The sequence below is a fragment of the Ursus maritimus genome, unplaced genomic scaffold (genome assembly GCF_017311325.1).
Source record: "Ursus maritimus isolate PB19 unplaced genomic scaffold, ASM1731132v1 scaffold_1, whole genome shotgun sequence".
In the NCBI taxonomy this organism is placed as follows: Eukaryota; Metazoa; Chordata; class Mammalia; order Carnivora; family Ursidae; genus Ursus; species Ursus maritimus.
Window position 1 is genome coordinate 64,317,368 of NW_024423343.1, and position 144,179 is coordinate 64,461,546.

General features: G+C 36.0%; 1 protein-coding gene across 11 annotated transcripts; it reads right to left on the reverse strand.

Moving 5' to 3' along the window:
* Nucleotides 1–24,764: 24,764 nt before the first annotated feature.
* SCN2A (sodium voltage-gated channel alpha subunit 2) lies at nucleotides 24,765–106,009 on the reverse strand. 11 transcript variants are annotated; one of them, XM_008687043.1, is made up of 26 exons: nucleotides 105,743–106,009; nucleotides 104,753–104,871; nucleotides 94,058–94,147; nucleotides 92,972–93,100; nucleotides 92,305–92,396; nucleotides 91,156–91,428; nucleotides 88,556–88,619; nucleotides 86,915–87,056; nucleotides 86,568–86,774; nucleotides 84,706–84,993; nucleotides 79,624–79,824; nucleotides 75,709–75,841; nucleotides 70,908–71,146; nucleotides 64,532–64,705; nucleotides 61,790–62,146; nucleotides 58,906–59,385; nucleotides 49,035–49,155; nucleotides 44,795–44,949; nucleotides 43,032–43,205; nucleotides 38,962–39,084; nucleotides 36,464–36,745; nucleotides 35,081–35,138; nucleotides 31,706–31,839; nucleotides 31,233–31,337; nucleotides 27,717–27,987; nucleotides 24,765–26,157 (listed from the first exon to the last, which is right to left on the reverse strand). In XM_008687043.1, exons 1-26 carry the CDS (start codon nucleotides 106,007–106,009, stop codon nucleotides 24,962–24,964), a joined length of 5,874 nt encoding a protein of 1,957 aa, XP_008685265.1. In that variant the 3' UTR covers nucleotides 24,765–24,961. The 11 variants fall into 11 exon arrangements, with proteins under 11 accessions (XP_008685265.1, XP_008685264.1, XP_008685261.1 ...); XM_008687042.1 differs by having other exon boundaries at nucleotides 31,706–31,843; nucleotides 35,085–35,138; nucleotides 79,528–79,824; XM_008687039.1 differs by having other exon boundaries at nucleotides 31,706–31,843; nucleotides 35,085–35,138; nucleotides 79,477–79,824.
* Nucleotides 106,010–144,179: the final 38,170 nt, after the last annotated feature.

A 144,179-nucleotide genomic window follows, 5' to 3' on the forward strand; every position in this document is an offset into this window, starting at 1 on the left:
CATGCTCTCTGAACTCTTGATTTTTTTTTCACGTCCTGGATTCAGTTCCATCTGAGGCTTTACAAATTCTTGTCTTTGGAGTAACAGGCTCAATTCTTGCCCACATTTTTGTTCTTGGTTTCTCAGAAATGCCCAGTTTCGTTATAATCATCTTTATTTTGCTTAAGCTAGCTGAAGTTGGTTTTCAACCACAATTGTAAGACAATTTTTCTCCATTTGTTTCAGTGTGGAAAACTTTGTTCAAAATGAATATAAATGGAACCCCAACAGGTAAAGAAGCAAACACGGAAGTGCTCCGGATCTCTAGGTGTTGAAAGGCTCTGTGGAGATCCAAGTACTTGCATCCCCTCCCCTCCGCCATGGCACCTACTTTACTCTACACAACTCTCGGGCTTCCCGGAACACAGCGTGACAAGCACAGTCCGACAGGATTATTCTTGCTACTTACATTTTCTGTGCATAATTTTTGTCTTCTTGTGTCTGTGTTTTAGCCCATGCTGTTCCTTGGTTCTGGAGTGTTCTTTTCCTTAACCTTTTCTTTATCTATGCTTTGGCTATTCCTTGGGGTCTATGGTGCTTAAATGGCCAATCATTCTGAAAACTTTCCTTAATTATTCTTATAAGGAGAGAAGTGAGGACAAGCCAGGATTTGGTGCTGCTTCTATTGTCCCTTCTTTAATTTCTTTAGAAAAAAGTTTGAAAAATACTTACCTAGTTCCTCAGAAACGAACCAAAATAAGCCAAGATAGACGAAACTTAATCTTTGTCATACTTTCTGAATGAAAGGAAAAATCCCATATTTATTTAAGTATTTGGAGGGAAAACTTAACAGAGAACTATGTTAATTTTATATATTTACAAAGACCATACAGGTATTGTCGTAAGATACTATCTGACTTTAAGGCTCTGAAAATTTTGCCTGAAGTCCTTACACCATCACATGGATAAGGGAAGAAGGATGGAAGCAATATCGAGTAAACACTGTATACCAGCCAATTCATTAGATTTAATTTTCCAAACTCTTTATGACGGTCAGCTTTTCAAATTTTTTCAGTTGTTACATTGTGAAGTCAGGATTCAATCGATTGTACTTACTCAATGAGACAAACGTAAGTAAGAATAATCCAGCATATTAGAATGTTTATGTTAATTTTTTCTTGGAATTCAAAGATTTTTTTACATTTACTAAATCTGCTATTTTTTAAAAAACAAAGGTGCCTCATGCTAGTGTTTATAGTAAGAAGGAATGAAACAAAGTCTTGATTTGTAGTAAGAATTGCTTCTTCCTAAAGGATGTTTAATAAATCACACACACCTAATCATTTCATATCAACACAGCTCTTTAAGTAAGAGTAGCTTGGAGGTGAGGACAGCTCTGCGGCTGTGAGGTCACATGTACCTAAGTTTCTATTGAGCCACTTCCTTGTTTTTGTCAATCAGCTCTCAGAAATACTAACATGGATGGCCCAGTATCCTGCACGACGATGGTTAGAGAAGGGGTCTCTGCAATCATGTACAAATGTACACGATAAGATAAAATAAAATATCTGCAGACTTAGCATAATATAGCATAACTGCCAAATGGTAAGCTATATTCAAATAGTAATCATAAATCAATATTAAATGTCCCATCTTTTATTAAAAAATATATTTAATAATGACCTTCATATTGTGCTGCCCCGAACAGCAAACACTCAAGCATTCCAAACCCCCTGACACATCAACTTTCCAACCTAGATGCAACTTTCAGACACACTTGTCAAATATTAAAGATAGGAATACAGTAGTAGCAGTACCCGGTATGGAATCACGCTTTGCACTGGGAGAGAAATACACCAGATAAGTCCTTTCTCCAAGAATTTGTAACATAAAGCCTTCAATTTGAGAAGGCAAAGATATGAGAAAAGGGCTGAGATCCAAGATAATTTCACCATTACATTAACACAAACTTAAGGTAGTAGTAGTTTATTCAAAAGCTCAGTTTTTAAATGTAAGTTGTTTGGTTCTTACCATATTAAGTACTTAGGAAAAATCAACCTATAAATGGGCTTTAGGAAACCTATAAATAACTTGAGATTGCTTCCAAATTCTTTGGGGGAGAGAGGAAGTGTATACATTTTGCTGGAGAGAAGGTACATGGCTTTCATCAGATTCTCCACTAGTCTATAATCCCCAGAAGTTTTAGAGTTATTAATATAAAAGTTCAGTTTGTTTATTATTTTGTTGTTAATGGGAATTATTGCTGTTTTTATATAATGTTGACATAACAAAAGTCTGCTGAAATCAAATTTAAGGATATGGATTTAGATGTAGCTCTCTGTTTAGGTTAATATTATGCAGAGTTCAGCAGATAGCTTACAGTTATCTTCACCGATCTGATTAAAATCAGGAGACACCTACCCAACTGTCTTCAGAGGCCAGGAAGGTATTACAAATATGTAAAATGAATGGACACAAACATGTAGGACACTACAGAATAGTAGGAATGATGTAAAACCAGAGTATTAGCCTCTCCTAAAGGTATTCAAACTCACTGTGTTTCTTTTAATACCATGGGGCTGAAGAAAACACCAGTTTGTAACCCCTGAATCAAGAATCACGACTGATGATAACTGTAAATGCACCACTGATGTCTGTGACACCACTACCTGCTTCATATGGTTTTACTGATTATGCAGAGTGAATTCATCTCACATTGCCAAACTTTTATTAGATAGATAAGTCTATAATGGTTAAATCACACTAATTCTGCTCTGGGTGTGTCCACCGTTTTAATATTTAGACTGCTTCAAATGTGATAAAAGTAAGTTGTCGGCAAGACAAAAAACTTTACCCTGTTATGTTTAGTGTTTGAAGGCCTCTCATTAAACTGACAAATGACAGATTAGCAAGGAAAAAAAAACAGATTTAATTATATATGTACTTGGGAGTTCACAAAGAAAGGTGAGTCAGGGAGGTGGTTGAATTTGGGGCTTATCTCCCATCTTAATTGGGGATGGGGAAGGGGAGAGTGACACTTTGGGGGGAACAAATGACTTGTTAGAGAGGGATAAAGGGGCACTTATGGAAAAACAAGTGACTTTTAGAATGGGTCTTTAGGAAAATAGACGAAAAACATGGTAGTTCCATGGCAATGTCTGCTTGGGTATGTAGACTTCCGGTCTCCAAGAAGAGTTGATTAGAGTTGCCCCTGGGTGGGGGTGGGGAGGGGAATTATGACAGTTGGGTTCTCTTGGGCGGCTTTGCTTTTAGGCAGATGAGGGATTTCCAGAATTCAAATGTCTTTGGCTCAAAATAATTTTTATGCACACTGGCTTATTCTGGACCCCTTCAATATGAAGCAACATGCCATGAATACATGGAGAAAAGAAAAGAAAAAAAAAAAAGATTGCTTCCATTGTGAAAAGTCAGCATCTGAGCTTCTTAGATCATTTCTGCTAGACTTATAATGAAGTTCATATTTTTGCTAAGTGTAGTGAGTTAAAAGCACAAAGTCACCAGTTAAAGAAAATTCAGAAGAAAAAAAAATTAAAAAAAAACCCACTTCTGAGTTGCTAAATTACAGACTACAAAACAAGTGAGCTGAAACAGAACGATTTTGGTAAATCAATGTTTATCCTTTTACACTTTAAAGATCAGAGACTTTGAAATGTTTTTCTGAACTCACATGACTTTATCACCAACAGCAATTTAGTAGTTTCATTTTAATTAATACTACTGCTAAAAAGCTGAATCTGAGCAAATTAATCTGGATTCTAAGAGGTTAGGCAATTTTCTTCAAGAGCATACACTTAAAAAATAAAATTTGTTCTAGTTTACACTACAATACAACAAACTTCCAGAGGTTCTAAGGCCAACCCCTCACACCTTCTATACGCATCTTCCCACTGGGACTTTTATTCCTCCACATCCTTCCCAGGACCCCTACCCTCTTAATTGCCCTTCCTTTGTTTTCTTTTCCAGGGATTGTTTTCCTTTTCAGGAATTTTTCTGTTACCCAATGGCAGAAGTTTAGAGTTACAAAGCCCTCACAGATCTCTGCAGAGATAAGGGAGCAGCTGCTCTGAAAGAACCCAGAAATGAGAGAAATGGATGGACGTGATTTTTCAGAGGTGAGACCACTGCTTCTCAATCTTAATGAATGAGTTTACAAATCTCCTGGAGACTTTGTAAAAATGTCTATTTTGGGGGTGAGACCTGCGATTTTTGCATGTCTGACAAGCTCTCAGTGATGCTAATGTTGTTGATCCATGGACCACTCTTTGTTTGGTGGCAAAGAGGCAGAGTGTTCTCTTTATGAAAGCACTCCTTCCTTGAAGGTTCTGAAAAACACTCAAGAATTAAACTGCTTTTCATTATTTTTCTTGCTACTTTATTATTCTTTGCATTTATTCAAGGTTGCCAGCATTGATTGATTGATTGATTGATTGACTGATTGATTTTTAAGTAGGCTTCTTGACCAGCATGGAGCCCAGCGTGGGGCTTGAACTCATGACCCTGCGATCAAGACCTGAGTGGAGATCAAGAATCATATGCTTAGCTGACTAAGCCACCCAGGTGCCCCAACGTTGCCAGGATATACACAGCATTTGTGAAATCTACAGGTTCTCTCAGACAATAATGTTGTCTAGGGCATGCATCATGATGTATCTGTATGATAATCAGAAGATGAAAAAGCTTTGCCTGATCCTTGAAACAGTATAACCGTGTTGCATTTTTAAAAACAACAACAACAATCCCAAAGACCATTTGTTAAACATTTACTCTGTTCCAGGCACTCTATCAGGTCCTGGGGATTCAAAGTTGAAAATTACATCATCCCTACTGGTAAAGACCTAAAATCCATCGTGCTAAGTGCTACAGTAGGGTATGTATAAGTGACAAGAGAAACAGTTGGAAAAATAACTTGCATCTGGGGAAGAGTGAAAGGCCGCTGGGAAGAGGTAACACTTGAGTTAAGGCTTGAATGATAGGTAAGGCTTAACCTGTCAGGAAAGGGGGAGAGAATGTTCTCTGCAGAGAAAATGGCCGGCGCAAAGGCGTAGAGACACTTGCCCCTGAAGCAGACTTCTGATGGTGGGTGTTACGCTCTTTACCTAACAAGTTCTCTACCCAACAAATGCAATTAGCATCGCAGTAAGAAATAGTATTACGTTATTCATGGTGACAAATAATTGAAATAAGAAGCAGGTATTTGTTTTTTAAAAAGTACTTGAAAAAGCAAGTGGACATTAAATTTTCTATAATTACTCTCTGCACTGCCTTTTAAATGAAGCTTTGTAAAAGAAAAGAATGTGTTCTGCATCTGTGCCCAGCTCACTGCTGAGGAAGCTACTAGAGCAAGCGTCACAAGCAGCTGCTGTTGCTTTCAGGCACAAGACTAGTTTCCATATGGAATTAGAGACAATCCTTTCAACTGCGATTTTAGGGTATCTCCACAGGCAGGATAAGCCTTTAAGAAACCAGCTTTATATAGTCTGTCTTTTTATTTTGATTTTTTCCTATCAGCCAAAGTAACCGATAGACATTAATAAGGGGAACACCGTAAGCAAAACAGTGCAGTGCAAGCTTCAAATATACCTAACATTAAATCCATTTGTTTTTTATGCATATATTTATTTTGCAGTATTTTATGCTGAGCACTTCTCTAGGCTTTGAAAGTAAAATGACAAAGCAGATGGGGGGTATCCCCCCGTTGCAAGAAGCCTACATTCTACTGGAAGCACCACCAAGCAATAGGGAACTCTATTTAATAAGCGGTTCTCAAAGTGTGGTCCATGGAACTTTGGGGTTCCCCAAGACCCTTGCAGCAGGTCCATGAGGTCAAATAACTTTTCATAATACCACTAAGACATTTGCTTCCCCCCCTCACTTTGTTGACATTTGCACAGATGGTACAGAAGCAACGAAGGGTCAAACTCTGGGTGCATTAGCACAAATATCAACAGCAGTACCAACCATTCTGCCTTTCTAGTCATTGCGTTCTTAGGGCCACATACTTGCAGGAGAAAAATGGAAAAAGCTAGTTGCACTTAAGAATGTACTTAATGAAGCAGTAAAAATTAATTTTATTAAATCTTGACCCTCAAGTGAACATCTTTTGACTATTGGATGTAGGACTTCAGCAAGATGGCAGATTTTTCTTTTACCTTCCCATTAAAAAAGAAGAAGAAAAGAAAAGAAAAAGAAAAAAATAAAATACAGTTAGTTACCCATGAATGAAAATAGCCCTAGGAGGTCTCAAGATTTAAGTTCACCTTACAGAAACACAGTGGAGGGAAAAAAAAAAAAAAAAAGGAGAGTAACCACACAGAAAGGATTGCTGGGTGATGGCAGAGCCGAAACATCCCGAGAAGGCTAGAAAGGAAGAAGAGCAGGAGCTTTCAGTACCGGTGTCAGGATCAGTATCAGCCGCGTCCAGGTCCCCAAGGGCACTATCACTAATGCGGACCCCCAGGGAGGGAGACGCTGCTGTGGGCCTCCCAGGGAAGGAGCTACTGTTGTGTGGCCCTGGGACCAGGGCTACAAGGCCCTTTACCCCCAATCCCGCGTGGGCCTTGGACCCCAGAGCTCAGCCACGGAGCACGTACCTGCACTCCAGATCTTGGCTCGTAGGACCTTCCATACGCACCCACGGGCCAGACCCTAACCTGCCGCTGCTTCGCGTGCACACGCAAGCGTTCCTAGCAGCCGAACCACTGCCTTGGAGGGCTCGCCAGCACCTGCCCGCCAGAGCCGCGCTTTCCCGTGCACCAGCGCTCGGCCGGCTGTCCTGCTGCTCCGCGGTCACCAGCACGCCGGACACCAGCACTACCGTGACTGCAGGGCGCCTGCGAACCACACCTGGTGCTAAGAGGGATCCTGTCCGCCACGACACCCTGCATGGGCGAAGGAAGGTCAGGTGCCGCTAGAGAATCTAACAGCTCTCACCACTACTGCAGACACACACATCCGGGGCCCTTGAGAACCGCTGAAATCTTCCCCAACACTGGCCTCAGCTGGGGGAGACCCAGGAAAACTGCTCTGCTGAGCCTTTCCTGCGGCGGGAACCGCCAGACTCCATACAGCAGGTTCTCTCTACTCACCCACGGATAAGTGTCTTTCCCAAACAAAACCAGCTGGTAAAGTCTGAAACAGGTGAGCGCTGCATCAAATGTGCAGATAACAATGGGAGATTACAAGAAACAAACCAGTAATGAATAGAATCGTTAGACGTTTTATCAATAATCAAAAATTCCCCAACAAAGGAAAGTCCAGGACCAGAGACTTACCGATGAATTCTACTAAACATTTAAAGAAGAAGCAATATCAAGGCTTCTCAAACTCCCAAAAATTTGAAGAGAGGAAACACTTTCAAACCCATTTTAGGAGGCCAATGTTATCCTGATACCAGATATGGACACTACAAGAAAACAAAACTACAGATCAATATCCCTGATGAACAAAGATGCAAAACTCCTCACAAGCCAAATTCAACAGCACATTAAGAGGTTCACACACCACTATCAACTGGGATCTATCCCTGGGATTCAAGGGTGTCCCAACATGCACGAGTCAATAAAGATGATAACCACATTAGCATGCAAAGGATAAATATCATACGATCATCCCAATAGACGCAGAAAAAACATTTGACATAATTCAACATTCTCTGATGATAGAAACTCTCAACAAATGAAGAAATGAACCTCAACATAATAAAGGCCATATTGATGAGTCCCCAGCGAAGATTGTACTCAACAGTGAAAAACTGAAAGCTTTTCGTCTACGATCAGGGACAAGACAAGTATGTCCACTCCCACCAGTCTTATTCAGCATAGTGCTGGAAGTCCCAGCCAGAGAATTCGTTAAGAAAAAGAATTAAAAGCATCCAAATCAGAAAGGAAGAAGTATGTTTCCTATGATTAAGAGTCTCTTATGGTTTGTCTCCCTCTCTGATTTCGTCTTGTTTTATTTTGAGGGTTGCTGGAGGGGACGGGGTTGGGGGATGTGGTGACTGGGTGATGGACATTAAGGAGCGCTACCCATAGTTGAGCCAAACTTCGTGGGTCAAGGGCACAGCCCTCTACCTGACTGTGCTCACTTCAGATACCAGCTGTAAGTTAGAAGGTCCCCAGGCCGCCTGTGCTTTTGACCAGCTGGCTACAATTCTGGGAAGTTCCCACCACCTTCTCAAGTTCAACTATTCATTAGAACAACTCAGAACTCAGGAAAGTGCTATGTTTATGCTTATAGATTTATTATAGCAAAAGGATGCAAATAGAACTAGCCAAAGGGAGAGACACCTAGGTGAGGTCTGGGAGGGCCCCAAATTCAAAGTTTCCACCCCTACACACCCCCGGGGAATCAGGATGTCACTTTCTCACCATATTGATGTGTGACAGTACGTAGAGTATTACCGACCAAGGAGCTTACTTAGGCTTCAGTGCCTAGAATTTTTATTGGTATTTCATTACGTAGGCATGATTGAATAAATCACTGGCCTCCACATGATTGAACTAAGCCTCCAGTTCCCTTCTCCCTGGATATTGGGCTGTTATCACCCTCTAATCACATGGTCGGTGCTGGGTCATCTCAGCAGAAAGATCTAGGGCCCCCCATGAGTCACCTCCTTAGTATAAACAGTCAGACACCACTGCGAATGACAAAAACACTGCTATCACTTGGGACATTCCAAGGATTTAGAGGCTAGTTCAATTTTTTAGTTTACAACAGAGACCACAGGCACTGAAATAGGGCATGTCTTCCGTGACTAAGACTAAACACTGGATGTGGCTTAAGCCTAAGATATTTTGAAACATAAAGTGAATAACAAACCAGAAAAAGCAGTTTGGAGACATTTTATGAGGAATCTTTGAAAGTAGCCCAATGATCTTATCTTTTTAATAATAGAAAATCTCTTCCTATTACAGTGTTTGTCTCCATCTCCGATCCTTACCTGAATGACTTCTATTCGGTGAGATGATGGCATTTCAAAAGATTTTAACAGAGAACCGGCCTCGATCATGTTTCTAAAAATCTACTTCATACTTACAAATTGTTTTCAATGAGGCCAAGAAAAATTGACAGAGAGACCAGCAGATTAACAAAGATAAGAGCCGTCCTGATGCTTTCCTACAAGTCAGTATTTGACCGCCCAGGTCCGATTGCCTGCTTACCTTCATCCCTTGACACTAGACCTGCTTTTGGTCTCTGCTAGTTCCCATTTTGTCTCCTGATTCAATCTGTTTTTTCTCTAGGATTCCAGATATCTAGCTCCTCCCCAACATATTTTTGTGCGTCCTAACTTACCAATGCCTGTGTTAACCCTTAGCTTGCCATATGCTACCTCGGGCAAGGCCATCATAGCCAGATGCCTAATTCCACGTCCCTGTTATCCACGTGGCCGTGCCGGGACCAGAAACTGCGAGCTCTTTTGCCTTGCATCGCTTTCCTGTGATGCTTGCATTCTTCTGGTATGAGTGCCCTTTCCAGTCCATTCCAGCTCCCGGCTCTCAGTCACATGGGGCGATTTCTGCCCTTGCACACTGCTTAGCCATGGCATTGTGCGTTGTACAGTGTGGGCACCTGGCTCTCCACAAGATCTCCACAAGATCTCTACTGGTTCTGCAGAAGTAATTGATACTATAAATGATTTCTCCCTTTCGAAAAAACATGGATCTTTGTGATGGTGGCACACAATAAAAAAAAAATTGTATCTGTTCTGGCTTACAAGAGATTCTCAACATGGTTAAATGTTCAGTGCTAAGCGACAGATGTGAACAAATGAAAGGACCTCTGGCCTCATAAAACTAATAGTCAAGTGGGTAGGTTATAATTCTTTGGAATATAAACACTACTAGTTAATTTTTAAACTTGTCCCTAATTATAGATATATATCTCCTTAATAATTACAAATTTATTAATATGATAGTATGTTGGGCATATTATAAAATATATATATAAACTGGAAAATCAGAAGGCTATATTGCACAATATTTTTGTAGACTTCTTGATAACGTTTAATGTCTTTGGCCAACTTATTAGATGCAGTTTTCTTATCAGATACATTTTCCAGTGCTTTTACCTGATTACATGGCTGAAGGAGAGATGTAACTACTAATGGTGAAAGCGTCATTTTCTGGTTGTTAGGTACATTTCACAATTCCTTACGGGGTCTTTTTAAGCTACCTAGTCACAGAATCTAGAATATTTATCTCATTTTAACTTAAAATGCCTTTAACGGATTGGCCCCAACCTGTAGTTAGTAAGTTCTACATTCCTCATTCCTTTATGTGCACAGGTGGGTTCCTGTGTCAAGACGACCATCCAAAGTGGGCATGATTCCTTCCAAGAGCGGGTATGTAGCCAGGCCATCCAGATTCCCTCTCCGGAATTTAAGGTTGGAAACAGAATCTGCAGGAGCAGACTATGTGGGAACAGAAGCTGAGAAGATATCCAGGATGCCATATTGTGGCAAAGGCCACGAGAGCCATGAGTGAGGTGAAGACAAGCTACAGATGAGATGAATGAGCTGGTTGGCAGCTGGCAGAAGCGGAGATAAGTCCCTGTATTGCCCTCGAATGCTGTTCTCAGTAAATGAACCCTAATACGGTGTAGATGATTCTACCTGACTGTGTTCCATTCCACCAAGCCTCAACCGTTCGGCTGCTCCTGAGTTCCTTGCTTCCCTTACTGCCACAAGTTTTAGTTTTACTAACCTCCTGCAATGTGAAGTAGCCTAAATGAGCTTCTATTCCTGACCAACGGACAACAGCGCGCCTACACCGCAGGCAGTGTGTCTCCTCGCGATTACCCTTGCAGGAACCATCATCTCCGTCACTGCTCCTCTGGGCATGCTCCACAATGTGGCACCAGAGATGTCCTCATAGAACCAAAGTGGAATGCATATGCATAGGGGGATCACGTGGGCTCAAGATCCTGGACGTCAGAGGGCTGACTCATGGAGAGGCGTAAAGCTAGGTGGACACCTGATTGGTGTTTTAGGAAATGAGACAGCAGGAAGACGCCGAGAGGCCATGACATCAGACCTAGAGTGTTTAGGGAACAGTTTATTTCCCATTATGCTTTGCATTACCTAATTGGAAGAGCTACCCTCACCTATTCGCAGCAGGAAGTCAAGCTTCCCCATGGAATTCTGCCTATTCGGCCTTTCAGCTGCTGAGTGAGCATCACTGGTGTATCCAGATGGTTACCCAGTGGTGATAAGCTCTGACTCTGAAGTCTGGGCTCTTGCCCATTGATACGTGTAAGTGTACATCCTGCCACCTCTCACTACTGAGTTTGGCATGAGAGATGATGACAACAGGATGTTTGAATCAATCTTCCATTGAGCTAAAGTGTGGTCAGAAAAAGAGGTGGAGAGTGAGGCTGGGCAAGAACCACAGGGCGTGCTGCTACCAGTGAGGGTAAAGCAGGAAGTGAGGCAGACAGACCCATGGAGCCCAGGGCAATGTGGCAGCCAGGGAGTGTGTACTTCCGTGATATTAGCAACTGCTATTCCAGTGACTACCAACTACAGTAATAACTTCAAAATACTAATATATACAATTTTTAGTGTTTAATCATTCTCTGTAGTCTATTTGATCTTACATTTCTTAGCAAGGAAGAGTAAGAACCAGCAATATATTATCAATCAAAATGTATGCACTCTAAAGCAGGTGAGTTTCATCAGAGGGTATACTTTAAATACATGAATCTTATAAAATACTTTAAGCATATTGAAAAGTGTAATAAAAATATCCAAGAAAAAAGAAGTGAAGCAGCTTCAGATTTTAAAAAAGTTATAGAAATTTTAAAATAATGCTATTCATTAAGAAGTTTTATCTGTAATACTTTGTAACACTTTGCTCTTCATGGTTTTCAGAAAAATCAACATAAGATATAAACTTACTTACATGTTATTAAATCTATGTATATGTTCATTTAAAACTACATGTATTTTGAAACAAACTAGAGTCAGACAATTTATAAACTGGCTTATAAATAGAAAATCTCTATCAAATGCTCAACAAACGTGTTTGATTCTACTGAATCTCTTCATGTTCTTTACAGTGCATCTGTCACTTTCTTCATGTTAAACTATTTCTACTGAGAATTATAAATTTATATTCCTCTCTCTCTCTCTCCCTCCTCCCCTTTAAGCTGGGGAGCTGTTGTTGTTGATATAAAAACATTTTCCAGAAAATAAATTTAACAGAGTTTAAGCCTGCTGTATCCCTAAGAGTTTGTGATGTGAGGATGGAGAGAAAAGCTATGATATACTCTTTAAAGTTTTAAGTTTAATAATTTTCATGCTTGAAGTGAGAAAAATGAGGAAATAAGGTAATTCACCCACAGATACCTCGTGTTCCTTTCTTTGACCTCCGGCACATTTCAAAAGCCCATTGATAATCTTACTTAAGACATCTTAGGTTGAAAGTAATATAGTCTTCAAAGTAAACAAAAATAAATGAATAAAAAGGGGATTTATTGAAAAGACATTTCATAGAATTCAAAGAAATGATTTTTTAAAAACCCCACAATCCTCGGAAAGACAGAGTCTTCCTAGCTCCACCATTAAATAATTCAACTTTCAAATACCAATCTCTATGTCTTCAGTTCAGATTTGTAAAAGAGAATCTGATTTATCCAGCTGGGTCTTCATCCTTCATCCACTGTGACCAAAAAGGTAAGGCAGCAGAGCCGGAAGAATGCCTGACAAATGTCCAGTCTTTGGGGAAATGGGGTATAGTTGGGAGCAGTTCTCATGGGAAAGACTGCTAGAAGATCCAAGTTGTCCCAAACCCTTCAGAAAGACTATATACAGATCACCATTCATTCAATTTCACAGCAATATTTAATAAACACCTGCTATTTTCCTGGTATTACCATCTACATGGGAGTGGTAGCACCCTGGCACTTTCTCTAATTCTGACACAAATGACTGATTAATCTTGAGCAACTGACATCAAAGCCTTCCAAAGGCGCCAAGATGCTTTGATGTCTTTACAGCAAGTAACTACCCTGAAAGTAGCCACTTAGGTTCTTAGACATCCCCCCACTTGTAGAAAGACAAAAGCACAAGTATTAATCTGTAACAAGCCATTCTGTGACGGGTCACTACGTCGTGGGACAGCCAGCTTTGTTGGTGACAAGACTTCCTCAATATCCTGACCGCTTCTGTACTAGATTCAGATTTACATCAAACTCAAGTCTGGCACAAAGCTTAGCCCTGCGTCAGCCATGTGACAGGCCTGACGCATACACTTCCTTATTGACTGACTTGATTGCTTTATTATTTCTAGCAATTAACTTAATCAGGACTTACAAATGGTCCTCAAGTAAGAGTTAGATTTTCGGTTTCAGATAATTATTCCAAATGCCATAAATCACTCCCAGGACTAACAAATTATTCAAGATCATGCAGATAGGATTGTGGGATTGTTACCTCTGCAAACTTGCTCCAATGTCTCTTTCTCCAAGGTCTTTGCTGCCCTCACAGAAGACTCTTCAAGATTAGCATTTTTTACTTAGTGTTCTTTTACTTGTTATTTTTCCTTGTTTCTTTGTAGCTGAGATTTAAGAGACCTCTTTTTTTGTTTTTTCTCCCTGACGTTCTGATTTTTCAGGCAAGAAGTTGTGTAGACTAGCCACTTCTTTTCATTAGTGCAGTAACCAATATCTGGATGCCAGATCATTTCAGTACCATCTGGAAATAGTCATGTGCAAATTTAAGTGATGTGAGAATGAATCATTGTGCATTAAAAAAATAGGATAAAAGTCAATAAATGCCCCAGGGATTCTTTATGTACTGAGTAAGTTAGAAATTATGATTGGGTAAATTCTAGTAGATAAAGTCTATTTGATTTTTCTTCTGAGTTACTGGTAGAGATTTAATTAGAATTTTAAAAATTCAGGCTGCGTGCTTCTAAAGGAAATTTCCTCTGGACAAAGGAAAACAATTGTCAATGCTTAGGTCATTGTCTGATAGAGAAAGATAGTTTATTTGGGGTGCAGATGAATGAATATACTGGTGTGAAGGATGAAGAGTGATGGCTGGTTGTAATTGTTGCGTGTGTGATGTATGTGGCCACCCAGAGAGAAATCAGCCTCATTATTCCACAATCATAAGAGGCTTGCAGAAGAGAATGCCTTCTTCCTGGCCTAGCCTCTGTGAGCAATATAATTTTGGTTAGGATAGTCAGGTTTCATTTAGTTCAGCTATCTTTATATGTGGCAGACACACCTAAAGTGACCCCCCTTCCCCCTGAGCTGTGCCACCCTGGTGTAATTCCCTTTACCTAAATGTGGGCAGAACATGTGACTTGCTTTTAACCATTGAAATATGGCAAAGGTGAAGGAATTTTGCATATGTAATAAAGATATCTAATTGATTTAATTTAATTTTTTATTTAAAAATTATTTATTTATTTATTTATTTATTTATTTATTTATAGAGCAGTTTTAGGTTCACAGCAAAATTGAGAGGAAAGTACAGGGATTTTCCATATGCCCCTTGCCCCTACACATGCATTGTCTTCCTCCATCAACATCCCCCACCAGAGTGCTACATTTGCTACAAATGATACACCCATATTGACACATCATAATCACCCCAGTCCATAATTCACATTACAGTTCACCCTTGGCGTTTAGCATTCTATGGGTTTGGACAAATGTATAATGATATGTATCTGCCATTACAGTGAACCTGGAGACTTGAAGCAACAAAGACTCCCGCTGGCCTTGAAGAAGCAAGCCCCATGGGTTCTGTAACTGTAAGGAACTGAAATCTACCAACAACTGCATGAGCTTGGAAGAGGCCCCCCAAGCATCAGATGAGACCCTAGTACTGGCCAATGTCTTGATTACAGTCTTGTGAGACCCCGAGCAGAAGACCCAGGCAAACTGTGCCCAGACTCCTGACCCATAGAAACTGTGAGATAACAAACATGTGTTGTTTGAGTTAACCATATCTGTGGTTATTTGTTACTTGGCAATTGAAAACCAATGCACTATAACAAGATCTAAAAGTTATTCCATGGAAAGGACAAAAAGGTATTTCATTTGTTGGGTTTTAGAATGACTGAATTGAAGCATCTTAGGAAAATCTATATACGCCTCATATATGGACTATAGAGTAGGTTCTGACATTTTTCCATTTCTTTCTAAGTAAAGGTCTATGATTAAGCTCATGTTTCTGAATTGTTAGATTCTCTTGCCAAGCCTCACATTGAGTTTGTCCCAAACTGTCTGTCCCAGAATGCTTGTTTCTTATTTCACAGAGGACTTAATAGCAAAACTGTTCTGATTTTGCTCGGAGTACTGTCTTTATAGTCTTTATCAGCTAATTCTGAGGAAGGCTTTGCTTCCTGTTAGTACGACTTGGAAAATGCTGACTGCTGACTTTATAAATTAACCCAAGAATGGCGGTACAATGCTATAATTATATGGTACTAATTAGAATGTTTTGAATCAGATTTGCTTTGGGGACTATGTTTTCTTGGGCTAATTTTTTCTGCCGCAATTGGGATCTGTTGTTTACAATAGCAGGAGGACATTTTCTTTGTAGGAAGAGTAACTTATTGTGTGGGTTGAAGCTAAAAATACATATTTCACACATATGAAAGCATGACCCTTCGTGTGTGACTTTGTTAAAACCCCTGGCCACAGAAGCTAAGGGAGATAATGGTCTAATTATTTTATTCTTGATACTACTCCAACAAATAGAGCTTTATTAATGAATAGAGTTATTTCATGAATTAGAGAAAGAATTTAAGACATGAACTGAGCTGGACAACCAAATTTTATTGTGCTTATGAAAATGTGGATAAACACTTCAAGACCCTCTCAAGTACTTACAGTAATAATGAACAGTTATTTGAAACTCTGTACTTGGACATTTTGTTCATCCAGTTTTATGTGACTCTCTGAAGTGTTTTCCATTCACCATTTCTTTGGCTTCATAATTTATTTGTGTTGGTTTGGATTTTCAACTATGAGGTCTTCAATGTTCAAGGAAAGAAATCTTTTCTTAATAAAGATGTTTGACAAACTGCTTTTTCCTAAGAGATAATTCAAATGTAAAACATTGTTTTCCAGAAATGTTTCCAAAAGGTACAGTTGCTTCTATTTTTTCACATCTAAAATAGATGCAAAATAAGCACAAAATGTATTTGCAAAGGTAACTCTACTACTCTACCAAAAAAATGCTTGTCATGTTTCGTAATGGAAGTAGCGCCCCCTAGTGGGTAGTATTGCAATAATATTAACTAATTTTTTTCATCTAAATTTCCATGGAAATGAAATTCGTGTAATTATATTAAAGTGTGCAACTCAGTGGCATTTAGTGTACTCACAATTTTGTGCAACCACAATCTATCTTTAGTTTCAAAACCTTTAAATAGCCTCAGAAAACACCCCATAGCGAGTAAGTAATCGCTCGCTATTCTGCCCTCAGCATCCCCTAGTAAGCTTTAACCAGCTTTCTGTCTGTATGGATTTGTTTATTCTGGACATGTCATATAACAGAAATCATACAATACCTTTCATTCTGGCCTCCTTCCTTTATCATGATGCTATTAAGGTCAGTTCAAGTTGTGGTATGTATCAGTACTGCATTCCTTTTTATTGTTGAATAATATTTCATTGTATGTATATTCTACAGTTTATCTCTTTATCCAATGATGGGAATTTGCATTGTTTCCACCTTTTTGTTGTTATGAGTAATGTTGTTATAAACATTTGTGAACACATTTCTGTGTGTGCATATTTTTTCATTTCTCTTGGGTGTATACTTATGAGTGGAATTGCTGGGTTGTATGGTAATTCTGTGTTTAACTTTTTGAGGAACCATCAAAGAAGGCCAACCAACACACATCAGAATATGGTTTCCTAAAATATTGGTTGGTTACAAGAGAATGCCTTTTAGTATTGGAAAATAATGTCAATAGTTATGAACTACTCATAGTTCCTTCTAATAATGCAATCTTTTATAGGATGCCTTTCTAGAATTGAACATGAGGTGATAATTCCTTTTACCCCCTAAAGATTGGCTTCAATAATATACTACAAGATTTATCAATAAGAATGTGTGATGTATTTATATAGAAAAAACAGACAAAAAATCAATAAAGATGAATTTTGATAACATAATCAATAACCTTGATCTATTAAACATACATAAAACAATAACAACTGAATAATACACTTTATTTTCAACCACGTATGAAACTTATGTTACATTTGCTAGCTGCTGAGCTACAAAGTAGTCCCCCCCAAAAGTTAAATGATTAAAATTATGCAGAGTATATTATCTGAACAAAGGGAAAATAAATTAGAAGTCAAAACAAACATATCTAGAAAATTCCTTAGATATTTGGAAATTAAGCAGTACTCTTCTAAATTTCTAATAAAATAAGAAGAAGTCACAATAGAAATTAGAAAACATTTTTAACTGAATGGTAACAACATAAAATACAACAAAATTTGTGGAATGTTATTAAAGCCATGCTTAGAGAGAAATTTATAGCCTAGCCTAAGTGCATTTACTAAGAAGAGAATAAAGGCTGAACTTGTTTTTTAAAAATTTACAAAATAATGGTAAATTAAAACCAATGAAATAGAAGAAGGAAAAGATAAATATAAAAGCAACCAAAATTAATAACGAAATAGAAAAGGACATACTATAGAGAAGATTAGAAAAGCCAAAATTGGTTCTTAATGTATAGTAATTAATATAATACAATGTAATATAATAATAAAATTAATATCAGTAGGAAAGGGGTCTTTACTACAGATCCTACAGAGTTTTAAAAGATAATATAAAGTTATAAGTAACTTTATGTGAATAAAATTGAAATTTTATTTGAAATGTTAAATCATTAGAAAAAAATAGTTTTATGGCAAGTGAAACCAGAAGAAACAGCAAAGCTAAATGGCCCTCTATCTATTAAAGAAAACAAATACATGATTAAAAAATCGAACACAAAAGGCAAATCAGGCTCAGAAGACTTCATAAGTCATCCAAATATTAAGGACAAATTAACACCTATGTTATTCAATATCTAACAGAGGCCAAAAAGTAGAAAACTTTCCCCAACTTGTTTTGAGCATACCAATAACCTTATGATCTAAGCCTAACAGGCACAGTAAAAGAAATACTGTGGGCCAAGCTGTTTTACAGATGTAGATTTGAGAATGTGAAACAAAATATTAAAGAGCTAAATATTGCAATATATGAAATTGATAATGTAAATGACCAAATTGTATTCAATTCCAGGAGAATAATTAGGATTAACATTCTAAAAGCAATTAATACCATTTACCATAGCACCAAAATAAAGAATAACAATATGATTATCTAAATAAGGTACAATAAAAATTTAATAAAGTTAAGTGTGCACTAATGATTTTGAAAACCCTTAGATTCGGAATCACAGGGATTCTCTTTAAGTTGATAATGGGTATCTATTTTGAAAACCTACACCAAACAACATACTTAATCATAGTAGGATTGAAAAGAGCAGAAATCAATGGATGGAAAACTGAAAACTGTAGAGAAAATCAATAAACCAAAAGTTGGTATTGTGAATACATTAATAAAATTGAAGAATCCTTAGATAAGCTAATCAAGAAAGAGATAAATTACAAATTTTCAGTACCAGAAGGGAAGAAAGGGATATGACCAGTGATGCCACAGATACTGGAAGCCTAATAATGGAATGACATGAACCATTTAGCAGTAAATTTGATAACTTGGATGAACAAATTCTTTAGAAAAATGCAACTTCCCAAAACAAAAAAAGGGAAAAATCATAATAGCCCTAGATCTACTAAAGAAACAAATATCTTTAATTAAAAACTTGTCCACAAAGAACACTGAAGTTCCATATGGCTTTACTAATGAATTCTATCATTATGTAGGGGAGAAATAATTGCAATCTTACAGAAATTCTTTCAGGAATGGACAATTTCTAACTTGTTTTATGAAGCCAGGATTATCCTGATACCAAAAGCTGACAAATTACCCAGAAAGAACACTAAAAATAAGGAAGAGACAGTAAAAAACGTGGGAGAAAGATTAAGAAATTTCAACATATAACCCTCAGAGGTTCCAGATGGAGAAAACAGAAGAATATAGGATGAGGAGATATTTGTTTGCTGAAAGTTGAGAATTTTCCTGAAATTTTCTGAATTACAGATGTTAATGTCAATCTCAAATTAAAATAGCATTAATTCTGAGGCAGATTAATAAAGTTAATTTCATAACTAGATTCAAAAAATTAAAAAAAACACCATAATAATTATAATCTAAACTATTACATTAAAAATATGGCTGGGGTTGCCTTGGTGGCTCAGTTGGTTAAGCGTCTGACTCATGATTTCGGCTCAGGTCAGGATCTCGTGTTGTGAGTGTGAGCCCCACATCAGCTCTGCGCTCAGCAGGGAGTGTGCTTGGGAGTCCCTCCCTCTGACCCTCCCCGCACTTGTGTTCTGTCTCTCTTTCTCTTTCTAAAATAAATAAATCTTTTTAAAGAAATATGGCTGAAATAAAGCCATTTTCAGAAAAAGAAAAAAAAAGTCAATTTGCTACCCACAGACCTTACTAATAAAATTCCTTACATATTTCAAGAAGGAAATAGGGGGCACCTGGGTGGCACAGTTAAGTGACTGACTCTTGATTTCACCTTAGGTTGTGCTCTCTGGGTTGTAAGATTACGTCCCACTCCAGGCTCCGCGCTCAGGGGCTCAAGGTAGGGTCTGCTTTGGACTCTCTCCCTTTTCCTCTCCCTCTCCCTGTGCCCTCCTGTCTTAAATAAATAAATCTTAAAGAAAAACAACGAAGGAAATAGAGCATAAAATGAAGAAGTAGACAGAAGAAATATATTTTAGGAAAGATTAATTAACATGTGAATAAGTCTAAGTAAGCACTGAATATACAAATTCATCATAATAATATTGTTTAATTTGTTGGGTGTCAGACAAAGCAGAATTAAAATAGTAGACAAAAATCACACCAAAAGGGGACAATAATATGCATTGAATCTAGAGAACTTCATTGTTCCAGATAAGGGTGCAACTGCTGATTTTATTTCACTAGTTAAGTATGCATGTTAAAATTTAAGAGCAATCACTTATTAAAAAATAAAAGAGAGAGAGAGAAAAGGAAGGAAGTGAGGAAGGGAAGAAGGGAGAGAGGGAGGAAGATGTGTAGGTTCCAAACCAGTACCGATGTGCGAGAGAGAATAAACATAACAAAATTAATGAGAAAGAGGACAAAAAAAGGGAAGGAAGAAAAAAGAAAAACTTGACAAATAAAAAGCACAGAAAAAAGTAATAAAAATAAAATCAAATATATCTGTGTATAAAATAAATACAAGTATAATAAGATAGGCTATTAACAGAAAATGTTAGGTTTTTAAAAATCTATGTATATTCTTTTAAAAATATATACCAAAAGGTAAGAACACAGACATCTTTAAAAATAAAGCGATGGGAAAGTGAGAGCTCTGTGAAATATTAGCAAAAAGAATGGTCAGTGTAGTCTTCTTACTATCAAATTAAATAGGGACAAAAATACCTAATGGCACTGCATTGCACTGTTGAGGAGCAATCAATCATTCCTTGTTGCCAACAGAATAAATCTCAGGCTCTTGAGCATGACATTCAAGGTTCTTCACCTCTAGCTATACCCTTTTTTGGGACAGTTAATTTTGTCTTTAATCTCACAGCTCCTATCACAAAGTTAATACGTAGTAGACACTCAAATATTTATTTAGTTCAGATGACAGAAAAAAAACCCATTATCGATGCAATCATTCTAACATTTACTTGCATAATGTCCTCTTCGCCTTTATCATAGTTTTTTTTCTTTAAAAAAAAGGAGAGGAGAAACATGTTTGCTTTGTGTATCTAACAGGTCGACAACTAAACACAATTTCTTTCCTATGTCTTTTCCTTCCCCCTTCCTGCACTATTTCTGTAGATATTAACAGCAAGACCTTTTTTCAGAGGTTAATTTATAAAGCATCCCTTCCCATTTTGATATTCTCCTCCCTCCCTCTACTTCTCCCAGTTGTTTTTCCCTCTTTCCTTCTCCTCTGCCTTTTCATCCTTCCTCGTATTTTCTCCCCTCTTCTCTCTGTAAATCGATCTGTATTATACAGAACTCAGGAGAACATGTGATTATGAGAGGTGCCCCAGAATAGAGAAGTAGAGGATGGGTCTTTCCTGTTTAGATTTTTGACTCGAATGACAAACTGAATGTGTGTTTTATGTGGATTATCTCCCATTGGTCCAGATTAATGGTTTTTACCCAACAGGGCATGTAGTATTCACCTGAAAGAGTATTTTATGAATCCAAACTGTTTCCTAAACCACCTGCATATTCATCTTACCCAGTATGTACTAGGAACAACTGCGGTGCCTGTTGTGTGGGTGTGTAATTTGAAAAAGTTCTCAAAAACAATACTGATAGAATTCCCTTTCACCAACTACAGTCTTAGAAGAGAACCCCTGATATATAAACAGATCAATGTCAAGTCCTTGCACTACGAGATAAACACCTCAAAAGCCACCATATTGGAAGCCTTACTTTATACACAGTGAGTTATATAATGAAAACTCCAAAACATGAAAGGGGCAGGCATTTTCTATTTTTTTCTATTTTTTCTAATATTTTTTTCCTATTGGGCATAGAGACCCTAACTCACTGGCTTTCAACCTGTAGTATGAATCAGCATCAATGGTAAGCCTTAAAAAAAAATTAGATGCTTAAGTCTCATCCCCAGAAATATGATTTCAATTGGTCTGGCCTTGGCCCATGCATTGACATTTTTAAAAAAGCTTCTCAGGTAATTCTAATATGGAATCAGAATTGAGAAACATTTCCCAAACTGCTCAAATTAAGTAGAAAAACCAAATCTGTGTCATTTGGGAGTTTTGTTAATATGGTACGAAGGGTTGAGATCTAAGCTCACTTAGAATTTTTGCCAAAGAAATTGTAGAAATGAATATAATGATACTCTATGGATTTTTTATAGCGACAACAAATTATTAGGGGTTTAAGTGCACAGAGCCATTGTCTACAGAATGTAATTAATAAGAGATTGGGTGAACAGAAAAGAAACAAGAAAAATATCCTGAATGAAAAACAAGAGCCAAAGGCAGGAATGGAAAAGTATATAGGAAAGCAGATCAAGAGTACATAGGAAGGGCGCCTGGGGGGCTCAGTCAGTTAAGCAACTGCCTTTGGCTCAGGTTGTGATCTCGGGGTCCTGGGATCAAGCTCTGCATTGGGCTCCCTGCTCAGTGGGGAGCCTGCTTCTCCCTCTCCCTCTGCCTGCCGCTCTCTTGCTCGCTCACTCTCTTTCTGTCAAGTAAATAAAATCTTAAAAAAAAAAAAAAGAATACATAGGGAAGAAACTAAAGTGAAAAGGAGAACAAAACAAAACAGTAGGTAGACGGGAAGGAGAAAGGACACACAACTTAAAATGTTAGTCAATTTTTTTATTAATTTTTGTAACTTTCCAGTACTCTACCCAATACCATATCTAGATTTTTGGCCAATATTAAAACTAGATATGCAATACACTCTTCTTAATTGATTTCCATTCCATGAAAAAATTTAAAGATGAATTATTATATTTAATGTGTATTCTTTACATTTATATTTTTTCTGATAGATCATTTTTACATGATAGAAATTTACCTTTAAATGGCATTTCAAAGATAGAAACAAAGACAGAACAATTAAATACAAAACAAAAGCAAAACCTTTATTCTTTTGGCTTGATTGTAATGTGGTTTACCGTTCTTTATGGTAATAGCATTTTCCTGCATGCATTTCACCAACACACTACAAGTCAATAGCTTTAGTATAAAGAATCTACATTTAATGTTGCTTGTGAAAGGAAAACAAAATGTTTTGCTGTAACTGGTAATATAATTTCACTACCTGGCTTTGTGAGGAAAAAAAAAACCCACAAAACTTCGGTCCCCTATCATAACTGATACAGTTCTAATGCCATACGGGTCAATAAGAGTAAGATCTATCTGGGTGAACAAACACTGGAAAAGACTGACGATTTACTGAATAAGACTAGGTGGAAACATCTGATCCAAGCAATGCCAAGAATATCAACTGGTCTTTCCTTCAGCCTCTTTTGATGATAAGGCATTACTATTTGAAAGCAAATAAATGCTGGACTCAGTCTGAGATTTGTTTCACATTGAAATGTGTGCAAAGTTTACAGTACTAATAAAAAAGCAGAAACCTACACTGCATCTTAGTCTTTGTTTCTTATTTTGTGAAGTGCTGCAATTTAAAAGTGCTAGGAACAGAAACTAACAATAGTGACTGTGACATCAACCTGAAGATACTTTTAATTTCTCATTTTATGTACAAAAGGCTGAAAAATAAAATAAAATGAACTTTTTACAGTATTTATATTTTCTTAGAAAACTCTAACCATATAGTTTCAACAGATTTAAGCAGCTTGCAACATGTCCGTACAGTCGGGCTGGTCACCAATGAGTGTTCAATGAAGACTGCAAGAATAAAAAGCAAGAAGCTCTTCATTGTTTGCTGCAACCTATTGCTTAATGACACGAAGAATGAGGTCTTGGTCGAACAATTTGCTTCACTTCACCACTGACATATGGCTTCCCATATTAGACTTCTGAACAGTGGAAGGAGTAGGATACAGCAGCATAGGCAAGATAAACATGCAGCAGTGACAGCTTCAAACTTATAATGGAACCAATTACATCATATTACCTGTTGAAAGCTTGCAAACTATACTTACTGTGGTACATATTTGATGCAATAAATACTGTGCTTAAGTCATCATTTTTGTTTGCTCAAACATGCACCACTGGGTAAAATTACTATTTACAAAGCAGACTTTTATTGTTTAAATTGACATATGCTATGTCAACCTCACCAAGAGCAGAAGATGGCTAAACAATACTGCAGGAAAAAAGCAGAATCAACTTTATAAAGTGGTGGGGGGTGCTTTTTGGTCAATTCAGGTTTTTAAAAGGATTGATAGGATATTTTTAGTTTATGCCAAAGGACACTTATCAAAAATGGTATAGTCATGCTGCCGGGACTCTGAATGACTATGTAATGGTGTGTGTGTGTCTCTGTGTGTATACATATATATGTATATACACGCACATATACATATATACATATATACATGTACATATAATGGATTATGTAAAAATAAAACAATTCTTCAATGCTTGTGAATTCCATGGAACATTTACAGGCACATTAAAATTTTTCTGGATGAGATACCTTAAAAACATGAATAGCTATTTAAGCACCTCAAAAATCTAAAAACATCCTGAAACAAGAAGTAAACTCTTTCTTTTTGTGATGTGATTTTTTTCATGTGTGAATGAGAAGTGCAGCATGCCTTCATTTAAAATATATCCAGTTATACAATAGAGAAACGTAGAATTCCCTACCTTTACTCCCTCTCCCCAAAACATAAACCCATTTACAAAAATAGTCACATATAATAGTAAACAACCTGTGAATTAAAAAAAAAAGGTGATAAATTCACAGCATACATTTTGTAAAAATATGGCAGGTGTGGCAGTTAAATCATAAACAGTGGTGACGATTACTATCATCAAGTGTCACGTGTTGAATTTACATAAAAATTTAACTTCCCGCCCCCCTTTAAAGTGGTTCCTATTGTCCGAGTAGCCATTACCTCTCTGCTCTTCAGCAGTGTCAGCTGGTTGTGAAAACAGAAACCTCCTGTCAATGCTGTTTTTCTGGTTTATTGAGTCCCAGTTTGCTGACCAGAGGTCTCTGTCTTGTTATAGGCACTGACCTTAAGTATACATTTGTAAAAACAGTCAGTTTGGCATAGACCTCCTCTGGGAGTCCTGTTGACACCACTACATCACCATCCCAGGCTGTAAACAATTGATCACAAAATGGAGTATTCTTTGTTCCTTTTTACTTTTTACTTTCCCTGATATCTTTCCCTTTGTCCTCCTTTTCTGATTTGTCTTTTTCAAATTTTTCTTTTTCCGGTTTGGTCACACTATCATAGGAAGGTGGAGAGGTGGTGGAAGGCGTCACATCGGTTTTCTCTGGAGTTGAATTCTCATTTAGTTTGTCAATGAGAATATCATCTTTGATAGGTGTTCCATCACCTTCTTTGCCTTTGTCTTTCTTATAGATACATGAAACCTTTTTAACTTTTTGCTTCAAGAGGTAGCGTCTATAAGCCCTCTGGATAACGATAGCAGACACCTCTTCTTGTTTGCGTTTCAGAGTGGTTGTGATGGGCTCGTAGGAGACTTTGGAGGGATTTGACGCCATGAATCGCTCCTCCATCTGTATTCGAAGGGCATCCATCTCTCCACTCTCACCCAAAACCCGCTTTGTAAAAGCAAATAAGATGTCAAGACAATGGATCCGGTCCCCACTGACCATGGGCAGGTCCATGGCAATGAGCTGGACTTTGTTTGGTTTGGCTATGAGAAGAGGAGGATCCAGGGCAGCTGCGAAATCCGAGAGCTTGGCGAACTCTATAAACTGGGTGGCATCGGGATCAAACTTCTCCCAGACCTCATAGAACATCTCAAAGTCATCCTCGCTCAGGGGCTCTGCACTTTCCTCAGTAGCAACACTGAAGTTCTCCAGGATGACAGCGATGTACATGTTCACCACGACCAGAAATGAGATGATGATGTAACTGACAAAAAAGAAAATCCCGACAGAGGGGTTCCCGCAGTCCCCCTTAACTGAGCTTCCAGGGTGATCTTTTTCAGGGTCACAGTCTGGAGGTCCACTGTTGAGAATAGGTGCTAGCAGTCCGTCCCAGCCAGCAGAGGTGGTAATCTGGAACAGGCAGATCATGCTGTTGCCAAAGGTCTCGAAGTTGAACATGTCATCAATTCCAACTTCCCTCTTAACATAGGCAAAGTTGGACATTCCAAAGATGGCGTAGATGAACATGACCAGGAAGAGCAGGAGGCCAATGTTAAACAAGGCCGGAAGGGACATCATCAGAGCGAAGAGCAGCGTGCGGATCCCCTTGGCCCCTTTGATCAGACGCAAGATTCGGCCAATCCTGGCGAGCCGGATCACTCGGAACAGGGTAGGAGACACAAAGTACTTTTCTATCAGCTCAGCCAGAAACATGCCTATGGAAAGTCAAGGAACAAAAACAAAAATAGTTCTATATTTAATGGTAGTGAATGAAAATTTACATGGATTAGATAATCACTAGTTTTACAAAATGTGGACATAAGAATTAGGTATACACATAATACACACACACACACACACACACACACACACAATCTGCAGTATTTGTTTAGCAAAATGAAACTGATACGTTTGGTGTTATAACATTAACCCCTTTATGCTAACTGAGGTTTCAATGGTCATTTTACCTAGTTCAAGAAAAGCATCTATTAGAAGACTCAACCACTGAAGGCCTAAAGATGTCACAAAGTATACGGCAGTGAAGCAAAGGAGTGGATCTGTAGTTCTGAAATACCAGTTCTAGTATTGGCATAAGAACTAATGGACGAGGTTTGTGAATCTGAATTGGAATATGGGAGTTCTTATCCTGAGACGGTTGTGATCCGCTTTATTTGGAAGGTGGCAAGAATGATGGACAGGAGAGAATCCAGGCTTTGGAGACAGACATACTTGTGACTGAATCCTATCTCTTTTTTCCCCACATCACTAAGTGGTGTTAATATCTACTTTTGTTGTTTTTATTAAACTCGGCACTTACTGGGTCTTTACTTTGTTCTAGGCATGCTACTAAGTGCATCTCCTTATATAATATCATTTAATTTTCACAATAACACTTCACAGAAATATTCCCTGGAAAGCCAGGGATTGGAGGTAACTTGCCATAGGTCACAGAGCGGGTAAGTAGTGGAAACAGGGAAGCTCCAGACCAGATCTGTATGACTCCCGAGTCTCATCCCTTAAGCACTCTATGACCACCTCATAGCGCCATTGCGAGGAGCAAACAGAATGGCATATTGTTTCAGTGTTCTAGTCCACCAGAGAAAGCAGTATAAATAGTAGAATACTATTTGCTTCCCTCTGTGTATGTTTTCTTTTCTCAAATAGGCAGACCCTTGTCTTAAATCTCTTATATTTACTGCCACCACCTCATTTAATGCCCTATACCTGACCACTTAATATGTATTAATGATAAGGAGCCTGTTGTAGTTTTTTGAACAAAATGTCTACTTCTGGAGAAAGAATATTACAAACCATAGAAACTATCTGAATCCAAAGGTAAGATGAAGCTTGTGTGTTTGTGAATATATGTAAACACACATGCAAACTATTCCAATTATCAATAGCTTAATATTTATGGACTATTTGATTACTTCTAATAATTTTTGTGTGTATGTGTGTGTGAATTATTTATTCAAAGCAGTACTTGTCTATACCAAAGAAGTGTGAGTGACTAAAAGAGTGTTATGACAAATTGCAGTTATTGTCTTCTGAAATGAGACAAGATGATAAATGAAAGCTGAAAAATAGAAAATCTCTTTTTTTACACATCATTTCATGCACAGCATGCAACAAGAGAAATGACGAACTGAAGAACTATTAGACTTTTATCTGAAATTTTGGGATGAATGAGAAAGATCAGTAAGAAACACTTTCAAAGTTTTAAACAAATTTTTACTACTAACTTCCTTAACTGAGTAAAAGCATCTCTTCTTACCTACGATAGAGAGAATGACCACCACAAAATCAAAAATATTCCATCCGATGGTGAAATAGTAATAGCGAAGAGAGATTAGTTTCAGCACACACTCTCCCGTGAACAGAACAATAAACACCAGATTAATCCAGTACAGAATGTTTGTCATCTCCTGACTCTGGTCATCAGTTTCCACCATCATGGTGACCATGTTGAGGCAGATAAGGATCATGATGCTGATATCAAAGACTTGCTTGGTTACAAAATCAAAGACCATTCCTTGGAATTTGTTCTGGAACAAGGAATATATAAAATTCACTTAGAAACATAAAAAAATCAAATTTGACATATCTGCTTTTAACATAGCAATATGAAAATGTGGCTTTTATAAAAACACACCATGTTTATTTAATATTTGGAAGAACATTTTGTATACTGGCATATGCAACTTTTTTTCAAATGTATTTTAGTTACACTGTTCATGATATCAGATTTTATAAACTGACTTTAAGAGCCACTTACTGTGTTCTCAGTGCCCGTAACAGCATGTGTACAACAGTCAGCCAATATCTGCTACTATAAAAAAATCTTTGTTATCCCACGTATTAGAGGTGGGTATCAAAGTAAACTTCAAAGAACTAATAAATAATTCTCTAGCTTTTTCTCTCATGTTTATTTTTTTCTACTTTTTGCTTTTATCATCTTTCCCCAAAGCCAGAGAACCTGAAGTTTCATCTTGGAAGATGTTTTAAAAAATTATAGGTCAAGAAAAAGGACATATGTGGAACACCTGGTGAAATCCAATTAAGTTCTATGTTTTATTTAAGTGGTATTGTACCATTTCTTAGCTTTGATTACTGATCTATGGTTATGCCAGATTTTGCAATAAGGAAAAGCTTGGTGAAATCATATGCAAGTAACTCTTCTTTAAGAATATAATAATCTTTTAAAAAGTTATAGCCCACAATCAGATGTTCAAACTTTGCCCTATTCAGTTTGGACCTTATTTCCAAGAACTAATTGGCTTTATGTCTTGTTTATGAAATTAAGGCCTCACCTTACCAGTTCTGCTCATTTGGACCCTGTTTTGTACCATTTTGCCTATACCTGCTTGGTATTTCAGGCTTTCTAGGGCTCAAGCCCTGACTTAACTTCCACTAGGCTGTCCTCTACTTTCTTAACTGGAAACACTGATGATCTGTTCCCTATACCCTTCACAGCCTGCTTTCCCAGATCCTGACATGTTTATCCATCTGGCTTCTCTGTACTAGTGTTCTGATCTCTCCCTGTTGAGAGACATCCATTACTCCCTATGGAAATTCTTGGACATCAAACATCACCAGTTTGTTGTATTTTTCTCCTTTCTCGGAGTAGATACCTGGCTTGCTGGACTGGACTTCTATTGCTTCAGCAGAGTCTGTCCTTCAAGAGTCTCCTTCAACTTGATAAATGTGTTTCATCCCAGTTCCAGACCCTTCCTTCTCAGTTCTTATTTACTGTAGTTTACCTTTCCAAGTCTGGTTATGTTTCTTTTATTTCTACCCTTCTGATATTTCCAATTCCTCTTAATAAAATTTGCAGATTCTACTGTATCATTTTATCTTGTCTCCTTGTACTAAAACAGACTTCCCTCACTCCTTCTCTGGTGACTTTGAATTCAATTTTAAGTTTTAAGCACCCTGTGTCCTCAGAAAACTTTACGTTTACATTTGTCATAAAGTTGATAACACTGTATTGCAAATGGTTTGCTCCTGCTTATTTTAGTTTTTTCTTCTAGCTGTCTGGAGGCTCTGCAAGCACAGAGCAGTGTCATTTTTCTTATAGATATAGCACTTAGAGTGTAGTAGGTTCGAAATTGCTTAAAATCAGAAGCCTTTTATCAATGAAAAGCTCCTTAGATTTTCTGTCCGTGTAGTTTTCCAATGGGTCACTTCGATGTATCCAATCCCCAGTCACTAATCGCTATCTCCAATTTAAGTCCCAGGATCTAGTACATGCTGGAGGAAGCCACGTGACCCTGGCAGCCTTGTGCACCAAAGATTTATGTCCTCTCACTTCATCTTGGCCCTTGACGATGGTGGGGAATCCTTTATCCCTCACTTGCTCCAGGATAGTTACAAACTTCTCAGAAATATTCTTTTCTTTTGCCCTCTACTCTTTTTTGAGAGCATCAAAATCAGTGTAAAGAAACTCTTCTGCTTCCTTTTGCATTTCATATTATCTTGACTTTTCACATGTATCTTTTTATATATTACTCCATATTCATTACAGGACTCAGTCCCTCTTACTTCTAAATCTAATCTAGACCATTCTATTCTTGAGCCACATCCTATGTGTGACTTTATTCTATATTCCCTCTTCACACTCTTCTTCCCCAGAACTCCTGTTTTGCTTCCAACCTAAATCTCTCTCCAAATCTTAAGAAACTTTTGATTGCCAGATTCTGCAAGCTAGCATCTCCATTTTTTTCTCCATGCATGTCCCTTCTTCATGTCCTGCATGACACTGGTCATCCAGGGTGTATGGCAGAAACTCGTAAGTTCTCCTTATTGGGTCCTTCTTTGTCTCTCATATTCAATTCATGGACAAACTTTAATTTCACTCCAGTGACAGCTCACAAATCCATCCACTTTAATTCATCTCCACACCACTCTGGTTCAGGCTACCTCTCATCTCTGAAACAGCCCCAAAATAAGTCTACGAAGCATACACATTGCCCCTATCAATACTGGTTGAGTGATCTTTACAAAACTGAAAATGACCAGGTCCCCTTCAATGGCTTCCCATTGCTCTAAGGATAAAGACAATTTCTGAACATGGCCTACAAAGCTCAGAAAAATCTGGCCCATCCTAACCTCTTCATTCTCAACACATCCCAATGAGCCCTCACTCTCTGTACTCCAGCCTCACTGGCCTTCCTACCTCAGGGCCTTCACACAAGCACTGCCCTTCTTCTAAAGGGCTCTTCTCCTCCTGACAACAATGTCCTGCAGCAACCAAGCAGCTATTGGCAAATAGACAACTGGAATAGCCATAAAAATTCATGAAGAGAATGATGTTATCAGATTTAGAAGCAAGATGCTAGGGGAAAATATGAAATATCTTTAAAACCAGAAAAAAACCCCTGACTTGTATCGTTAATGATTCCACTTAATCAGCAGAACTGGGTAGGAAATGGGGAATATCTGAGATGTACCAATTATTCCAATTGGTCCCCACTGTACTCTGTGAACGTTCAATATTTCCACACAATGTATGTATGCATATGTTTTCTTCTCTACATTATTATAAGCTCCTCAATGACATCAATCCTATGTAATGCTATTGGCATATAAGTCTGAAATGTTTTATTTACATATATTTATATGTTTATATATAATACCTATATTATATATTTTGTGTATACGAGGTATATATATATATATACACACACATATACACTTAGGCTAAGATAAAAATACTAGTATCTGGCAATTTGGACTACGCAAGTGATAAATAACATAGATCTTGCTGGGAATGAAAGCATGTTATTCTTACAGCAGGTCGAGGTATAGGTTTTTGTGGTTTCTTTGAACCCAGTTTTTTCATGGCATTGTAGTATTTCTTCTGCTCTTCTGTCATAAAAATGTCTTGACCTCCAAAGTAAAGAAATAAAAACAAAACTTGTTAAAATCTTGTTCTTTTCTAGCTATAAAATCCACCTCCGTAGTTGTGTGAAAATTGGCTTCCACGTGCTATTCTAGTGTTGCCCATCTTTGTATTTACAGAGTTAGATGCATGTATTCAATCTGTAAATTATTCTGTATTAATCAGTCATATTTCTATACTGAAAACATACATGCTATCTGAATTAGCAATTACTTAAAAACTTACAATTGATTAAATATCTCAAAATAATTTCAGAATTTTATATTCCTTCTTTTAGCTGATTACGTTTTAGACTCAAAAAGAACCAGTGTGATATGTTTAGTTCATGTTTTAGAATAAAGATGAAGTTTTAGTATACTTATCTTCTTTTTCTGTTGGTTGAAGTTATCTATGATGACACCAATGAAAAGATTCAAGGTAAAGAACGAACCAAAAATAATAAAGATGACAAAATAAAGGTACATGTACAGATTGTCTTCATACTTGGGTTGTAATTCTACCTACAAAATATTAAGGAATGATAACAATTAGAACTACTACTTGTTTTATAAAAAAGACGTCAGCTGATTTTCAATTCTCAAAACATGTCTCAATTGCTGGGAATGGAAAAAAAACCTCAAACATTAAACAGATTTTATGAAACATCAAATCTAACATGCTTATTGAAGAGTCCTGCAAGACCATTCAGTGACTTGGCAAAGTGAAAAAGCTCATAGAAAAGTCCAGATAATTAAAATTAATTTCACCCAATAAATTTCTAGATTATGAATGTACTTTCCCTTATAGGTAAAGTCCTCCAACAGGGCATGCAAAGTGAGGATTTCCCTTTCCTGCAGAAGAGATGTTTGAGTTACACTATTTTATGTTAAAACCTTTAAGATTTATTCTCTCTGATTTGTTTTTTTTATTCATCTGTAAAATGGAAATACTAGAACCGTAACCACATAGGGCAGTTGAGAAGGTTAAACGTATTAATACCCGAAAAGTGCTTAAAGAAACAGTGCCTGGCCTATAGTAATAGCTGAGTGTAAAGGTTTGATTCCTATTACACGTTTCTTTTCATAGGCTAGAATTATTATTGTATGTGTGGATATGGGTACATCTGTAGGATCATTCCCTTCTGAAAACGAGTCTATAGATTCATCCTACTCGGTAGGCTTTAGGCACAGTTTCTGTAACAATGATGCCTTGTCTTGTCCAGCACACTTTTTGGTCAAAAAAAGAGTGACGGTGTGATCTTTGGCTGTAATCTATAGCTCAGGTCCCACAGGATATTGTTCTAACCAGTTCAGTTAACCAGTCACAGGTGGTAATGGATACAAGTAATGACCCATTGTGTCATGAAATCAATTTAAAGGGTAATGGACAACTTGCTATGTTTTTTTAATGAAATAGAGTAAAATGGAAAATGTCAGAAATATTGTAAAAGTACCTATTCTTTGATGGGACTTTTATTTCATTTACGTATGTATACAGTGAACAGTGATATAAAATGATATTTTAAAACATTTTAAAATTAAATACAATACATACAGAAAAGTGCACAGCACATAAGTGTAAAATGTAGTAATAAATTGTTATAAGATGAATCTCATGGTGCAGGACATTGTCAGGAACTCAGAAACCTTGCTGTATTCCTTCCCAAATATAAACTCTATAATCCCTGCTGGAGGCGATCATTATCCTGACTTTTATGGTAATTTTTTCCTTGCTTTTTCTTTAGAGTTAACATGTAACTATGCATTATTTTTTTTTAATGATTTTTTATTATATTATGTTAGTCACCATACAGTACATCCCCGGTTTCCGATGTAAGGCTCGATGATTCATTAGTTGCGTATAACACCCAGTGCACCATGCAATACGTGCCCTCCTTACTACCCATCACCGGTCTATCCCATTCCCCCAACCCCCTCCCCTCTGAGGCCCTGTTTGTTTCTCAGAGTCCATAGTCTCTCATGTTTCATTCCCCCTTCTGATTACCCCTTCTTTCTTTATCCCTTTCTTCCCCTACCGATGTAACCATGCATTCTTGAACAATAAGATTAGTTATGTCTATATTTTGTCTAGTAGATACATCTGTTATAACTGTTTATTTTTAGATTCATCCACATTGCTATGTATGCTGTATTCATATATCATTCATCACTGTATAACATTCAATCATTTGTCCATTTCTACTACTTTTGAGCTGTTTCCACTTTTTTACTAGTTCAAAAATTATGTTCACTCTTGTACATAGATTCTGCTATGCATGTGCACAGGTTTCTGTAGGATATATTGCTAAAAATGAAATTGCGGGGCTAAAGAATATCTTGAATTTTATTGAATCACGTGATAATGCCCAACTTCTTAAAGAAATATTTATCCATTTTGTCCCGTCAGCATTGCATAAGAGTTCTTATTGCTCTTTATCCTTGACAGTACTTGATATGGTCATACTTAATACTGCCAATGAGGTAAATGTATAGTTAATGTCAATTGTGGTTTAAATTTGCATTTCTCTGGTAACTACTGAGAGTAAGAGTGAGCAACTTTTCACAACTTTAGTGTCCACTTGGATTTCATCACTGTAAAGTGCTTGAACGCTGAGGAGTTATGTAGCAGATACTGTCCGCTAAGTTCCTAAGGAAGGAACTGAAAGAAAGTTTCATATCAGGCTGCTGCTAAGGAAGGGAGAGAGAACTCTAAATGAATTATTCAAAAGAGGTAGGAAACTGCTATAGAGGAAAGTGGTTATGAGCCCATTGTTTGTGGTCAGGGTTCAAAAACACGTACTACCACTTACCGCATTGAGCCAATTTGCTTCAATAGTGAAATGGAGTTAATATCAACCACACAGTAACGTTGTTATTTAAGATTAAGTGGGATAGTATTAAGAAAGCCCTTAGCGAAGTGAGTAGTAATACTAGTTAAGTTATTATTATTATTCAAAAAAGCATATGACTGGGATTCCTGATAGTACTCGCAGAAATACAATGCAGGGCTTTTAGTTCTCATGCTAGCTCTCTCTTTTTTTTAATAAGGTGAAAAAAAAAACCCAAAACAAAACCAACTGTTCAGGAATTCTTTCTCTGTTACCACCTGGTTATTGGTGCTTAGGAAAATAACATTTCGAATTTAATTACTATGCTCTGGCAATATACCAGAAGCCAATCTCTCTCCTTTTTTTAAATGTGATTTCCTCTCCCACTGTTACATGGTGAAAAATTAATGAAAATTGTACAAAATTTTCAAAAGTGCTGAGGTGTCTAAGGCAGATTGTGAAGGCCCCTTCCTTCTATCTGAAAATCTCACTTCCAGAGAGAAACACTGTAAAGTTTTTGTTTGTTTTCTCTTTGTTTTTTCTACCATTAGCCGGATTCTTCCTATTACAGGGAAGATAAAAAGATGGAAGAAATCTGTCACAGATGAAGAAAGTGCACGTTGAGGGCTTCTAATGCACAAATGGCCAGAACTATCAGAGCCGAAAATAAAATGTCTCATTTTGCAAAATCGACAAAATTTTAAGTGCTGGGTGCCATGCTAGATACTAGAAAAGATGTGTTAGAAGATTTACAGTGAGTAGAGAAAAACGTTCAAATCAAATTGTGGAAGAAATAATGCAAGGTTGAATATTCTATTTTTGTAATATAGATGTTTTCTATAAATTGACCCATTGTTTTGTTTATTAGTAAATTACAACACTGTGGAAATATTCACCGGATCAAATTAAACAATTTTCCCTCTAAACAGACTTACATTTCGTGAATCAACAGCTGCATACATGATATCCATCCATCCCTTAAATGTGGCCTGTAAAAAAGTCATACCAGGTAATTTTTTCTCCCATAAATTATAATTTTAGAAAAGAAATTAAGTATCAGATTGACCAATTCAATCATTCAAAAACAGGTATATAAAAGGTTGGGGTTAGTATGTAAAATCTGGGAAAAGTTTTGTAATAGATGCATGGAAAATACTTCAACTTTACATTCTTCTGTAAATCTATAGTTAAACAGGATAGATTTTAACAATATGCTATCATAAAAGTAATTATCAACAATCTTTGACTCTGATATACCTATAAGAACGTAACATGAAATTTGATAAAATAACATCAGACAAGTTGAAAAGTATGCTGCATTGTTTGATCTTAATGTTTTCCATTCTTATTCTTTTCTAAATGGTATTATCACCAATCACTAATCATGATGATTTGTTCTTGAAAAATCTCGATATTGTTGATTATACTATTTTGATCCAATTATTCTATAAGATGAAGTAGTTGCCTAATCTGAATACAAACATACTGAACTACGATTTACTCTTTTAAATATCTGTGGTTTTGGGGGAGACAAATGCACCTAAAAACAAGTTTTATGCATTTTTTTTTCAGTTCCTTAGAACCACAGGATCTGTCCTTCCCCCTAATATTCATACAGCATTGGGTATCATGCAGGTGGATTATCTCAGGGAGTGATCAGCTGAGAAGTGGAATGGATTTTTATGAATTCATAACAGACATAACAGACTTGATAGAAGATTTTTATTTGCAGAGAGCAATCTCCCTATCTGAAGGAGTTCAAGCGACAGGCAGGAAAGGTTGGAATTAGGTAGGTGTCCGTGTGACAGACGTAAAGGTGGGGAGTTTGCTTATGGTGGTGGTAGACACTGTGTGGATGAAGGCTTGATGAGGGTTTTATACTGTCTGGTAGTAAGGAGGAGAGAAATGTACCACTCCTCCTCCTCCACTCACACACTTCTCCAACCCCACGCTAGGGCCTGTGCCTCTATTTTACTCAGACTAGGGATGGGGTAAAAAAGTGGGAACCTACATAGAAATCTCAATAACAAAGGACTGGTACTGGGGTAGCTAATGCATAGTCTGAAAGACCATAAACTTTGTAGAGCAGTCCAGTTTCCAGCATGATGCAGTAAAGATAGTTCAGCAATGATTAGAAAGAATCTATGTAAATTATCTATATCTATATCTATATCTATATCTATATCTATATCTATATCTATCTATCTCTGTATACATATATATATCTATATACATAGATATATATATATTGAGAGAGAAGATTTCAGACTCATTTTAACAATACATCACAGAGAACAATAAAGTGGTTACTTACTACTTGAAGCAGAGAAAGATATCCAAGTCCTACATTATCAAAGTTTACTTTCACATTTTTCCACCTGGCAGTTTGATTGCTCTCTATGAGGGCTTTACATTCGCTGTAGTTGTTGACCACACTTACATCAAACATTTCTCCAGTGGTGTAGTTAATACAATGATAAAACTTGCCAGCAAAGAGATTTACTCCCATAATACTGAATATGAGCCAAAAGATCAGACAAACCAGAAGTACATTCATTATGGATGGAATGGCTCCTAAAAGAGCATTGACAACAACCTGGCAGAGAAATGAGAAGGGAAAATAAGTGAAAACTCAACAACCATATTTAAACACTATTAAAAGAACAGCAGTCAAGTGATAGAAAATATATCTGTTCCTAAAGTTCAATACTGGGCAGAAACTAGTATCTGATAGCTCCAATAAAAAATTTTACACTTACAGTTCAGAATGGTTAAAGTATATTTTATATCATAGAATGTTTTCTCAAGAGGTAAGAACATACACAGAGCAAATTTTCATCAAAGAATGGAACTAATTATAAATGCAAATAGTGACATGGCAATAGAAACAGTGTCAGCATGTGAAGATCACAATTTCTAAAAATTTGCAAACCATAAAATTTACAATCCAAAATCTGAAAGTAAAAGAGAACAACACTTGAGGGTCAATTTCCAGGGCAAAAGGGAACACTGATAACAGTTATTCTGGGAAAGCCAGGATAAGCCAGGATGTCCCAGGCACTGTAGTCTAGGGTCACCCTACAGCTACAATTTCGGAGCAAAGAGCTCAGAGCATAGAAATCAAACATGCGACAGGAGAAGGGGGTTTGGGAGTCAGGAGCTCTGTGTTCCAGATTACATCACAAATTAGCTGTGCGCCTTTGGGCAAATTATTTCATTTTTCTGATCCTCCTTTGGGAAATCCCTTTCAGAAGAAAATCCTCATAAAGCACTGCAATTTGAGCCCAGGGTTTTCACTTAATGGCTCTTTTACTTGCAGCTTTCTCAATTAACTAGGGCTTTCAGGAAATATTTTTCAGCACTTTTAAAAATTATCCCCCAAGGAAATATTTAGCTAAAAATCATGTTCTAACCTACATCAGCAATAAACTTTATCAATGAGCAGGCATGTAAAATATACGAAACACAGCATTAATCTTCCTCAACTCCCTTATGGGATAAAAACACGTACAAACACATACATACACACATGTAAATATATGAATAATGGTATCTTACAATCGACCATACCAAATGGGTACTTGGCAAAAAGGCACAACTCATCTGCAAATTGGCACCTGGAGCCTATTCAGTAAAGGATAATATTTTAAAGAATTTTTTAATGAAAGAAACTTCTAAAGAACTTATTACAGTGTAAAGTTACTACAAGAACTTCAACTTTCTGATAATTCAGAGGTACTTGTAGACTTGACAGTTCATTTTTAAATTCACTACAATGAATGCTCTGCAAATGTGAGGAGATTCTGATTAGCAGAGTTAAAAAAAAAAAACTGGAGAGCAAAGAAATAATATACGTGTTTTCAAAGATAGATGAATGGAAAGACTAGGAATTTAGGTCCTTATCTATGCAAATTTGGTATAGAAAATATGAAAATTATTCTACTATTGAAAGTTTGATTGCTTTTTGAAAATTAAAACTACTACTGCAAAAACAGTGATTTTAAATTGGTAAAGTGAAAAGAATTTAACAGCTAACAGATCCTTTCTATGCAACCATGAGCACACTAACACACAAACACACACACCTACACATATCTTTCATTTCTGTTAATGTTGCAACATTCAGAGAAAGTCCCAAGTAACTACTTTCAAATGATCAGAAAAAGCATCATTTTCTAAAAGTTTGTTTAGAGTAGTGAAATCCCCAGAGACAGGATGTCATCATTTCCTCTGTGCTGAGGGGGTGTGGTCTCAGGTTTAGTGCCCCGGGACAGTGACAAATGGCAGCACAAATTCCTCCTTCTTTCTTTTTACCACCTTTCTAAATGAGCAGTAGATTTCCACTGACCTACTTTTTCAGCCACCACAGCCTGTGTTTGAAGGCTAAAGGGCCAGATTCAGATTTAAAAAGTCTCAAACACATCATATGGAGCAATGAAGAAATGATGAGGAATTCTTTGGAGGTTTTAAATTACAGTCGGTGGAATTTCCCGCACATTTAGAAATGGAACGAACATAACTAATCTTGACTCACATCGGAAGTCTACACAACATGATAGAGATTTCCCACAGAGTGAAAAATCTACTTAGCAGCAATCTAATTGTTTCTAATTAGAAGCAATCACTTAGGCATTCTAGTCTGTGTCTCCAACAGTGTCAAGTTTACGGATGTCTGACAAATACTGATTGACAGGGTATGTCAGTATGAATGTATAAGATATAAATTCTCCATAGATTTGTCATTTCTGAGGTACAAAATGTCAGTCTGTTCTCAATTATAATTCCAGCAAATTCGAAGGCATGCAGTCTTACCCTCATTCCTTCAAACCGGGATAAGGCTCTCAGTGGCCTCAGAGCTCGTAATGTTCTGAGGGATTTGATGGCACCAAGTTCTGAGTAACCCAAGGCATTTGCAGTCAAGCTAACCAATGAGACCTGTACAGAAAAAGCAACACAGTTTTCTCACTTACAGGCAAAAACGCTTACCCGGTTCTCAACCCGTAGTGAGTATCAAAATCACCTGGAGGGCTTGTTGAAAGCACAGATTACTGGTAGAGTCTGATCCAGTAGTTTTGGGATGGGGCCTGAGAATCTTCAAGTCCAGGTAAGGCTAAAGATACTGGTCTGTGAGCCATACTTTGAGAACCACTGCCATAAACTTATGAGAAAGAAGCTATACATATTCTCTTTTCAAGATTCTTGACACGAACAGTTTTTTTTAATTAAATGTAAAACAAGAAAAAGAAATGGCACTGAAATGCAATTTTCACCCACAGATCTGTAAACCTTTATCATCTCTCATATGTTTAGCCAACCTAAAAGGGAGATGACTAAAACTTAGTGTAAGTACACAGGTGAACTAAGAAAACCACTGGAGAATCTGCACACAAACACACTCAGAAAGATCTAGGCTTCTAAATAGTGGCTTTGTCTTTCTGTCAACTTCAGTATGAGAGCATCAAACCATGAATTAGGTCAAATGAAAATAATTAACCAAAAAAAAATTGAGATTTTAGTATGACTAATAGAAATTGCCAGGACAATGGTTTTATAGAGATGACTAACGTAGTTGATAGAAATTCTAAAATCTCAACTAAAAAGGAAAAGATCAAGTGTCATAAGTAGCACAGAAATGTCTAATTTCTTTGAAAATACATAGAAAACTCATTAGATCTATATAATCTAAGAAAAAGTATTTTGTCCTAAAGACACTTGAATTTCAAAAGCAGAGAAAGAAAAATAGATGTGTAATATAGCTTTTAAGAGTATGGTGTTAATGGATATTTGAAAAAATATATTTTTAAAAAAAATAAAGCACACAGAAAATTTTTACAAAACTTATTCAAACTAATTTTGCATATGTAATGTGAAATAGAAAAAACCTCTAAATTTGGCAAAAAATGAGCTACAAAAATTTATCTTAAGTGGTTTACATATTTTCCCTAAAATCTAAACTTTTTTAAAAAAATATTTTATTAATTTATTTGAGACAGAGAGAGAGAGAGAGTTCACAAGCTGGGCGGAAGGGTAGATGGAGAAGCAGGCTCCCAGCTGAGCACGGAGCCCAATGCAGGACTCGATCCCAGGACCCTGGGATCATAACCTGAGCCAAAGGCAGACACTTAACTGACTGAGCCACCCAGGTGCCCCTAAAATCGAAACTTTTAATTTTAGGCCTTGTGAGCCCTCTCTTCACTAATAATTGAAAAATAAAATTCCTGGATTATCATTTGTTGTGAAAATTTTCTGTATATAAAATATGAGGACCTGGACTACTTTACCTTCCCTGAAGACAGAATCAATAAGAAACAGGCATAAATTAAAGGATGAAAGATAAAAGTAGGACATAAGAAAAACAATTCTGAACAAGGGCAGTATTGACTGGCTAAGTAAAAGAAGTGGGAAAATACCCACTTCTATGGAACTTGTGTAGCTCAATGTGAGAAGGAGATCCATGTATGCTTTCTCCTCTTCCTGGAACAATCTCCTAATTGATCTTATGGTCTCTAAAAATCCTCTTTCTAGTCCATCATTCACAACTGCACCAAATTTCGCTCCCTCAAAGAGCAAGCTTTTCTGGTCACGTAATGCTTCAGTGGCTTCTTCCCGAACTAGATCAGAGGCCTACATCTCTTTGGATGGCATCACAGGTTCTTTTTTTTTTTTTTTTTAAGATTTTTATTTATTTATTCGACAGAGATAGAGACAGCCAGCGAGAGAGGGAACACAGGCAGGGGGAGTGGGAGAGGAAGAAGCAGGCCCATAGCGGAGGAGCCTGATGTGGGGCTCGATCCCATAACGCCGGGATCACGCCCTGAGCCGAAGGCAGACGCCCAACCGCTGTGCCACCCAGGCGCCCCATCATCACAGGTTCTTTAAACTTTTCTCCAACTTACCTTTCTTACCTTGTCATCCAATTAGAAAACATTTTCCCTCACCCCGTGGCACTGTTCTTACTCTCTAGGATTATTTGTCGCTTGAACAGGCCCTGCTTGGCTTGCACTGGTCTTAATGCTTTGGTGTCCTTCCCCTTATCTGTATCTGCTGACATTCTCAGCCCTCAAACTCCAGCTCACAAGGGTGCTGCCTCACAAAGCCTTGCCTCCTTCCTTAGTGAAGTGAATGGCACTCCCAACACAGATGTCATCTTCTCGATATATACGTATCTGTCCTCACTTGTCAACTGTAAGCTCCCACAAGTTAGAAAAATGACATTCATATTTGTATCTTCCATAGCAAAACAGATGATCAGGAATATATTTGATATAAAGCAAAGTATTGATGAGTTTTATATATTGTCATAATAATTTTCTTAAATCTAAGAAGGTAAATACCAGGATATGCTCAGTAATATGAGCACCAGCTGCAGGGCAGCTAGATTTCTCCTAAGAATTTCTTTATATTCAGATCATATTGATTAAATGCCTTTACTGTTACACAGATACATTATATATCAAATATTTTTATTATAAATTTTCCAGTGTATCATAACCACATATAGAAAGTAAAGAAAAAGTATCACCATAATCCAAAGATTGGTTATATATAGTCTTGGTATATTTTTCCATTGTGTAATATCCAATCATACATGGTTTTAAGTCCTTATTTATTTATTGTCTTCTTTTATTGCCAGAAAACTTTTGATGTAATTCTGCTTGTAGCCTTATATATTATATTTAATAGTAGATTTGCTATAGACAGATTAGGAAAAAATAGAACAGATATTCTTCTCTCTTAAATTCAAAGAACTCTTTTTCTCATAATTTGTTTCTTCTGTTTGGTTCTTGGAAAACTCAAATTGGATTAAAAGTTGATATTTTTTCATTTGAAACTGTAAAAAATAACTTTCTCCATGGAAGGGTCCATTTTTTTAAATTTTGCTAGCATGATATATAAATTTTATATATCAAAATATTTCAAGTTAAAAGTATGTCTTTAATTTCCAAGGAATTACAATCAACAGAATACCATCTTTAAAATGTACTAGTTAGCACTTGTGCTTTCTTGCAAATTCCAGCGTCCTCCTCCTTTGTTGGCTGTGAACATCATCCTGTCACCTTCCCCATGTGCCTAACCCTGTCCCCACTGGCTTGCCTAGTCTTTCCTAGAAAAAAGGCCTTTAAGGTTTTTTTTGGCCATTATGAATAGACTACTAATTTAAAAGGTATTTATAAGAAGTAAATATCCAGAACTAAATGAAAATGATTTTTAATTTTTTTGTTCATTTAAGAATTTGTATTTGTGAATAAAAGGTGAGATCTTCAAAATTTTCCCTCAGAAATCATAGAGTAATCTTGTATTCCATTTTTTAAAGACTTTTATATTCTGGTACTCCATCTTACTTTATTTTCAACACCAGTGCAGTTTAAAACAACTTTTAAATATTGGCCCACAGCCAGTCTATTTCAACCATCATACAAATCAAGAAATGTATCTCCTGCTTTTCTGACTTTCAAGTTTCTTTGTGATTAGTAACCCATCTGTGGGACAAACACTTCTCAACAGGCTCTGATGATAACAAAAATACTAATGTCAAAGATAACCGTGAGGAATTTAAACACGGTTGTTGTGTCAAAGGTAAGAGTGAAAAAAAGCAAAACTTCTACATCAATATATTATTCTGTAGAACTTGGGATTTAAATGTTAATCTGAAATGAAATCAATAAGTGTAGTAAGGCAGCATTTGACTGTTTCACCTATGAAAGTATATGAATTTAAATCAGCAAAAAAACATTATGGGGTATCTTCTCATTGGGAAAAATGGGAGTCATCATTTATATTTATGTAAAGTATTTACTGAGTGCCTACTGTGTGCCAGGCACCATTGCTAGAACTATCATCACATGCCAATGGAATGAAACACAGAAGTGCAGAACACTCACGTCAACAATCAGGAAATCCAACCAGCACCAGGCATTGGTGAAATACATCTGAAAACCATACGCGACCCACTTGAGAAGCATTTCCAGGATGAATATGTAAGTGAAAACTTTGTCGGCGTATTCTAACATGGTCTTAATGGTTTTTCGCTGCTCAATATATATATCTTCAAAGGCCTGTGAGTGAGAAAATCCCATGGAATTTCATTGTCATAAACTGTCTCTAATTGATGTCTTAACAGAGCAAACCTGCTGCAAGCCTCGTCTCAGGCGCCTGCGTCTGGAAGGCTTCTCGCTCCCCATGGCGGCATTGTGCTTCAGGGTCACCTGCAGCCACACTTCAGTCAACCAAGGAATTCAAATAATTTTTAAATTAGGGTATCGGGATATCCCAAAGAGCTTAAAAATGTGGAGAGACTGTCAGGTGCTTCTCTCTACAGCAGGAGGCAGAAAGTCATGTGTGAGTAGATGTGCTTTGTTCATGACACTAGAATGTTTTCTCTCAGTAATGCAAATGTAAGGCAGGAGACAACCCTCCCCCCCCCCCCACTCCCATAGCAGGAGGAAAGAGGAACAGAGGATTATCACCTTCTCCTCTCTATTTCTCTCGCTCAGCGTGGGCACATGTGTGGTGCATGTGGGGAAGCCCACCCACCCCAGCCCCGCTGTGACATTTTGCAGAGCTCTTGGGACAGTGTAGGGAATTGATTTTCAGGAGCCTCTGTGTGTTCTGGAATGAAAAGATCATTTATCTAACTCAATCTCCTTATAGGAAAAACTATCAGGATAACTTGGTGGTCTGGGTTAAGAACAAAAGAAAATGTTCTTTTTTGGAGAAAAGGGGGATCCGGGCTTGTGATCAGGGCACAAGGGCCTAAAGTCTTTGCAGCTCAATTTACAGGTGAAGCTAGAAGCCCCTCAGAAGCCAGCCATGGTGCTATGTTGATGCATTTTGGTGAGATTTGACTGGGTATAATTGAGAACCAAGAGCTAAGACAGCAAAGGCACTAGTTACTGGTGAGACTTTAGAGTTCCCTCTCTATTGGCATTAAAAATTCAGGGCTGACCCTCTTTGCGCAAGTACATGGCAAGATGCAGGATTCTTAGTCAAATCAGAGGCAGTCTTAGAGGCCTCCAGACACAAGGCTATAATCCTAATGAAATCAACTGACCAAACCCTGTAGTTGCTAATTGAAAAAATAAAAGAAATGCAGCCACATTTGTTATCACCAAATGGGAAAACAGGTCACACTATTTTCATAGGTTAATTAATATTTTGACCAAACTGACCCTTCCATTGAATGAAATCAGATATAAATTAAGTTTTAATGCTTTCATTTTGCTATTAGTCAGTAATTAAGTCAGTCTACTATTTGCCATTCACTGTGATTGGCACTAGTGAATCAGGATGAACAAGACAAGTGAATCCCCTGCGAAATGGAGTTTATGTAAGCAGTTTGACAGTTAGCTGATATCCCATATCATGTCTGCATAATGACTCTTAATAAGAACTGCCTCTGATGACTCAAAGTCAGAAATATCTTGAAGTATTACAAGAAACCATAATTTGAGTTTGATTCAATCTGAGATCTACTCCACAACAATAAAAATTGCTATCTACTGGGGTTCACACTGTGCTAAGAATATCACAATGTAATCTCTTACTTCACAAGCACCATATTTTAAAAACATGTAACAAGAGGTTCACTGAGGGGGAAGGTAAAGAGTTTCAGTAAAGGAAAAGGAGCAGGTTATATGTCACCTACCAGCGCCCCACTGCTGAGTAGAATCATGAAGACAATGAAGGTTTCGAACCAGTTGTGCTCCACTATTTTATAGCAGGTTTTTCTCAAGTTCCACCAGAGTTTCCCTTTGCCTTCTTCTATGCTTATCTGACAACACTTGAACTTCCGCACACAGTCTACAATAAGTCAAAGTAAATGAAGAAAAAAAACAGTCACTCTTCGATTATGTACATTTGTATTGGTGGAAGACTCACCTACGTTATTACCTGATACGTTGTAAATAACTATTTTTTAGGCTTCCACTTACACAAACACAAATCATCTGTACGGTTTTTAAACCATTCATTCAACAGATATTTTTTATGCATATGTGATTATTGTAATGGATTATATTACATCATAAAAACATATAGAAAAAGAGAAAGGAAAATAAAATCACCAAAAGTTGATATTTGCATCTTATCCTTATCCTATGATTCCATTCATACGTGGACATTTGAATTCTAAGTAGTTCACTTAATAGTATAATACGCACATTTCCCTTTTATTGTAAGTAAACAGAACTGTGAAAGGCTTTCACAGTACTTCTCTAAATAAGATAACCAGACTTAACCAGAATTTATAGAATTATTCCACTATTATTGAATGTGTTGCTTTAACTCTGGCTATTATCAGCAACAATATTATAAACATCTTTGTGTAATCTGTGAATTACTACATCAAAGGCTTATCAATAGATATTTATTGAATATCTGTTGTAGTCAAGGAATTGTACTGGACAAAGTATAATTGTAGAATGTGTAAACATAGACTTTCTCTTTAAAAAGTGTGCATTTTAGGGGTGCCTAGGTGGCTCAGTTTGTTAAGCGTCTGCCCTTGGCTCAGGTCATGATCGTAGGTCCTGGGATGGAGCCCTGCCTCCGCTCCCTGCTCAGCAAGGAGTTTGCTTGTCCCTCTCCCTCTGTCCCTTCCCACCACCCCCCCAACTCATACTCTCTCTGTCTCAAACAAATAAATAAATAAAATCTTTTCTTAAAAAGTGTGCATTTTAAGTAGGGCACTTGTGCTCACAAATTCTATAGTTATTGAAAGCAAAAAAATCACAAATTAAATAAGGTATTGTGAGAGTTGACTGGTATAGATTAATTTCTGATATTGAGCTTTATAGAGGAAATGAATTGCAGCTTAGACTTTGAGGGATATGTAAGAACAGATCTAGTACAGAAGCTGTAAAGGAATGGAGAAAGTGAAATCAATAAAACTTAATGATAGGTCTAGAAGTTGCATGAAGGAAAGAATTAGGAGTCAAGACTAGAAAAAACACTTAGAGCCAATCTGAAAAAAGGAACTGAGGAGTCAACTGGAGAGTTTAGATTTTATATACTGTCCAATGACTAAAACATTGAAGGATTTATTTGGGAGTTGTGAAGATTTACCTGATAAGAACACTGATTTAGAATGATCTCTGCCTATAAAAGGCACTGATGGATAGAAGAAAGAAGATGAAAAAGGAGTTAAGAGTGCATGAGACCCAAACAAGGGCAACAGTGGTGCTAGTGGTTAGGAATCAGAAGATACTGTTGAGCTCACAGGACCTGGCAGCACACAAAACAGGGGGATGCTGGGGTGTGGGAGATGAGTCATGAGATGAGGCTTTAACCATGAAGAGGGCTCTTATTCAATCAATAGAAAAATGGAAACCTCATCTTGAAAAGAGCATAATATTTTACTGCATAGACATTTATCAGATGCTACTTTATAATGTCAGTCAGCCAGATCATATCCTTTGTTTCATGAAAATTTAATGATGTGCTATAAAATGTTATTAGCTTCTCAACTAAGAAATAAATAGCATTATATTTGTTGTTTCTTTGAGGCAAGATCTTTTTCATATTTCTGTTTCCCAAAAGATCAAGAAGATTCACGTGCCCTGAAAATATTCACTGTATTAAATTAAATGGAACTAAATTTAGGGTGTTTTTTTTCTCTAAAGAGGATATGAGATGAAAAAACAGTTTAACAGAAAAAGAGCAATTTTGGTGGGAATGATGAATGCCAAATTTGAGACACTGGTTTATTTCTGAGAAGAAAGGAAGAAAGGGGGATAAGAAACAGGGAACAAAATGGGCCTAATCTTTATCTGTTTTATTCTTAAATAAAAAGTCTGAAGCAAATATGACTAAAGTATTCAAATTGTTAAAGTTGGTTGGTGGGCATCTATATATTATTCATTATTATTTTCTATAATGTTAAGTTATTCTATATCCTACATAGAATATATTCTAAAATATTTCATACTTAAGTGTTTTTTTAAACCTTACAAAAGACAAATGTTAATAGTACCATAATTATTATTGCATAATAACTTATTATTTCCTTATTATTGCAGTATATATGAATATATTGTGACCCTAAAACTAAGCTAATTGTCTGGTAAAGAGTAAAAACTAATACCACAGAAATTATTTTTGTGATACACCACTTGAATATTTTGGGAAGTCATATTATTTTTTTCATAATCAAATAACTGCCCTGGAATGTATGCAGACTTTTTGAAGAAAAAAGCAAAGAGTGACTCCCTCATAACTTATGCTGAACAAATAGCTCTCCCTCTGAAATTATTTAAAAATTTACAATTAATATTTAAGTATTTATTTTCACCAATGCATTAAAGTCCAAAATCAATAAGTATATGCAACATAATCTTCTGTAACAACCTTGAAAGAATCCATTGACATCAATTGTGATTTTTAACATCTGTGTAATTACACATTCTAAAATTTGCTTAAAGTTTAAGTTAAAACAGCTTTAGTGTTCTTAATGTAAACATGCATAACCCAAATGAAACACTTTTAGAATTAGTTGTAATAAAATTGCATTACTAGTAACAATTTGAGGCAGTCATTATTTTTATTTTTTATTTTTATAAGATTTATTTATTTATTTTAGAGAAGGGGGAGGGGGCAGAGGGAGACAGAGAGAGAATCCCAAGCAGACTCCCCACTGAGTACGGAGCCTAATCCCAGGCTTGATCTCACAACCCTGAGATCATGACCTGAATTAAAATGAAGAGTCAGATACTTACTGACTATGCCCTGAGGCTGTCACTATTTTTTAAGCTTTTGCTTAAGCAATTGCTATATGGTATTGATTTGAGACTAAGACATGATATGCATTATTAAATAGCTATTAACTAAAAAATTAGTTAAATGTGAAGTGATATCCAGGGTTTTTGAGAAATGTTCCTGTACCTATAATAGGGATTTATATAAGAAATGAAAAGAATTTCATATCTTGTGCTAGTGCACTAAATTTTCTGCCTCTTTGATCATTAGTGGTGCGTTCCCACACAGTCTGGATTGGCCAGGTGACTTTGCTGTGGTGAACAGGACAGGAGCAAACCTGGCAGAAGGGGAGCCTTGGCAGTTAGGCATCCTCTCTTGCTCCTGTGCCTTCACCCCAAGAACATGCCTGACCACTATGTGGAGGACAAGAAAAGACAGGAGTGGAGCTGAGTCAGCCCAACAGGCCATCCAAAACCTCAGGCTTGGAAGAGAGCCTATCCACGATCAGCAAAATCATCTGGCTGGCCATGGACTTGTGAGCAAAAATATATGTTTTTTTCTATATGCTAAGAAGTTCTGGGTTGTTGGATATACAGCATTATCGTTCAAGAGATAACTGCTCCATACCTCAAATTACATAATTTTAGCTTTCTTCAGAAAATCCTCTTGGTATTATTGGCCCAAGGCATGGTGTCCCATATTATAAAACTCACAGTACATTTTGGCATTTCATTATCTATTATCTATTATCATTCAGAACTAGTAAAAAAATTAATCTTGACAGAAACAAGTAACCATTACTCATGGACAGTTTTAAATGTACACTTATCACTTACGGCCCATTGTAAACCGACAAAACAGTAAACAATAAATTACCTCTTTGACCTTAACTTTTTTCTTTCTTTTTTTTAAAGCTAGGGAGAGATGTTTGATTTGGCATTCTCTCTGATTTGATATTCTAGAAGGCCACCAAAACACCCATATAGTTAGCAGCCTTTCTTAGTTGAACAGGATGCACAAAAACAGGAATGTCTCATTGCATAAACCCTATCTTTTAAAAAATTATCTTTGTTTTGATACAGAAAAAACAAAAACCAGACAAATGAATGAACAGTCTCTAGATAGAGATGATTCAGGGGTGGGGAAAGAGAGAGGTAAGAAGGGTCCGGTGAGCTCACAGGCACTGCTCTACTCACCTTCCGTGAAACAGGCTTCAGGTTCAAGGGATTCTTCGGGTTCTACCTCAGGCTGCTCTCCCTCAGCGGGAGCTCCTATATCAACTGTGCTGCCTTCCGATGAACTAGTTGCATTTAGCTTCTGAAAATCAATTCCACAGAAAAGCTTTTAAAATATTTTCTTTAATCTATAATATAAAAATTCAAAAGGTGTGCCCTCAAGTCTTCTGTATGCATTTCCTTGATCTGTAATTCAAGAGTCTCTTAAACATAATGCCAGTCCGCTTTAGGAGAGGTGGGGGTCACAAGATTAGATGCAGTGCCACAGCATAGTTTTTTCTTTAAAAATATGGTGCTAACAGGTTCAATAATTTTTGATTAAGCCCTTGTATAGAGATTCTGAAATAAATCCTGAAGAGCGCTGATGTAAGCTGCCAGAGTCATATGGCCATCTGTGATCTTGCTTTTGTAAATTCACTGGCAAATGGTATGGTTTGTTTTATTCTAAAATTGTGACCCAACCAACGAAAGCTGCACAAGTGTATTTTCATGTCAAATGCAGAAAAGATCGATCCAATGCACATAAACAGCAACAATCTAAATTTATCCACTTTTCATTGACATGAAAACATATACCAGTAGTTGTTGTTAAATATATTCTATAGTTTTCTAATTCAGAAAAGAGCAGCACATTGTTAGCTTTAGAGCAAGAGCTGGTATTTTGCATTCTCTTTGGCCAATGCACTCCTGTGTGTCACTGTGCATTTGGAAACTACTTGTCACTCTGGCACTCTTACCTGTCCTGGTAATACAGGGAGAAGTGAATCTTTGGCAGTCATTTTGGTTTCCTTTAGGCTACATCAAATACCACCAGAAGAAAAATAGAATAGAAAGAAGTTTTTTCGACCTGGACATGCAACAAACTTTAGCCAGATCAGGGTGTGAAAGGGATCAGCTAAAAATGAAGGGATCCCAGTCTTTAGCCTGGTCTTAAAATGCTGCAGGAATGACACAGTGCCAGGTATGAGTGCCACATGGAATCAGAGTAGTTTGGGCCACAGCATTCTCGGACCTGTTACAATGTTATTACCATTAGTGCATAACATTAGGAAATGGCTGAGCTGGTAAGAGCTACTTTATAAAGGGGATGAGGTAAGCACATGATAAAAGGCACACCGAAGTAGGGTGAACTACTACAAAGTGGACACTACAGTCAGTATCAGAAACACTCTACTCATATTTGAGCTAAGGATTAGATGGATCCGCTCCGGGAAGCTGGTTCCTTTATTTTATGAAAATCATTTTCTTTATTTAAAATATTTACTTGGCATAGTGATGTTGATGAAGTAAAACTATTTATATATGAAACATATGAGATTAAAAATGCTTTTGTCTTGTGTAATTTAACAATATCGGTGACAGAAGCATAAAAGATATGTCTATCTTCTTAGATCCAGTTTCAGGACTATTTTCTAATTTGAATGTAACAGTTAAATCAAGGATTATATATTATAAAATGCTTGAATTTTGTTGAATTCTTCTGCTCACCAGGTGTATCACACTACTAGACAGATAATCATGGTATCTTTGCCCTTAAAATTTTAATATATTTTGTTTTAATATGAATTGTCAAAATAGGAATATTTATTACACATATTTTAATTTTTTAGACTTCTAATTTCCTATCCTTTGTCTTTTGGTTAGACTCTTTGATAATATAGCTGTGTTTACATATGTGTAATTGACTAAGATATGACCAAATTATCCTCTCATTCCAATTCATCTGAGTCACATAAAATTGTTACATATTAGGAACCTGAAGATACTGATCTTATCATTTGCAGGAGGTTGAAACATGGTAATCGGAAAACCTGAAGCTCAGTCATACCTAATCTAACTGCAGATAGCTCACAAAAGAAATGGAAAACATTCCTTTTAGAAAAAAGGATAACACTGTAAATACAGATTGGGGGAAGACCTGGGGGCGAACCCAAGGGAAAAACGAGGATCCATATTCAGAGTACTCCATAAGCTCAGGGGGACATTAGTGAATGATTCTATTACAGCCTACATTAGTGCTGGGTATGTCACAGGTACTCAATAAATATTGTTTAAAAAATGAATGAATGAATAGACTTCTCCATAACAAAATGAAGGTTAGCTCTTGACGGTGATTGGGAAAGTCATCAGACAACAAATTCCAGTGAATCTTGGTTTGAAATGTTCCAGAAGATCCCTGTAATGTCAACTATCACACCTTTCATTTACTGCAGCTCCTTAATACCAATATAGAAGTAATGTCTTTTTATTGAAGCCAAATATTTGTGTATTTAAAGGTCAGGTTACTAGTTATAATTTTAGAAGTGCAACATCAAACGATTTTTTCTCTAGAAGACGTAAAGTGCCAGATTTAATCTTTTGAAGCAAAGACACTACTGCCATCTCTGTATCCCTAATACCTATCACCAACGTTTGTGTTTAACAGATGTTTGTCGAGTAAATGAATAAATGACCAGTGCATGGACTCTTTTATACTGCCAGTAACTACTTCTGACACCTCCTATTGAATACTTTTACATTCAAGAGAATATAAATAATATCCCCACTTAGGTGCAGAGTAACACAAATCCTTTAAGATTCTGAATTGTGTAAATAATGGCCAATTACTTTAGAATTAGTAGTGCTGTCTCAACACCAGGCTCTCAATTATTCAGACCTAAAATGAGTCTACAAAGAAAACTGTAGTTTAACTCTGGAGTTAGTAAAATAATACTGAATCATTCTGACAGTGTTTTCTTTCTTTTCACTCTTTATAGGTAGATCTGAAGTCCCAATGGTGAATGGAATTTTTTTAAGGAGAGGGACTCTCCTCCTTCTCCATCTTCCCTCTGATATGAAACAGCAACCAATCTGGTGTCTATTTAGAGAAGGAAACATGGCTTTAAATATCTTGTCATAAGTTATAGTGAGTCAGTAGTTGGACTCTAGATCTTCTGTACCCTATCTTCCCAGAATTTCCTAGAGAATTTTTTGATGATACATAAGTAAAACCAACCCTTATCAGTAAAAAATATTTAGTAGACGTGATACATAGTTAAATGTTGTAGGTTCAAGATAGTGCTTGTGATATTATTGATTCCCACGTTTTGTGACTATGAACTTAGTATTAGTTCAATTTATATTCATATTTTTATATGTATTAATGTAGAGTAGAACTAAATATTCATTGGAATATTAAATGAACAAAGAGTTTACTTTAAACAATAATACTGAGATGTAGGCAAGAAACTGCAATTTGTAAAATCTTTCTTGATAACATCAATCCAATGACTTAAAATTACATAAGAGGCAAATATCATAATATAAAATACGTTGACTAAAAGTTAAAATGTGTAAAGAATCCACAAACATCAAAGGAATCAAATTAAGACTATAAAACTCCAGCTTCAGATGTGGTCATAATTATAATAAGTCTTAACTATGGTACAAATTCACCAAATAGAACCGTCAAATATACCTCATTATATGGAACTTCTAGAACTCATGTACTTGAAGAATTTTCAAATAAAGGTTGTTTGTAAATGCTCCAAACTAGGCATCATCCACTGCAAGATGCCACATGAGTAAGAGGTCAAAATATGAATTGGCTAGAAATAGAACCAGTTCTATACTTTCCAGTTCTACACTTGGCAAGTTTTATATTTTCCTTTGGTAAAATTTAGATGTTTAGGTTCCCTTTTTATTTTTTATTTATCAGGAAATAAATGAACTAAATGATATTGTTACAGTACCTTTGCCTAGTTAAATTTTAACCAAATATAATGTATTCTAATATTGGGATAGTAAAGAGATCAAACAGGAATAGTCAATTGTTACTTGCTATGAATAGCAATAATTAACCTACAGGTGGAAATATTACTTGAACATTTGTTTTAATGAAAATCTCATATTACAGGGCTCTTTCTATTGAAAATCTGCTGGATTCTTACAGGAGTTAAGCCAGACAGAATCATATTTTGCTAAATGATCCAATATATAAATATCAAGGCACATAATATTTCATTTTGTATTTTTAAACATTCTATCTCTTTTACTTTTCATACCATTGATATATTACTATTAAACACCGACATGCCAAACTAGTAGTCTTTCTTACAGAAAGTAAAAGTATTTTTTCAAATAATTAATAACAGCAGAAAAAGGGAGAGAAAACATCACTTGCTATTTTTTCATAGGCACCCTTGTTTCTCATTATAAAATTGAGATACATTTTTAAGGAAATATAATTATTTATAAATATTATATATAGTTTAGAAAAGCAGTATATTCTACTCTGATCAATAAAAGGAATTGGGATTTTAAAGAATGAAATAGCTTCAAATATAGATTAAATCAAATATTTTGTGTCTAAAGATTCTGACCCCCAAGAATGGCAATCTTTTGTTCCACATGGATCCTAACTCAAATTTATATTTAAGGAACTCTGGGTTATTTTCCATGAAAAATCTTAACACTAGGACAATCAAAGGGATTGTTGGTGTTTGGTCTTAATAAGGAAGATGGCAAAGTCAAACATGTGACAAAAAGTATCATTAGTATTATACTACATTACCCAGAAACCATTTCTGTCTTTATAATGGATACATTACACAATTTTCAAACCATAAATTGGATTTGAAGTATCCTTCTTGGTCTGTCAAAAGTGACCTTTATACCACGTTGGCTTACCCCTCAGCAGATAGATAGTGCCCCAAAGACACACATGTTTAGCCCATTTTGTTCTTACATGAAGGATATTAAGAGACTCTTTCTCCCTTAACCACTATCCAATTGGAAAACTTTACCTTGAGGACTAAACATTCTCCAGGATAAAATCATAAGTGGGTTCTTATTGAATCTTTCCCACCAAAACCTTCTCTCACATCTTTTTCCCTCTTCCACCCCTTGTATTGGAATTTAGTATACTCTTTTAGGGAGCAGACAATGTTTCCTGAGGGAGGATTAGAGACATATTCAAAGAAATTGAAAACTGTAACAATGTAAGAGTTAAGAATAAATGAAGTCAATTTAAACCAGTTTCTGCTTAGTTTGTGTTTCACCACATGTACTCCAACTAAATCTCCTAAATAAACTGGTGGATAATACATCTGATTATCACTTTCTTGGTATACCTGTTTATACAAGAATTGGAATATGGGATACTCAGAAAATAAGGAAACGAACCTCCCCTTTCTCCAAGAAACTGGGAAAAACAAGCTATTATCCTAAGGTGTCAAATCCCACACTTTTATGAAGAATTAATACATTATAGGAAAAAAATTCTCTCTAGTTCCTGTGTATATGTATATCTGTGTTTCATTGTGAACAATTATATATCTTGGGTCCCATTTTATGTCATTCTTCTAATATACAAGGCATTATCTTTCATGAGTCTAGAGTGCCAGAGACTAAATATTTTGTTCCAAAGTATAAAAGAATACTATAAGAATGACATAACCATTGCTCCTTTCCAGAGCGCCAAATATGCTTACATTAGAGTTGTTTTACAGTTTTAACAGCAGAAGAGGGAACTGCACCTAAGTGACAAAGTATTTAATTAACATTTCTTAAGAAAATAATTAAATTGTACTGAGCAATTTAGTTAACATATTTGAGTACAAAACTATAATTTCAACATTAGGAAATGCAAAGGTCCACCAAATGGACCCCAAAGTGGGTTACACTCATTGCCATGGTCACATGACAAGGGAGGTCCTTTCATTTAAAAACACTAAAGGAGCTCACAAGGATTCTCTTTCCACATAGGAGTCTGTAGTGTATGATACATTTAAATAATATTCTTCAGGAGACAGTTTCCTAGCAGGTCTGGATGAAACAAGGAAAAACAAAACCACAAAGGCCAGAGGAGCAACCGAGTAAAGAAGGTGGATCCCAGATCTATTTTCAGAATGAACATACCACCTAAAAGACCATTATCTTATTTTTTTGGTGTACAAAAGGCATTTTTTCCCCTTTTCTTTCAGTCTTAGGAGTTTTAGGGGTTAATATCAACAGAATTTCCAAGGAATCATATTCTAAATGTAAAATACTTCTGGGTCAACTGCTGAATAAAGCAATGCCATTTTCTCTGTAATGAAACAGATAAAAATTGTACCCATGCTGCTAGCAGCCAAAATGTAAACATTCCAATTCATTTACATTATTATCACATTAAAATACCCTTTAGGCAGTTTGCACATGAATAAGGAATTGCTTTGATTTGCAGATTACCCTTCAGAAAAACTTAATATAACACTGAACAAAAAATTATCAACGAAGTACACCCATTGGGGCTATATTGAAAAAAACAAAAACAAAAACAAAAACAAACCAGGGGAGAGAAAGCTTTTCTGCAAGTTTTTCAAAGAGCACCTACATTTCTCCTTTAAGCCCTTAGCATGTTCAAAACTCTGTAGCATTAACTGGAAATTAAATAATCCATAAAGGCATGCACTTTCCTTTTTCAGTGAATTTAATTTCTATTAAAATCTATGAAGAAGATTAGCAGCTAAATCATTGTTTTAAAAAGTTAGGGTTGCCAGACTTGCCCGACCATGCTTGACATGACTCAGCGTAAGAGCAGCTGTGCATGTTTTTATTTTACTGCCAATGGATGGGCAAGGACTGTAGCTGAGTAACATGCAGGCCAGTCAAAATTCATTTAGAAACTGATTATATTTATATATGTACAACTTGCTTGGGTAACCTGGGTAAAAGTGGTGGCACGAGCCTCTGGCTGGTTAAAAAACACCAGAGCTGCACTCTTGATGGCTCCAGCTTGATTTTACCCCTGTGAGAAGTAAGAACGGTAAGCAGTGAAGGTCACCATATTGTACTAGTAAATTTCACTTTGAAAAATAATCATTCAAGCATGGCTTCAAAATTATTAAAACTCTAAAAGAGAAATCAGTCATTCAAAATCACAAACTATGAAAAGAATTACATTAAATATAGTCAAATAATGTTGAGTTAGAGCATACATGATTATATGGCAAACTCTAGAAGATCTACACAAAGGTATCAAAGAATCACACAACTTTGTCAAAGACATAGAGGATTTAGTTCAAACACCCAAACAACCTCCGAGTCCACTTGGTTAGTCTGTCCTATAAAAATGGATTTTTAGGCATTCCAAAATTTTTGAAGTGCCCTATTTTTTCCCTTTAATTAAAAAAATTATTTAGAAAAGAATATAATAACCTTCATACCATTTCTTACTACTGTACATGTGTTACTTAACAGCAAAACCCATCCCACTCGTTAAAAAAATGAACAGACAAAAATAACTAGAAGACGGAACACTAAACAGATATTTCAGGTAGGAATATTTGGAATTCTTGGATAATTCTCTCAAATATCTTTTGTTTTCTAGTACAGAGCTACTAGGTAAAATACCAAATGATTAAAACTTGTACATTTCTCTTCCTAGACTATTGCCCTAATCTTTATTAGTTTATGAGTGTATATTTAGGAAGTCTGATATAAAGACATACTTGAAAATTCCTCCAAATAATAAATTTGAGCAACCAGGTAACAATCTCTATGGTGGGAATGAATCGAAAGGACTCCATAGCCAAAGCAATAGAATAATTTCTATTTCCAATGGGCAGATCAGTTCTCTGCTCCAATTCCAAAGTAATGACTTCACATATATTATTTTGGAGTACTTAATTGAAACAGAAAACAAATGAAAAAGCTTAATGGTTACTGGAAAGAGAGTCTGGATTTTCCTACTCTAAGCCCCACCTGATTGGACATTCCCCCTGTGTCAAACATAATGGTTTGTTGGGGGTGAGGCAAAAATACATGCGGTTTTGGAAAAGCCTGAGGCTTTAAAATTTCTGAAAATTAAAAAGACTGGATGTCAAGTTAACTTCACCTGAAAAGACACTCAAACTTAGCCAAAAGTTTAAACTCACTGATGGCTTTAACATTTGATTCTTCATAATTTATTCTTAATTTATATGATACTCTAAAATCAAACATACATAAAAAGAAAAATCAAAAAAAAAAAAAAAAAAGAAAAATTGACTTCCCTTACAGTAAAGGAAATATTTACTATATGGTATAATGTCAGGATAACAAGAGGGGAATATATAGTAAAATTTAATGACCTAATTCTATTTTCTAAATGCTGGCTTCGATTTCCAATAATAAATAATAGGTACAATTAGGTCCCACCTTTTCCTTCAGCACAGCCCAACCAATTACACTTATCCAAAATTTTATTAACCATATATTAAGATATTATTAAATTTTAAAATAATGGCTTTATTAGTAAACATTTGAGTTCAATTAGTTACAGCAATTCGTTGCCTCAGGCTATAAAGTTTTATAATTTTCACCTTGAATCACATCACTTATTCTGTGAAACTAGTAACTATGGCCTTGTTACTTACCCATTAATTTTAATACCTCTTTTTAAACTTTTTCTGGGGTGCCTGAGTGGCTCAGTTGGTTAAGCGACTGCCTTTGGCTCAAGTCATGATCCCAGGGCCCTGAGATCGAGCCCCATGTAGGACTCCCTGCTCAGCAGGGAGTCTGCTTCTCCCCCTCTCCCTGCTCATTCTCTCTCTCACTCACTCTCTTTCAAATAAATAAAAAGAATCTTTAAAAATAAATAAATAAACTTTCTCTGGATTTCATGTTTAACATCTATTTCTACCTAATCACAGAATTAGCAATACTTATCTTAAAACAAGAAAGAATGAAAAATATCACATTCTTCAGTAATTTTAGATAATCAACATGGGAATACTGACTGAAACAGCTAAGGTTTCCTTCATAGAAATATATTTTTGTTCATAATTTTATTAACTAATGTCCAATTTTTGTGACCACTACACTACTTAAATTTTACCCTTCAGTGCCTCAAGCTCCCCAGTCATCTATCTTTCTTAGAATGAAAATAGTACTGGAGGTCTTTCTCTTCCTGTCAATCAATTCAAATGACAGAAAGGATGAATTCTGCTTTTGGCTCTTATTTTTGTTTGCTTATGCAAGCTTTAATCACGGGGAATTCTGTTTTCATTTTTGTATGGTTAAACAATTAAACACTAAGGGTTTAAATTCTTTCTTCTCTTTATCTCCAACTCTGTGCTTATTAACCTAGAAACGAACTAAAAGCATACTCTGGTACTCATACTTTTCTAGTAAATCAAAGAATACTTTAAACTGCGAAGACTGGTACTGTAGTTGACAAACTCAAAATTTTACGTTCTCCAACATATCAGGACTTGTTGTTTGTGTAGACAGCATGCACTGGGCTCAGTAGGGTTAAACATTTTCAGTATGATTCATCACTACCTTACTCTCCTTAAAAAAATTATTTACTTCAGAAACCTGAAACTATATGTAAATATCAAGCCAAGATCCCAATCAGATTTTCCAAGCCAAGATCCCAACCAGATTTTCCATGAATAAAAATGCCTGTGCAAACTAAATAAGATCACATTTTATGAAGTATTTCATAAAAGCCAAGTAAGGATTGGAACTGCCCTCTCACCAAGTATTTTTCTAGTATATACAAAAAACCACCATTGTGGGAGAATTACAAGGAAGAAAATGAACTGAGGCATTTTCACAAATCTCAAATTATTTGAAAATAATTAGAAAGATTCATATTAATCTGAGTATTAATATTATCAATAGTTTAAAATGGTGAATATTTGAAAAAACTGAGTCAGCATATCATTTATCTGGCTACATTTTAATCTGTCCTCAATTTATCACCAGTTTGCCATAGAAAGTGTGTCAATATCCTATTTTCTTATAGAGATAAAACATAACTTCGATGTAGACTCCTAGTTCAAAGCATACGTTAAGTCAAAATATCTTATTTAAAAATTCCTACCTCTTTGCTTTCCTCCATATCTGACTCGCTGCTAAATTCTTCAGTATTTAAATTTTCAAAGTCAGATTCTCCGACAGCAATTGGTACGGTCACAGTGAGGCTGGGGTTGTTTATGAATGACATGTAATCACTTTCATCCACAACATATTTTTCCACACTGCTGCCTATGCCACTGGTAGTTCCATTTCCATCTTTGAGATAATTGAGATCCTTGCCTATTTCTATAGTGGTATGGTTGGAAATACAGCTGTCTTTTTTGTTATTTAGATCTTCAAGGGGTTTTATTTCATCTAAGGCTTTCTGCTTTCTAACAAAGGCTTTCTGAATAAATTCGCGTAGTTTTCTCTTAACGTAATCGATTCCTTTCTGCATCCTTCCCACAGCAATCTGGAGATTGTTCATTTCATTATCATCATCAGTGGCAGCCAGGTTGTCAGAACTGAACGAACTCAAGAGCAAGGCCAAGAAGAGGTTCAGAACCTAAACACAATAGGAAAACAGGTGATGAAAACATTCTATTGATTCAGTTGCTCTGAAGTATAAATTTTCCAAAATTGCTCTTACTCCTCATTTTTTACTAATAGGTATTCCTTTTAGTTTGTGATAAACTATCCTGAAAAAAAAGTGAATGAAATAAATACCTGTCCAATATCAAGTAATACTATTAACACTATTTCCTTTTTAGTCATTACAAAATTACTGAAACTACTATTACATTAAACTTCCCTGCTGCAGTTTGATCTGTTCATTCATTGTTGTCAGAAAGGATTTTGTTCTTTGCCTTTTCTTCTCTTCTTCCAATATATGCCAAGTATATATATGAAATCAAACCATATCTATAATACAAGCCTATGACTTTTTGTTTCTGTTCTATGGAACCCCAGGACTATCTCTTCCTGTTCTATGCAATCTGTACCTCTCTGAAAGCAAGCAAATTGCATTGGGGATTGTGGTGGCTGTAAAACAGATCTACAAATTATTTGTTACTCCTCCATTCAAAAGTTAAAGCCTAATTTCCTTCTTATGTGTGAGTTTTTCTTAGTGACTAGCTCTGATGAATACAACATGGCAGAAGGGACAGTGATTAGAACACAAACAAAGCCTTCTCCTTGCCTTCTGTCTCATGTCACCTGCTCTGGGAGAAGCCAGCTGCATGTCCTAGACAGTCAACAATACTATGGAGAGGTCCACGTGGAGAGGAACTGAGGCCTTGTGCCAACAGCCAACAGGTAAATGGGACTTCCTGTCAAAAGCTACGAGACGGAGGCTTCTTGGAAGTTCATCTTCCAGCTTCAGTCAAGATAACTGGGGCTCTAGCCAACATCTTGAAAACAACCTTACTACAGATCCCAAGCCGGAACCACCCAGTTAAGCTGCTCCCGAATTTATGACCCACAGAAACTAGAGATAATAAATATTTGTTGTTTTAAGTCACCGTTCATATTTCTGGATTGCACAGTGCTCATGTTTCTTGTTACTTCAAGAATAGGTCTGCATCATCTAAGCTAATATTGAGGAGGCTGAAATCTGCAAACGAATAGAAATAAATGATAAACTTTTGCCTTTTTTCCTCTCCCTTTTTTCTTCCTTTGGGGGAACTGGAGGTTACTTTAATGTGAAAGGAAGTTAAGTCTATCAATTACATATTTTAAAATATGGTTATGTCAGTCCTTGTTCTAGTCCACTGGATTGGAACTTAAGCAACTCAGAATAATTACTTAATATGTAAATTATAAGAACCTGATCCCGCCCACTGAGTCTATTGTCTTCTCTTCCCCATCCACTGGGTCCACTATTGCTTGGTTTGCAACAGCCTACTTTTCTTTCTACCGAGCTAAGTCTTACATCTTAATTAAAGATAATTCAGGTTCAAACTCCTTGACAAAGCCTGCCTTGATTATCCTTGCCAAAGCAATGTTTCCACTTTGTGAACTTGATATATACCACTCTGTTTTTACATTTTATTTTTTAAAGATTTTATTTATTTATTTGACAGAGAGAGAGAGAGAGACTGCGAGAAAGGGAACACAAGCAGGGGGAGTGGGAGAAGGAGAAGCAGGTTTCCTGCCGAGCAGGGAGCCCGATGCAGGGCTCAATCCCAGGACCCTGGGATCATGACCTGAGCCAAAGGTAGATGCTTAATGACTGAGCCATGCAGGCGCCTGTTTTTACATTTTTGACACATATTAGATACTTCTAACTTTACCCCTGTTTGAGTTAAGTCATATCATGGTGTCATATATATCTTATCACCTTTTCTATGCCTCCAGGACTCAGTAAAGATGTATTGGAAATGGCTCCTTTGACATAGACATAATAATAAGTGATTCCTGAGTCAGTGTACTTGTTGATACTGTCGTTTCTAGGCACCAAATAACTTATGTGCTTTTAATGGATTAAGATGACCGTTAATTTTTTTAAACTCTAATTTGTAGGAAATCCAAATCTGAAACATCTTCAAGTGATACAATTGTTGATACTTAAAAATAAAGTGAGTGACTATTCTTAGTAACACATCCATGCTTTAATACAAGAACTAAAAGATAAAAAACAGAAACGGCCATCGCCATGGAATAGTAAGAAGTATAGTGATGAAGAGCAACTCTGGTTCAAATGGTATTTTAACAGCTTGTTATACGCTATATGTTACATGTTATATGTCAATTACATAAGACTGGAAAAATAAAAATAAACAATAAACAAATATTTTTTAAAAAGTTTATGTTGGTCTCAATAGTCTAAACTGTACCTGGCTTCTGCAATAATGAATAAATGAGCATTGATTTAAAAAGCCAAAAACATATAAAACATTCATCAGTTGAACACACACTTTAATGGTTACATTTCTTTTACTAAAGATAAGGAAAATGTTTCTACTACATACCACCAGGTTTCCAATCACCATGACCATCATGAAGACAGTAAGGCACATGGTTTGGCCAGCGACCTCCATACAGTCCCACATGGTTTCTATCCACTCTCCACACAGCACACGGAATACAATCAGGAAGGAGTGGAAGAAGTCATGCATGTGCCAGCGTGGGAGTTCACAATCATTGGAAATCTTGCAGACACATTCTTTGTAGCTTTTGCCAAAGAGCTGCATGCCGACCACGGCAAAAATGAAGACGATGATGGCCAACACTAAGGTGAGGTTACCCAGAGCCCCCACTGAGTTGCCAATGATCTTTATCAGCATATTCAGGGTGGGCCAGGATTTTGCCAATTTGAAAACTCGGAGCTGGAAACAAAAGTGAGAAGGCTATTATTGCCCTGCCTTCTAAAGAATCTGTGAATTTATTTACAGGGAAAATCTATGGCATAATTGTCTCAATTACAGGGTGATGGATTATTTGTGTGTCAAACTATTATCTAGCAAATGTATCAGTTATTTAATACCATGGGTTATTTTTCATTCTAAAATAGTCTACTTTATAAATAAAACAAATATATTATACAGTTTTTATTGGCATTTTAATGAAAAGATATATCAACATTTCCAGAATCTTATAAGCATATGTAAGATTTTTTTGTTTTCCATAGGGAACTGATATAGCTAAGATTAATGGTGATTAATTGGCAGAGACTGATTCACTGAAGTAGAGGCTTTCATTATTTAAAAGCTCAAAGTGGATAAATTTTTTAGTGTACTTGAGATACATAAGTACAGTTAAATTAACACAAATTATGTAAGGTACAAGAGAAAAAACAACTAATTTCTTTAAATCGTTAGATTGCTTTAATCTTGCTATATCATAAGTTTGCTGTAACCTCAAGCTGTATTTTAAAGGAGATTTATTTTACTATAGGGCCCTGACCTTGTTTGTGTTTTCACCTTCTGTGAACCACGGTCAACTACGGTCTGGAAGCAGATGATGCTTCTTCCTCCTTCCTAATAGTGGCCTAACGCTATGTCACAATGCCTACGTCATTTACCTCACTTCATCTCAACACACAGGCATTTTATCATCTCATATCATCACTAGAAGAAGGGTAAGTACAATACAATAATATATTTTGAGAAAGCAGATAACTTTTATTAAGAGTATATTGTTGTAATTGTTCAGTTTTATTATTGCTTATTAGTGTTAATCTCTTACTGTGCCTAATTTATAAACTGAATTTTATCATAGGTGTGTATGCATAGGGAAAAACAGCATATATAGGGTTTGGTACTATCCACAGTTCCAGGCATCCACTGGGTGTCTTGAAACATATTCCCACAGATAAGGGGGAGGGGACTACTGGGACTACTGTATTCAAATAAGAAATACTTGGACTTAAGTAAAAAGCTGTATTTGGTCAAGTCTTATGTCTTCGTGACTTAATCAATCAATTCATTATAGTGTGTAAATGGCTTGCCACCACTGTACTTGACGTGCCAGTTGTACGAGCTCATGGAGTCCTCTAAGTTACCATTTACAGTTTGATGGCAGCAGAATTTTGTTTCTGATGTTTCAGTAAATGTCAGAAGAGTAGTGTATTATTTAATGGCATCTAAGTGACCCAAAGGGGTGGATATAAGCACTAAAATGTTTAATTTATTCCCAGAGCAAAACGCTAAGCAAAACACTAATGCTAATATGCTTCCTATTTCCGCAAACTGCAACACATCATCACAAAGACTTACTAAACATTTTTTAAGTAGTTGCCCATATTATTTGTTATATAATCATTTCTAATTTTTGCTCTGTTATTTGCATCCTTCTAGCTTCAAATTAGATTCACAGCTATCCATGAAAACTAGTGAAGGAAACCATAGCTCTAAGGATCTCAACACAAATTTCATCTTTGAAAGTGGTACAGGAAATTCTAAATAGACTTCACAGTAAAGTCTTGAATCTAATCACCATTAATATGTTACCAATAAGAATCTGTCTTTAGTAACTATCTACAGCCTCTGTTAATTGAAAATAAATCACAAAAAGAGCCAACTCAAAGTAACAGCATGATAAAATGCATCACACTCTAAATGGAAATGTGTCAAGTGATATTTTGTCTCTGAATTTTAAAAGATTCATGAACTGATGAATATAAAAATCAAATAAAAGACTATTTCTTTAAAATTAACAAAACATAATATAAGCAATTCTTCTCAGAGACTAGATCTGGTGACTTCCGGACTGGCTGAAGGGGCAAATGTGTGGGGAGCTCCACCTTCTTCCCTTGCACACTCTACCCAGTCTCAAGTCTTGACTTCTATGGGGGCAAAGTGGGCAACTCCGTAATTCCTGAGCCTCTGAGAAAAAGGTGAGCTCATCCTAAGTCTCAAACAAGCCTTATGCACAGTTAAGCAAACTTCACATAACTGAACGATGAATATTGTGTTATTTAATTGTATTTGGATTTATATATGAATCCTTTGTAGGATAAATCCCTATTAGCCTTGCCATTCAATTAAAAAAGACAGAACTGTTATTTGGTCATTTGAATAAACTTTATCTATCTGTTAAAGCTATGATGAAGAACAAGTTGCCAGCTGGTTGTACAGGAATCTGGTTTGCTTTTAAATATATTCAAATAATATTTTAACTATGGGAAATCTTATCATTCTTATTCCTACTAGATGAGAGAAGCCTGATTAAATTAATTATAAAAACATTATGGATACTCCCAGTTAATTTACCAGCCGAAATGATCGGAGAACTGACAATCCTTCCACATTTGCCAAACCAAGTTCCATTAAACTGAGGCTCACGATTAAACCATCAAAAATATTCCAGCCTTCTTGAAAGTAATAATATGGATCCATGGCTATTATCTTAAGAAACATTTCTGCTGTGAAGATCCCAGTGAAGACCTAAAAGAGAAATGTTATTGCACAAGTGAATACTCTTGAAAACATAAATAATTATCGAGCAATTTAACTTACTTCCAACAGACCACAATTACAAATTTTAAAAACTGGTTTAGGTCCAGCAAATTAGTAACCTCAAATGGTTTGTACTCAAATCAATGTTTAATTGTTTACTATATTTAAGGTTTATTAAGTGATGAGGAGTACATGAATTAAGACCATAAATTTAATATTGTTATTTTTATTTTCTTACATGAAAGGTTCAGCTAAATCCTTGTGGTCAACTGCTTGGCTCTGTCTCTAATTTCTCTAGGCCTCCAAAACTCACCAAATGATTACCTAATAGTTGGTCCCCTCCCATGGCCCTGCAGGCTAGAATGCTAAGAATGCTTCATATTAGTTATAATAAACATGGTCACCACCAGCCCTACAGATGGTAAGAATGCTAAAAATAAAAATTATTTTCCTGGCCAAAAAGAAGCAGTATTCTCCATTCTCTATTTTCTTAATCTGCAACTATTTCAAACTTACTCTCTCCTCCACATATCTGACTGCTTTTCCTTATCTTTCCACCTCAGTACTTCTGAGTCTCAGAGGGAACAGAAGTCAGACAATCTGAACCTTCTCAGTGTTCCTCTATCTACCTACTTACATCCAAACCCACGCTTTGCAGGTTTTTCCCTTCCTGTTAAAAATGAAAGAAGAGCCCCTGCTTTGCTCTAATTTCTCTGTTTTATGTGTCTCCTTTGGCCTTCTCAAAGAATTCACTTTCTCAACTAACCACATAGTTTCAACCTTTTCCTGCTACTGACTTCTTCCAAGTGGGATTTTATAGGGAGCAATGGACACTCAGTCCTTCTCTACCTTACAACTACCATGAACATCATCGAAGAGACTCTCCTTACATTCTGCTTCCCCTGTTAGCTACCCCCATCTGTCCTCTCCTCATAGCCCAACTTCTTTAAGAGGTTGGGTACTTGTCTATACTCACTAGTTCCACTTCTTCAACTCACTTTGCAACCTATCAGTCAACACAAACTGCTTTAACAAATTTCACCAATATAGCCAACATCACCATTGGTAAATTCAGTCAAAATTTTTGAAGTTATCTTGCTTATCTCTTTGGGGGTTCTTCACATTGTTTTTTCGTTCGTTGTTTCTGAAAATATTTTCTGTTCCTGGCTTCAGTGATCCCCACCTCCCTGGATACTTCTCAGCTGCTTTTCTTCCCCTAACAAATTATTTAATATCGGACTTCTTCAGAAGTCTCTCTGTCCTGGACCTTATTACTCTAATTTTCCTCCTACAATAAGTTTACACTTTGAGACTTATTTTTCCATTCCAGCACATCTCCTGAGCTCCAGAACCACAGACCCACCTGCCTATTCAACACTTCCATTTGTTGGCTATCTCATAGGGATCACAAATTCAACAGGTCCAAAATTTACCTTACCACTTTCTCTGCACAACCTTGCTTTTCTTTTGATACTCACTAGCTCAATAAATGAAATCACTCTCAAACTTGGTGGCCATCTCAGAAATCTGAGACCCTTACTGACACAAATACTTCTTGAATACTTCAGGTTGAAATTCACCCATGCAGGTATCACCAGTTTATTCTCCTTTTATTGTTGAGTGGATATCCATTGTTTGAATATTCTACAGATAATAAGATACTGTATAACACTTTTTGTTACTTTTCCAAAAAATCTTTGCCACCCCAACAACATATGCTAATCTTTTCATATATTTTATGCTTACATATGCCATAGACTCTTGTTTTGAACAACTAGTTGTCTTTTAAAGAAATTAAGATAAGGGAAAAAAGACAATCTTTTTTATTTACCCACGTTTATTAATTTTGAGTGACCATCATTCCCAGATTCAAATTTTCATCTGATAGGTTTTTCCCCTTTAGCCCAAAGAACTTCTTTAACATTTTTTGTAGCATGATTCTGATGCAACACCTTCTCTCAGTTTTTGTTCATGCTAAAATTATTTCACATTAGCTTTTCATGGATAGTTTCACTGCAGAATAACAAGTTAACTTTTTCCTTTTTTTCTTTCATTGGGTTATTTTCTTATGGACTGAATTGTTTCTGATGAGATATCAGCCCCTAGCATATAATAAGGATTTTTCTACTGGCTGCTTCCAAAAGTTTCTTTTGTTTACAGCAGCTTGACTAAGATGGGCCCAATGTAGTTAACTTTATATTTATCCTTGCTGATGTTCACTGAAATTATATAATTTAATATTAAAATGTCTAAAGTTAGGGGCTCCTGGGTGGCACAGCGGTTGAGTGTCTGCCTTCGGCTCAGGGCGTGATCCCGGCGTTCTGGGATCGGGCCCCACATCGGGCTCCTCCGCTGGGAGTCTGCTTCTTCCTCTCCCACTCCCCCTGCTTGTGTTCCCTCTCTCACTGGCTTTCTCTATCTCTGTCAAATAAATAAATAAAATCTTAAAAAAAATGTCTAAAGTTAATATTTGTCACCAATTTTGAGAAAATTTTGGCCATTATTTTTCAAATATTTGTTTTGTTCTATTCTCTCACTTTTCTCCTTCTGGGTCTTCCATAAGCAAATTTTAGACCACTTGATATTATTGTGCAAATTAGTAATAGTACACTTTTCAGTTTTTCTCTGCCATTCAAATTGGATCATTTCTATTGATTTGCTTCAAGTTTAGCAACCCTTTCTTCTGACATCTGCAATCTTTTAAAAATACATCAAATGAATTTTTCACCTTAGAATTTTTCTTTCTAGTTCTAAAATGTCTAGATGATTCTTAATAGTTTTCATTTCTTTTCCACCCATACTCTCCATCTGTTTACTCTTTATGATCATTTTTTCCCTTCAAAATGTAAACATATTTACAGTAGCTCCTCCAAAGTCCTTTTATGTTGATACTAGCAATTCGGTCATTTCTGGATCTATTTCTATTAAGTGCTTTTTCTCTCAACTATAAGACGCATTTTCCTATTCCCTTCACATATCATGTAATTTTTTTATGTGATGTGATGTGTTGTAGAGTGTTTTGATTCAATTATTTCCTCTGAAGAAAACTGATTTTTGTTCTAGTAGGCAATTAGTTATAGGTTGGCCACATGGAACTTATGGTAGCTATGTTTTATACTTAATTAGGACAGAGGTATTTTGGTTTGTTCTTTGTCCTAGCTGAATTCTGGTTCTTTGACATAGTCTTTACCCCCAAATTTTAGCCCATCTGGGATTTCAAAGAAAAGCTCAACATGTTCATCCAATTTCTCTATCTTGGTTGGCTTCAAATTCTAAATTCTGTTGAGAAATATCCCTTTCTATCTATTTTTTGGAACTGTTTGTAAAGGATTGGTGTTAATTCTTAAAACATTTGATAAAATTGACCAGTGAAACTGTCTGGGCCTAGGCTTTCCTTTGTGGGAATATTTTTTGATTACTAATCCAATTTTTACTTGTTAAAGGTTTTTTCAGATTTTTCTACTACTTCTTGACTCAGTTTCAGTAGTTTCTTACTTTCTAGGAATTTTTCCATTTCATTTAGCTTAATTTGTTGGCATACAATTATTTACAACATTCCTTATACTCCTTTTATTTATGTAAGATCTATGGTGATGTCCCCTTTTGATTCCTGATTTTTATAATTTGAGTCTTCTCTATTTTTTTTTACGGTAAGTCTAGCTAAAGATTTGTCATTTCTGTTGAATTTTTTAAAGAATCATCTTTTGGGTTGATTTTCTCTAATGTTTTCCTGTTCTCTATTCATTTCCACACTATGTTTTGTTATTTCCTTTCTTCTGATAGCTGGGGTGTAGCTTGACCTTCTTTTTCTAGTTTCTTAAGGGAGCAGGGTAGATTATGGATTTGAGATTTTTTTTTTAACTCTAGGCATTTACAGCATAAATTTACCTCTAAGCACTGTTTTAGCTGCTGCACTTCATAAGTTTCAATTTGGTGAGTTTTCATATTCATTTCAAAGTATTTCTAATCTCTCTTGTGATTTCTTCTTTAACCCCTTGTCACTTAGAAGTTTTTAAAAATCCACATATTTGTAAATTTTCCAAATTTATGTTATTAATTTCTAATTCCATTCCATTTTTGTCAGAAAAGTATTTTGCATGATTTCAATCTTTTAAAGTTTATTGAGGCTTGTTTTATAACCTCACATATAACTTAACTTGGGGAGTATTTCATATGTACTTGAGAAGAATTATATATCCTATCCATATATTTTCTAATATTCCACGATTCCCCTCAAATGCAAATCTTGCCTTCCTTAACACATAAGACAAATCCCACTTTGAATTGTCCATTTGTTGTTTTTTTGTCTTTCCAGCATCTACTCTCTCTTCATCTAGAAGTGGGAGAACCGATTTTTTTTCTTTATAATTCCACTCATTTACTCTGTCTCCAGGGATAAGAAATGGTTCTGGTTTGGCCAAATAGGGCATTCTAATTCTAGAACCAGAGTAACTGACTGGCTTAGAAATGGTCATGTAACTCCAACCAGGCCAATAATCATCAATTTTTAGACCTTTGTTAAGCAACTAGTTAGGAAGCACAATCCTTCTGCTCAGGAATCTAGGCTGGTAAGATAAAAGTTGGTGGGGGGCGCCTGGGTGGCACAGCGGTTAAGCTTCTGCCTTCGGCTCAGGGCGTGATCCCGGCGTTATGGGATCGAGCCCCACATCAGGCTCCTTCGCTAGGAGCCTGCTTCTTCCTCTCCCACTCCCCCTGCTTGTGTTCCCTCTCTCACTGGCTGTCTCTATCTCTGTCAAATAAATAAATAAATTCTTTAAAAAAAAAAAAGATAAAAGTTGGTGGGATGTTGCTACCAGTAGAATACCCAGCCAGAGACAAAGGAAACATATTGGGAAGAAGTAGGGTCAGAAAATGACTCCCAGTGACATTGCTTGAGAAAGAGAATCTATACAGCTTAAAACCTGGAGTTATACCCAAATGGGTGTTAGCTAATTGAGGTAATGAATTCTCTTTATTTTTGCTTAAGCCCATTTGAGTTGTTTCCTAACACCTGCTTCTATTAAGCTTTCTTCCATCCCTTGCTCATTTTTTAGAGAAAATACTGAAGTGGTTCCCATATAGGTGAAAATTTGGACTAGGTAATGTTATTATTCTTTCTTACCCCACAGTTCTGTGATTTCTGACTACAGTTTATGGTATTCTCTGAAATAGCTTTCAAAATCTCGGATATAATGTTCAGACTTTTCATTGCTCTGTCAATTTCTTATGGACACAGTTTCCCTAATTTTAAAATACAAACAATCATAGTACCTGCCTTAGGACTGACTTTATGGGAACCTAGAGAGAGGGAGCTCATGTAAATTTCATTTCTCAAGTTGGGAGGTATATGAGAACTTAAGCCTCTTACATTGGTATTAATATATTTTTGTTGCCTGAGTTTTTATTTCTCAGTATAAGATCACTTTCCTTTCCTTTCTGTCACTTTACCATATATCCAGTGAATGTTAATACAAATTTTTAAGGGAAAATGTATACAAAAATTTAGCATTATAAATTCCTAAATTTACAGAAGAAATTCAAACAGAAATAATAATCTCTATGTGATATTTCCTTCCCAAAGATTCTCTTCAGTGTTTATAAATGATATTTCAAAATTATCTGACTTGGCATATTTTAAAACTTGATAAACGTAGTTATGTCATTAAGAATGTATTCTAACTACCTGAGAAACACATCACAATCTTGTTACCATAGACTAATGTCCTCTATAATTCATAATCATCTTTCTAATCAAATTTAATTCTTTTTTTAAAAGATTTTATTTATTTATTTGACAGAGAGAGAGAGACAGCCAGCGAGAGAGGGAACACAAGCAGGGGGAGTGGGAGAGGAAGAAGCAGGCTTCCCAGCAGAGCAGGGAGCCCAGTCCGATGCGGGGCTCGACCCCAGGACCCTGGGATCACCCCCTGAGCCGAAGGCAGACACTTAACGATTGAGCCACCCAGGCGCCCCTCTAATCAAATTTAATTCTAAATCAAATTGTACATAAAATCTTTCACTTTTGTGCACTGCTTAAATGCAGCAATATATTTTTGTTATAAAAAAAGGGATGATAAACTTTTGCTGTCCAGGAGTACACTGCCAATTAATACACATTTAACTCAAAGGTGATATATGAAATTCATTAAGGCAATCATGAACTCTTGCAAGGACCCTCAGCAAGTCTTACCAGGTTCCCTACTGACAGCACACTGCTGAATTGCTCTGTCATAGGATAGTGCTCCATGGCCATAAAGAGTGTATTTAAGACAATGCAGATGGTGATGGCCAGATCAACAAATGGGTCCATCACAACCAGGTTGACGAGATGTTTCACCTTTAACCATGGTTTACAGCAGTCCCAAATCAAACACATGTTAGCAAATTTATACCAGCAGGGTGGGCATTTCTGTCTGGATTCTTCAAGTTCTGGAAAAAAAAAAAAGTTAGAATACTCATGAAAACTGCTTACTTTTTATTAGGCAGCATTTGGTTTAAACTGAAAGTGATTTTTTTAGAAATAAAAGTTGTCACAAGTCATTAACGGATTAATCTGGTGGTGGAACAGGAAAAGACCTATCGTGGCTTATCTGTCATAAAAACATGGGCACAAAAAGGCTGGTAAACTTTCCAAATCTATTTTGGCTAAACATAATTTCCCAGATTCTATCTGCGATATTAAACTGTTCAAAAATTATCTTCAAGAATATCTGAAACTAATGGGGAGGACTTGGGTTAAGCTCATCCATGCTCCAGATAACATTATCAAAGAACCCCTTCACAGGAGATGTCTTAAAACTTTTATCAGTCATGCTGAATCTCAGTTTCTTGGATTAGATATGTGTTTTGGGGGGCGCCTGGGTGGCACAGCGGTTAAGCGTCTGCCTTCGGCTCAGGGCATGATCCCGGCGTTATGGGATCGAGCCCCATATCAGGCTCCTCTGCTATGAGCCTGCTTCTTCCTCTCCCACTCCCCCTGCTTGTGTTCCCTCTCTTGCTGACTGTCTCTATCTCTGTCGAATAAAAAAAAAAAGTAATTAAAAAAAAAAGATATGTGTTTTGGGTCTTTCAATGAGATAGTTTGGTCAGTGCCACCAGTGTCTGTCAAAGTTTCCAGTTAAGCTTTTTATAGATATAGGCTTGCATATTAAACTCAACAAGATTCCTTATCCCTAAATTTCTTTATTTAACTAGAGGGCACAAAAGAAGAGAAAATATACATGTTAAGAAACTGGAATACTCACTGTTAGCATAAATCAATGTTTCACTTGAGACATGTACTACTGGTAAAATATAAGAGGATTTTAGGTGGCACATATGTAGAATTCATAAATTTTCATGGTGTGAATTTACTTTAATGTATTAAAGTATATAACTATCATAGCAAACCTCTGATATAAAATTTCATATCATAGTACATTTATATAGAAAAAAGTATGATTTCAAGAAGGCTTTCAATTAAATAATAGGAGAGAGAAGACAGAATTGCATAGCTCTTTAAGGTGATACTCAAAATACTGAAACTTGGTAAATACTGGCAAAGAATTTTAGAAAATTAGGAAGTGAGAAATTACTATCTTCTTTGGTGAGATGATCTTTTAATCAACTCGAGTGGGATAAGAATGCAGAACTTGCTTTCTGCCCATAGCATTACTTCACACCTGATTATCTGTTCTGCCAAATATGAGACCACCACTTCTTAGCACTAAAATAAAGGGAAAGATTCTTTTTTCATTCATAGTATATTTGACTCTGATCAGTTACCTTAGTATTACTACTGTAGCAACGAAATATCCCTTCCAACCTGATACAGTTCACTAGAAGCTAAACTTCATGGGGGAGAGAACAGCATATGGAATGGATCAACACAGCCATAGCTAATGATTTTTTGTTTTGCTGATAAACATTAACTACTAACTAATGCTGTAAGTTCACCAATTTCCTAAAGTAAATTAATTTCTTGATTATTGGTAACAGAAATCCATTAGAGCTAGATTCTTCAATTGTCTCTTTAGATACTAAAATTCTTCAAGTGCACAGTTTATGTCTCTCTTTCTTAATATGTAATTTTGTAAACAATAAAGAAGAGTTGAGGTGTAAATCAGAGGAAAAATGTAAAATTAATAACCAGTTATTGCATAAGATGCTTTTAAGACTCCTAAACAATGTCATATTTATACTGAAGATAAAAAGATACCATTTACAGTAACTGACAGAAGAGAAATGAAATAATAACTCTTGGCCTGTGTACCGTCAGAATAAGTATTTTTTAAATTCTACTTGTCATTTAGCAGGTAAAGAGAAGCAAACAGGAATTGTGTAGAAAAAAACAAACAAACAAACCAGAGAAAAGTTCAAAAGGGAAAATTCAGGCAGTGTTGCTCATCTTGACACCAGGAAAAAGTGGATCAAAGTTGTTTTAGTTCTAAAATAAAATCATTCAATTATTCATGCCAGTGAGAGAGAATGAGAGAGAGAGAGAGAGAGGGACAGAGAGAAGAATCTTACATTTTAAAACAAAACAAAGCACTCAGGAAAGAACGACAGCCATCTCTCCATTATTCCTGTGTAGATTATCTACACTGAGATTGACTTCCATCCCAGTTTAGATATTTTTCTGGTTCTCCTCAATTCCTCAGGTGTTTGTAACTTACCCTCCCACTATCCTTCCCAAGAATGTGACCAGGGAACATTTATGTATGGATTTGCATTTAAAACTTGAAAAGCAAACAATTCATTTTTTGCTCATCTCCTACAGTTTCATTAAGTAAGAGGCTATTCATTCCCCTGGACAATGGAGATTTGACTGTAGTTCAAAAGAAGGAAAACAAAAGATGCCAGCCAACTGGATCAACAAGCCTGCTTCAAAGAAAAAAAAAAAAAAAGAGGTGGGGGGGGAGTAAACTAAACATGATTAGACTTAGAAGAAAGGATCCCCAAATAAACAAATTATGTCAACCTAAGAAATCTTTCCACGGTTAGCAGGACCAAAAAAGGAAGGACTGTGTAAGACAGCTCTAATATGCATGTGTATGTGGAGTATTGCGAACAACCAACCTAGGTCAACGTCACATTCAAAATTTTTAGATACAATTGAATAAAGAAAAGAAAGGTTTATATTCTAATCAACCAATGAAAAACAGAATGAAAATGTTGCCACTGTCCCTCACAAAAGTATAAAGTCAAAAAGCTCTGCAGGTATTAAACCAAACACTCAGTCTTCTGCTTCCTAATTTATACATATTTCTAGGACATCCAAGGCAAGCCCATTGAGACACATTTCAATGGAGAGCCATGTGGATACACTCATTTTGAACTCTGTATTTTAATTAGTGGACAAGGCCAATCTTGTGGTGGATTGCTGTTTTCAAGTAACTTCTTACGTTAGCTCAAACTTAATGGTATCAGAAGTGAAAAGTAGGACTGTTGATTTAGACTTACCCTGTCTCCTTGTCTACTTCTTGCTTTAGGGAGCAGACATGCTGCTGACATCGGTAGCAGAACCACTGGCAGCTTCCTCTCAGTGGTTTTGCTATGGCAAGGAGCAGAAGACCAGAGCATCTTCAAAAGATTTACCTGGAGGGACAGGGAGGAGCAAGCTACTGGCAGCTGGGGGAGAAGAGGGAGTGCAAGCTAATGCAGGCGAGGTTGGGGAAGAACGTACTGAGTTTAATATTCCATAGAAATCAGTGAGAAGATTTCTGATACTGCATTAAGATATTATGAAAATTGGGTCTTGTAATACTGATGTGGCTGTGATATATATTCAGACATCTACACTGTGGGTTTTTTCTGGCTGCGACTTTTAGGCTTTTGGTACTGATATTAGTATAAAAAAAATCTTCCCATTCAGACTGGAAAAGAATTATTCCAAGAATCCGTCCAATGCCAAGAGAAACTATAACTAACAATAACAAAGGCATGTGCCCATGCATTCTCTCTCATTCGCCATCTTTCTTGTTCCTTTGACACGCCTACACACACACACATACATACAACCTGGGAGAGGGCAGAAAGAAGGGGGGCTATAAAAGAGAAAGGGACAGAAGCGAGATGGCAGGTAAGGGAGGAGGATAGAATATATTTTATATGAAAGTATTTTCCAAGTAGTTGAAGTTGATAGTTCACATTTAAATTCACTTACAGTGTGGAAAGACACAAACGGGAATTAACAAAAACAATGAAAGTAAAATGACAATAATGATAATATTTACTGACTGCCTTCTACATTCCAGATACATAGGTGTTTTATATATGATGTCTCAATTCTTACAACACCCTGATGCCTAGATCTCATTATCTGTATTTTACTGATGAGAAAAACTAAGTTCAGAGTCTTAAATTAACACATTTAACATGTAACAGAACCAAGAATCGATAACCGATCAAGCTGTCCCCACAGTCTTTATTTTGGCATTATAAGATCCAGACCGCTAAACAATATGTTAACTACTCAGATATACAATCTGCAACTAAAGAAAGAGCTGATATATTGTAAAACTCTGGTTACGGAAAGGCAAAAATAGTTCAACAAAATTTTGAAAAATTTGCTTCAAAGAGGTTGATATCAAACCCTAATCCACATTTTTCATTAATATTCCTGGTTAAATCAAAGAACTTTATAACTTTTGTCTCAAGCAGTTAATACAATTTAAATGGGTTAGCATCATCATGAAAATAAACATTTATCATTCCACTCCTTTCACTGTCATACACACAACAAGCTTCAACAGTTTAGAATTTAATCTACAAAAGCAGTATTCCAAGTATATCTTGAATTTGCAGTAGCTTCCTGGAGGCTAAATGTAAAAATCTGTATAAGATAGTAGAATCTACGTGTTGTACATGGATTTTACTTTTATCTGGTAAAAGACATAATGCTGATGTGATATAAAGTCAGGAAGAATTTTCTTGGACTTTATGGAAGTAATTTTTTTTTCATCATTACCAAAGTATCACCAAGTGGGTCTACTGTAGGACTTTTGACATACCTTCCATGGTGTTGGTCAAAATACTGGCTAGACTCATTGCTCTTTGCCTTGCTGTAGGATCTTCCAGCAAATCCATGGAAACATGATAAGAACTGGATCGTCTCTTTCTTAGTTCTGTTTCAGTAGTCGTGCCCTGAAAATAAAATTTCAGATAAAATAACTATTATTCTTAAGGGTAGCAAAACCCAAAGTGTACCTATAATAGGTACTATTTAACTAAATGCCCACCAGATGAGAACAGCTCATTAAGATATTGCTGGAATCAGCATTCTTGGGAAGCGTTTCAAAGCCCATCAGATTTTCAGCCTTCAGTGATTTTTGGGTTTGCAATCAAGATGGACTTTAATTCCTCCACAGTGGAGCTTTTGACTGGAGGGATCATACCTACCATTGCATAGCTAACCTTTTAGCATTTCAACCAATCCTACCTAGAACTTCAGATTGAAACTCATTGTTCCTTGATTTACTCTCAGGTTGAGTTATTATATCTTTACAGACACATATTCATGGTTTAATGTACGGAAACAATTTCTAAGGTTTCCCTAATATGCATTAGTAACATTCCCCCTAAAATGTGAATTCAACTTGTAAAATGCTTTTGTTCATTATAAATAGGTAACATTTCCTAACATCCTTAATAATAAAAGCAAATATTAGAACTAATTTATAACTGTCTTACATTTGCAAAACAACTCCACAAACCATCCACAAAACAACACATCCTTGGTGCCGAAACTCTAATTTAAGTCAATAACACCAATTTGGGGAACTTTGATTTTTAACCATGATAAAATGATTTGATACTTTTCTATTCCAAAATACACTCAGGAAGATTTCAACATGGGCAGAAATTTACTCCTACTTTAGGAGATCAAACAAGGAAGTTAATTATCACAGGAAGAAAGGGCAAAATTCATGCATTTCAAATGCAGATCTGAGTGCTAATAATACACAAGAAGTCATTTTTAGTTGAGGATCCTCCCTATTTCAAAGAGCAATATGAGTCCTGTTCATCTACTTTGACTTTATTGTGGAATGAGTAATTAACATTATTTTATTAACCTGCATCCTTCCGATGCAGACATATTCAAAAGCAAAGTTTCCACTTAGTTGATATGATTGCCATTAATGGTGACAGACATCCATACAGGCCATTCTAAAATTAATTTTATGGTAGAAGAGAAGCAAAATTGATGAGAAAATAAATTACTCCTCCCTGTTGAAACTAAAGGCCTTCAAATCAAAAGGCTGTTTTTCAGAAATTAAAATATTTGGCCTGGTCAGAGAGGCAAAATTTTAAGAAAAAAATAGGGTCACTTAAAGGTCATCTAGTCTCTTCTGCTCTGTACAGAACTATATGTGCAATCCTAGATCTGTCTAATTTTTAATGATAGATTTCTGATCTTCTAATGATATTACTGAGGAAATTCTTTCTTAAGTTAAATTGCTTCTATTGAATTTACATGTCAAGGATACTGTGTGCTTTGGTGGGTATCATTTGGCTTCAGCGGTTTATTTTCTATTCTCATTTCCCCCTCTGCAGTCTCTCAAAGCCTACTCCTTTGTCTGCACCTTTGGCTCAGTGCCCTGCCTCTGAGCGCCTGGCTGTGTGACTGCAGAATGGACATGATGGAGTGGGAAATAAAAGGATTTCAGTAAGTTTTGCTTCAAATGGGCTCCCATTTGCCTTCAGAGATGTATCCTATCCTCTCTGATAGGACAGGGGTTTTATGGTAATTACTGACAAATTCTATTTTCTGAGATACTCCTTGTATTATGCAAAGAAGTTGCGGATTTGTTTGTTCAATTAACATTTATCTGTTCTCTTCACTCTTTTGGTCTGAGTAAGTCTTGATTGGCCCAGGAATCTCTATTTTTTTTTTCTTTAAACTGCTTTATTGAGGAATGACTGACACGTAAAAAGCTGTGTATATTTAATATACACAATTCAGTGAGTATACTCTTGTGAACTACTACCACTATCAAGGCCACAAACATCTCCATCACCTTCCAAAGTTTCCACTCATCCCTTTATTGTTGTTGTTGTTGTTGTTGTTATGATTCATGATGAGAATACTTAACATTAAATCTACCATCTTAGCCAATTTTAAGGCTACAATGCAGTATCATTAGCTATAGGCATTATGCTATATAAATCTCCAGAATTTATTTATCTTGCTTAATGGAAATTGTGTACCCTTTGGCCATCAAACTCACAGAAGCAGAGAGCAGAATGGTGACTGCCAGGGGTTGGGGGAGAGGGAAATGAGGAATATCCAGTTTTAAGAAGCATCCCTTGGAATTTTGATGTAAGTAGTCTGAGGGTCAAGTATATTTGGAGAAACACTGGGCTAAAATGAAAATGTTTGCTTCCTTAGCCATTTCTTACTTTCCATTTAAGAAAGTTAAAAAAATTCAATGGAAGGCAATATTGCAGTATGGATAGAATGCAGGGTCAGTAGCTTACACACCTGGGGTCAAATCTTAGTTCCATCATGCACAGGCCTCAGTTTCCTCCTCTTTAAAATGGGGATAATATTAGTACCTATCATAAAGGGTTGTCGTGAGGACTTAATGAAATAACACATGTAAAGTGTTCCAGGCAGTGTCTGGTACATAGTCAGCCATGATTATTTTAACAGAGAAGTTGATATTCCTTCTGCATTCTTCCTGGTTCCTTCACTACAAAGTTCTACTTTTTTCACTATTTTATCTGACTCCAGGTACTTGGATGTTTCTTTGGGAGAAAGTGGTAGGGAGAGGCCATGGGAAAAAAGCGATCAATGGCTATTTCTGTAACCTAGGTAAGCAGTAAGAAGCTCCTCTTTTAGATGACAGAAAGCTGACTCCATATGATTTTAATGTGGCTGAAAGAGCTTCTCCAACTATAATAAATGGGCTTGTTTTAGAAAAATCATACAAAGAAGATTACAATATGATTTGGCAAACTATAAAATACAACCCAATGACATTGCTAGAATAGTTTTATGTTGGGCAATAAAATCTTATTTATTACCAAAGTTAAGAAGCACCTTATGTTTTACAAAGGCAAATGTCAATAATATATCCCTGTAAGTGTCTGCTATTTAGTTGAAACTCTTTTTTATATGTTTGATTTAGAGCCTCTTTGTTTACAAAAAGAAATCATGATAGTAACACAAAAAATGAAATCTGCTCTAAAAATTGCAATGCATGACCCTACCAGGTACTTTGAGTGACTTCTTTACCACACAAAGGTACAATGGCTGGGGTCATTTGAGTGGGTGCTAAAAATGTTACAGCACTCTGACCTGCAAAGAAAAAGAAATGTTGCATTGCAGGATTTAGATGTCTTTAGTAACAGTATCTACTTCAAGAAGAAGTATCAAATTCTCTTTTTAATGGAACAGTGGTAACAAGATCCTTCAGTTGCATATTTATATCATTTCTTGCATTTCATTTGATTATATTAATTAAACATCATGTTTGATAAATTGTTGCTGTGCTTTTTTGGCAAATATCATACCCCTAGGCCTTGAAGGATATCCTTTTCTTCTTCCCATATAATGATGAATACTTCTAATTAGATTCTGTGAGAGCCAACCTATATTTTTAATTAATTTGTAGAAACATCTAAATAGAAAAATTTGACAAAGTGAGTTCACAGCTAGAGTGAACCAACCCGAACAAAAGACTTAACAAAATCCCTGGATATGGAAATCAAAAAATACTCCTGCCTGCCCCAGCCACAGGTCCCTTCCCAACAGCGGCAGTTTTCATTGGCCTCACCTCCGGAAGGAGCTGTCCAGCTGGAGACGTGAGGGCAGAAGGGCCGCCAACCAGCGAGACCACTCCATTGCAATCCACGGCACTGTGCATCTTTCCATTCACCGGCAGAATGGGGAGTACCCTGGAGGCACGGCTGGCCTGGCTGACATTGCTGTGACGCCGCTCTCCATGTCTGTGTGGCACAAACAGAGAGTCTCTCCGGCTGTCATTGTCTTCAAAGGTGCTGTGCTCATCGTCAGCAAAGTCATTCTCAGAGCCAATATCCTTTGTTCGACCTCTGAAACTGAAAAGGCTCGCCCTACTGTTGCGTCTTGGAGAGAAAAGGGAGCCACGGATGCTCAATAAAGACTATGAATAATAAGAAAGCAAACAAAACACAGATGAAAAGAATTAAGAGCAGTCATCCCCAACATATGAGACTTGACTCGTTTCAGATCTGCTGACTTACCAGAGGATAAGTCATGGGACAAGTTGGAACCATGCGCTCCTGTGGTAAATGCTGGTGGTGTGCTGGCACTCTCTACCAGGCTCACCTCATCTGTTTTGCTTTCCCTTTTTCTCCCTTCCTCCATTTTTTATCTTCTGTCACTTCTATTTTACAGATGCCTTAAGATAGTCGCAAATACCCCTCGACATTTACTTTGTCCCATTATTGGCACCTAGAACAGAATTTTTTGCTAGACCCTATTCTAGAAACTAATCTCATTTAACATGCCAATGGAAAGCAACTAAACACACACAACTACATTTAGATCCTTTGAAGCCAAAAATATAGCCCAGTAAGAGCTCACTAGTGACCACACCCTGATGCAGATCTCACCACAGAGGAAAATAAAATCAATCTTGCTAGTAGGTCTGTTTAATTATAGTACAAGGAGCAGCTTCTCCCTTTCCCTTTGCATATTTTATAATGTCTTCATGAATAAATTAAATAAATCAAGCTGAGAGAACTGTATGATTCATTCCCTGATTTTCACTCTTCTGTCTCTCAAGAAATCTGAAAAGTACCATATTCACAAAAGCCTGATTTCCAGTAAGTATTTGGTCACAGTCATTACACAGATTTCTAAATGGCTACATTGTCACTGCCACAATGCAGTTTTCCTTGATTCTTAAACACAGATTTCTTGAACACAAACACTTCCTGATTATTACTAGTCTACTTTTATAACTTCACTATTGTAAACACTTTCTTGCCTGTCCGATATCCATTTTTCGTTCTTCTTTCAACGTACCCTGATTATCCTTGACAAATGATCCTCAGTCAAGACTATGACCCAGGCCCAGCCAATGAGTGCATTCCACACCTCAGGCCATAGAGAACCCTTTAAAGATGGGCAGGGCAGCCTGCTTCGTCCATTAGCAGCCACCTTTTTCTTTTACAATTGTTGAGAAAGAGGTGCATTTTCAGTTGGGGTTGCTAAGAATATTGAATGTAAGTTTGAAGTTGCAGTGGCATCTTGCCACTGTATTGGAAGAATTTAGGCTTGAAATATGGAGAAATACTTGGCCATAATAACATGTTTTGAGCCTCTGAATCCAGCCATGCCTAAAGCTACTCACAGATATTATTTATCTGATCTATTCAGTTCTCTGTTTTTCATTTAAGCTGGCTGGAGTTGGATTTCTAGGATTATTAATAAAAAGAATACTAATCTAATCATTTAAATGTTATTAGTTTTATCTTTTTCTCTCCAAAGGATTTAAAGCTAAATAAAATTATTTTGTACCCATATGTTTTTTTATATTTCCTTACCAACAAGTATGCTTTTAATTTTCTTTTTGGCTAAAAAATAATTTTTCTCAATAATGTCTATAAATATCTGTAAAACATTTGTAAGCTTTAAAAACTATCTTACATTATGGAATCCTATTCATTAATTACAGAAAGGACATTTAAAGAGACTGATCTGCTCCCCCAAAAGATGTCCTTTCTCCTGTTCCTGCTCCTGTGTTTTGTCATCTTATTACTAATTTCACTAGTAAGATTCCTTCTTTTCCTTTATTGTTTTCCATGTAAGTAATTATTTTTTTATGTCTCTCTTAGATTACTACCCAATTTCTTTCACCTCTTTTATCTCTTCACAACGGACTTTGAAGAAGGTATAAAAACATGAGAATTACAGGATTTGTGACATACTGGCTATCATCAGCTCAAAAAGGCAGGCACGAAATGCTTGGCAATAAGAAATAAGGTAGAAACTATATGTATCACTCTTAGTAAGACTTTATATTTTAACTACAAGTACTCCACTTAATTAGAGCCAATGGAAGGGTTGGAGGGAAATAAATTATAAAATTATACACAAGGTTTCCCTCTGAGTTCAAAGGTGAATTATGCCATACAAGAGCACAGCTTACATGAGACAGCTGTATGAAAAACGACTGTGCTCCATCTGTTAACATCATCTTCTAATGCTTGCATTAATTATCTAAATCCACAACAATCAAATGCTGCACCACAAATAAAGGATGGGCAATACAAAAAATCTGCCATAACAAATGAATCTCTAAAAAGCAAAACTCCTGCTTTATTATAAATAGGGAGTGAACTAATAACTTAAGAAGGTCGACTATGTCTAATAACTTAAGAAAGTCGACTGTATCTTCAGAATAAAATATCCAGGGACACCTAGGTGGCTCAGTAGAAACCAGCTCTTGGTTTCGGCTAAGGTCATGATCTCAGGGTCCTGAGACTGAGTCCTGAATCAGACTCTGCACTTAGCACAGAGTCTGCTTGGGATTTTCTCTCTCCTTCTCTCTCTGCCCCTCCCCCCACTTGCACATGTGCTATCTCTCTAAAATAAATAAATAAATCTTTTTAAAAATAAAATAAAATAAATCAATATTGATTGTCTTGAGACTTGATTAGAGGTTGTCCTCTTGACTTCCTTCTCCCCCATCTTCCACACTAACAAGTCAAACTAAAGCCTAAGAAATATTTCATACAATCCACCTATGCTACTGAGAAAATTAGAATCTTGCAGTAAAAGCCTATATTATATATATGTTTTTTCAATATGAAAATAGAAATGGTTACCAACACAACTGCCTTTCCATCGTGTCACCACAAAACAGTAGTCTTTAATACTTTGGGGTCTTGGACTTTCAAAAAAATCTAACAATGGGCCTTTTGGTACTGTATCTTAAGAACCTCTACCTTCCTTAATATTTTCTGTATTACTTCCAGGGACTTGGAAAGTGGGATTAGTGTAAATTCAGGATTCTCTTTGTCTTTCCCCCCTTCCCCTCCCTCTCTATATCTTTCCCCTATCCTCCTTCTCTCTCCCTCTCCATCTTCTTAACTATGCATCTATTTACCAGCTAAAAGGAAAGGTTTTCAATCTTTTAAAATACAGATACTACTTAAGAAACAAATATCAATTTGAGCCAGATGTTGCATGTTGTATAAGTCAGTAATCACTTATTACGCCCAACTAGCTAGGAAATAGAGTTACAAAGAAGACAGTACTGGGGAAATGTTGTATCTGTGGGCAAAATTTGCAGAAAGAAGTAGGTCAGAACTTAACCTTTTCAGGCTTCACTATTTCACCTAGAATTAGTTCTGTAGGATCTGAATTGAAACAAATTGAAGAGACTGTGGTGCCTGGTGATCTGCAGTTTCAAATTTAGGCCATTTTATCTCTAGTAACCTACCTTCCTTCTCCCCTCCCTCCCTCCCTCCTTTCTTCCTTTTCAACATGACCAATGCTGTAAAAAGGGGATTTGATTTTTAAGGAATTCACATTTATTAAGATTAAATCATAATGATTGTGACAACAACATGAATGAGAATGAATATAAAATGTAGAATTAAAAACAAATTCTATTTTAAATATAAATTCAACCCCACTAATCCTTTAATCTATTCTCTCTCATAATGTTATTTGGACTTGGAATGAATCGAATTGACCTATAAAAATTTTACACATGTTAAATATGAGGTTCTGTGAGACTGTATATACTACAAACTATATGAAGAGCAAGTATAACCCTAAATACATGTATCTTTTTAGTGAAATCAAATTGTAAGTTTCTTTATCAGTTTTTTTAAAATATTCTTTCTAGTCAGGCTGTTAAAGTGGAAAGTTCAGGAGTTTCAGTGTCATATCAAATTTGAACACCACCTCAGCCCTTAATAACTATATGACATTTAGCAATTATTCAATTTCACTGGGCCTAATAGTGAAAATAATATTAGCATTACTTATGATAACGTAAAAAGAACACCAAGGATAAAATAAGCACTTGAGAAAGAATGCAGCCCTCCCATTCTCACATCTGCAGACTGGGGATGATGATCACAGTACCTACTCAGGGCTGTAGTGAAGGGCTTAAGTGAGTTCATACCGAAAGCTGCAATGGATTATGTAAGTGTCAGCCATTATCATTGCCATCAGTATTGTTCTCATTGTTATGGTTACTAAATCATACTAAGGTTTCACTACTGGTGACATTATCTTCTGAGAAACTCTGTATCTGGTAATTCTCTAGGTAATTTCAAAATTTAAGGATCCCAAATTTCAAAGTCTCAACAGCTTGTGTTGGTACATAAGCTACAGGCATCCAGTGAACATTTACTGCCCCATATAATCAGGATATTCTTTCAGCACAAATCCCACATTAAACATGAGAGAGATAATCAAATGCAATTAAACACCACTATTTATTTAGTGTCATAAATATTCCTTAGCGCATTCCCACCTAAGAATTTTGGCTACACTTCTAGAAAAATTTTGCTTCATTTTCCTTTGAAACAAGTGTCTGAAGAAAGATTCTTCCAATGAAGTTTGTATGTGAATGGGAACAACTACACAGATGGTCTGAAAGAATACATGGTTCACTTCTAGGAACCTGCCACTCAGAAAACCCATAGGCACTGGGTCCCGGCACAGTTGTGTAGCTAAAAAGGGATGGGAACCATCTGCTGATAATTTCTCATGTGGAAAATTGCCCCGAGATGTTTGAGTCTTCACAAAACCTGAAAACCAGAAACCTTCCCAAGCACAGTGGGGTCTATGCTCTAAAAATGCTTTCTTGGGATTTCAAAAAGTTGCAAAACGCACAAAGTCTCTGAGGTGATAAACACAACACTTGATGAACATTACAATTCTGATAGATCGGTGCCATTGAGGGGGAACGTGGTTTTATTTCTACCAAATTCTGGCATATCTCTTAAAAATGGTCTGTTATGAAAATGCAATTTGTGTAAGCTAATAATATCTTTACCTGATGTGGAGAAGAGAACCTCTTTTCATATGTCAACCTGCTTCCTTCTAAGGAAAAACGGAAACCTTTTCTTCTTATGCTGTCTTCGGATTCGGATTTGCGGACCCCATCTTCCTTCTCTTCTTCTCCAGACTGCTCTTTCTGCTTCTTTTTCTTCCTTCTGTTTTTCAGCTCTTTTTCACTCTTGGAGCTCAACTTTGATGCTACTGAAGAACTCTCTGAGAAAACTCCCACCCCGCCGGCACCGCTGAACTCTCTTGATTCAGCAGACGCTGCTGCAGCCGCTGCCTAGAAGCACAGACAGGAAGAGGTAGTTGCATCCAAACCTCGAAAAACGCTATCCCTGTTCACTACTTAATCTCTCTTCAGTATCATGAGCACGATCGTGGAAAACAACTCTCCATTCTGCTCCATATTTTGGAAGACCATGCATTGTCATTAAACCAATTAAAGAATTAAATTCAAAAGACACGTGGAAGATGATACATGGGACTTTGATGGAAACTTGAAAGCTCTGGCCTCTCACTATGCTCTCTAATTATTCAACAATATGAGCAAGACATTCAAATATCATAACAAATTTTTCTGACTTAACCACTATATGAAGTAAAGAATTTAAGAATTAAAGGTTTCCTATTTTAACCTGATCCATCACACATCCACTTGACACTAATTTTTAGTGCCAATCTAAATTACTGAATTTAATTCAGCCAAGTATTTTATTTTGATAAACTTTTATCTCTCACTTAAGTGAAGTATTTCACTAAGAAATGTACCACAAAAACATACTACAGATCATTCATATATGTATATATATATATCCCAGATCATGGCATCTGAATGAATTTCTAAATTATAAGAGTACAGTTTTGGGAAAGGTAGTCTTTTTTTTTTTTTTTAAGATTTTATTTATTTATTTGACAAAGAGAGACAGCCAGCAAGAGAGGGAACACAAGCAGTGGGATTGGGAGAGGAAGAAGCAGGCTCTCAGCAGAGCAGGGAGCCCGATGCGGGGCTCGATCCCAAAACCCTGGTATCAGGCCCTGAGCCAAAGGCAGACGCTTAACAACTGAGCCACCCAGGCGTCCCGCGAAAGGTATAGTATCCTATCTTGTTGCTGTTACCCCAGTATATTTTATCTATCTGACCTTTATTAAATATTTAGGATACTCAGTATTAAAAGGAAACTGTAGTCAAGATCCAAGAGAAGCCAAAAATAGGCACTTGGATTAGTTAATGCCATTAAATCAAGCAAATACAATTAGAGCAATTCTTGCCTTATTTTGAAGTCTTATCAAATCCAAATTAAATTATTTTTATAGGATAGGAGGCAGAGAATGTGGTGACTTACTACATTTATACACCAGGGTTTTTCTTATGCAATCTGTAAATTTGCATTTAAATACCCTTCATATAAAAATGAATATTAAATAGATCTTTCCTTTTCCAGATTCTAGGAAATAATCTTTTCAGTTTGACTCTGGTTTTCTGATCTTTCCCACCTCTACTGACACTAATGAAGCAACTATAACAAATTCCTCTTCCCCAGAAAATTGAGGGCATATAGATCTCAATACTTCGTGAGCCTGAGTAAATGAGGAGTCACAAGGGAGGAAAAAAAAAAGTCAAGAAAGCAATTATAATTCTCAAAGTTTTGATGCTATCAGCATTGACAGTAATCATCAACATAAAATAACAATCTAAAATTCGAACAGGCTCCTAACAGCAACACATATGACACGTTTCAAGTGTTACTTTTATCCGCTGCTGATTTTGTGCAGTAAATGTCGCTGACCTCACCGGTGCGGTCAGAGATTGAGATCAACAAACACAAAAGAGCTCTACGCTCTTGCTATCTGTACCTGAGCTTCTTCTTGTTGCTTTTTCAACTGTTCGAGCATCTGTTGAAATTCAGCCTCTTTCTGTTCAGCTTCCTCAAGAGTTGCCTGATTCTGTTCCTCATAGGCCATGGCCACCACAGCCAGGATCAAGTTTATCAGGTAGAACGAGCCCAGGAAAATGACCAGCACAAAAAAGATCATATATGTTTTCCCAGCAGCACGTAGTGTCTGAAAAATGTGAGAGATAGTTTGTTAAATTTTATATAGATGCTAAAATCTCACACTCCCAAGTAACACAGTATTTTATAGCAATTCCCTTGATCTCAGTATTTCATGCTTCCTAGAAGAATCCTTTTATCTGTTCTCACCAGTTGGTAAAGGTTTTCCCAGAAGTCTTGAGTCATGAGACGAAATAAGGACAAGAAGGCCCAACTAAAGGTGTCAAAGCTTGTATAGCCATAGTTGGGATTTCGACCAGCCTTCACACAGATGTATCCTTCTGGACACTGGCTGTAATTAGATTAAAAGAAGAAGTCAGTACTGCAAGTCTGGTGGGTGACTTTCCTGTTTTTATAGATGCCAATGTCTACTTTATATGACAGTAGGGAAAACAGATTTCTCTCACCTTACCCAGCACTTAACCCAACACTATGTGGACTGATTTACATAATAACAGAATATATTAGGTCTATTTGTGGATTCCTCTGTGATTCATAATTGTCATTATATTTATCATGTCTCCATATAAAAGCAATCATATCATGATTAATATCTTCTGGGACTTGTAGAAGGAACAGAAGAATAAGTCTACAGGGAAAAAACTGATTTTCACTGAAGATATCTAGATGCAGAGTGTGTGTGTGAGTATGGCAGTAGAGAAGAGGGGGGAAGGAAGGATGGATGGGGGCACATGGAGAGGAGGGAATGTCACAGTTCACAGTTATGACTTTAATGATCAAGCCAAACCTGGCCCCAGTATTGTGCCTGACACTTCTGGGATGCATGATCTTGAGTAAGTTTCCTAACTTTGCTAATCTTTGGGCACCTCATATGTAAGAAAGGGCTAATAACAGGACCTGCCTTACAAATATACAAGCGTTGAATAAGATATTCTATGTAAAGCATTTAGTAATGGTACAGACAAGGAATTAAAATTAGTCTGTGCTACTTATCACTGGGATTTGGAGAAAAAGGCAGCACAATATTTATCATATGAGCCAAATGAAAAGTCTCAGGTATTAGTTATTAATGTCCACAACATCACCTTCCATTGAAGAACAACAGACTTCTTCTATGGTTCTAAATTCTTGCCAAACAGGGAAAGGTAATTATTTCTCTGAATTTTCCTAGGCTTTAGCTCCAAGTGCAATAATTCTTAATAACAAAGTTCACATGTCAATCATAATAATCAAAAGCACTTATTGAGTGCTGTAATAGCTACATGTTCACTAATCCATTTAATCCTCACAGCAACTCTATTATTATACCCATTTATCACTGGAGGAAACTAAGGCAAGGGGAGGAAGTGTTATTTGGTAGAGTCAGGATTGAATCCATGCTAACTTTCCAGCCTGTGCTCTTAACCACTTTGCTAAAATATGCTCGACACACACTCACCATGACTCAGATACTGACATTATCTTCAGAGATCTTACATTTGAAGCCATGGAGACCACATTAGCATATATATAATATCACACTTACAAAAGTACATGCTTATGAATTCCATTAACTTAATCTTCTAATACGTATATACTGCTTTTCTATTTTCCATTGAACTAATTTGGAAGATTAGCTGTGACCTAGTATGGAAAAATAATTGCCGCATATGAGTGTGTGAAGGAGGTGAGAATCCACACTTATTTCAGCTATTTTGAGAATCGGCGTGAAGTGGAATTTATGGAGGGCTTTGAATGAGGAGTGAGGGAGGGCTGGGTGGGTGGGAGGTGGCAAGTTATCAGGGCTGATGGAGCAGTGTGGACTGAAACTCAATACGAAACATCACTTACCCTGCATCCGAGCTGTTGCCACAAAGCAGAGCATCATTTTGCCCTTCCAAAAAATAAAAGTGACCTATTTAAAGAGTGAGGAATAGAAAGAATCATTAAAAAACCCCTCAAAACACATCAGCCATTGTGTTCAGATAACAGACCTCATAATTTCTTTCAACCATAATGAAATGGATAAAATAATAAATATGTATATGGCTAAATGAAAATATTTTAATAATAACTGAACACTAAACAAATATCAAAATATAAAATTTTTTATTAAACAAATGTTTAGAAATTCTGTTTTAAAAAGAATTTTTGGGGGGAAGGAATAACATAGGATTCTCTTATCAGCATTTATTACAAATATAAACTCAAATTGCTTGGGGTAGTTAAAAAAAAAGAGTCAAAGCTGTTTGGCACAAAAAGTGAGAGAAAGGGTACTTTATAAGTACCCTTTTGCATGGTCTCAAAATAGATTCAGATATTTTTTCCTACCAGTTTTAACTTAATTTCCTGTGAAAAGTGAGGTTAGGTTTTTCCTTTCTATGATGCTTTAAATAAATATTGTGTTTTGGATTCTGGCTTGATTAATGTCCTTCAAAGGAACAGCATAAACCTGTTTCTTTGAAGGTATATAATTTTCTAAGTATATCTAATTTCTATTCTTAGGGAAACCTTATGTATAACTTCAATAAGTTGCAAAGATGATCTCAAAAAACATATACATTCATAAACATACATATTCACATACAAAAACATATAACATCAAAACACATACATATACCCCACAAAAAATTATTGTAGTTGTTTTTAGGACTAGTTAAAGCCTATACTGAAGGAATCCCCTAATATATTATACAGGGAAATCTGGGCTGTAGTTTTGCAAAAAGTTTCTGATCCTTACCTCACAATATATACCAAAAAAATATGTCTAGATTTTTAAAGATTGAAGATTTAAAAACAAGTATATTAATATGATACAAAGAATAGTTAAGTGTTTTTATATAGGATATAGGTGGTTCCTTTATATGTATAGTATCTAAGGGAATATTTTTATGATCTCCAAATTAAGAAGCATTTTCTAAACTTAAATAGAGAAAAATGAAAACAAATTTGATAACTATATTGCCTAAATATGAAAATCACTTAAACATCAAAAACAAGCAATAAGATGAAAAACAAGCTAAATACATTTGCCAGAAAAGGACAAAATGTTAACATGCTTGATAAATGAAAGAATTCATGTGAATTCTCCAAAATTTACTATCACTTGATGAAATAATGGGTAAAAAAAATCAACAGATAATTCACGTTATACGAAATATATAACTTGTTAATGGTACTAATAAACATAGTTTAAAAATTCTACTGCAATAATAATTTTTTCTACCAAAAGATTTTAAAATACCGTAATAGTCAATATTAGGGAGAGTTCAGTAAGATGACCAGTTCTGTAGGGATTATATAGTGGTATGATCTCTCTTGAGAGCAATCTGACACTCTATCTCCATAGCCTTAATCTGGTTATACCCTTTGACACCCCCCCACCAAATTCTATTAATAGAAATTTATCTGAATGAAATAATCAGAAATAGAGAAAATATTTATGTGCAAATATTGTTACTATGCTGTTATTACAATATTAATAAGTAGGAAATCCCATAAATCATGAATTTTTTAAAAACTATCCAATGAGTCTTAATCTCTGTTATAGAAATCTTCATAAGAATACTAACTCTTTAAACATGAATATAATTTGAGAAGGGATAAAATTTCACATGGTTCTAAAAACCATGATGGATACTTTAGAATAAGTATCCCAGTAGAATACTGATAATCAAAAGACCAATGGGAGTTGGCTAGGTAATTGCACATGGAGAGGGAGGACTTGGACATCCACATGACACAGAGGCTGGCTTCAGTGGTAAAAATTATACTGAAGTATATGGCATCATAACTGTATTCTGATGTCCATTCCTAAATAAAATCAAACTATACTGATAAACAACTCTAAAACAATGGCTGACCCCAAAAGGATAAATTACAATAACAGAGATTGGGTTTGAGTTTACACTTTCCCATCATCAATAAGTGAATGGCTGGATTGGGGTTGCTTAAGTTTCTGATGAATACACAAACGTAGATTTCCATCGTGCTGAATGATTTCTCTATTTCCAGATATATCATATGCACTCAATACATACAATGAGTCAACCAAATAAGGCCAAGTTATTTTTCCCCAGTCTTCTTAACAATGCATTTGTTTCAGCATAATACACCGAAGAGTTCAAACTATTGATTTATTTACTACATGACTGAAAACTCCTTCCTGATCAATGCTTACCAAATACCAAATAAAATGGTATTGCTTTCAATACTGTCTTAGGAAAAGATAACACATTTTCAAATGATAACTTTTATTATACTGATTGATAGGTAAGGAAAAAGGAGTAAAATATCATCATATCATAAATATCATTTGATTTCTGTATCACGTGTGTTATCTTAAATTGCTTAAGTCATTTAGTTCACATTAAAATTGAGACAATTTCCACTATATGTATTTCTTTAACTAAAGGACTAAACAACTTAATGGTTAAAAGAGTATATCTTACTTTTATCCTCAATATATTCATCCCAGTTAAACATGCTCACTGTCCTATTGAAAGTGGTACCGTTCCCATCCAATGAGTTATTAAAGAAGGAAGTGATGTTTATTTCAAAGGAAGAATTATCTGGGGGCCATTGCAAACATTTATTCCGCAGGTTGCCCATAAACAGCTGTAGTCCTATTAGTGCAAACACGCTCAGACAGAACACAGTCAGAATCATTACATCAGAGAGCTTCTTCACCGACTGGATCAGGGCCCCCACAATGGTCTTCAGGCCTACGAATAAAATCAGAGGGAGGAATGTCAATATACTATTCAACAGCTATGTTATCAACAAAAACATCATGAACTTGTCCTGGAAAATAAAGATGTCATGCAGAATGCCAACAATATTAGTTTAATGTTTGTGATTGAATAACATTTTCATGAAAAGCCTGTAGCTGGTGAAAATGAATGAAAGCAGAACTTGTATGTTCGTTAGAAAACTGTGAATGGAAATGAACCAAAAGTATATTTCCAAATACCCCTTAGAGCAAAAGAAATGATTTTGTTATTCATGCTTAAACACCAACCTTGTGTAAATATTTTGCTTTTATTTGCAGATGTCTTACTCCTTAACCTCTTATTGATTTTAGAAAAATCTTTATGAATAGAGTAGTAAGAAATCTTGAAGTCAATGGATTATGAGGTTATATATTTGCGAATTCTGCAAGCTTGAATATGGGTTAAAAAAGGAAGACATCTGAAAACTGAGCCCCATGCAGCACTCATGCTATCTCTTGCTCTTTCATTTATCTGCAGATAAGAACATCACCAGTTTTCGACCTCAATGGTCAAATTTGCATCAGTCTGAACGCCTCATAGTTTAGCCTCTATGCGGAAAGCTTGATGTTACAGGATGCAAACCATGTAGCCTGTTACTGCAAATGCCTCATGCAAAGACCTGTTAAACTCAAAGGCTGATTTAGAACAGTTTTAAAGAAAGCAAGAAGTAAAAGCAAAGAATCAAACCCATCCAAAATATGATGTCCTGATTCTTGCTTTTTTACGTATTTCTTTGCAAAGTGTGACAAGCAAAAGGCTTATGCACAAAAGCTGTGATTGTAGCACCAATGCAGTAAAGTCAGCCTCGGTGTTTAACCTAGCTCTCACCTGGAATGACTGAAATTGTTTTCAGTGCTCGGAGAACTCTGAATGTTCTCAACGCTGAGACATTGCCCAGGTCCACAAACTCTGTCACATATCTGTAATAGGGAGTTCACACACAACACAATAACAAAACACAAGAAACAGTTGGAGATATAAGGGGCCTACCACCTTATACCAGTTTCTTCTTACCTGGAATTACAGAAATAGTTTTCAAAGCTCTCAAGACTCTGAAAGTTCGAAGAGCTGAAACATTGCCTAGGTTTACAAATTCTGTTACATACCTGTAGAATTAAATCAGAGTTATTCAGAATTTAGGGAAATCTAAGTCTATGTTGGTCTTTCATCAAGACCTTTTCAACTTCAATGACCGTTGCCATCAGATTTCCCAATTAAGAGAAAAATGGCATTGTTTTCAATCATAGTCTATGTTACTTGAGAAACTTCATTTTATTACTTTATAGTGCTAATTGAATCCAAAGTTATAAAATTAACTACTAGATTCCTAATTTTTCCAAAGTGCATCATTTGATTAGAAGAAAAATATTCTAAGTTCACATGATAACTAAGAAAAATGCTTGATCTGTCAAGGGAAGCCACTGAGGAGAAATACAGCATAGGCTCCCACCAGTGATTTATTATTCCAGGATGGAAAATGTATGAAGATACTCACGCAAAAGTAATGACTGTGAAATCCAACCAATTCCATGGATCCCGCAGAAATGTGAAATCTTCTAAACAAAAGCCCCTTGCAAGTATTTTTATAAGTGATTCAAAAGTATAAATTCCTGTAAAGGTGTACCTGAGAGGAAATAGCCAAGCCCACATTAAAGATGTAGTAGGTAATTGACAAGTACATGTCTTAAAGGAAACTTAACAACAACAACAAAAAATTAGAAGCTTCTGTACAGGTCTGTACTGGTCTCCCCATGATGTGAGCTTAGGAAGAGTTTAAGGCAAAAGAAACATTACATTCTGAAAGACATTCTCATTAACTATAAGTAAATAAGCATTGTATTTGCTACATTAACTAATTTGAAGGCCCAAATAATATGGTTCTATAAGATGATATTACCTGAAATACACTAGCTTTCAGTCTGATTTAAGCAAATAGGTATTAACCTCCAAATTAATGAAGCATTGTGTTTAATAAAATATGTGTCATTAAGAGCCATGAAATATATACTAATAAAACAGCAAGGTAATAGCCGGGGTGCTTGGGTGGCTCAGTTGGTTAGCTCTTGATTTCGGCTCAGGTCATGATCTTATTAGGGTTGTGAGACTGAGCCCCTCATCAGGCTCTGTGGTCAGAGGGGAGTCTGCTTGAGGATTCTCTCTCCCTCTGCCCCTCCCCCCGCTCTCTCTAGCTCTGTCTTCTGCTCTCTAAAACAAATAAATAAATCTTTAAAAAAAACGGTGATAGCCATGAGAAAAAGAACATACAAGCTAAGTATAACTTTTATCATTGGATATTAGTAATCACTGATAATATTCAAAAGAGTATGAGACTCACAAGGAAGATAAAGGGCTACAAATATTGGCAGTCAAACAAGTGTAGGGATTTGAGCTAATGAATGAGCCGTTGCAAGCTTTGTCCTATGGGAAATTAGTGGTTGAAATGATCCTGAGTCATTGTTTAAACTTGTCTGGTGTAGAGTAGCTGGTATGATTTGCTAAAGAAAGTGATAGGGTCTCAAGATAGTAAATTTGCAATATAAGGGATAACAACATTGAAAAATATTTTTTATTTTCTACTTACTCCACATTCTTTGTCCAGTCTGGAGGGTTACTCATGGTCATAAATACACAGTTGGTGAGAATAGTGCACATAATGAGCACATTGAATAAAGTAGAAGAGTATTGTCAAGGAAGACAAAAATTCAATGGAAAAATCTCACTTTTATGCCCCACCATGCCTTTTACACTATGAAGCTTAGAATTTTTATGCTCTTATTATTTTATTCTTGAGTCCATCTTTTCCATTTCTGTAATTCAACAACCACATATTTAGGCCATGTCAGGCAAAGCTCTCAACTATTTTGAGGCCATTTAGGTGTTTGTTAGTAATTTAATATAAAGAGATGGGTTCACTGGTAAATAATTTATCAATTTAAGTTTTTTAAATGACAGATTTACCTCAACAACTGAACTGCAAGTTCAGCATGTCTGTAAACTACGACAAAAATTCAACAAAAGAATTTAAGTGATTACTTAAATGCATTATAATTCTATTCTAAGGATCATTCTGGTAGAATGTTTTTAATATGATCCTTTCTGCATGGAGTGTATAATATACAGTAATTGCTCATAAAATTTTGAATAGTAAGAAAAGATGGCTGGTATTAGTGATGGCATTTCTTGGGTGTGTAACTGTGGCCAAATTACTTATTAATGTACCTAAGATTTGGTTTAACTCACTATAAAAGTGAGAAAAAATAACCATTTCACAGGATTGCTGTGAGGATCAAATTAGTTAAAATACACAAAAGCTCCTACACTTAATGTGCCTGGTAAAGAAAAGATGCTCAAAAAATCACCTTCCTAACTTCCTGAATCATAGAGAACATTCCTTATAACAAACATCTGGTTTGTGTCGCTGTACCCACTTTGCCTTTGTAGACACAGCCAATGCTCTTCACTTTCCTTTATTGAAAAACAACAACAAAAATTGAGAAAATATTTGGTAGTCAGATAATTAAAATGACTTCCATAAATAAAATGACTTCAAAAGCATAAGAAAAATTCAGTTGCAATTATGTAAAATGACAACCTTTATCAATGTAAACTTAGACACAATGATAAAAATCCCAGAAACTGAGTAGATGCTGTTCATAACCCTTCTTACTCTTAATTTTTATTATAAATTTTCATATTACTTGCACATAACAAAACAGTAACATGATTTTAAGCACAGTAAAATAGGACAGTGAGTAGCCAAGTTCCATTAATCTATAATGGAAGTTTCTCTGCACTTAACAACTGCCGTTAGACAAAGCCATAATTCATTTTTCGTTTTTACTAACAGTGATATAAGGCATGTGCTTAATTCTCAGCTTGTTCAAATGCATCCACATTAAAAACAGTCCTAAGTGAATGATGTGGATCAGCCACGTGAGGGCACTAGAACCTAGAGAACACTTTAGAAAAACATCATTTCAAAGAAGAAACACCTACTTTTTCTTAATTGCTAGAAATAAACAAAAAGTAAAATAAATGTAAGATGATTGCTATTAGTATATAAAACTAGATCTTCTGTGTCTGCTAGCTTGCTAGGTCCTACGGGAGAAAACAACTCCTTTTGTCAGACTGGCACCATTCTAAATTCATGGTTGTGAATCTGGCCAGTCCTCTACACAGTCTTGTATTTCTCACTTAGCTCCATCTCCGACCCTCTGCAAAGACAATTCCAAACATTCTCCAATCTCCTCTGACCTTTAACCCTCTTCCTCCTTCCCTCCCCACCTGAAGCTGATGTCCTTATTTCCTACTTCACTGAGAGAATAGATAGCATCAGACTGCCAGATCTCTATTTCTCACCCCCAAGCTGATAAACTTCTCTGGAGGCTTCTGGACCTATCCTTTCTTCCTTCCTGTTTCAATGGGGAAAGTTTTCAATGCCCCCACTCATACTCCAGACACCTTCTTTCCAGAACACTTCAGAAATCTCTTATCTCTTTTTTCTTTTATCTTTATTATCTCCCACCCTATTGGGAGCTTCCTATCAAAAGCTTACTAGCTATTCTTTCTAAAGATGGCAGACTCTTCGTATTTTGTCAATAAACAAAAGGGCAATTTTGTTCTTACTTGACTTGCTCTCTCGGCAGTATTCAGGAAGGAAAATTCTTCCCTCTTTCATTAAGTTTTCTTCCCTTCCCTTTATTGAAATCCTAATTCTCTGGTTACCTCATGCCTCACGGGCAACAACAATTTCTTTGCATCCTTTGAAATGCAGCAATTCCTTTTTGAAAAGGAGACAGGATATCTCAGCCATTTCCCCCCTCTCCTGCTATATTCAGCCTAGTAGCGTTCATCAACAAACATAGGTTTAAGTGTCATTTATGTATCCACCATCTCAACTACTTGTCTCCAGGTTAGACGCCTCTTCTGAACTCTACACAGTCAAGTGTTTAAATGGCATCCGGTCCTGGGTTTTTCTCTCTCCGTAAACCTCTACATCCAGTTTAGCACTAAATATTGTCAAGTGTACCTTGCTGTAGCTGGATTCAGGGCACTTTTGCATCCCCACATCACTACACAGTCCGATGCCACCGAGTGTAAGTTAGATTATTGCAGTTTCCTCCAAACTGGTCTTTCCAAATCTATGTTTAGTTCTTTTCAATACATTCTGCATATTGTGCTAAAATGACCTGTGTAAATGTAATTCAGATGATTTCAATAGTTTTCCACTATTCTTAGGATGATGATCAAATGTCTTAACACAGCCTAGATTCCAGAAGGTCTGACCCCTGTCTGCTCCTCTAGTTTTGCATTCTTTATTTATTGTATTCTTCACTCTTAATTGCACTCTCCCATGATACTGTAATTGTTTTAGATCATCTAATGACATATTCTCTTCCTCAAATAAGGGTCTTTGCAAATACCACCTCTTCTCCCTGGAAATGCTCTCTACTACACTATAGTCAACTCATACTTGTTCTTTAGTACTTATTTTAAAAAAGATTTCTAGTAGAAAGTTTTTTACCATAGTACCTCACCTGTTCAGGTCTACAAGTTATATATTCCCATAGCATCTTATATTATTCTACCAATGATTAATTGTAATGCCAACCTTTTCTTCCACTAGACTATCAACTTCGTGGGGGCAGACACCACGTCTGTAGTGTTCACCACTAAATTCTGGCCATTTTGCACAGTCAGTGGACTACTGAATGAAATAAAATTTGCAACTCATTTATTACTAAACAGAATAATATTTTTCCTTTATAAGGATTTTTGATGATGTATTGATACGATATGGGATAAAAATACAGCATGAAATTTATCTTCATGTATATTGAGTACACAAGTTTCTACACTTTGTTTTTTGAAAGAGAGTACAGAAGGCAAACATAAGTGGAAATTAATAGCCTCATGGGATTTATGTCACATAATGATCTGAGCCATGGTTTTATGACCCTTAAAAAATATTTACTCTTTATAATGGTAGAATTTAATTATATATAATGAAGTAAAATATAAATTTCAATATTATTAGACAATAGAAAGAGTGATTATTGTCTCATAAGTCACAATTAATAAAGCATTTATGCTCAGACAAGAGTTTTCCACATTGCATGACTATCCTCTTAATAATAAAAAAATACACTTAAGTTAAAGATCCTGACAGGCACTCAGGAAAAGAAAGCAAATAAAACTATTTTGCTTTTAAAGCAAAATAAAAGATAACTAGAGTTAGGTTTTCTGCTTTTGATTTAATAGGCATTGCTAAATAGGGGGTGTATCAGAATTCATCAATTTTTAAAAATCGCTGTGGATTAATTTCATCAGTCACATACTTTTAAAACTCTTGGCATTTAGTGAGTGACTTTTTATAAGGTTTCAGATAATCATAATAAATATACAGATATTAAAAATGTAGGTATGGATTTTTTTTGGTGATACCACATGTTGAAAAAGTATAGAAACTCTACATCAAGGCAGATTTCAAGGGGAAGAACTAGTAATAAAACGTGTAAATCCTACATTATTTTCTAAATATATAGGCCAAGACATCAACAAAGTATATTTTTAAAAGCATAATGTATCCCAGATCAATATTTCCTTAAGAGCCTTGGTATATAAAATATAATAGAGGCTGACTAACCTTAAATAATTTCAGGAAAAAATTGATCCTTTTAATCTATTAATTTATTTATACCAGGTAAAATATGTTAACCTGTGATTAATACTGCCAGTTGGCAAATCTAAAATATTTTATGGTTTCACTCATTTGTGGAACATAAGGAATAGCAGGGAGATCAGCAGGAGAAGGAAGGGAATAATGAAGGGGGGGTAAACAGAAGAGGGAATGAACCACAAGAGACTACTGGACTCTGGGAAACAAACTGAGGGTTTCAGAGGGGAGAGGGGTGGGGGGAAGGGCTAGCCCGGTGATGGGTATTAAGGAGGGCATGTATTGCATGGAGCACAGGTGTTACACGCAAACAATGAATCATGGAACACTACATCAAAAACTAGGGATGTACTGTACGGTGGTGACTAACATAACATAATAAAAAATTATTATAAAAAAAACTAATGATGTACTGTATGGTGACTAACATATCATAATAAATAAAAAAAATATTTTCTGTGTGTATATGATGAAAAGAAACCCCCAAGTTTGTACTGAACATGGCTTATGTACCCTTTGACATGGAACCTGAATATTTAAAATACTGGCCTACCTAGCCCTAGCTCCGTGTGGATAGGATGGAGAAACGTAAGCTTTAAAGCACTGAAGGACAGACGAGATGTATCCTTTACCAACCACATGGGTTTCAGCAAGTTGCTTAATTCTTGGATGTTCAGTTTTCTTATGTAAATACAGTACTAATGCTTTCCTTAGAGGATACAGCTACTTTTATTACTACTAATCATTTGCTTATTGAATATAAAATGTAGGGCATTTCTTTATTATTCTTAAAGAAGGGAAAGTCATTGTTTGTGAGTCTGTTCAGGGACTTTGTAATGTTATATAACGTCCAGAGATGTTGCAGAGGAGTTTTTAACTCTACACCAGAGGGGAAACACAGTTTAATGTTAGAGTTTTGTTTTGTTTTGTTTTCTTAACATAAAAATGAAAAATTCAAAGCAGAGTAGGATAGGCCTCTTGCTACATATCAGTGCATATTTCTAAGCTAGCAGAAATACTAACTAAAGGTCACATATATACTTTTAACTCTTGAGTTGTTTCATTCTATGATTAACCCTCTTCCTAACTATGTGTTAATGTTAACCATCTTCCTAACTATGTATTAATTCATGATAACTTTTGAGCCTTTAAAGCAGGGGAAATGGAAATCATAAGTTGTTCCCCCTCCTCTCTTACAGGCCTACATAGTTCTTTTCAGGGAAAACCAGAACTTTTTTTTATTTCTACGTGGATACCGTATAATTTTGGAATGAGCTAAAAAGCCTACTTCTTATTTAATGAATTAGCAAGTTGAAGCCACTGAAGATAACCTTTGGAATGCATACAGACAGCGAAATTGGCATGGCACCTAGTACATTATACCTGAGAGTTGTCTTCTGTTGGGTGGAAGATGCAAAGAGCACTGGGCTGAGAATGAGAAGACCTGGTCTGACTGGGGCGCCTGGGTGGCTCAGTCTTTAAGCGTCTGCCTTCAGCTCAGCGCCTGATCCCAGGGTCCCTGCTCCGCTGGAAGCCTGCTTCTTCTTCTCCCACTCCCCCCGTTTGTGTTCCCTCTCTCATTAGCTGTCTTTCTCTCTGTCAAATAAATAAATAAAATCTTAAAAAAAAAAAAAAAAAAAAGAAGAAGAAGAAGACCTGGTCTGAAGTTTTAGCTCTCCCACTGATAAAACATGTAGCCTTAGAAAGGGAGTAAACACGTCTGGGACTTAATTAAATCGTCTGCAAAATGAGAAGGTTGCACAATCACATTGTGTTTTAGTCACTGACAGCTCCAAACTCTGGTGCCATATAAACATTTTCTTTGCAATGTGAAGCTGGAAGAAAGCAGTGATTTATACAGAATTCGTTGTGGAATTTCTTAATAGTACAAGAGTTTTCCTTTACTAATCTTGCAGCAGTTGCTGCTAGAATTGTAGCTACTACAACCAACAACAGCTATCATAGCAACCATTTATCAAGTGCCTACTACGTATTAGTCATGATGCCAGGTACTTATCATACATTTTATTATTATTAATGTATAAATTTTGATTCCAATTTTATAGATGGAGAAACTGAGATTCAGAACAGTTGTAATACCTTGGCCCAAGGTCATAGAGCAATAAGTAAATCTCAGAGGTGGGGTCTGAATCCAGGTTTTCTGATACCTAAAGCTATTTTTCATTTTCCTACTCTGGGTGAATGACAGGCAGTCTGCACTAGTTGTATGATCTGGAGTGTTGCATATCTTTCTTATGACTTTAAATACCATCTAAATATTGATGTCTCCCAAAGTTTTATCTCCAGCCCAACCCTTTCCTGAACTCCAGACTTGCATTTCCACCCAAGTACTCAGCTCCTCCACTGAATGTCTAACAGCCCTCTCAAAAACACATTCAAATCTAATTCAATTGCTCAGAAAATCCTGTCACCTCTTCTGCAAAATACATCTAAGTTCAATGCCATTTTGTCACCCTCATTGTTTCTACCACAGTCTAAGCCACTAGCATCCCTTGCCTTCATAATGGCAGGAGGACCCCAATCAATCTTGCTCCCAACCTTTCCCTCCATGCAGTCCATTCTCCACGCAGCAGCCAGAGTGGTATTTATAAAATGTGAGTTGGGTTATGATATTCTTCCGCTGGAAATCCTTCAACCATCACTCTGCATCTCATTCAGAGTGACTTTGGTGTCCTCATTGTGGCCTACAGCTGCAGCCCCTGCCCTCCACTCTCATTGACCTCATATCCTACTACACCCTGCCTTCCCCACTTCGCCCCATCACTCTGGACTCCTTGCTGTGTCTCCCTGCTGAACACACCAGTTGTACTTCTATCTTTATACTCTGCCTTCACATTTGCTATTCTCCTTACACTTAACTTTTCCCTAGATTTCCATGTCTCACTCTCTCCCTTCCTTCCGATCTCTACTCAGATGCTATCTTTTTAGGGAAGGCTTCTCTGACCTAAAATAGTACCTTGCTATTCTTCTCTTTTTACACAGCTTTATTTTTCTTAATATCTCTTATCACTAGTTGACATTGGATTTATTTTTCTCATCTTCCTCCTCTCAAACACATACACATACATGAACGTAACTACATCAAAGCAGGAATTTTGTTTTGTTCAGTGTTGCATCCTAATGCCTAGAACACCTGCCATATATTAGGTACTTAATAAATATTTGCAAATGAACAAGTAATGAGTAACAAATGCAAAATAAGGTGGAATATGCACATTAATCTAAAATAATAAAAACTGACATGAAACACTTTTAAAACTCTGATAAGGAATTTTAGGAATATGGATCATTTTTAACTTGTTTATTATCTAGAAAATATAACCATATTTTATTTAACTAGCAAAACAAGATACTAGGCATATCAAAAGCATTTTCAGCTTTCAAAATACACCCTGGCACAAATATAGTAAGCATGAGTATAACTTCTCATTCTGCCAAAGTCAAGAAACAAAGCTAATTTGATATTCAACAGTTCCTAATGAAGATAACAGCTCTTTAAGAAACAAGACAGGATTTTCTTTGGAAATAGAGATATTAGTCTAGGCCTAAAATATAAATTTCTTTATTGTGAATAGGCATTTTCTGGTTTTTAAATTAATGATAATAAATACACAATGACCTCTTAACTATGCGCAAACCCGCCATTACCATCTCCAAGCATTTTAACCTTACAGCAAAAGGCATGTGCTTGAAGTCAGAAAACCAGGATTTGAGCATACGTAGGGCTTGTGTTGAGAAGAATAAAAGACAAAATCACTAGCAGAATCACTTGCAAACCCTACAGTATTATACACATCAAAGTTTACTAGGCTCTCCCATCAAGCATGCCACTATCGCCAAAAGGCTAAAGAATTCATTTATCTTAGACTTTTGGTCCACTTGCTTTTTCTATTCTTATATCTTTACTCCAAGATGAAATATCCGAAATATAGTATTTTAATTCAAGAAATTAGAGATTTTTAAAAATCTTCTTTTTCTACCTTGGAAGAAATTTGTGGCTTATCAGCCATTTGTAAGCGTCTTATCACTCACTTTAGCAAATCTTAATAGGTTTACCTGGCTGCCTTCACATAATTCACATCACTACAGGCCTCCAAACAACTCTGCCCTTTGAAGATTTTCTTCTGGGAAGCAAGTGCAAACCCTCAAATTCAAGTTGTCTCAGTTTCCAGAGAGCCCCCACCATAAACTATGCCTTTAATGCCTGGATCCTCTAATCAAAACTTCTAAAACTGTCCTTGTCCTCTACCACTGGGTGTCTCTTTTCTCAAAGGGTCTTAAATTAGGACTCATGGGTTCCCTAACTTCCTAGGATTTTCTGGAGTGAGATGATGGCTTTCGTGACATTTTCTAAAAATTACACAATCTCCAGACAAAAGATTTAAAATAAAAACTGTTTTTTTCTTTAATATTAGCTTTCTTACTTTCATCCTATCACTCAGATTCAGGACAAAATAGTTTTTTCTGACCTATTCAGACCTCCCATTTTGTTACTTGTTTTGCTTCTAATTTTCTAACCTCTGGCTCATTAGTCACTTATTTATTCAATGCATACTCTCCTAGTTATCTACTCTTAACAGAGTGTTGGACATAAGTTTGAGTTTTCACATAATTTCATATAAACATAAAGTTTACATAAAGGGTATACAGTTATCTGATAACATAATAAACAATTTATGGAAAGATTTACTTAGTGCAAAGATTACAAATATCCAAAACATAATAATAGACCATAATTTATAATTCAGGAGTCTCAAATCTAAATCTCAACTTTATTATTCATTTCTAATGCTAACTTAAAGACCTTTATGCCCCATACAATTGGGTTCTCTTTCTTGAAAAATAGAAATAAGGGAATGTTATTCCTTTAGATAATTCACAAAAAAAATTATTAAATCTTAAAGCATAAAAGAATAACGAATTAAAATATGCTGATGTCTATGCAAAGGACATAGGGGAGGAAGAGGAATAAACTAGATGTCAAAGGGAGACTGAATTCTAGAATGTCATGCTTCTGAAAACTTCATCTACCATACTGCTTGGCAAGTCTGGGGACATGATTTACAGCCCCTCCACCCAGAACTGAAATGAGTTCCCTGTACTAAGCTTATCCCCCATCTTGAATTCCTCACTTCATCTAATTCAAATATTTTCCTGGACTACTGGAGGAAGTAGGCTTTTACACTGAAAGTCTTACCATGTCATAGAATCCCTGGACTGATCATGTCATGGAATCCCAGGCAATGACTCTTTCTAAAGAAGAAACAACATTAAAAGTTGCCCTGAGACTCTGCTTAGATTTCAGTTTCCCCTTCAGGAACCTTACCTATGGTTCCTGATGCGTATCAATCCTCATCCCAAGGTTTAAGTGTTCTTCCTGTAAATGCCCCTGCCTGGCAAAGCCCCAGTATTTCAAACCTTTGCTTCTTTGGTTTTCCCAGGGCTGGCTGTCAGTCAGACCACTGTCCTTCACCGAAAATAAAACCTCTCATTCACAACTACTCTATTTAACTTCTAGGAGTAAATCAAATTACCTTCTCCCACCAAGGTGTCATCAATCTAATTTCTGGGAAGTTGCTACTTCAATAAGGAGAATGAAGAATAAAATGAGGATGTATATGGCTTGACAGACAATAAGCCTTTGGAGAGAGACAGTTGTAGCAGAATCTTTGACTTGAATGAAACACAGGAACAAGTGAGAAAAGGAAGGAAGGAAGGAAGGAAGGAAGGAAGGAAGGAAAGAAGAAACGAAGAAACGAAGGAAGGAAGGAGGAAGGAAGGAGAGAGAAAGAGAGAGAGAGAGGGAGGGAGGGAGAGAGAGAGAGAAAAAGAAAGAAAGAAAGAAAGAAAGAAAGAAAGAAAGAAAGAAAGAAAAAGAAAAAAGGAAAGAAAGAAAAGAAAGAAAAGAAAAGGACGGAGGAAGGAAGGAAAGGAGGGAGGGAAAGAGAAGAGAAAAGAAAAGCAAAAGAAAGGGAAAAAAGAAAAAGAAAGAAAGAAAATAGAAAATCAGTGGGATACTGTTGGGGGAAAAATTAGAGAGATATCTGAAAGGCTAGTGTGTATACAATTACAACTGTGAGCATTTACTCACTCAAAGCTTTCAAATGCTGAAATAAAAAGCAGAAAGTTGTACAACTCAGATCAAAAAGATATAAAATCGTGCAATTCAGATCATGTACATATTTTCCAAACGTGAAAGCAGTAAGGAAATTAGCTCATGGAGTTCACCCATTGCAAAACATTGTAAAATATGAAGACGTGTAAAAGGAGAGCCTGGTAACATGATCGATATTAATGAAGAAGTCTTAGATGTACAGCAATTCAGAAGGAAGCAGAAGAGGACAGAAGAAAGAAAGAAGCAGTGAGTCAGGAAGAGGGGAACTACTAGAAGATGAAGAAAAGGGGTTCACTTACCAATGATCCCATTTGCAATATGCTAATTGTTCAGTAAGAGGAAAGAAAAAAAAAGAGCACATAACATTGCCAATCACATATATTTTTTAAAAAATTCCCAGATCAATAATTCAGTCAAAGAACAAAATCATAATCATAATAAGCAACTATTTGAAAAAAGGATATGAATGTACCAAAATCTTAATAGCTAATTTTCTAATAGGGTTGAAGGGAGTTAAAATGTACAGGGCAGGGGTGGCACTGAATCGAGAGATTGCTTTCCCTTTATTCAATACTATAAACGTCTGAAAAAGAAAACACAACACATAAAACAGAATTTAGGATCTTAATATTAAAATTAAGAACATTTTAAGAGAAAGGTGAGACCATCATTTAAAATTTTGCCTTAGAAAATACTATAGTAATACACTAATTACCAACATACGACGTGATGATAGGTGCTTTTTCTTTCTGTGCATTAACTTTCCTAAATTTGGTAAATGACATGAGGATTTAAAGGAGAAAAAAACAAAACAAAACTTGTAGTCAATGCTGTAGGAATTCTTAGCACCTTTCATCAAGTTTTGATATAAGTATTTTAAAACTATATTAGTAATTCACAAAAAGCATAAAAATGAGGCTTTGATTACTTCATTTTGACAAAAAAATTTCATGAGAACTTCAGAGTTTACTACGTGTGTTTTGGATGAGCTTCTTTTGGGGGTACTTAAGTCACCTACTGTTATCTCTCCTGCAGAGAGCCGTGGAAAGGGCAAAGTGTATGGTATGAAGGCATAATCCTGCTACCGATCAAAGTAACTTCCATAGAGCTTGGAGTTGTAAGAAGGAATTTAAATACCACTTCTGGAAATATAACACTCGTTTTCACTTTTTGCTTCATCACACTGTAAAGTGAGAAGACTTTTGCCCTTCCTCAGTCACCCAACCGCATGATGCCTCTTCAGTTCTATTTGTCCTGGGAATACAGATTCAAATGAGTACTTCCAAAAGACTTGTAGGATAATGGGTCCATTACATGCTCAAGCCCACCCAGCATCCTAGTGATGCTTCAGACAAAGGCGAGGAAGCATATCATTCTTCGCCAGACATCTGTGGGACTAGTCCAGAACCAATTAGGAAGTAGGGAAANTAAAGACAACTTGACTAAAAACTCACTTTCTTATTGATATAGTATGGGTCCAGGTCTTCCAAGGGCTCTGACACCATCTCTGGAGGAATGTCTCCGTAAATAAATGGAAGAGATTTCCCTGCCTCCAAGTCACTATTTGGCTTTGGGCCATTTTCATCATCCTCATCCTTACGCTCTTGTTTGGGTCTCTTAGCTTTCTCTTCTGCAATCCGTTGTTCAATAGCAGCAAGGGATTCCCTGGTAAAGAAGCGGAAGCTGTCAGGTCCTGGTGGTACCAGCACTGACTGTGCCATCTTTTCATCCTGCTCCTTTAATCACTGTTTAGCGCCTTGCATAAGAAAGTGCTATGGAAACAAGAGAAAGAGAGAGAGAGAGAGAGAGGAGAGAGAGAAGCAACAGTCATTAGGATAAAAGGTAACTGTGGCAATGACATGATATTGAGATAAAATATATAAACCAAGCTATCTGCAATGTTTTACTAAGGAAGCTATATCCAGGGGATTCTTGTGCATGCATTCATTTGCTTGCATGAAGAGCTGTCTTTCATATTCAGTAGATGTCTATGAGGTAATCTAGTCTCCCACTCCCAAAATGTTTTAAGTGAAAATATCCAATTCGGAGCTCGGAAATGGAGGATACTGGTTTGTGCCTGCTGTTTCACTTGTGTGAATATTTTGGCAGCCATCTTTTTCAGCATCCTTTCTGAAAAAATATCAGAGATCCAAAACAAGAGATGAATAATCACCCAAAATTATAGAACCTGGGCTATGCAAGGATTTTGCATTTACCTCTCCATTTTTTTACATGTTCCTTTTGGCCTACTTTTACACCTTTAATAGCTTATTCAAAATCAACGCACCTAGTAGAGAGCTCTGGAAATCCTGAAATGCCAGGCTATGGAAACATAGGTAGATACTGCTTGAAAGCAAGGGAGCAGGAAGGAGCGGGGGATGCCCGACTGCATTTGGAATTGCTCGGAAGCTGCACAGGAAGGGATCCAGCTCCTGCCAAACTGGGCAGGAAGTCATCCACGTCAGAGGTCTGGATCTTGGACCCCCCTGGCTTAGCAACCTGCTGCTACCTAGTATAATTGCTTCTTAAATTAACAAATTTGCAGTACTTAGGAAATACTGTAGAATTAGTTCATTTTCTCAAATAGTGCCCATTTCATAAAAACCTAAATAGCAGATTTAGACTTGAAAAAATAACAAGTTTAAGACAGTTTATCTTTTAAACAAACTCCTTTTTTGTTGGTCTTTGGCATAATATAAATGGAGGCTTACAGTGTTCTAATCATACTTCACCGGACTAACATATATAACTTAACAGAGCACACCAATCATTCCAAATGTTATCTCTGAACAGTGGCAAGAGTTTCTATGATTTTTGAAATCATTCAACCAAAACCTTAACTCCTGAATGCCATCTGTATATAATCACTTACCTATTTTTCCTTCTTTTTAAAATATCTATCCATTGTGACCCCTATCCTACAGGAATGAGAATTGCCATTTAATTATATGAAGTGCATTTTTGAAGAGTAAATGCATTAATATCCAGATCATTTCTGTAGCATCTGCCAGATCAAACAGGGAAATTTAAAATAACATAAGCTACTCTACCGTTTCTACATTTTTTTTTCTGAAGTAGACTAGGACCTTTCAGCCACTAGCTAGCAGACTGCCCTCTCAGTATCACACTGCCTCCAAAACATCCCTCCTTTACCTCACCCATCCCCAGAGACCCTCATGCCTCGACAGACATAGGCATGAAGAAGGTCCGTGCATACTCCATGGAGGAAACTGCCATGCCTGGATGCTCTAACAGAAGAGACATGCTAAAACATGCAGCCAGCAGCTTCAAAATGAAAGTGGTCCTCTGCAGATCCCCCCAAGGATTCTACTGTAAAGGTAGAGAAGCATCACAGACAATAAGCATAATAAGAATATTAAAACATTACCCCTGCAGAATCTTTTACACCCAGAGTTTGGGATTGATAAGCTGGCACCAAGAAGACTGCAGCTAAAATTCCATCATTCTTTTTTTCTTTTTTTCATTTTTTTTTTTTTTTTTTAATTCTCCTTCAAAGACCACACCTAACTTCCTGTAAAAGGATTCTGGTAACTGAAGTAAGAACAGGCATTTCCTGTTTGGGGACTACAAAATGGCGTTATTATAACTACCACTAGAGGGCGGGGGAACTGTGAAGAGAAACCCCTCATCGTGTACCTACACTGAAGCAGCCCAAAGCTTTCACTAATGGGGCTCTGATTTTTCACAGGCTTTTTGTAGAGCAAAACGCTAAGACTTTGCTGATTTCAATCATTAATTTTGCTAACAGATTAAGCTTCTGTTCATGCTTTTTATTTGCTAAGCCAGAAGTCATTCAATCAAAACAAATAATTCAAATTAAAAGTAAAAAAAGAAAGTAAATACTGAATGTTAAAAATAAAAACTCATAAAAAGGCAATTATATTAATGCAAGTCTTGCATACAGTGTAATTTAACATTAGCCTCAGCCCCAGAGTATCTGAAATCCAATAAAGTGCTTTGCTAATTCAACAGAGATGGTCTTTGTGCTATACAAATAACCTTTCTCTAGAAATAAAATAACCCTGATGAGACACCAATCCTATTTTAACTCTGATTTTAGTGGCTGAAAAGCAGCCAGAAGAAAAATGAAAAGCCAGTGAAATCCTAAGTGTTAATCTTTCAATTAATGATAAAGTAATGATTTGAGGACTTACTATGTGCCAGTCACTGACTGGGCTAACATGTCTGCATGTACCGTATCATTTCGTCCCCCCCACAATCCTATCAAATAAACACTTTCACGATCCTGATTTGAAAACTGAAGAAAGGAAGTACACAGAGGGTAGAAAAAGTCATCTAAGATCATACATGCAGGATCCAAACTGAAAGTCCGACACCAAAAATCTGTTAAGCTTATTCAGTCATAAAAAGAAACACTTGCTCATGCAACTAAAGCCTGAAATAAAGATTAAATAAAAATCAGGCAGTGGTACCAATTATAACCAGAAACAGTCCTAATTATTAAATCAATGTATTTTGCATATTTTCTAGTTTCAACATTTTCATTAAAAATGTATTTGTCGGAACTGAGCATAGAGAAGATACAGCCAAAGATAATTTTTTAATCACTCTAGCAGGTCTCTTTTGGTTACAAGAGACAAAAGAATGACTCACACTGGCTTGAGAAAGAAAGAAAGAAAGAAAGAAAGAAAGAAAGAAAGAAAGAAAGAAAGAAAGAAAGGAGGGAGAGAGGGAGGGATGGTGGGAGGGAGGGAGGAAGGAAGGAAGGGAGGAAGAAAAGGTGGGAGGGAGGGAGGGGAGGAAGAAAGGAGAGGACGGAAGGACAGAAAAGGAAATTCATTAGGGGAAGGTTTATTGTCTAGGGCTAGCTTTAGGCATGGGATGATTCTGGAACACAGCTGACATTACCAGCACTTAGTTATGCTGCATCCTTTGGCTTTGACTTCCATGGTGATAGCTTTTCTAGAGATTCATTCCTTATTGTAGTAGGGTGCTATAGCAGCTCCAGCCTCCCAACCTCCCAGACTTAAATCCAATAGGAATAAAGATCCAGAAAAACTCTCTTTGCATCTCACTGGCTCCAGTTGGGTCACATGCCCATCCCTTAAGTAATCACTCAGTCCTAGCTAATGCTGTGCTTTGTGCTTTGATTGGCCTCCCCTAAAGCAAACGCTTTACCTTTGGAACTAGCAGGAAACCTTGCTTGAAACCTACGAAGAGTCAGGACTGTGGTGGTGGTATAGGAACATTCCTCAAAAGCAGAGTTGGAATACTACCACTGGTGGATGGATACTTGTCAACAAAAACAGTAACTGTGTACTCTAGTCACATACTGGTCATATTTGCAGTGCCTCAATACTTGGTAATATTATAAATGTCAGAAGATATATATCTATGTATACATATATTTCTAATGAAAATGGTAAAGCCAGAAAATATGCTATATATATGCTAGAAAATATGCTGTACGCATATTTTTACTCCATTTTCATTAGGAAAAGATATATTTTCTATGTGTACCATCTTAAAGACTTAGAAACTAGACAAGATGGTTAGAAGATTCTTTCCCCCAAATAAGTTCTCCTACTGTAATCATATATTCCATAAATCTCTATGATGAACATTAGCTTCATTTATCAAATGAATACATGAATATTCTGGTCTCACTTTACAAATGTGCTTAATAATAGGCTTTTGTATAACAAGATTCTAATTCAAAAAAATAAATTAAGGAGTAAAACAATTACAAAATGATTTGCCAAATGTATCTTTTGGGGGAGGTTAACCATAATAACACATACTGCACTATTTTTGTGAGGCACTATTTTAAGAACTATAAAACCATTTAATTCTCAGAACAACCTGATGAAATGATGCTGTGATTATCCCCATTTAAAACATGAGGAAACCGAGGCATTAAGAGGTTAAATACTTTGCAACATGCATACGATTTCACAGCTGGAAACAGTAGAGTCAGAATTCGAACTCATGCTCTCTGGCCACAGAATCCATGTGCCTAACCATTATGCAATGCTTCTCCAGCCTTCCAGGTTCTTTCCAGGAAACACTTGCTATCAGGAACACCAAGGTAATGTACAGTTTCTTTGACATCATATTAGTTGTAGGCTCACCCATTTCTGTCCCATCAATCCTAGCTAGTGAATGTGTCCTAGGATATTTAAAAGGGTGAACACGAAATGTTTTACCTAAACATCCAAGATATATGATGAGCAACATGTGAATATTTTTTCCATCTCAAAAATACTGTATGCAGTACAGATTTGAAATAACAATCATAGTCTCTTATTTCTGATTTCCCAGGATGATGTTTTCAGACAGCCTGCACATTAGCTTTTCTTCCATTTGTTCTTGTTAACACCAAACTGACATTTTATGAGAATGCTAAATGGCATGTTACACGAAGTTTTTAAACTTCATTCAGTTGCATTACTTTGCAGACAGGTGATTTTATGTTACAACTTTTAGGCCAGACATTATATTTGGAAGACTCATAAGTAATTGGAAAGGCAAACAATATTATTTTAATTAGTCAGAAAGGAATGAATATTATGAATTAGACTTCTAAATTCTGGTAACATTTTTTTCCTTGCAATCCCGTCTTTTAAAAATTATTCTCACTTATAAAAGAGGAACATTAGTTTTCTAAATTAAGATATAAAAGAAGCCATGTTATTATACATGATGACATCTACAAAAATAAGAGTTATATGAAAGATAGAGTAATAATAAAACAAGGATTTGCAGTAAAAATAGCATACGACTCTAATTTCTTTCCACAAAGATTCACTTTATAATAATTACTCTAAGGTTCAACTTATACTAAAAAAAAATTGGCTTACTTAATCTCACAGACAAGGAAATAATTATATAATAGTTTATGTTATAACTAATGGTTGTGGATAAGTGCTCAAAAAATTTAGAGGATTTTTATTCAAGAAAGCTGAGAAAGACTAGGAAATGTCTTTCTGAAAGTTATCTTTTAATCCTATTTTACAACTCATTTTTAGTTTTCTTCATTACATTAGAATAATGCTGGAAACATTAAGAACATACTTGCTAAATGTTATCTGAAGATTTATTTTTGGATTTTCTAGTTTCCTTAATCCATACATTTCAATCTATTTTTTCAGGAACTTTTTGATTGTCACTTACTGTTTTTTTACATCTTTTTCTCTTTAACCTCGATCCACTCGCTCATTTCTATAACTAAGAATTTCCATAAAAGGGAGAAAGTTCTGAGCAATCAGACTTACATGTTTCTCCACTATAGATTAAGAACAGAACATAATTGAAAATGAAAGACATAGGCTCAGTATGCACTATTCAGATAAATCGTCATTTTTCTTTCAATTCTAGGGTTAGCTCCAATATGAAAAAACTTATTTTCAGTATTTTATATTCATATTATAATTGTTGAACAATATCCTTTATAAAAGTATAGTCATTCCTTTAGATGACTTATATTTTTAAACATTATTTTTTTCTTTAACAGATATGCACACCAATATTATCAGATCATGATGATCCCTAGGAAATATCCAGTGTAGTAAATAATCACTTCACATCCAACTTTCCTGGGAAAAAATAAATTACATATAATGACATATGCCTGTATCTTCATGCAAGTATTTTTATTCTATTGCAGGTAGGCTGGCAACATGGTTTTACATCCTTTTTTAATCTTTAGATATATTAAATGCGTGTTAGTAGACATCCATGAACTACCTCAATCCTTCCTAAATGATTTATCAGCTGGAAGGCCACCTCTACTCTGATTACATATTCGTTTATTTTTGACGGCTAGATTATGCTAGAATCACAGAATTCCAATTCTGGATTTAATAAGCAAGGAAGAAAACTTCCCAAGGCATGGTCTTCCCCATAAGGTGAAAAATTGTTCCAAATGCCTGAATATTTCCAGCTCAGCTGTCTTCATTCCTTCCATTTTGTTGAGGACCTCTACCTATAATTTTTCCCCTCAGCCCTCACACTCTTCAGTGGGGGAGGAAAAAAAAGCAGCCTCTAAACACCTCAGTGTGGTAGTGGATCTGAATGTCTGGGCATCATCCCCAGGAAAGAACAAGTAGGCAGAGCCAGGAGCAGAAGGTCTTTGAAATGAAAAACAATGCTCAAAAAATAGCTACATTCCAAAATATCCTAGATACAAAATTTGTGTGTGCGTGTGTGTATGTACATGTGTTTGCCTCAGACAGAGAACTAGATATGAGAGAATGAGACCAAAAGAGACCATGGATTTGTGTCTTCATGTCATGTTAACATGATCTAAATTCTGGCACTCTACTTCGTTCTTGATATTAGTTATCTCATTTAATCCTTGTGATATTTTGTAAGGGAAGTAGTGTTGTTGACACTTTTCTAATGGGGTGGCGATCCGAGCTTATGGAGGCTGTAACGAGGCACTGCCACACAGAGCCAGCATGTAAACTCACATGTGTCTGATTTCAAATTCTAAATATGCTTCATCACCCCATTTTCGGAGAAACGTACCATTGATACACCAATTGAGAAGAATAAGGTGAAATATGTCTGATTTTTTAAGTTACTGGATCCCTATCTATATCTGAAATATTTTCACAATACCATAAGCCCGCTGCTATTAAACTGGTGACCTACAAGGAAAAACTGAGTTTCCCCTTATAATCATGTTATTGTGGGGTTAGCTTGACTTCTGCCAGAGTAAGACTTAAACTCTCTGAACCTTAGTTTTCTCATCAGTAGAAATCAAGGCTCATTTTGAGTTTTATGAAATAGATTTATACAAAAAAACTAAGCAGTTTTCCTGGACATAGTAGATGCTAAATAAATGCTGGTTTCTTTTTTCCAGAGACTCCTTAGTGATGTTTATCAGTTCTACTTTTTATTAAAGTTACACATAAAACCTATCTCCCCTATTAGCTCATCTTTCTTATCTTAACCCATCTTTCTTTGTGGTTTTTCCAAAATGTCCAGCCTAGTACATCACCTGAGATAAATTGTCCAGTATATCATTGGTGAATTAACAGTTGTAGCCCTATATTATTCAGAAGCTCTCTTGTTCTTTTCACTCAGTACACTTTCTTTTCTCACCAGTATATATTTATGTGTCATGACATCAGCCTTATTCCAGGTTTCCAGTTTCTTTTTTTCTTTCAGTTATACAGGGCAGTGTAAGTGACTCGATACATTTATGGCCCCTCCACTGTTTGAGCTTACTTTATCATTCTTAAAATCAGGCTACTTAACAAAAGTCAGAATACTCTCTCTGCCGCCTCTCCTCTCCACTAAACATGCACGCACTACACCTATGTACATGTGCACACATACACACTCACACACACATGCTTGTTTCTGCCTCTGTAGCTTATTTCGCCAGCCCAGACAGTTCAACAATCACTTATTTACCTTCCCAATCTTTCAATTTCCCAGGTGCAATTGCTCTGAAACAGTTTCTTTAAGAAATCTTCTTCCTTTTCTGAATTTCCATTATACGTAGAGAAACAGTGACATTTTTCTTAATGCATTCCTATACATACATTTTTCTTTGCTTCAATTCACTCCCCAAACTACTGCTAAGTCAACTTAATGAAAGTATAATCTTCTGTTTGTCACCCTCATCCAAGAATCTTCAACCATTCTCCATTACCATTCATATAAAGCACAAATTCCTCTCCATGACATTTAAAGAATGCTCCAAATTTCCTTTCCATCTTATTACCTGTCAACCTCTACTAGCACTTTACGGTAAAGAAGAACTAATTTGCCCAAGTTTTCCTAAACCTGCACCCTGATCTTGGTGTTTCTACTTCCAAGTTGTTGCTTTCGTTGTTTTCACAACCTGAAATTCACTACAATTCAACCTGACAAGACAATAGCAGTTTTAGGTCTCAAATGTTACAATTCCCATGAATATTTCTAGATTCTTTCAGCCGGGTATGGCTTTTTACTTTTTCAAACTCAATAGCACTTGCTTCTCACACACTATTTGTCATATTTAAGTGCCTTTAGGTAAGGCTATGATATACTCCCTTTGTGACTCTTGAAGTACATATAAAGCAATACCCTGCACATAGTAGATACTCAATAAAAGAAGTGGATAACAGACAATTTCAAAGAGACACAGTTTTAAACAAGCTGTCATGTTGCAGGGGGCCTAGATGTGCGAAAAGCTCTTCTGACTCTAACGGACAGATCGAAAACAAATATGAATGTTATAGGAAAACAATTTTTGATTTAATATAAATAATAATGTTCAAATTCTTAGACTTGCCTTAAACAAAGTGGCTACTTTTTAATAAATAATTCTTAATTACTAAAAATATTCAAGCAGATACTGTAGAAAGGATGCCTGTCTGGGCTAACAATTGAAACATGTAATAGCAAAATACTTCCAACCTCCAGATTCTATGATTACCTAAAATAAATAAATAAAAAATAAATAAAAAATTTTTAAAAGCATTAAATTATCTTTTACTAAGGGAAGAAAAATGAAGACAGAATAAATTAATTGCTAAGGGTTTTTACATAAATTCTGGATTAGAGATAACTCAGCATCCAGAAGATGTTCACAGAACATGTTATCTCCCTAATCAGTGCTTGGCTCTGGGCCTCATGAGGGCAGGGGGCTTATCTGGGCTTGCTGACCACTCTCCAGTCTCCAGTGCTCATTGCATCATGTGGTTTCTCTATACATATATGGTACTGAATTAAAAATGAGACCTAACTTGCATTTGTATCACTAGATCAAAAGAGGTCAAAGAGAGGATATAGTAAAAAAGGATAATACCAATAAAATCTTGCTTGTTTTTAAAAATACATTTAATTACTGTTTCTTGGACGGAACTAAGAAGACACTGAAGGGCAGTTCTTCCTTTTTAGGATCAAGAAATAATCTATTTGTCTTTGTTACCAATTGTAATAATACATTGTAAAAATACACTGTAAACAATGTATTTTCAGCAAATATGTCAAAACATGTGTCCAGGAACATGTCTTCCTTCTTAAGTTAGTTACTTTGTAGGTCCAGGGAGTTAAGCCAAAGGTGCCATGGCTCTAAAGAGTTTTGGATTTCCTTCTTTTGGTGTTGCCAGTTATCTTTTTAGGGAGCTAATTTACAGTTCTTTTTTTTAACCAATTATTTTTGGCACTCAGTTTGTAGCTACACCTGATTTATGCAACATCATCGATTTTGAGGGGCTCTTGTTGACTTACTACTATTTGGTGGGCACCATGCTTTGAAGAAAAGGCAGTAACTTTGGAGCCAGATAAAACTGGTGTGCGTACTTCTCTGCTACTTTCTCGCTGTGCTTCTTTCGGCAAAGGACTTGGATTATAGTGAGGATTAAATTAGTACAATACTCACTACACATAGCAGATGCTACTTATCCAATTTTTCCCGATGCCCTTAAAGCTCTTACACATAAGCACTTACACATAAGCTGAATGAATAAGACCAAATATAAAGCTAGAAGCCTGATATTTCAGAATTTGCAATGCAATGTATCATTTAACAACAAAAGGCAACTTTTTAATTTATTTTTTAAAACATTTTATTTACTTATTTGAGAGAGAGAGAGGGGAGGAGAGCAGGGTGAGGAGCAGAGGGAGAAGCAGACTCCCCACCGAGCAGAAAGCCCGATGTGGGGCTCGATCCCAGGACGCCGGGATCATGACTTGAGCCGAAGGCAGCCGCCCAACACACTGAGCCACCCAGGTGCCCCAAAAGACAAATTTTTAAAGTGCTAAGAGCCAGCATTCTTCCAGAAGCTTAGAATACAGTAAGTAACCAAACAGATCTGCCCTCATGAAGCTTATATTTTATATATCCTAATGATACAGATTATGTACAAGTATGTCAACATGGAACAGAGCAGGTGATGCTAATTGCTATGGAAACAAATAATGCAGGGAAGGGAGGGAAAAAATATCAGAGTAGAGGGTGGGGGAGAATGGTGCATTGAAAATTTAAATAAGGTGCTTAGAGAAAGTAACATTTAAGCAAAAGCCCCCGAAAGACCCAAGGAAGGCAGCCAAGTCATGAGCTTTCATGGATAACAGGGTTCCAAGCAGAGAAAATGCATAAAGAGATCTACAGAAAGGAATTCATATTTGGAAAGGCCTGTAGAAAGGTAAATAGCATTGAACGAATGAAACAGCAACACAGACAATAACATCAACAGGAAGAAGAAAGTAGAGCAGGTAGCAGGGACAATGAGTACAACAGCAGATGCTGCCAACCTCAGTTAGACCTGCCATCTGGTTTCCCAGCAGTTTCACCGGTGACACCTGTGACATAAATGTCAAGATCAGAGCCCAAGCCAGCCCCTGAGAAGCAACAATCATACCAGAATAAAGGAAAGCGTACTGCCACTCAACGTCCTGAGCCTGAGCACAGAACAGAACAGGGGTGTTGCAAGCAGGATAGCCATGCCCCACTGCTCGGAAAAGTCTAACCTGGATGGCTATTTGCAGGGTGGCCCCAGGAATAGCCTTGCAGATATGAAAAGTACAGCAGCCAAAGCTAGCATCTAGAAACAGCTCAATGTCAGAGAAGCAGACAAGGCAAAATGTTGCCTATCCTTAATGCCTAGAAATATTTGTTGAAATTTTAAAAGATTAGAAAAGAGATAATCTTTCTAACCATGATGCAGTTTTTAAAATAGACCAACGTAAAAGCAGCACCAATTAAGACATATAGCTACAAAACAAATATTGTTATAAAACTTTTTGTTTGTTTTCATGTGTGGAAAGTGTTTTGGTAATGTGTTTGTTCAACATGCTGGTAACTACCTTCACTGGCGAATTCCCTTACTTCTAATCACTCCTACATTTTAGAGAGAAAAAATACAGAATTGGCCATTCTGTTCCTCAGTTCATTTAATCTCTTGACCTGTACGGTTTCTTCCTCTCTTTTTCCTTCTTGTTTCTTCTGTCTTTAGAATAAAGATAATTCCTGTCCCGATCAAATCAACAATGTTGCTGCTGGAATGAATTCAGATCATTTGAAGTAAAATATTTTTTGAACAGCAAAGCATCATGACACTGCTCATTCATTTTCTTCTCTTTTTAAAATATTATTAATATACCAATTTTTGCCTGTAAGAATGAATGAAGAAATGATCTCTTGCATTCTTTATTTGAAAGTTGCTCTATATAACTTTGTGTATGTGAATTACAAAGTATGGTTAGAACACATAAGATGGTTAGATATTTAATCGCCTTCTATCCACGTACATAGGTGTGATTGCCACCCCACCACATTGCTGGACTGCTTTCATCTGTAAATGAAAACAGGAGAAACTGCAGGCTTGAGAAGGGAAAAGGGCAAAAGGCTCAGGAAAACATACTGCGTTCCTCCAATAAAGTAATAACCATTTGCCCTCTACATATGCATTTGCAAGCTCATACTCAAGAATGACATTTCCCATTTATTTTTCTCACTCCCAACCAAACAAAATATACTGAAATCATTAAAAGTAGGGACTGATCTGTAAAAGCAGCCTCGTCACTTGGAAATTATCAAAGGGCAAGACATGACTCACACATTTTTTGAAAAGTTCAAATCATGATCACAAATTTCAAACCGAATATTCTTTGATTTCTCATAAAAGACACACAGTGAGAGAGCGAGAGGGAGAGGAAAAAGAAGAAAAAGGAGGAGGAGACAGAGGAGGAGGAATGTTTGGAGTTCTATAAAGAAAATATTCTTCCAAATGAAAGAATTTATAAATTAGAAGATACGACTTAGATTTAGAATTAAACCCCTACTATTCTTTATGGCAGTGAGCAATTTTTTCCCCTTGTGTTGGCACCATAACCAATGCTAATTAAAATCATAGGTTTTGTGTTTGGAAGGGGGCCTCCCAACAGATCATTTAGTCAGACTGGTTATATTCATTAAGGATTGCACTAAAATCAGAGACAGATGGTTTTGTCTCAGATCTCAGAACAAAGATTTCACAACTTTTCTTGGTTGTCTATTCAACTTTTTAATCACAGATTAACTTATTCTTTAGTTATAGTCTTTGCCAATGTTATCCAGACTATTTCTGCTATTGTTTCACTGGATGAAACGGAAGCTTCATACATACCCCTATATGGGATTTATCAGGTAAAAAATGCCAAAATATTTACTTAGCATTCTGTTTATAGACACTGAAAGGATATTTGCCTATTATGTTAACCAATATCCAGTGACCTTATTATAATTGTAATAGAATAAAAACAACTGGCTGATGGAAGGTATGATCTCCATAATTTTCAATCTTCACAGTCTGCTTTTCTGCCTATCCTCTTTCATGTATTTTGATTGTTAACGTAAATTTGATCAATCAGTTCCCGAGACAAAAGAATGATTAAAAGGCATGAACACACAGATTTTTAACATCATATTCTAATTGTCATTCAATGTAGAACATTTTCTAATTTTCTTTATTATTTCTTCTTTGACACATGGATTGATTATTTAGAAATGTGTTAATTTCCAAAATAATTGGCTTTTTATAGATACCAATTGTTACTGATTTCTAATTTAATTCTACTGTTGTCAAATACTCTGAAATAAATTAAGGCCTATTTCATGGCCTAGCATATGGTCTTTGATGAATGTTTCATATATACTTGAAAAGAATGTATATTCTGCAGTTGGATATATTATCCTGTAAATGTAAATTAGGTCTTCATGTTTGATAACTGATAGTATTATTCAAGTCTACTAACTTTTTTCTATTTGTTCTATCAACTACTGAGAGAAGATTCTTAAAATCTCTAACAATAATTGTGTATTTGTATATTTCTCACTTTATTTCTGTCCATTTTTTCTCCTTTTATTTTGGAACTCTATGATTTTGTCATACACATTTAAGATTATTATGTCTTGTTACAAATCAGCCCTTTTATTTCTATGAAATGACTTTTTTTTTAAAAAAATAGGCTCCATGCCCAATATACGGCTTGAACTCACAACCCTAAGATTAAAAGTCACGTTCTCTACTGACTAACCCAACCAGGTGCCCCAGAAATGACCACTTTTTAAAGTCTATGTTAATCGTCCTTGTCTTGATGCCTATCTTATATGATATTAATATAGTCATATCAGCTTTCTTTTGCTTAGTGTTTACATACTATATCTTTTGCTATTCTTTTATTTTCAACCTATCTGTATTATTATACTTAAAATATGTCTCCTGAAAACAGCATACCTTTGCTCTTGTTTTTTATCCAGTCTGCTGATTCAATCTCAAGAGTAGTGAAAATATGTACCCACAAAAGACTTATATCAGCATGTTCACAGCAACCTTTTTCATGATCAGTAAAGGCCATAAACAACCCAAATAACCATTACTAGGTGAATAGAAAAAAAAATTTAGATATATTTATCCAACGAAGTATTACTCAACAACAAAATGTTATGAACTACTTATACATGCAACAAAATGGTTGAATCCCAAAAAGGGTGCTGAGTGAAAGAAGCTAAAAAAAAAAAAAAAGTACATATTTTATGGTTTTATTTACGTGAAGTTTTTGAGCAAAACTAAAGCTATGGTGATAGAAATCAAAAAAGTGGTTATAAGCAGGAGGGATTGCTGGGAAAGGTCACTGGGGAAGTAGAGATGTTCTCCATCTTGATTGGGACGGTGGTAACAGTGGAAGAATACATTTGTCAAAACTCAAGCTTATATGCATTTTATTTTATGCAAATTATCCTTCAACTAAAAAAAATGGCATGAGCCCAAGCCATACTGCCTTTCTTCTACTTCTTGTTCTCCAGAAAGCCTTGTGACTACACCAAGGCAGGTCACGGCAATAGTAAACGAAAAGATCAGTTGGACTGAACTAGATCATGTTTCAGATCTAATCAGGGAAAAATGATACAGACCAAAGTGGAGATGTCAAAATAGAAATGTCAAAGTCAATGGCAACTTGCTGAAGCTTTTAATAAGAAAAGGGAAATAGCAAGAAGAAAAGTGTATATTACAAAATATCTGAAGTATTATAAAATGTGAATATGAAAATATAAGACAGAAGATTTCAGTTTTAGTACACAGTGCAAGTATATAAGCAATAAGTGGGTTAAAAAGAAATAAAGGAATTAGGTATACAAGCTTGTTTAAGAAATATTAACTATAGTGAAAAGTCACAGTAAATGGATGAAAACATTTAAATTAAGGTTAACAGAAAGATCAGGGTGCCTGGGTGGCTCAGTCATTAAGCGTCTGCCTTCAGCTCAGCTCAGGTCATGATCCTGGAGTTCTGGGATGGAGTTCCACATCAGGCTCCCTGCCCAGCAGAGGATCTGCTTCTCCCTCTGGCCCTCACCCCACTTGTGCTCTCTCTCTCTAACAAATAATAAAATCTTAAAAAAAAAAAAAGAAAGAAAGATCAAATTCACCTAATCACCTCAACCTTTTGAGCAAAGTACTCTGCCAGATATTGTTAAAAAAAAAAGTTAGGAGGAAACAGTTGGAATTGGAAAATTCAGGAAAGAGTAAGACCATTTGAATCATTACTGATGAGAAATGGATTTTGTTGGTTATTTACTAAAGAAATAGGATATAATAACAAAAATATAGAAATTGAGGAGATGATTTTTAAAAATACATAAATTTAGGTAATAATTCATACATATATAGGATCTCTTACTATTAAATTGGCATTTTTTTCCCACTTGAAAAAAGGAGACTATGATGTCCTCATGCGAGGTCAATTTTGGCTTAAAATTAGAAAAATTTTTCTGTCTGAATACTCCAGAAATGTAACACAATAGAACATCATAATAACCAACATTTTGGTGTTGTTAATCAACAAAAGCTAGTATATGTTGAAATCTTACTAAAGCCAAGTATTGTTCTAAATTTTTTACATGTACACTGCATTATTTAATTCAATCTTCATGATAACTTTTGGGGTAGGAACAATTATTAACCTTATTGTACACAAGAAGGCTCAAAGAGTTTTTTTCTTGCTCAAGGACAGATTGGTACAGAGAGGAGCCAGAATGTGGACTTGGGCAACCTGATGCCTGAGTCCAAGTTCTTAACCACCATGTTTGTATGGTGACTAAAATCACCTATGTAAAGTATAAAATGTTAGTCATGGCTCTACTCCTGTTCAGTGCTAATATTTCAAAATTTTATTTTAGGTCTTCTAAATCTGACCTCAACCAGGTCAGACTGTGACTAATACCATCTCTCCAGGCTTTATATCACGTAGAACATCATGTGGAGTATGAAGCCCATGGGTGGAGTTGCCTCATGTGCAAATAAAACAATCTGGATGTTATATTAAGGACACAGGGAACATTGGGGAACACTGTTCAGAGAGGCAATACAATCAGATTTATTTATTAGATATTACTCTGATAGTATAGAAGAGGTCTGGAATATAAAGTCCTTTAGGGCAGGCAAGAAGATAAAAAGCTATCGTAGGAGCCCAAACAAGAGACAACGTAAGGCAGAAGCAATGGGATAAGGAGATGATCCGAGCATTTCTGAAGCTGCTTTAGTAAAATTTGAAGTTTGACTGCACATGGGTGGAGAAGGAGCTGCCGAAGATGAAGAGGACTCCAAGGTTTTTGTCTGGGGGACATGATGCACAGGAGGCAGACAACTTCTGTCTTTCAAAGCCCTCATTGATATTCATGTTCTCTGAAGTCAAATTCCATATGAAGCCACCCAAATTTATGGAGCAAAACAGAATGAAAGTTGTATTAAAGAATCTGCCCTGGGATACTAGAGCAAGAGGAGGACTAAAATCAGGGATGGTAGTGAGGAATCTTGTGCAGTAAGAAAGCCAAGTCAACTGGAAATTCAATTGTGTGTATTGAGGAGTAAGGAAGTTAAGAATAAATACATCTATTATTTCATAATAGAAAAAAACTTGAGAAGTTTGAATGGTTAATAAACATTCTCTTTTTTAATAAAGATATACAAGTATATGCTTTTTAAGAGTAGGTGAATATTTCTGCAGCTCATTAGACTATCATAGACTTTTTTTTCTAGAACAAGGAGAAAAATAATGATCTTTCAGAAAAGGGAGTTGAAAATTAGGTTATTAACTAAAATAAAATATTTGAAAATTACTATAGTAAAAAGAAATGTAATGAAAAAGTAAAAAATAACCATCTTCCTTTACTTAAATTTTGTTAGGCTGGCTGACCAGGAAAATAGTATTAAGAAAAAACATGTTGATATTTTAAACTGGCAATGAATATAAAAAGTGAATGGAATTTTTGTTCAAAGGAAAGTTGAATTATAGCTTCACAAAGAGGCCAATAATAGGGGAAACAACCACCAATATTTAAAGATTCAGCAAAAGTCAGTGTCTTTGGTACAGAATGGGGTGGAAGAGCATGTTAAAAATTCCCAGTCATTAGTAGAGATGGGCATGAAACACGTACACATGGAAGGTCAAAATGTCCAGACTTTGGTATTTTATGAACTATAGTCTGTATCCTACCATTTCCAGGCAGGACAGAAATCTGAATAAAACACCAGTTGGGTTTAAGACTTTGTATTGCAACATTTTTTTGCTTGCAACATTTTCCATCAATTACCAAAAAAAAAAAAAAAAAAAAAAAAAAAAGAGGCCATTTCTTTGGAGAGATAACCAAAGCATTCAAAAGCTACTTTTCATCATATGGATTAAGAAATACCTAGAGAAACAGTAACAGTAATAGTAAACTACTATTTATTACAAATCAACACTTCAGTAAGAAGGAAAGATAATCCCTTTCCTCTTTTTCAAAAATTCAAAACACATTCCACATCATATGCAGTGATACATAGTGACTGAAGTGATGGGGATCCTCAGGCAAGGTGCGAGGAAAGGTAACAGAACTGGAGCAATATTGTTTTCTGCAGAAAAGATCCCCATGATGCATTCCCAAATCACTCTCACAAGTGGAGCCCTCACTTGAGGTAGCTGGCATATTTTCTTCTTCAAATAATATGAAGTCAATAGGACAGAGAAAGTTAATAGGGTAAAGCCAAGAATACCCCAGTGAATAGCACACCGGTTAGCTAGTCTATAAGGTCTCTGTTTTACTAGTAATCTAGAACCGGGGTGCTGAGCCACCTCTTGTCTTTTAAAGAAGGAATTAACTTCTTCCCCTCCTTGTTGTTCTACTCTATATAGATTTTTAAGTGTGCATTCAGTCTAACATTGATTCCATTAATATGAACTTGAAGAATGATAGAGCTAGAAGGCGCTTTAGAGAGATTGTAATCTATTTCTTTCTTAAGGGTGATAAAATTGAAACTTATAGAATTTCAGAGTATAGATAGTTAGCATCAGATCTGAGACCAGAGGTGTTTTTTTGGCTCTTAGTTCAGTACTCTTTTCACTGGTAATTATTTGTTATTTCTGAAGAAGAGAAAAAGCTATGAGTTTTTTTAAAAAGAAAGGTAACAGAAGTAATTTGAACTGAAAGATTATAAAAATGGGAATAGTTTTCTATTAAATAAATAAAAATATCTATTATTAGAGTTGGAGAATATTTCTATTATATTTCTTTCCTCATGAATAATCTTAGGATTTGAAAGCATTTACTTTTGGGTGAAAGTCTGTCAGTCACAGACATCTAATCATTCTCCTTCCAACTCACCATCCTCTTATTTGCCAGATGCAAGTGAAAAGAGCACTGCACGCTCTGAAATGAGTTGAGGAAGGAAAACATGGGTCATTGCTGGAAATTAGGAAGAGAGTGTCTTTTTCTAGAATAGTCCACAGGAGCTGACTGAAGGGAAACCAAATATATCCAGGATATATTTGGTGGGCATAAGGAATATCAGTTTAACTCAGAAATAAATGAAAAATGTGCCCATAGAACATTATGATCACAACTGGATCCCATGGCAGGGTCGGAGCAAGAGTTAAGTTTTGCAGCAGCAGTAGGACATTGAGAATATCACCAATATTTCTGAGCTGTTTGCCAGAAGGCAAAGTGTATGCCCAGCTTACAACAGGTGCAGACAGCCATGCCAGACAAAGAACAGGAATACTGCTCCCCATGAAGGCAGCTGAATTCAGGAAATAATGCATCACTTCCCAGGACTAGTCCTGGCTGCCAAATCTACACAGTCCCTGCTGTGATTAGCTCCTATTTTCCTTAGGCCACTGGGCCTTTGAACTGGCAAAGTTAAAACAACTGGGAATTTAAAGCTTTCTCTTTTGCCTAAAAGATTTTTACATGTTTATAGGAAACCAATACCTGATAGAAACATCTCAAATCCCAGTGTTATACAGCACAGAATATCATCTGTAAGGATGAGTAAGCAGAAAAAAAATCAGACACGTAAAAAGAGATCATTGTTCAAAATAAGGGGCATATTCTTAATAATGTTGCAGATAACTCCTTGTGAAATATAATTACTACAAAAAGGAGAAGAGGACATTTTAATATTGAAATATACTCTGATGAAGATTAAGAGGACTTAAAAAAAAATTTAGGGGGGAGGTACAGAGAGAGAGGGAGAGAGAGAAAATCTCAAGCAGGCTCCATGCCCAGTGCATAAACCCAACGCAGGGCTCCATCTCATGACCCTGAGATAATATTCTGAGCTGAAACCAAAAGTTGGACACTTAACTGACTAAACCACCCAAGCGCCCCAAGAGAACATTTTAAATATGAAAGTAAAGCTAACAGTTAGCAAGAGAGGCCAACAGGACTGCATGGTAAATTCATAGTACAATATAAACAGTAATCAGCAGATTTGAAAATGCAGAAAATTAAGTCTGTTAAATAGAGGACAATCTCAAGAAGTTTCTACTTGAGAGAAAAAAAATAGGAATGATTATATATATATATATATATATTTCAGTATAATTAAAGATTAAAGATAGTAATTTCAGAAGAAGAAACTAAAGCCAACATAGTTGCAAAAATTTCTAATCTCAAGAAAGGATACAATCTTTGTATCAAGAGTCTGTAAATCAAAAAGGGTCATCAAATACAAGTAAACTGATGAAAATAACTCTAAATCTAGACATATCCTACTAAGACACGGAAGGTAAAAAGATAAATAAAAATTCAAATCCTTCAAGTTTCTGGTAAGGCAAAATGGTTAGCTTCCAAGGAGGGGAAAAACACAAGCAAAACTCTGGCTGTATATTATCTTCCACCTGAAATTGTCATTCCTATACAAGGGCACTTAAGAAACGTTCTCACACAGCAAGAGGTTAAGAAATATATCATCAATGTATCCTTTATAAAAAGATGATTTTAAGGTATACTTCAGCTCTACAGAAGATGATGGAAAGAATAGGGAAACTGTAATATAAAACTCTTAGGACATGGAGTTAAGCCATAGGGCTAAATCTAAATCACTGTTGTAAGCATGGGAACAAAACAATACACTTATAAAAAACATTTCTTTAAATTAGTATGAAATATCAAATAATTCTTTTAAAAACTAGGAAATAATTGGACAAGGAAGGAAAAAATTAGTATTTTTATCTTACATGGCAATAGTTAATATGATAGCTTCATTTATGATGCTGACAATTTCTTTTTTAAAAAATGCAGTAAAAACAAGGCCCTCTATGCATTCCAAATAACTAGAAAGAAAAGAAAACAAAGGAAAAATATGGTTGATGTAGTCCATAAGAAAATCAGGAAAAAGAATAAAGGATAAAAGTAGAAACCACAAAACAAGTTGTCAGAAGAGAGACCAAATATACCTAACATTTATGATAACAAATTGTGAATTGGTTTATTCACATTAAATAACAAAAAGTACCAAATTAGATCACAAAGCAAAAGTTGAACAGATGCTGTTTATTTAAAAGAAGCATGGAACAAATTGCCAAAATTAAAAATAAAAAATGGGCAAAAAATATATCAGGCAAATATATTAAACAAAAATGTAGGGCTTATAATGTTATTAGAAACAAAATATATTTCAAGGCAAAATGACTTAAATAGATAAATAAGGTAATTGTATACTTAATAAAGGTAAATATTTCAATAAAATACTAGTCATAAATTTATAAAGCTAATAATAGTATACTATTATACAAAACTATTAGAAGTTCAACATAACTGCAGAAGACATAAGTTCACCTGTCTCAGTTTTTGAAAGATGAATGAAAACAAAGTAAAGGCATTAAAGATTTGAATAAAATCATTACTGTTATTTTAATAATTATATATCAAACTTTGTTCTGTATAAAGAAAACTTTCTTTTATAATTTATAAACCCAATCAACTACATAGTAACAAAGCAGCAAGAAAACAAATAATTAAACAAAAATATCTTACCTCAATAAATTCTAGAAGGTAGAATTTATAGACCTAATCTATATGTTTTGACCACAATACATTAAACTTATAAAACTTATTTTGAAATTTATAAATCTTAACAATTGTCTGTGAAATGATTTACATATAAAGTGAAATTGTCAAAATGGCATAAGAAGAAACTGACCAGGCAAATTATAAGAAGATAAACTAAAAAAATGTAAAACTACTTTATTTAAAATTTTTAAAAATTTTAACTTTATTTTTTAAAACTACTTTAAAATAATAATGTGTCATTTTATAGATGAGTTATTGATATCTTCTAGAAAAGAAATATTGATGTTATCTAGAAACATTTCATTTCTGCATTTTAAAAACAGACTCAGCATATTGTATGGAATTGTCCAATTCCTATGTTGTACACCTGAAACTAATGCAACATTGTGCATCAACTATATTTCAATTATAATTTAAAAAACTCAAAAAAATGGACCAAAGGATAGAAAAATAGAAAATCACCCAAAAGGTTTTTCAGAAAAAATATAAACTTGATAGTAAAACTTTACCAAGAATTAAATCTACAGGGGTGCCTTGGTGGTTCAGTCAGTTTAGCATCTGCCTTCATCTCAGGTCATGATCTCAGGGTCCTGAGATCAAGCCCTCCCCTGCTCAGCAGGGAGCCTACTTCTCCCTCTCCCACTCCCCCTGCTTCTGCTCTGTCTTTCTCTGTCAAATAAATAATTTTTTAAAAAATTACATCTACAGGGGCGCCTGGGTGGCACAGCGGTTAAGCGTCTGCCTTCGGCTCAGGGCGTGATCCCGGCGTGATGGGATCGAGCCCCACATCAGGCTCTTCTGCTATGAGCCTGCTTCTTCCTCTCCCACTCCCCCTGCTTATGTTCCCTCTCTCACTGGCTGTCTCTATCTCTGTCGAATAAATAAATAAAATCTTTAAAAAAATTACATCTACAACCAATGCCATTAGTGAATACAGACATAAAAATCTAAAATAAAATCCATCAACTACTTAATAAAATAATGCACCAAAAAAACTCAAGATAGGAATTTTAAAATGATGCAATATTAGAAAATATATTCATGAAATCTATTATGTCAATGGATAGATAAAGAATATGAACTATACTCAGATGTGAAAAAAGCATTTAATAAGTCTTATATTTATTTGCAAATTATTATAAATGCTTTTTCTAAAGAGAAGTAAAAGAAACCTCACATGATAAAGTCTGTCTCAAATAAAATTTACTTTGATACAATTATGTCACTATGGGTATTGATTTCAATATATTTTAGTGATGGAACATTATAAATATTTATATCAAAGTTAGGAAAAGCTAGATATTTTCACTATTAATTTTTCCAAGAAAATCTGCCAATGTAATTAGGAGAAGGCATTGACTGGAAATAGCTAGAGGAAACCTGATTAGTAGAAGTGTTGAAAACTCAGGGAGAGGAAGATGGTGGCAGAGTAGGAGAATCCTAGGCTCACCTTGTCCTATGAAAACAACTAGATAAATATCCACACATCCTAAATACCCCAGAAATCAACCTGAAAACTGGCAGAACAAACTCCACAACTAAAGGTAGAAAAGAGGCCACATTGAAGAAGGTAGGATGTGCGGAGACTCAGCTTGGGAAAGAGACAGATGGTGGCTGCTGCAGTGGGGAGGAAGTCCTGGTCTCAGAGAAGGGCAAGAGACAGACTAACATACAGGGGAGCACGTGGGGAAAACGAATCTCCACAGCAGTTGGCTTGGAAAGTGAGAGGGCCTGAATTTGAGTTCTTGCAACAAATAGGGCTTAAAGCCCGGAGTTTTAAAGGTCAGTGTGCTTGGCTCTGGGAGAGTTCAGAGGACATTGGGGCTGCTCTTGGAGAAAAGGCCGGGCAAATAGCTTGTGGACATACAACGTGGAAGCAGCGATCTGAAGAGACCCGGAGCATGCGCTGGAGAGCATGCTCAGCTTGCTCATCTTGAAGCATGTCCCAGAGAGACAGTGCTCATGATGTCTTTCACTTGTTTCTCAAGTCCAGTGAGCATCCTTATGATCATTGCTTTAAATGCTCCATCAGCCATGTTGCTTATATCAGTTTCGCCTAGACCTCTGCCATGGCCTTGCCCTAGTCTTTCATTTGGGAAAAATTTCTTCATCTTCTCATTATTGTCTAAGTCTCTGTGTCTGTTTCAGTGTGTTAGGAAAGTCAGCTACATCTCCTGTTTTTGAGGGCAATGGCCTTATGAAGAAGAGGTCCTGTAGTGTCCTGCTGTGTAGTGTCCCCTGTTCCCCAGGGTCTCGTACTTCTGGGAATGTCTCTAATGTGTGCTGCATGTGCTGTGGTGTTGTGTCCTAGCTGCTTTATCCTTTAGACCAGTCATCAGCAGAGGCTTTCTTCACCTGTTGTGGGCAGTGTTTTATCCCTGCCTGAATGTGGCACATTTTAACTAGGTGTGCTCTGGCCTGCTTGTGATATGAGACCTGTTGCCACTGCCACCAGAAGCAAGGCCTCACAAAACTCCCAGGTTGAGAGACATGCAGATGGCAGGGGTTGGGCCAGTCTTCTGGAGGAGGGGGCCCACCATGATGGGACTGAGGCAAAGTGACTGGGAAGCAGAGTTCCACCAGAGCATGGTGGGGCCACAGCTTTATGTAAGCAAGTTAGGTACAAGTGTTGGTGCTGTGCTGGTTCTCTCAGGTGGCCCTGTGCTTATGCTGAGGGGTGGAGGAGGGAAATGGCACTGGCCAGTTCCTCTGTTCCTGAAGGGGTCTCTCCATGAACACTGTCTCTCTGGGAAATGCTCCAAGGTAAGATATCAGTGAGACCCTTAACACAGGGATAAAAATGAAACAATCAGAGATGAAGAGTGCAATAAAAAGGATTAGAAACATGCTTGATGCAATGAACAGCAGGCTGGAAGAAGCAGAGGAACAAATTAATGACCTAGAAGACAGAGTAACGGAAAGTAATCAAGACGAACAAAAGAGAGAAAAAAGAATTATGCAAAATGACAATAGATTTAGGGAACTCAGTGACTCCATCCAACACAACATTCATATTAGAAGAGTCCCAGAAAAGGAGAGAGAGAAGGGGACAGAAAATTTATTTGAAGAGATAATAGCTGAAAACTTCCCTAATCTGGTGAAGGAAACAGATCCAGGAGGCACAGAGAACCCCTAACAAAATCAAGAAAAGCAGATCTATACAAAAACATATTATAATTAAAATAGCAAAATATAGTGATACAGAAAAAACTTTAAAAGCAACAAGACAAAAAAAGAGAGTTACATACAAGGGAAACCCCATAAGGCTATCAGGGGATTTTTTAGCAGAAAATTTCTAAGCCAGAAGGGAGTGGCATGATATATTCAAAGTGCTGAATGGGGAAAATCTGCAGCTAATCTATCTAGCAAGGCTATCATTCAGAAAAGGAAGAGAGATAAAGAGTTTCCCAGACAAACAAAAACTAAAGTAGTTCATGACCACTGAACCAGCCCTGAATGAAATAGTAAAGGGGACTCTTTGAGTGGAAAGGAAAGATCAAAAGTGACAGTATGATGGTAGGAAATACAAAAGCAATAAAAATGAATATGTTTTGTAAACTATCAGTCAAGGAATTCACAAAATAAAAGGACAAAAAAATTCACAAAATGGAAGGACAAAATAAAATATGAAAACATACTCCTATAACATGGGAAGGAGAGGAGTAAAGGATGGGTTCAAACTTAAATGACCATCAACTTAGTAAAGATTGCTATATATAGGAGGTGTTAGATACAAACCTAATGGTAACCACAAATCAAACCACTAATAAATATGCAAATTATAAAGAGAAAGAAGACCAAATATATCACTAAAGAACAGCAGCAAACCAGGAAAGACAAGAAAAGATCAGAAAAAATCTTCAGAAATACAACAAAACGTGTAGTAAAACGGCAATAAATGCATATCTATCAATAATTACTTTGAATGTAAGTGAACTAAATGCTCTACTCAAAGGACAGAGTGACAGAATGGATAAAAAACAATACCCATCTATCTACTGCCCATACGAGACCCGTTTTAGACCTAAAGACACTTGCAGACTGAAAGTGAGGGGATAGAGAACCATTTATCATGTTAATGGATGTCAAAAGAAAGCTGGAGTAGCAAAAATTGTTTTGGACAAAACAGACTTTAAAACAAAGACTGTAACATGAGATAAGGAGGACACTACGTAATAATAAAGGAGACAATCCAACAAGAAGATATAACAATTGTAAGTACTTATGTACCCAACATGGGAGCACCCAAATACATAAAATAGTTAATAACAAACATAAAGGAACTAATGGGTAATAATACAGTAATAGTAGGGGACTTTAACACCCCACTTACATTAATACACAGATCATCTAAACAGAAAATCAACAAGGAAACAATAGCTTTGAATGACACACAGGATCAGATGGACTTAACAGATATATTCAGAACATTCCATTTTAAAAAGCAGTATACACATTCTTTTCAAGTGTACATGGGACATTTTTCAGAATAGATCACATATTAGGCCACAAAACAAGCTTCAACAAATTCAAAAAGATCGAAGTCATACCATGCATCTTTTCTGACCACAATGCTATGAAACTAGAAGTCAACCACAAGAAAAAATCTAGAAAGACCACAAATACATGGAAGTTAATTAACACGCTACTAAACAATGAATGGGTCAACCAGGAAATAAAAGAAGAATAAAAAATTACATGGAAACAAATGAAAATGAACACACAACAGTTCAAAACCTTTGGGATGCAGCAGGGGCACCTGGGTGGCACAGTCGTTAAGCGTCTGCCTTTGGCTCAGGGCGTGATCCCAGAGTCCTGGGATCGAGCCTCACATCAGGCTTCTCTGCTAAGAGCCTGCTTCTTCCTCTCCCACTCCCCCTGCTTGTGTTCCCTCTCTCGCTGGCTGTCTCTCTCTGTCAAAATAAATAAATAAAATATTAAAAAAAAAAACAAAAAACCTTTGGGATGCAGCAAAAGCAGTTCTAAGAGGGAAGTTTATAGCAGCACAGGCCTAATTCAAGAAGCAAGAAAAATCTCAAATAAACCACCTAACTTTACACCTAAAGGAGATAGAAAAAGAACAACAAATGAAGCCTAAAGCGAACAGAAGGAAATAATAAAATTAGAGCAGAAATAAATGATATAGAAACAAAAAAAAATAGGACAGATCAATGAAATCAGGAGCTAGTTCTTTGAAAAAATTAATAAAATTGATAAACCTCTCACCAGATTTCTGAAGAAAAAAAAAGAACAGACTCAAATCAATAAAATTATAAATAAGAGAGGAGAAATAACCAACACCACAGAAATACAATTATAAAAGAATATTATGAAAAACCATATGCCAACAAATTGAACAACCTAGAAGAAAGGGATAAATTCTTAGAAACATATAACCTACCAAAACTGAAACAGGAAGAAACAGAAAATTTGAACAGACCAATTACAAGCAAAGACATTGACCCAGTAATTAAAAAAAATACCAACAAACAAAAGTCCAGGACCAAATGGCTTCATAGGCAAATGATACCAAACATTAAGAGTTAATACCTATTCCTCTCAAACTACTCCAAAAAATAGAAAAGGAAGGAAAACTTCCAAAATCATTCTGAGGCCAGCACTACCCAGACACCAAAACCAGATAAAGACACCACATAATAAAAGAACTACAGGCCAATATCTCTGATGAACATAGATACAAAAATCCTCAAAAAAACACAAGCAAACTGAATCTAAGAATACATTAAAAAAAATCAGTCACCATGATCAAGTGTGATTTATTCCTGGGTTGCAAGTGTAGTTCAGCATTTGCAAATCAATCAGTGTGATACATCGTATCAGTAAGAGAAAGGATAAGAATCATAGGATCATTTCAATAGATGCAGAAAAAACATTTGACAAAGTACAACATCCATTCATGATAAAAACATTCAACAAAGTACGTTTAGAGGGGACATACTTCAACATATTAAAGGCCATCTGTGAAAAACCCACGCTAATATCATCCTCAATGGGGAAAAACGGAGAGCTTTTCCCCTAGGTTAGGAACAAGACAAGGATGTCCACTCTCACTACTTTTATTCAACATAGTACTAGAAGTCCTAGCCACAGCAATCAGACAACAAAAGAAAAAAAAAGCATCCAAATCAGTAAGGGAGAAGTAAAACTTTCACTATTTGCAGATGACATGATGTTATATACAGAAAATAAATATATTGGGTGCTTCGGTGGCTCAGTTGGTTAGGCATCTGCCTTTGGCTCAGGTCATGATTCCAACATTCTGGGATCAAGTCCCGCATCAGGCTTCCTGCATAACAGGGACTGTGCTTCTCCCTCTGTCCCTCTCCCCTGCTTGTGCACTCTGTCTCTCTCTCTCAAAAATAAATAAATTTAAAAATATATTTTAAAAAAAAGAAAACCCTGAAGATGCCACCAAAAAACCTACTAGAACCGAAAAAACAATTTGTAAAGTCACATGATACAAAAGTCAGTGTACAGAAATCTGTTGAATTTCTATACACCAATAATGAAGCAGCAGAAAGAGAAGTGAAGGAATCAATCCCATTTACAATCGCACCAAAAATCATAAGATACCTAGGAATAAACCTAACCAAAGAATTGAAAGACATGTACTCTGAAAACTATAAAAGACTGATGAAAGAAATTGAAAACAACACAAAGAATTGGAGAGACATTCTATGCTCATAGACTGGAAGAACAAATATTGTTAAAATGTCTCTACTACCCAAAGAAACCTATACATTTAATGCAATCCCTATAAAAATACCAACAGCATTTTTCACAGAACTAGAACAAACAATCCTAAAATTTGTATGGAACCATAAAGACTGAATAGCCAAAAAAATCTTGAAAAAGAAAAGCAAAGCTGGAGACATCACAATTCTGGACTTCAAGTTATTTAACAAACCTGTAGTGACCAAAACAGTGTGGTACTGTCACAAAAATAAACACATAGATCAATGGAACAGAAGAGAAAATCCGAAAATAAATCCACAGTTATATGACCAACTAATCTTTGACAAAGCAGGAAAGAATATCCAGTGGGAAAAAGACAATCTCTTCAACAAATGGTGTTGGGAAATTAGACAGCAACATGCAAAAGAATCAAACTGGACACTTTCTTACACCAACCACAAAAATAAATTCAAAATGGTGTGAGATCTGAACCGTAAAAATCCTAGAAGAGAGCACAGGCAGTAACTTCTCTGATGTCGGCCATAGTAACTTTTCCTATTTAGGTCCCCTGAGGCAAGAGAAACAAAAGCAAAAATAAACTTTTGGGAATACATCAAAATAAAAAGCTTTTGTACAGTGAAAGAAACAATCAACAAACTAAAAGGCATCCTATGGAATAGGAGAAGATATTGCAAATGCCGTAGCCAATAAAAGGTTAGTATCCTATACATATAAACAACTGATAAAGCTCAACACCCCAAAACCAAATAATCCAATTTAAAAATGTGTGGAAGACATGAACAGATGTTTCTCCAAAGAAGACATACATTTGGCCAACAGATAGATGAAAAGATGCTCATCACCACTTATCATTGGGGAAATACTAATCAAAACCACTATGCAGAAATACAATTCACATCTGTCAGAATGGCTAAAATCAACAACACAAGAAACAAGTATTGGCGAGAATGTGGAGAAAAAGGAACCCTCTTGCACTGTTGGTGGGAAAGAAAACTGGTGCAGCTACTCTGGAAAACAGCATGCAGGTTCCTCAAAAAGTTAAAAATAGAACTATCATCCTATGATCCATCAACTGCACTACTGGGTATTTACCCAAAGAATATAAAGCCACTAATTCAAAGGGACACATGTATGCCTATGTTTATAGCAGCATTATTTACAATAGCCAAAATATGGAAGCAGCCCAAGTACCCATCAATTGATGAATGAATAAAGGAGAATGAAGTTGCAACAACATGGATGAACTAGACCATATAATGCTAAGTGAAATAAATCAGTCAGAGAAAGACAAATACCGTATGATTTCATTCATATGTGGAATTCAAGAAACAAAACGAAGAAAAAGAAAGACAAACCAAAAACCAGACTCTTTCCTATATAGAACAAACAGATAGGTTACCAGAGGGGAGGAGGGGATGGGTTAAATAGGTGATGGGATTTAAGGAGTGCACTTGTGATGAGCACCGAGTGATGTATGAAATTGCTGAATCACTATATTGTACACCTGAAAATAATATAACACTGTAAGTTAACTGACTGGAATTAAAATAAAAACTTTTTTAAAAGGAGCATTGGAAAATAGTAGATATAATTAGCATAATTATCTACAGAATTATACACATAGAAAGCTAAAAGAATTTACTGAAAAAATAGTAAAAGTAATAGACTATACCTGTAATGTAGATATACCTATACATTTTACTGTATAAGTTCATTCATCCAGATGTTTAAATACTGTCAAAACCTATACTTTGCAATTAGTACAATGTAAGTATCTGGGCCAGAGGTCTGCTCCTCAATTTCTAAAAGGGCCATTTAGTAAATGTTTTAGGCTTGTGGGCCATATGGTCTCGGCTGCAACTATGCAACTCTGTCCTAGTAGCATGAAAACAGCCATCGACAACAGATGAACAAATAAACATAGGTGCTTCAATAAAACGTTATTCCTGGACACTAAGCTTCAAATTTCCTGTTATTTTAACATGTCACAAAATACTCTTCCTTATTTCCCAACTATTTTAAACAAAAGAGGCTATAAAAGGCCATAGTTTGCTGAGCCTTGCTATAAGTGGCCTATTAGTGATGTCGTCATAAATCAATCTGCAAGGCATATTATGCAGATCAAAATGGCAGTGTCAAAACCTATGTCATGTCAGGAAGAACTTCATAAACTTCAGGAAAGAAAGATTTTTTTTACTACCAGATATATAGGTGGGAAGAGTATCTTGCATATAAAGGTTAGGAATGACAGGTAGGAGACAATGAGGGGTTTAAAAAATTAGCTGTGGGGCGCCTGAGTAGCGCAGTCCTTATGCGTCTGCCTTCGGCTCAGGGCGTGATCCCGGCGTTAGGATCGAGCCCCACATCAGGCTCCTCCGCTGGGAGCCTGCTTCTTCCTCTCCCACTCCCCCTGCTTGTGTTCCCTCTCTCGCTGGCTGTCTCTCTGTCACATAAATAAATAAAATCTTTAAAAAAAAAGTTAAAAAAAAATTAGCTGTCATCTTCTCTTCTAGTTTTTATAGATGGAATAACAATAAACTCTGATGTCACTTTTGTCATACTCCTATGTGAGATCAGCAAAAATTTCTCAGTAAATATTTTTTTCATCTTTTTGTTTTAATTGCATGAAGCTTTTTTTAATTAAAGAAGCCAATTAAAAAAGACAATGAATGTGAGTTTTCAGGGAGATAATTAATAAGTGAAATGCATTTATTGATTTTACAGTAACAAATCTTTGGAAATTTACTATTTTTTTTCATTTTAATCTAATTTATCTATTTCTGGTCACTGACAAATGATCACAGATAGCAAGTAGATTATTTCAATTAATTTGTACGACATATTTGTATTAATAAAAGGCTTCCTTTGTATATGGAAGAAAATGTTGTCCCTCTCATTTCCATTTTCATAAGAATTATGATACTGAATAATGTCCTGAAGCATTCAGATATGAAGAACATACGTAATAGACTATTTCCAAATCCAGATCTGTCTTCTCTGTTAGTTTATAAATTAAATTTTCCTGACATTTCTATTTATTCTATTTTTTTCTGTACTTAAGTCTTGTCAATGAGATTTATATAGATACTAAAAATATGAGATTATGTTTAAAATTATATTAGCTAACTTACTACCACATCTAAGATCAGCTCTGGAGTCAAATTCACTGGAATCTATTTTGGCTTAGACAGTTCTTAGCTATGTGACCATCAACTTATTTAAACTTTATGCTTTTCAGTATTCTCATATTCAAATTTGGTTAGAGTAGTACCTAATTCACAGGGTCAGTGTAAAAATCAAATAATTTGAGTCATACTAATTGTTTCACTAGTACCTGTATTATGGTGATTTTTTTTTTTTTTTGGTGGAAAAATAGATAACACAGAAGTATTTAATTGAAGGGATGAAAACACACACACAAAAAGACTATAATTCCTGTTAGGTTTAAGGGAAATCAACAAAGTGCTATGAGGTTATACTACCCCAGGGCTAGCAGCAGTAAGAAGCAAGAGGAAGAAATGATTATTGTAATCAGGAAGGAGTAGGAGTTGCTTGGCAGGAACTATGGCCTTCACATTATACCATGGCAATCTGGAAGGGAGGAATGTGAGGAATAAATACCCTAACTTCATTCTCTTCCAACCCTCCAATGCTCCAGCCCCTGCTGGTGACTATCTTTGGCCATCTGAGCCAGAAGCCACAGGTTAAGGGTACCTCGATAGGAGCCAGCAAAGAAAATCCCAGGTCTCAGAGTATGGTGTAACAGAAGAGAGGAACAAATTACATGTATCCAGTACAGCTATTAGGCAATCATCATTTTTCAAACTATCTTTTTTGTTTAAAAGTATGACTATAATCTTTCATTATATGCTACTAGTTGCTACTATTCGGAGTCTAGCTGCTAATCCAAACCACAAATGCCCCAAATATATTTCTTGATAATGACAGGAAATATGAGTTTAATATGATAATTCAACCTATGCTTCAGTTCACCAGGTAGCCATCAATAAAGATGAAAATTAGTCTTCTCCCTTTGACTATAAAGTTGACAACATGCTCCTCAAATTAGCTTTTAAAGAACAAATGACAGATGCTCACTGGTAATATTTGATGTAGTTCCTTCCTTTAAATCATCAAAAATTACTCACATAGAAAAAATACAGGTTATTGGCATTAAGGATTCTAATTTGCTGAATGCCCTAGTCATTTAATACTTAATAACAAAGTATACTAGTCTCCTATGGCTGCTATAACAAATCAACACAAACTTGGCGGCTTAAATAACACAAATTTATTCCTTTACAGTTCTGGAGGACAGAAGTCAGAGATGAGTTTTACTGGGCTGACACCAAAGTGTTAGGAGAGGCTCTAAGGTACAATATGTTTCCCGGTTTTTTCTAGCTCCTGCAAGTCACTAACATTTCTTGGTCTGTGAATCCTCCCTTGCATTATTCCAACCTCTTGCTTCTGTCATCATGTTTCCTACTTGTTCTGTACTCAAATATCCCTCTGCCTTCCTCTTGTAAGAGTTCTTGTAATTATTTTTAGTGCTCATCCAGATAATTCAGGATAGTCTCCCTATCTCAAGATCCTTAACTTAATCACATCTGCAGTCTCTTTTGCCGTATAGAGTAACACCCACCGGGCCCAGGGATTATTAGGGCATGGACATCTTTGGGGCCATTATACAGCCTACTACAAAAGGCTATGAAAGTTCTTAGTTTACAAATTGAAAATTGCACACAAAATCCATACATTTAAGTTCCCTCCTTTCCTTCTTCCTTCCTTCTTTCTCTCTCTGTCTTTCTCTCTGTGTGTGTGTCTCTCTTTCCTCACTTTTAATCTGTCCCTTTACTCCCAGGAACCACTAATTGTAAAGCTAACACATACTAATTTACACTATAATTCAAAAGAAATGCAGTAGAGAAGTTAATCTTTCTATTCAATTTGACAGACTTATCAGTGGCTAGTCCAAAGGAATTAAGGATTCTCTAATCAATTCTCATTTGCTAAACTATCATGGAGAATTTTATGCCATGCAAGGTAACAGAATCACTGGGCTAAAACATACCCAACGTATCAACATATGCAAAACTTTGCATTAAACCCCAAGCCAAAAGTGTTGTCATGCCTTCTTTGAAAGTCTAAACGTAAAAATATAACCCCCATTGATTTTTTTCTTTTATTATTATTGTTGTTGTAGCTTGTAGTGTTTTGTTTTCTGACACTCTCTTTTGAGTGTTCCACTGGTTCTTACCATCTATTTATTGGAATATCTGCATACATGTCCTTTCTGATACCATGTCTATGAGCTACCCTATACCCAGATATTTTTTTAATGATTTTTTATTATATCAGATATTTTTTAATAACATTTTCCTTAGTCTGTTTCTGTTACTTGCTATAAAGAACAAATATCATTTCCGTTCATTTGCTAGAAACATTATCACAAAAACTAAAATATTATATACTGAAATGTAGCTCAAATCCATTCACATTTTAGAATGTTTTGAATTGTAAAATGTATTATGTTGACTTATTAAATCATATCTTGCTTCATTCATAACTCTGGTCTTTAATGAGCAGAATTTCTTTTTTTTTTCATCTTTTCTGTTTATTGACTCTGTATAATTTCTTTTTTTTATAATAATGTTTTATTATGTTATGTTAGTTACCATACAGTACATCCCTAGTTTTTGATGTAATGTTCCATGACTCATTACTTGCATATAACACCCAATGCACCATGCAATACGTGCCCTCCTTAATATCCATCACCGGCCTATCCCAATCCCACCCCCCTCCCCTCTGAAGCCCTCACTTTGTTTCCCAGAGTCCATAGTCTCTCATGGTTCATTCCCCTTTCTATTTACCCCCCCTTCATTCTTCCCTTTCTTCTCCTACCAATCTTCCTATTTCTTATGTTCCATAAATGAGTGAAACCATATGATAATTGTCTTTCTCTGCTTGACTTATTTCACTTAGCATTATCTCCTCCAGTCCCATCCATGTTGCTGCAAATGTTGTGAAATCGTTCTTTTTGATGGCTGAGTAATATTCCATTGTATATATGAACCACATCTTCTTAATCCAGTCATCTGTTGAAGGGCATCTCGGCTCCTTCCACAATTTAGCTATTGTGGACAATGTGAGCAGAATTTCTTTGAAGAGTTAGTCAAGGTCAGGAATCCGAGAAACCGGAAGCTCAGGGGCAAATGATATTCTATATGGGACAGAGATTGAATATATTGGCTGAGTAAGGTGTTATCTTAAACAATTCTGCAATTAAGGATTTGAAATATCCTACAAAATATACATTCTCTGTTATCATGATGTCAGAAGAGTATTGTAATCTATATTTCACTAACTTCTGTAGAAACTAGGTCATTTTATTTACTAGGTTGCATTTTTGAGGATGGATAATGATGACTGGAAGGGATAGATTGCGGGTATTTTTGTGTTTGTGTGCACATGTGTGTGTGATGAATGTTGATTAGTTGTTATTGGTTACAAAAATTAACTACTCATGGAATAACAGAATTCATTATGAACGAGATTTGGAAATTGAAATTGTTTAAGAGAGACAGAAAGATTTTCCCACAATTATATTTATTATTTAAGTTTTCTCTGGAAATTTAATATATGCTTAATCTATATCCTTTTACAAATAACTATGTAGTTTACTAAAACACTAAATTTAAAAGCTATTTAAAGCAGCTATAATAAAGCAAACTGCAAAGAGTTATTTTAAGAAGTCACTTGAAATAGAACATAGTTATGCTGTGAAAGTAAGAAATTTCAAACAGTATCCCAATTGAAGTTTTAAATGACTAAAGCTCAACAGACATATTGACCACCTCCTATGGAAGGCAGTACGTGTAGATACTGCATAGCTCAGTAGAACTATAAGACACAATGTCTGTCTTTATACAGTGTACAGTTTCATATGAGAGATGACCCAGGTATGCATATATCTGACTAGTTCACATTATGATAAGTGAGAGACAGTGGCAAGATGCAACGGAAATACAGAGGAAATGTGACATTGCATATGAAAACATCAGAGAGAGCATTACAAAATAAGTGATATTTGAGTTAGATCTAATTAGGACAAAAGTTCACATATATTTTAAAATTTTTTCACTGAAACCTTGAAATCTATTGAAGACAGAAAAATAGTCAATGTAAGTTATTTTCAGTATCAGATCAATTGGAAAGTGATACATTTTCTAACAACCAGTTGGCATATTTATTTAGAGGAAACTTTCTATAAATAAAGTAATGAAGACATTAGGTGTTTAACAAAAACAAGTATTTAAGCTGAGACTTAGAAGAAGACATGCAAGAACGCTCTTTAGGAGAAATAAACTGAGTAATTTCAATTATATCCTAATGGTTTAGTGAAGTGATGTCAACATCATAAGGCATCCTTCATATTTCCCTCTCCAACTTGCACAACAAAAATTTGGTATCCATCCCTCAACAAAAGTGCCTCCATGGGAGTTGTGGGATCCGGTACCATATGCTAAGGGACTCGAGTCTTACAACCTGTGCATCAAGTAATAGGCAGAGAGACCTCATTGCCATTTGTGGTCCCTCCAGAAGCCAATGAACTGGTTTTTGGTTCTGGTCCCTCTAGCCATAGTCCAGGAGTACCTGAAGAACACTGACATAGGCATTCACCCATGCACAAGAATGCCCATGTGTGGAAGTCCAGATTTCCAGAAGAGAATTTCTAGCACTCCACTGGAGAAAAAAAAAATTTTTTTTAATGTACTGGAGTGGATAAGAGGAACAGCTTGAATTTGCCTGTACCACCCTTCCCCCAAGGTTGCACAGCTTAGGGCTGTGACATTCTCAGCTATGATCTCCCATGGGGAAAGGGGAGAGCAGGTGAGTGTTTACTTGACTTCCTCAACTGTGTGGGACACTGCCAAAGAGACTCCTTTCTGTCTTGAAGAATCTAGACTACTAAATTGAAAGTTCCATGACAAGGAGGAGGGATGAGATTAGGACCATAGCAGATAAAATTATCATAAGTCTTTAAGGGATATGGTCCCTGATGGTTACATTGTAGACGCTGCTGCTGGGAAAGCATCACCCATGGATCTCTGCAACTGGTCTGAATGCCTCACGCACACTCTCCTGGACCCCCACTCTGCAAGTGACTCCCTGTGTGAATTTCCAAGGGCACCAGTAAGAGAGAGTCTTGGTAGATGACATAAAAGAACAGTAGACACAAAAAGAATCAAACAGAAATTCTGGAGCTGAAGAACTCAATGAAATGAAATGAAATGAAATGAAATGAAATGAAATGTGCAATAAAGAGCATTAATACCAGACCAGGCCAAACAGAAGAATGAATCTGTGAGTTAGAAGAAAGGAAACAAAAAATTATCTGGTTAGAGGAGAATAAAGAAAAGAGAATGAAAGAGTAAAGAAAGCCTACATGATCTTTGAGATACCATAAAAAGAAACAACATGTGAATTATTGGAGTTCCAAAAGAAGAGAGATTCTCTGGGGAACAGAAAGTTTATTTAAAGGAATAATGGCTGAGAATGTTCCAGCCTGGGGAGAGATTTGGATATCCAAGACCATGAGGGTAACATGTCACTCCACGATTTCAATCTAAAATGATCTCCAAGAACGATAATAATAAAACTGTCAAAATCAGAGACAAGGACAAAATCCTAAAAGCAGAAAGAGAAAAACATGTAACCTACAAAGGAACCCTCATTAGTCAACCGGCAGATTTCTCAGCAAAAACCTTACAGGCCAAAGAGAGTGGAATGGATACAGCATTTTCCTTACGCTTTTATACATGCATTTGAAAATGCTTCTATCTTCATGAAAGAAGATGTTAGTTGAAAGATGGTTTCTATACTGTTTTCTTTCTTAGAGTTAGGTATATGACACTTTCCTTATGCTCCCACACATACATTTAAATGCTTCTATTTTCATGAAAGAAGATGTTAGTTGAAAGATGCTTTCTACAGAAGATGGCAGAAGAACAGGGGACCCACATTTCATCTGGTCCCTTGAATTCAGCTAGTTATCTATCAAATCATTCTGAACACCTGTGAATTCAACCTGAGATCTAAGAAAAGAATTGCTGCAATTCTACAAATAGAAAAGCAACCACTTTTTGCAAGGTATGAGGTATGCAGACACGAATCTGAGGGGATATATAGGAAGATAAACTGCAGAGGGAGGGAGTTTCCCTAAGCCAGCTACTGGAAAGTGATAAAGCAGCAGAGTGCAAAATTGGAACATTTAGAAGTCTGCTCCTGTGAGGGACATCCCTGACAGAAAGGTGCTCAGATGGCAAAGTGGGGCAGAATCCTAGGTGGGACATGTGGTCTCAGGATCCCCAGGGTCACAGAAAGAACAGGGATGCCTGAGCTGGCAGAGTTACCAAGTGTTGGAGCAGGGAAGCTGGCTACAATTAGTGAGCTGTGGCACGGTCTCTCAGTTAGGTGTTGCCATAAACTGCAAACCTCTGCACAATGCAGAGACTACTCTCCAAGAAGGGACCCAGCAAGCGACAACTGCTGGGAGACCCTGCTCCTTCGCCCAGGAGGAGTGGCCAGGTGCATGCACGATCAGGAAATCACTCCCGAAGCAGGGGCCCAGCAAGTTGAAGGGCCAAAGTGAGACCCTCCCCGCCGCCCCCAACTGGGAGGATTGGTGCGGGTGTGCACCACAGCAGTCTTCAGAGTTTGGAACACACAAAATGGATTGACTGCTTTTCCCTGAGGGTGAACTGAAGAGTGGGGGCAGCAATCATTCAGCTCTGGGGCTGGGGTCTGGGGACCACCATTTTTGCCTTTTTTTTTTTCATCCTCTAAAGCAGCAAAAGCCTTCAGGGAACAAGAGCCACATACAGCAACCTGAAGCAGCTTACACTGAGCTCCACTCCCTGAAAAGGGGCTGTGTGACTCTGCCTAAGCGAAGACACCTGAGAATCAGTGCAACAGTCACCCCTAACTCCAGAAGACCAGCAGCAACATTAGTCAAATACCAAGTTTATGGATCACTCAGAAATGAAAAATTCCTGCACTAGGGGAAAATATTATATAGAATTTGAGGTCTTTAGTCTTTAGTCTTTCAGTTTAAAATTTCCTTTTTCTTTTTCCTTTTCTTTTGCTTTTTTTTTTTCATTTTTCATTTCAACTAGTTTCTCATTTTATCAACTCTTTGTTTTTAAGTCTTTTTTGAATTTTCATTTTTACATTTACATTTTATAGATACATTTTATAGATATATTCTTCATTTTTGGTTTCCTTACACTGTATTAAAATTTACGTATATATGTATATATACATATATACACACATATATATGTGTATATACATACACATATATATGTGTGTATACATATGTATGTTTTTTTTTTCTTTCTTTACAATTTTGGGATTTAGTGTCTTCTAACAAATAAACCAAAATACACCCAAGACCAAGTAGATCACCCTGTTTTGTCTACCTGGGAGATTATATTCTTTTTTTCCTTTTTTTTTCCTTTCTTTCTTTTTTTTTTTTTTTTTTGTTTCTTACCTCTTCAAATTTGTCTAGTGCATATTTTGTTGGAGTTGTAGTTGATATTTTTTATTTTGTTCTCTCATTCATCTATTCTTCTCTGGACAAAATGACTAGAAGGAGAAATTCACAACAAACAAAAGAACCAGAGGTAATACTCTCTGCCATAGATCTAATCAATATGGATATAAGGAAAATGTCAGAAATTGAATTCAGAATAATGATTATAAAGTTACTAGCTGAGCTTGAAAAAACCACAGGAGACACTAAAGAATCTCTTAGTGCAGAAATAAAATCTAATGTGGGCAGAATTAAAAATGCTTTAACTGACATGTGGTCTAAA

Coding starts and splice junctions, on each gene's coding strand:
- SCN2A (XM_008687038.1), bottom strand. CDS start 106,009: ATGGCACAGTCAGTGCTGGTACCACCAGGACCTGACAGCTTCCGCTTC. Junction 87,057..88,555: donor GGCAACAGCTCGGATGCAGG/GTAAGTGATGTT, acceptor ATCTAATTACAG/CCAGTGTCCAGAAGGATACA. Junction 71,147..75,708: donor TTTGACCAACACCATGGAAG/GTATGTCAAAAG, acceptor TTTTTTTTCCAG/AACTTGAAGAATCCAGACAG.